This window comes from Bactrocera oleae, chromosome 6 (assembly GCF_042242935.1).
Source record: "Bactrocera oleae isolate idBacOlea1 chromosome 6, idBacOlea1, whole genome shotgun sequence".
Taxonomy (NCBI): domain Eukaryota; kingdom Metazoa; phylum Arthropoda; class Insecta; order Diptera; family Tephritidae; genus Bactrocera; species Bactrocera oleae.
Window position 1 is genome coordinate 21,300,804 of NC_091540.1, and position 128,442 is coordinate 21,429,245.

General features: G+C 33.3%; 1 protein-coding gene, 4 long non-coding RNA genes and 1 pseudogene across 6 annotated transcripts; 2 read left to right on the top strand and 4 right to left on the bottom strand.

Moving 5' to 3' along the window:
- Positions 1 to 5,865: 5,865 nt before the first annotated feature.
- On the bottom strand, positions 5,866 to 49,515 carry LOC118680501 (uncharacterized). The gene is made up of 3 exons (XR_004976036.2): positions 49,329 to 49,515; positions 46,542 to 46,683; positions 5,866 to 5,953 (listed from the first exon to the last, which is right to left on the bottom strand). It is a non-coding gene; the product is annotated as an uncharacterized lncRNA (long non-coding RNA).
- LOC118680500 (uncharacterized) lies at positions 16,326 to 18,288 on the bottom strand. Of its 2 annotated transcripts, XR_011396908.1 has the most exons (4): positions 18,105 to 18,288; positions 17,270 to 17,985; positions 17,097 to 17,213; positions 16,326 to 17,009 (listed from the first exon to the last, which is right to left on the bottom strand). It is a non-coding gene; the product is annotated as an uncharacterized lncRNA (long non-coding RNA). The 2 variants fall into 2 exon arrangements; XR_004976034.2 differs by having other exon boundaries at positions 17,270 to 18,288.
- Positions 28,819 to 29,473, bottom strand: LOC118680502 (uncharacterized). Its single transcript, XR_004976038.2, has 2 exons — positions 29,310 to 29,473; positions 28,819 to 29,253 (listed from the first exon to the last, which is right to left on the bottom strand). It is a non-coding gene; the product is annotated as an uncharacterized lncRNA (long non-coding RNA).
- Dscam4 (Down syndrome cell adhesion molecule 4) lies at positions 31,260 to 120,558 on the top strand. The gene is made up of 32 exons (XM_014237663.3): positions 31,260 to 31,568; positions 45,075 to 45,211; positions 47,118 to 47,239; positions 51,025 to 51,083; positions 51,187 to 51,263; positions 61,177 to 61,366; positions 62,950 to 63,115; positions 70,243 to 70,333; positions 73,215 to 73,302; positions 74,151 to 74,299; positions 77,847 to 77,970; positions 80,081 to 80,208; positions 84,541 to 84,677; positions 86,049 to 86,191; positions 86,960 to 87,121; positions 91,334 to 91,478; positions 91,545 to 91,981; positions 93,411 to 93,564; positions 94,523 to 94,640; positions 94,884 to 95,046; positions 104,181 to 104,678; positions 108,038 to 108,184; positions 108,864 to 109,016; positions 109,081 to 109,175; positions 109,238 to 110,124; positions 110,526 to 110,689; positions 110,758 to 110,904; positions 112,603 to 112,937; positions 112,995 to 113,067; positions 119,490 to 119,639; positions 120,031 to 120,199; positions 120,272 to 120,558. Exons 1-32 carry the CDS (start codon positions 31,517 to 31,519, stop codon positions 120,417 to 120,419), a joined length of 5,808 nt encoding a protein of 1,935 aa, XP_014093138.1. The 5' UTR covers positions 31,260 to 31,516; the 3' UTR covers positions 120,420 to 120,558.
- On the top strand, positions 40,417 to 41,582 carry LOC138857725 (uncharacterized; annotated as a pseudogene).
- On the bottom strand, positions 78,351 to 87,463 carry LOC118680503 (uncharacterized). Its single transcript, XR_004976039.2, has 3 exons — positions 87,360 to 87,463; positions 87,204 to 87,287; positions 78,351 to 78,461 (listed from the first exon to the last, which is right to left on the bottom strand). It is a non-coding gene; the product is annotated as an uncharacterized lncRNA (long non-coding RNA).
- Positions 120,559 to 128,442: the final 7,884 nt, after the last annotated feature.

Consider the following 128,442-nt stretch of genomic DNA (forward strand, 5'->3'; position numbering starts at 1 on the left):
TTTTTTAAGAATTTCGTCTAAACTATGTGCAAAACGTGAATAAACCAAAAATTAATTTCCGTGAGGAAAACGTACTCCCAAGTTCGAAATATTTTTCATTGTTCAAATAAATGTATACGAAATTTCTTTTCAATTTAAGGCCAAAACACTTGGACAATAACACCAACCCGAATGGTCAGTCGCATAGTACGGCAAACAAAAGACGCTCCGTTCATGTCAGCTGTAAAAGGGAAAAATGAATAAGAACGGCTGCTACGCACTGAGACAATATGCAGAAGACTTAGAGAGCATAATCTAAAAGCTCACTGTCAACGAAAAGTCCCTCTTTTGAGAAACTATTGCAGTTTGCTAAAAACCAACAAGAGTGGCCAATTGAAAAGTGGCGTAATTTTCTGTGGAGAGACGAGTCAAAAATTATTTTATACTCGAAAAAGTAATACTGCAATATGCTTCTGAAAATATGCCACTGATTTGGGTCATGCAACAAGACAAGGACCAAAAATATATCAGCAAAAAAGCAAAAAAGTTGTTTCAGGACAATAATTGTCTTTGATGAAATGGCCTGCACAGTCCCCTGATTAACACCATCGAAAATTTGTGGGTTGATATTAAGAAAAAAGTAACCGAGATTAAACCGACTAACAATAATGATGCTTGGTCCACAGTTGAACAGGCTTGGAACTCCATTTTTTTACAGAAGTATTAGACTTTGGTCAATTCCATGGAAAGACGCCGCAAAGCAGTTATTTCTAACAAGGGTAACGCAATAAAATATAATATTAACACCAGTACGTAAGGAAAGATACTCATATTACAACCACAGTAAACGATATTAATACAATTGTAATACTTTTGCTTCCAGGTCAAGTAGACCAGTGCTATAATTATGATATATATCTTTGGAAAAAATTGAATTTTTTGTACTAAGTTAAATTTAATTGAAATTCGTTTTTTTTATCGTTATTTATACATATTATTTTACATTTTGAAAAAACCTTTTTTTGAATAAATAAGATTTTGTTACCTGTGTAAAATCTGGTATGCTAGTGGTGCTATTTTTTTTGACAGCAGCTGTATGCACATTTTTTACTGTCTCGGGATTGTCGAGATATTCAAGGATACTTGAACATATTGCCGAGGGAAAGAAATTATTGTTTTAAAATTAGTTTAAGCAAATTCATATGTGTATACATATGCATATAAATTCGTATTCAATTATTTGGACAGATATCGTAATGGAACTTAGCAAAGAAGTGCTTTTAATGAGTATAAGCTGTTATTTGAAAATCTTTCAAATGAAACTGTACATTTTCAAAACTTCAGATTCCGAATATGAGCAATTTCGTGTTTTGGTTGGTTGATCTTACACCAAAGTAAGCAAGGAAAGGCTAAGAATATTTAATACTCTCGCGATTTGCAAGTCTTAAAAGCCTTTTTATTAAGATATTTCATAATTTTCAAGTCAGAACTGAAGTCCTCATATTCGGTATCGAGGGGTGCTTGAAAAGTTAATGCCCGTTTACACCTAAGCTAGTCTCGACACCAAGCTGCAGTATATTCTACAAAATATACTCATTTAATTTTTCAATTAAGTATTAAATAGCGACCGATATATACGGTATAAAACCAATCGCAAATTTTATTTACATATATTAGCTGAATCTAGTTTATCCACTTTCGGCAATAGGACACACTATTATCAGGAAAAAAATGCCATTTGAATATGATTAAGACATTTCCTAGATTGATCCATGTTTTTGGAACAAAATTAATCATAGTATGGTCTGATTTCGTCAATTTGTGTTACCGGCGAAGTAGGCATGGTAGTCTTCCGGTGTCACTCATTTCAAAACTGTAACATGAAGATATCAAGATATGAAATGTCCCGAATTAGATTGAAATTTTTCGAGTATAGCATTTCAGATAAAACTGGCCATCCTTAAATATTCGTACCGATTCGCATGCACTAAAATTTAATGCTTTGGACATATTTATTTAGTGAGTTAACATACTTATATTACTTTTGAACATATTTTAGGTTTTCAACATAACTTTTGTGGCCTTGTAGTTGCCTAAGGCGCAAGCATTTTAGGGCGGCATTTTGGCTAGCTTTCTTTACATATTTTATTTAAATAAAATATAAAATAATTTAAAAGATCAATTTATTTATTTCATTTTTATATAATGTACAAAAATTATAGTGTCATATTTTCGCATTCTAATACAAATTATAAACATCAACGGGAGTAAAATTATCAATTTTTTTTAAATAGTAGCATCCAGTGGCTCTTGTTGTATGATGTACGCTGATTTGCACACAAAATATCACATACATCACAGAAAACAAAAAAAGCAGTTTAATGATGAATACAAGTATATAGTATGTTCAAACGAATTTATAGAGACTGTTCTAAATTTATTAAAAAAATAAATACGGGTGTTGCTAGCACTTCCTGTGTCGGTAGCTAGTGGAGAGCGAGAGAGAGAGTGAAGTGGTACAAACTCTTAACTTAAATATTTAAATACTTTACTTTTTTTATTGGACTACTAACTTTAATAATTTTTTAATAATAATGTTAAACCTTTGAAATATGAGTGTTTTTTTTAAATCACCTGAATAATTTTCAAAAATTAAATAAAATAGGCTTAGAAGGGTCGCAGCATTCGCCATTTGCCTAGGGCGGTAAATTGTCTGGTCCGGCCCTGGATGTGTATAATATACCTTAACAAAATTAAGTGAGCTTGTTATCTTGTCCAACTTTAGTCTATTTGAGTTATCTTAATAAAAATACATATTTCTGTATGTCTACTTTAGTGAATTCTAAAAGTAAATGAAATGAATCAATAAAAAATATGGGATACTAGTAGATCTGGCGACGCGTTGCTATGGCTATGGTATACAATACATAGGAATGTATATAAAAACTATTCAATACAGTGAAAATATTAATTACGAAGAAAGGCGTAAACGTTATTGTCGGTATAAGAACCAAGGGGTTGTACTTGATGTTTCATTTTGAAAATGATTGAACTATATTTGTACGTTCAATCGAAATTGTGCCGAAAATTAAAATATTTATTAATATACTCTCGCAATATGTTGCAACAAAGAGTACAATAGCTTCGTTCACTTAACGGCTGTTTGTATTACCTAAAACTAATTGATATATTATAGTTATGGAATAATATATATACGGCAACCTGTTTTATTTCGGGCAACCCTGGTGTTGCAATCAGGCAACTCACAACTTTATCGTAAATTTTGACAATTTTGATGTTATACATACTCAGAACATTTTGACATACGAGCGCTATTTGTGTTGTTTACAGTTACTTAAAATATTCATCTGGGCTAAAATTGAATTAAATCGCGCTATTATTTTTTACAACTTTCGACGTAAATTGATGAGCTTAGTTAACGGTAAACCTCCACCAAGAACCAGTTTTTATCGATGGTGAATTCAATCGATGTCGTTGATCACTCCAAGACAAATTTGGTGAAGGTCGAGGCAAATGTTAAAAAAAATACGATACCGGCGCTTCCAAACACGTCTATGGCAGCGTGACAGGTGATGAATCGTGGGTGGTTATGAGTATGAGCCCGAAAGTAAAAAGCAGTGTCTGACTGTACGGCTATTTCAAGATGAGCCGAATCCAACAAAAGTTGTTCGAAAAACTGGACATGTCGCAACCATACCACTAGAATAACGCAGAACAGTAAATTTTGACTGGTACACAACCATTTGTTTGCCAGTTGTCTTTCAAGAAATCAGAAAAACCAACCGCCGAAGACAGATTACTCTTCACCACCCTATAGTCCTGACGTGGCACCAAATGACTTCTTTTTATAGCCGTACGTAAAAAATAAACTAAGAGATCAATGTTTTTCGACACCTAAAGAGTCGGTTGATGCGTTCAGAACGCATGTTTTGGAGATACCTCAATCAGAGTGGCAAAAGTACTTCGACAATTGGTTCAAAGGCATGCAAAAGTGTATATATTTTAATTGAAAATATTTTGAAAAACAATAAAGCGATTTTTGTTGAATAATATTTGTTTTTGTTCTTTAATCCCGAAATATAAAAGGCATACTCGTACATAAATGATCAGGATGACGAGACGAGTTGGATTCCGTGAGTGACTATCTGTCCGTCTTTTTGTATAAGCGATAACTTTAGTAAAAACTGATATATTTTGATGAAACTTGCTGCAAATGTTCGGACCACTGCAACGCTCACAAAACGCCATTAAACGAAAACCTATAAAGGGCCTTAACTAAGGGGATCAAACCGCTGAAGCTAACCAAGCAAACTTGCTGAGAGGAAATCTTTATGTACGTAAAATAATATAATAACCCTGCCCATTCCCCATCTAGCGGTTAAGTTAAAAACTAATAAATGTACAATAATTCAATGAGCGCGGCGCCGCCCACCTTTAGGTAAAATCTTATATCTCAGGAATTACTTTACCAATTTAATCCTAATTTGGTGTGTGAGTTTACCCAAACATTCCTATTATACACTGAGAAAATGGGCGAAATTCGATTACAATAACGCTTATTTACCATACTCAGACACTATATATGTGTAGCCCAGTGCATATGGATAATTTTTTACCGAACGTTAGTAGTATATTTCTAATAACAGCCCATCCTCTTGCCTAAAATGGATGAAATCAGGGCAATACTTCCTCTAGTCCCCATATACTAAATATACGGAACTTCTAACATCCGATTTCACTTCATACCTTATATATTGGTCAATCTGTGAGGTTTCTAAATAAAATTTAAAGGGCATCTATTTATGATAATGATACATCGTAACTCAAAAACTGAATAAAATCAGGTCAAAATATTCCCTAGCCTAGGTCTATTTCGTTTCAAAAGATTTATTTTTAATTTCAAAAAAATTTTCGCTTCAATTTAAAAAAAAAATTATACTATTAAGGACTTATTTATCAAATCTAATATTTGCATCACTCATCCGACATGGTTGCCCGTTCGGAAAATAAAAGACATGTTGAGACTTAATATTTGATAAAATTGCCATTTTTGTGTAGCAGGACCCGGAAATATTCTTCGTTGAGAGAAGGCGCAAATATTATATTTCATGTACACTTTCTGCCACAAGGGCTTCCTTCAAAAATGATGTGTTAAGCTGAATTTGGCTTGTTTGGGTTTGCAGCAACGCAATGGACTCAGTTTTTTGCTTTATTTATATATTGTAATACGTACTCAGAAAACAGCTTTTTAACTTTCTTTATTTCTCAGTCTCGTCGCCTAGTAATATATGGTATAAAGCTCACTGTTGGTTGAGTGGACAAGTTAATAAACAAAATTGTCGCATTTGGACAGATGACACACAGAGACATTGTTGAAATGTCCCGACCCTAGGCTGTACTTTTTTCCAACCTGAATACACCATTTCTTGTATGGTAAGTCGTTTCCGACCATCTGCATTCTTATTAATCTTACCAATATTTTGACACTGTCTTTCAACTCAATATGTGCTTGTTCGATGTATCGTTTATATCCAAAAAGAATCTCCCTTAGATATTCTGGAAATTAACCATCTGCGACTGCGGTTTTTCTGCCTTACAAATTTCGAGGAAAATTAGCAAACGTTTTATAGTATTGATAATTTCAGATATTGTAAGTTTGAGTACCCTGTGAAAATTTGTTTTTCAGCCAACAAAACATTAACATAAAATGTCGTTTATATGAGTTCACTTTTACAAACGGATAAAATGAATTTAATAAATTGGTATAAAATGAACACCTCCCTATTTTCATGAATAAAGTTTCACTCACATGAGACAGCATCCACCAGATGAACACGAGTACATCTAGCGCTAACACGAACTCCACCTACGTGTTTCGTCCTGATTAAAATTATTACTGCCCGCCACAATGCAGAATCAGTTGCTGTTCGAGGCTGACTGTGTTCGGTTGTGTCTGGAAAATAAACGAACGGAAGAAGACGTGGAACGAGATAATGGAAAGGAGAAGCCGCAGCGATTGACATAATATGTAATTATCCTACCATATCGCGTCAATGAAAGAGGGTTGAGAAAAAATTTAAAGAATTTGAGAGAGTCTGCGCATTTTCAACATTTACTCAATTCAATGTGTCAGCGTGTAAGGAATAGGAGTGGAAGGGGAAAGTGCAATGAGGAAGTGATGAGCAAATGCATGGTGTTTGCATATACATATTTTATATACTACTTGATTTGAATGCTACTACTACGTTATGCGAGTATATATGTACATGTGTGAGTACCATGTGGAGTGTAGTGATAACGACAGAGTTCATACGTCGTTAAATAGTGAAAATAAAAAACAAAAAGGTACATAAAGCGTACAGCGTACAGTGAATAAAATGGACTCGAGTCCCCACTGATATATCACTGCAAGTGTAGTGAAGAATTTAAAAAATGAAGAAATATTACAAGTAAAAAGGCATAAAGTGGAAAAAACGATGCATGAAAACCGACGCTCCAGCATCAGCGCGAAAGGCAACGAATGGAAGTCATAGACACAACTTAAGGTGCCAAATGCTTTTATCGAATGTAATGGTATATACAAGTAGCCGAAGGAAATAAGTGCATAAATTATTTTATAATAAATTATTTTAAAAGTTAGAAATCGAATGTGCGTGTGTTAATTAAAGCAAACTGGAAGTAAAAGATAGTACTTGTGTAAATAAGATATATAAAATAAAAAATATTTAAGTGCATGTATCAGTGTATACAGCAGAGATGGAATATTAGCTTCAAATATGGTTGGTATTTCCCATAGTTTTAAATTGCATATTTTAATAATGATTTGGAGATATTTTAAGATATACGATATTAAACTGATTGCAGCGTTAATATGTATATATACATACATATGTATGTATAAATCTTCTTTGCGTATCAATTTTATTTTAGTTTATTGTTACTTGCAACATGTTGCTACGAAGTATAATTGTTTTGTTCACCTAGCAATTGTTTGTATCACCTAAAACTAATTGAGATAGCTATGGAGCTATATATATATATATATATAAATGATCAGGATGACGAGACAAGTTTAAATCCGGTTGACTGTCTGTCCGTCAGTCCGTGCAAGCGATAACTTGAGTAAACATTGAGATATCTTGATGTTCCCATGGAGAGTTGATATTTCAGATGAATGGAATCGGACAATTGCCACGACCACAAAACTCCATTAATCGAAAACCTATAAAGTGCTATACCTAAGTTCCACAATGAGATAAAAGGCTGTTATTTAGGAGCGGCATGTATGGTTTAAAATTATTTGAAAAAGTGGACATAACCTCTAATAGGTTTAATGTACATATATCCTAAATCATTCAATCTATAATAACCAAATTTGCTCAGGGCAAATCCTTTTGGCAACTCTGCCGACAGTGTGAAAATGGATGAATTCGAATTATAACCCCATCCACTCCCAAGGGGGCGTCAAAGAAGTCGGTGGCAACCCCACTTTTATAGGAAAACCCATATCTCGGGACCTACTCGACCGATTTCAACCAAATTCGATAGAAAATATTATCCTAAAAGTGCATTACATTACATAAAAATGGGCGATATCAGACAAAAACCACGTATATTTCCCATATAACACTAATTTAAATTTCATCTCATTCTTTCACTTTTCAGTATACAAATAAAGAACCAATCAATGTTGCGGATAAAACTTTGCACGAATAGTGGCTTTGAGGTGTGTCACCTTATAACCCAAAATTGTCTAAATCGGACAAAAACTGTCCAAGCCCCATGATACCGAATATCAAATTGATCGGTCAATCTGTATGTCAAATATGGGTTGAATCAGACCAATATTTCCTTTAGACTCCATATATTTCCTTCTAACTTTATTCCTCATATATCGGTGATGGTATGTGAGGTACCTTAATAAAACTCAAAGAGCTTCGTTTTTCTGCTAATAATATGTAGTAATACCAAAAATGGATATAAGCGGGTCAATACTACCCCTATACCTAAAACAAGATTTTCAAACTTCCGTATATATCGGTCAATATGTAACTGAACGTATAATATTATTATAATTATAATATACCATAGTTACATGCCGAAAATATGTGAAATTGGTCTACGAATTACCCAAACTCCCATATACTAAATATAATGATTTTTGTTATTCTCACAAACCTTATGCCGAGTATGTATATAGGTCAGTGCATGCGTTATATATTTATAAAATTGTTTTCAAATATTTTTTTAAGTATACATGAGTAATGCCAAAAGTTTGTGTAAACAGCCCGCAACTTTTCTAGTCCCCTAAATCTCCATTATAGTGGTTTTTGACTTTCCACCTGACTTTAAAACGTTTAGGTCGCTCAAAATGTGTGACATTTTAGTGGAACAAAGTGGGCAAGCTTTTTTACAAATTATATTTCCCCAGCTTTGAACCTCGCAAGTTGCAAGACTATGAAATGTTCGGTTACACCCGAACTTAGCCCTTCCTTACTTGTTATTTAATCGTTTGGTTATCATTATTATTATTGAGTAACAAGTTCTAATTACTTAATAAAAATCTTTTCCAGCTTAATTATGATCGGCTTTTATATGCGGCCGTCAATTGGTAGCTCAGTTTATGCTAAGATGGAGACTGTATATACACGTATGTCTATATGAATGTGGCCCAATGTACATATATGTATATTAGGGTAGGGCAAAAAAATATTGTTTTTTTTCTTTCGCTTCGGGAGTTTTGCAATTTAAAATTATGTATTTTCATTGAGTTATGAAATTCAAAAGAAAAAAACAAATTTGCTTTAAAATACTCAAACTTCAACCGTTAATATAGGGTGTCCCAAAGTTAACGCAATATTTAAATTTGCCGCCATTTGTGTAGTAAAGTGTTGACAATTCTAAAAAAAACAATCGACAGCTAACAGTTTAAGCTTAGTAAAAATGAAGCGTTACACGATAGAACAACGTGTCTTTATTATTGACCAATATTTCAAAAATAATGAAAGCTTGGCGGCCGCAGTTCGAAACTTTCATATCATAAAAATCATCCTTTCTAAGGTCGAAAAGAGTTTGTATCCCAAATGTCTTTGTTAGATAATTAAAAACTTTTGCGGGTTAATCCAAAACTGATGAAAAACCATAATTTAGTCGCAAATTAAGATACAAAACTGTAATTTGGTGCAGCGAGTCGCAGTAAAGGAGGCCATTTGCGGTTAAAATTTTTATTTAAAACTGTGCGGGAACCTGTCCGCTAATTAGTTTAATGTACATATCTTACTATCCACTAAAACTATGTTAACTAAATTTGCTTAGGTCAAATATTTTCGCACGTTTTCACACAGTGAACCCGCCGCCAACTTTTAGGAGTAATTGTATATCTCAGGAACTACTTCATCAATTTCCACCAAATTTGATACATACATATGTATGTATGTATATATTATATTAATTATCTAACATAAAATGGTTTTTTTATGATAATAATATGTTGTGATGTCTAAAATGGATAAAATCGGGTCAATATTACCCAATATAAGAATTTCAAACCTCTGCTTGACTTTATACCGTATTTATCAATCAATATTTATGATATTTCATTAATTATAAACTATTCAATACAGCAAAATTGTATTTATGAATAAAAGCGAAAACGTTATTTCCGGTGTAAAAAGTAATCCCGCGGAGCACTTCCGAATTTGAAACTGATTGATACTAATTTTCTTCGATTTGTTATTAAACATAAAATACAATATGTTGATTTTTTTATTTTATATTCAAGTTTGAAACAAATGAGTAATTATGAAAGTGGTTAGTTGATAACATTTAATATATTGAAAGAGGCTATATCATTCTTAATTTTTAACAATAATATATACAGCTCTTAATTATAAAAATTTTCGAATTCAATTTAATTCAGCTCTATTTGTATCGTACATTGTGACATTATCATTGGAGAACGTGGCAAGAGTACCTTTCCTTCTTAAATTTTCCAGTCAAAATAGTTGCAATAACATTTCTTGTAATCTTTTTGATTACCAAACGTATACTATTGCATAATTGAGGTGAATTGAAATTACTTTGAATAATTTTCAACCGAAGATTATGTGATGTCAGTACAGCCGAGTATATCTAGATAATTTACGTTTTCTTTTTTATATTATAGCGCGTATATTGAATATTATTACGAATAAAGGCTAACACGTATGAAAATCCAAGGGATTGTACTTGATTTGTCAATGGGGAAAATAATGAATTTTTCATTTGGCATTTTACTGAAAATTTAATTTAATTTTTTTTTTTAAATTTTGAAAACATGGTTATGTTTAGAAATATATATTTTTCATGAATTGTTTTTGATTTTTAATATTTGAGATGTAAACTATCCTATCATTTATGTTGGGTCCACCTGGACACAATGTGCTAAATTTTACTAAAATCGGTTTAGTAGTTTAGGAGATAACACCGGACAAAACTTGCCACGTAATTTTTATATACATCTACATATATATTATAGAAATGTGTCGATTTCTTCCACGATATACCCCAACTTCGATACTCTAAATATCATAATTTTCGTTTTCTTGGAAGATGCAACAAAACTTTAAAGGGTTTATGTTGGTCAAAATGTGTGATATTTTATATATTGTTGTTTAGCAGTACATATGATTGAAATTGGTCTATGGTATACTGTGTTTAAATATCATATCCTTAATATAACGATTTCCGATACTTGTGACTTGACTTTTTTTCTCATATACCCAATATATTAAATTTAGCCGCTTTGGTTGAGTTTATATCACATATATCTCATTTAAGTTATTTGGCAAACTATAGTAATGCAACTACATAAGTGTGTTTACGACCTATAATAAGTATATCAAATTTGATTGTAATCCATGCACGGCTTCGTCAAATAATGAAAGTTCTTACTCAACATTTTTATACTCTTGCAACATGTTACAATGTTATACACTACCAATACAGCACAAATTTTAATTCCATATGATTCTTTCACTTTCCAAATCAAGTAACAATGAATATATTCGGACAAAACTTTGCACAAATAGTGCTTTGAGGTATCCTTACACGATGCAAGAGTGTAAAATGTTCGGTTACACCCGTACTTAACCTTTCCTTACTTGTTTCATATACAGTTTTGCCAACAACTTAAACTACAATATTTCCCCGCCTTTGATTCTTGCACATTGTGAGAGTATAAAATGTTCGATTAGAGGCAAACGTCATTGGATCATTGCCACACCAACAAAATGCTGTTTATGTAGAACAATAAGGTAGTCAAAAATGAAGATAAAAAATTTTAATTTGGTAGACGATACGTACTAAAAACCATCTGTGGTTTAAAAATTACTTCTATGACAATCAAACTTGCTGCGAAAAAGTCGTTCTGATAATAACCTCCGATGCAAAGATTATGTTGAAAGCTCCTACGTTACCTGCTACAAATAGGAGAAAGCATTAAATTTAATAGTAACAATGGCACGAAGAGGCTGCAACGGCATCTATATAAAAATTGGATAATGGGGCGACGCTGCCCATTTTAAGTTGAAATCTCATACCTCAGAACCTGCTCGACCAAATTTCGTGCATAGCATTATATTCTTATACTATACAACAGTTTTAAATTAAGCATAATCGTACTACAACCACGTCTACTTCCAATATAGCACAATTTTAAATTCCATCTTATTATTTCACTGTACAATTTCGGAATTAAGCACAAAAGAGGATATCGGAATCACCCAAATGTCGAAATCAGACCTTAACAAATTCTCTGGTATCGAGTATGTGAAACGCAGTGTCTATGGCTCACTTTTTTTATACTCTCGCAACCTGTTGCTACAGAGTATAATAGTTTTGTTCACCTAACGGTTGTTTGTATCACCTAAAACTAATCGATTTAGATATAGGGTTATATATATATAAATGATCAGGATGAAGAGACGAGTTGAAATCCGGGTGACTGTCTGTCCGTCCGTGCAAGCTCTAACTTGAGTAAAAATTGAGATATCTTTATGAAACTTTATGTTTCTTGGTACCGTGAGACGGTTGGTATTGCAGATGGGCGTAATCGGACCACTGCCACGCCCACAAAACGCTATTAATCAAAAACAAATAACTTGCCATAACTAAGCTCCGCAATAAGATACAAGACGGTTATTTGGTACATAGGATCACATTAGGGAGGGGCATCTGCAGTTAAAACTTTTTTTAAAAAGTGGGCGTGGTCCCGCCTTAAATAGGTTTAATGTGCATATCTCCTAAACCGCTAATGCTATAATAACAAAATTCACTAGAAGCAAATGTTTTTAGCACTTCTATTGACGGTGTGAAAATAGTTGAAATCAGGTGGCAACTCCGCCCACTCCCCATATAACGGTACTGTTAAAAACTACTAAAAGCGCGATAAATCAAGCACTAAACACGTCAGAGACATTAAATTTTATCTCTGAGATGGTATAAGATGACTTTATAGGAACCGCGTTCAAAATTAGACAGTGGGCGTGGCACAGCCCACATTTAGGTGAAAACCCATATCTTGAGATCTGCTCAACCGATTTCAACCAAATTCGGTGCATAACGTTCTTTTCATGTTTCTATGTCATAGTGCGAAATTGGGCGAAATCGGACTACAACCACGCTTACTTCCCATGTAACACCATTTTCAATTCCATCTGATTCTTTCACTTTCCACTATGCAAATCAGGTAACAATGATTATATCGGGGTAAAACTTTGCGTGAATAATGCAATTAAAGTATGCCACCTTGCGGCCAAAAATTGTCTAAATCGAACCAAAACTGTTCAAACCCCTAAGTACTAAATATGTGAACCCCAGTGCCTATAGTTGACCTTCTACCGAAAATATCAGTCAATCCACAAAGAAATCTCAAACGAGTATACCATTTGACTTTGCGAGAGTATAAAATGTTCGGTTACATCCGAACTTAGCCCTTCCTTACTTGTTTTTAAATCAGTCGATTTAAGAGATATCTTAATGCAATTCAAAGAAGATCTTTTCTTGGTAATAGTAACCTGGTCCACAAATTGCCTTAGCCCTCATGTACTTTTTATTATAATTTACGTTATTCTAGTGTACTTTATGTAGTTTAATAATGAAATGGAATCAGCTCAGACCTACCCCAATATGCCCGATATAGTGATTCCCGACTTTGCAGTTAACCTTGGTCTTAAAACCAATAACTTCCTCCTCATATACACAATTTATAAAATTTCGTCCTACTTGGTTTGGCTTGTATCGCGCCAGCATTGTATCATTCGGTAGTAAAAAATATGAATATCGGGACTCCGGGAGATAGTTGACATAAAGTCGGTTCCAGTATCAAATGCTGTTATTTTGCGTTGTACTTTTGTTACCTCTGCTGAAAATTATGAATTACTTTAGGAAATTTAGCTGCAACCCGTTTTAAAATAAGTTTTTTTTTTTAAATTTTTTTTCTTATATGTATATGCAATTGGATATAAATATCTATTTATTTTTACCGTTTTTAGCGTGTGTAACAATTATCTTAAACTCTACGGGGACTTAAAAATAAGCTGTCAGTTTATGTTTGGAATTTGATTGATCTGATAAGCGTACAACATAACAATGGCCGCTTTTTTATTCGAGTTTCGTGAAGTTGTAAACAAAATTGAGTGACTTAAAATACACCAAGTAAAAAATAAATATAATACTACACTCTAGTATTGCACTAGAACTTATTATGCACTCAAAGGAGTTTTAACCGATCTCTTAACGTTTTTTGGAGCAAAATGGAATATTTTCATTTCAAAATCCCAAACATATGTATGTAACCAAACTTACTTGCATATGCATATTGGTTTACAAGTTTATTAATTTTGATCTTCAGAATTTGTTTCCGTTTCTACAAAACTTAAACTTTCAATAACCTCACCTTATTTACTCGTACACCAATATTCATAAATACCATAATAATACAAATATAATATATTGGTTGATGACAAAATCAGCAAGAAATCGGAGCCAATACAAAAATTGGACAATTGGCGTGGTACCGCCCAACTCTAGGTAAATACCCATATCTCGTGATCTACTTAATTGATTTCAACCAAATTTGGCAAGTAACATTATCCTGGCAGGCCTATGGTACAGTGCGAAAAGAGGCGCAATCGCTTACTTCCCATATAACACAAATTTGTATTCCATCTGATGCTTTGAGATTCTTGTATACAAATAAAGCACTGATGAATATATCGAAATTAAACTTTGCAAAAAGAGGTCTCTCAAGATATTTCATTTGAAGTCTAAAAATTGCCAAAATGGGTCCATAACTGTACCGAAGGGGTGGATCCCAGTGTCGATGGTTGACTTTTTAACGAAATTATTGTTCAATGTATGAGATATATAATTGGAATTCGGAGAGAATTCTTTCCGGATAATATTATGTCTGTATGTAAAAAATTTGTTGAATCTGAATTGATAAAATCTGATAAAGACTTGCCCAAGCCCCATGTAACTAATATCAGGATTTTCAAATATCCGGTGTCCGGTATACGAGGTGTGTTCAAAGGAAAAGGTGAATTTTGGATTTTCGAGGGCTGCATATATTTGATTATCGATATTTGGTTTTTGTTATAATCGTATACATATGTTTATCATGTGTTTACATTAGGAGCCAATTTCGATTAGTAGTTTGTTTTTGACAACAGAAAAGGTTAGTCACGTTTTTGTGTGCTCTTCGATTTCTGAACTTTTATTGAAATCGATGAAGGAATATGAATTAAATTTTGCGTTGAAAATGGAATAAAGTGCTCCAAGGCACTTGAAATGTTGACTGTGGCATTCGGTGAGTGCACTTTGTCTCAAAAAAGTGTTTATAAGCTGTACAAGCGCTTTACAGAAGGCTGAGAAGATGTTGATGACGATGAGCATCCTGGAGGTGCGACCACGTCGCAAAGAAAACATCGAAACAGTTAAAAAATTGTTCTTGAAAATAGTCGCATCACTATTAGAGAAAATGCAGAGGATGTTGGCATATCAATCGGCTTATGCCATTAAATTTTCTCGAATGTTTTGAGCATGAAACGTGTAGCAGGGAAGTTTGTTCCGAACTTGTTGAATTTTGAGCAAAAGCAATTGCCCATTAGTATCGCTTAGGAGTTGTTGAATAACCATAATCACGCCTCAACCAATGTATTCACCAGATTTGGCGCCCTGTGATTTTCTCCTATTCCCAAAACTAAGGAAACTAATGAAAGGAAAACGTTTGCCACAATTGATGCGCACAAGTCAGAATCGGAAAAAGATCTGATGGCCATACCAAAAAGCCCATTACAGAAGCGCTTCAAGGATTGGAAGAAGCGTTGGCATAAGTGTAATATAACCGAGGGGGACTACTTTGAAGGGGACAAAATAGATATTGCTGAATAAATAAGTACTTTTCAAAAATAATTTAAAAATCACCTTTTCTTTTGAACACACCTTGTATGTTGTTGATGGTATGTGAGGTACCTGAATGAAACTCAGAGAGCATTTTTTCCGTTAGCAATATGTAGTAATGCCAAAAACAGATAAAACGGGTCAATACTACTCCTATCTCCCATATACTTAATATAAGATTTTCAAACTTCCGGTTAGCTTTATTCCGCATATATCGGTCAATATGTACGATATCGTTAGAAAACTTAAGTGAATGTATAATATTGGTTATACTATAGTCCAACGCCGAAAAAAAGTTAATTTAGTATACGAAATATTCAAATTCCCATATACTACATATGTATGTACATAAAATGATTTTTGTTATTTTGACAAACCTTATGCCGAATATGTCGGTCAGTGTGTGTTATTTATTTAAAAAATTGCTAGAAGATATGTTCTCGAGTATACCTTAAAATGTCAAAGGTTAATGCAAAAGCGTAGACCTTTCTCTGTACCCAATTAAGTGGATAAGTTTTCCTAAAAATCATAGAATTATATTAATGGTTTAGCGCTAAATATGTAAGGATTTGGTGTAATCCTTGGTATAAACCTCATATTCCTAATATAATAAATGAATACTTATACATTGAAAGAATTTGCGCGGAACTAACAGACAAACACTGTTGCCATAAAGCCTTTGCGTGAGAAAGTGATGAACGATCACACGTACAGTCGGTTGGAATAGTCATTTAGACATTAAGAAACTTATAAAAACTTTAAAAAATCTCTGGTAGCCCTATTGGGGCTGACTTTACCCTTTATGTGGCTAGAGGGTAGCTCTCTATACAAAATAAAATAGTACTACGCTTATGTCAGATGTAGTGGAAATATACAAAGGTACATTTTAAAAATTTTTACATAACCGTAATATTGTCTTTTTTGTATGAAAATACGTATGTACATTATAAAAAATTTTATCTACTAATGAATGACACCTTTTACAACAATTTTATATTTTAATTGATAGCATAATTGTAGTAATTCGTAAAATTTTGACTGGTAATCTGTTGTGGGCGTGGCATCGCTCAGATACTAACGACCCGCGAAGTTTATATGTTTAACTTAATTCCAATACAAAGCCCAAGTTTAATATATTAATTTATAACTGAATCAGTTTGTGCTTTCCCATCCATCCTGCATAACTATTAATATGTAAAGTGATATAAAGCACCATTTTACCATTCTTTCTAACTGCTTTTCGGAATATTGCTTATGCCACTTTTATTCTTTTATTGCAGACGTTGTAACTGTTGATGTTGCTACAGTCGTTTGAAACAAATGAGAATTATCGATTTTTATGCGGCTTTTCTGCTGTTGCTGACTGCATAGTTAGTGGGCGTGAGACCATATCATTTAACAACCACCTTCTGTTCTCTAACAGTATACATATCTTTTATTCAACAGTTTACTTGTAGCTTATAGAAGTCATTAGTTCGTCGACTCTATCCCCTATGTACATAAGTATATATTTTTGTACGCTTGTATTACATACTATGTATATATACCGCATAGTACAGCAATGATTGCTTTTGAAAATAAAAGTTGTAAAGGAAATTAAAAATTTCTTTTTGCGTTTCAATGCATGTTCAATTGTTAACTAAACCATATATTACCAAAAATATATAACGCACAAAATGGTTGTTCGGTATTGCCGCAGTTTTCTCCTTCGGGTTGACTACAAATTTTTCATGTGATCATGATTGTACATGACATTATGTTTGAGCGAACGTCTGTAAAGGATAATTAGTAAACGATATATAAACATGTATTAATTTCTGTACTCTACCATAAGCATAATTTTACATTGATATGTTGTTTTTAGCCCAATTGTAACTTGCTAATATGGTACATACAAAATGTAATTATTACTTCAGTATAAGAAATTTTACTGATCATACATTCAAGATATGTGAAATTTCCTCAAACATTGATGATATAACTGCCACAAGTAATTACAGAGCTCTACAAAACATTTTTTTTTGTTTTGAACAAGATATGTTAGCAAATTTTAATGTTTTCAAATGCCCAGTTTACGAATTTCTCTTGTTTTTATGATTAATGCACACATATCTTATATTTTCATCAATTATCGGCTTGTTGGCATTAAAATTTATTTTTTTAGTCATGATTAGGATTCTGTCCACCTTTTTTGCGCAGGTTCCTTTCCGAAAAAATGCGAAAAGTTATTCAGAAGGTTTTAAAGTTTTAATAAAAAATAAACATGAATATACGAGAGATACTAGTCTACAAAATGTCCTGTTTTACACAATGAACATCTCGTTTCAAAAGCATCATCGTTTCAAAAGCAATTCGCATGCTCTAAGGTGCCCTTCAGGCGATCAAGTAATTCCATTAAACGCTTTAAGTGTATTGGTGTCATCGGCTTTTGTCGGCTCTGTTTGATGAAAATCAAAAATTTTTTATACTTTTATTTGACGGCCGTTAATTTGATCGTCTCCAGTGCTGCCAGATCTGCGGATTTATTCGCCGGATTTTTCGAGCCTGCAAAAGTTTTCGCGGATTTTTCCGAATTTTGAACGTTTCATGTCAAAAGATATATTTGCTTTCTAACTTTCGCTTAAAAAGCGTTAGCTCGAATAATATTAAAAATCAATCAATACTTAAGAAGCAGTAAGTATCCTTATATTTTATGTAAATGTATATTATAGCCGAATGGAACGCCTTTGAACACGTCTTACGATGGACAATAATTTGCCTCAAACACGAAATATTGCAAAAGTTGCTGATTGTTTATGAAACGAAAAATTGTGATAATATTGAAGTTAAATTCGACTAAATGATGTTTTCAAACTTTTTATTTTTGAAAACTGCAATCTTACTATATACGCACATACTATACGCTCTAGAACCCTTTTTTAAATTTGGAGCAACACATCATACTTTCCAATATAATTGGTTATATAAGTACATGTAAATATGAATCTTGCTATGCTTTTATGTAATTTCATATCGTATATTATAAATACATATGTAAACAGTACCCTCAGGACATTTTATGTAGTAGAAAATATGTGTTGTCGGATTTTTCCGAATTTTTCAATTCTCTGCTCTACCACTTTGCTCTCGATGTGCGGATTTACAGCGCGACAGATGTAGCAGCACTGATCGTCTCCACTCCGTTTGGCAAGCAAAAGCTCATTTGCATCATGGATGAGTTCAGATTTTTTAGTGACTTTTACGTGTGTTTCTAATCTTTATTTAAAGAGATTAAATATAGTTTTGATTTTAAGAAAAAGCGGGTATTTTGCCGCAGAGTATTGTTTGGCTTAGTCTTTTTTTTTGTAAACTTTGACTTCCTAATAAATTTACAAAAGATATTTGTTTATTGAGTATATAAAAAATAAGTAATGTTAATGTTTAGGTCATTTAAAACTGGTAAGTGTTTTGAAATATTAAAATATTTTGTTAAATTGAGCTTTAACAGTTAATTGAAAATCATTTGCGATTAAAATAAACATGTACATATATTTGGACCCCATTTTAGGATATCTAGTTTGTTAAACTAATATTAATTATGTATATTTTTCTGTTATATGAAAACCGAAAAATTCCCAAGAAATACATTAAAAATCTCAAAACGTATTTCCTTCCTTAGCGGCTCCACTGTCAAATGGTATAAAAAATGTGGACTTTCACAGCGCTCTATCGATTCAAAGAGTTGCGTATCATGTCATCCTTGTTTTGCATAGTGACAGCTGAAAGATGAACAAGTCGCGGACGAAATAAAATTATTCTTATATTTTAGCCAGAAAAGCTAAAATGTAATTAAAATACGAGAAGAACCCACAAATCTTTATCTCTTATGTTATTTAAATTTTTAGATTTGTTTTATTTTGACAACATAAAATATTGTTGAGGTGATGTTAAAATTGAATGAACTTTTAATAATTTAAAATTATTGGGTTTCTGAATCCATTCGCAAAAAGTTTTAATAATCTCTTTCGCATGATAATATCAATTCGCCTAAAATATTTTCATGTGTAAATTCCCAGAAATACGTACAGTCTAACAGTGGAAGTACATGGGAGAGTTAAACATCCACTCTATGGTTATTTTCTCAAAATGAACCCAATGATTTAATATGTGTTCAAGTTTGGAATGATAAACCATTTGGTCAGAGCTTTGGACGTGTAAGGATATTATTTGAATTACATTTATAGAATATTTTCGATGCTTATTATAGAAAAGTTGAAAGGTGAAAAATTTGATTGTCTTCAAATTCGCCAATTTATGACTTTATTAAAGTTATAACTATTCTGGAAAGTAAATGTTAGAAAAGGTTTGTGTTGATAGTCGTTAATTTCGTAGGTAACCATAATTATGAAGAATTTGTGTAAAATACGGTGACAAATTTTCATGCCCTAAAAGCAAATTTTAATTCTCATATTTAGACTATATGCGCAATCATCTGGACATATTTTCGGATAATTTAGGAAATTATAGTGAAGAATAAGGATAGCCTTTCCACCAGGATCTAAAAGTGTTAGAAGAAAGGTATCAAGGTGGATTGGATCGACACATGATGGCAGATTACTGCTCGTCCTTAAAAAAAGATTGTCGATTATATAAGAAAATCTTACAAAATGCGTTTATTAAAATATGTTTTCGACATACATAGGTATGTACGTCTCTCCGTTTGCTTCGATAATTCCTTAAGCAAAGCCGCCCCTATTAATATATCTGTTATTTTGCTCCCTGTTTTCTGATTTTTGTAATGTAATACGAAAATGTAGATTAAAATATAAACCACTGTAGACCAGTGTTATCTATTTTATCAAAACAAAGATAAGTACGTATGCTTTAATAAGTTCTTTTCACTACAGCTAGAATAAATACAAAACTGATAAGGAGGCAATTTCGGATTTTATTTGAAAAATACTGAAAATCTAAACATTGAAAGTATTAGCAATTGAAGTAAGTCGTTGATATTTTTAAGGCACAAACAGTCACCGACGCAAAACCGTAACCCGAATCAGCTGATACGACCTATCTTATGAGAGCGCAATGTAAATGATCAGTTAGCACCGCTTCTACCGTCCGCTTCAACAGACCGTACGATAGGATATCCGCGAAAATTGGAGTTTTCCCATAGAAACAAGTGAGCTGAGAGTGAGAGAGCAATCTCTTGCAACGCAGGGTTGCCAATCTTGATATTTTGTAGTAATTAAAAAATGAACTTGAATATATTTGAAATATTCTTAAAATGACTCAAAATCACAGTGGAATACACTTATTTATAAATAGGTAAACTATTTTAATAGTTGGATTTTAGTTTTGAGCTTTTACATTATTAAAAATTATAACTAAAAAACTAAATATGTGAAAAATCGAGTATACAAATAGAATAATGGCAACATTGGTGTAATGAAAACAAAAGAGAACAACTGATTTCTGCGTTGCAACTACGGGAAAACAGTTTATTAAAAGTAAGAATATTGAGAAATTATAAAGAGAAACGTAACAGAAGAAAAACATGTGTGATATAAAAAGACAGATTAATTTTTGGCGAATTTCCTTTCTATATCCGCAATTGCGAGTAAATGAAAGTAAATTTTTCGAGTATACAAGAATGCAGATAAAAACATTTGACTACATATTAGCAAATGTATATGATATTTGCTACCACTGTACAACAAACTTTCAGAGATCTATATCCGTGGAGGAGAGGCTTTTTCTTACTCTGAGGTAATTAAAAAAAACAAATATTTGTTCATCTAACGGTTGTTTGTATCATTTAAAACTAATCGAGTTAGATATAGGGTTATATATATATAAATGATCAGGATGAAGAGTTAAAATCCGGGTGACTGTCTGTCCGTCCGTCCGTCTGTGCAAGCGGAAACTTGAGTAAAAATTGAGATATATTTATGATACTTGGTAGAGATGTTTCTTGGTACCGTAAGACGGTTGGTATTGCAGATGGACGTAATCGGACTACTGCCACGCCCACAAAACGCCATTCATCAAAACCAAATAAATTGCCATAACTAAGCTCCGCAAAAAGATACAAGGTACACAGGATTACATTAGGGAGGGGCATCTGCAGTTTAAAACCGTGGGCGTGGTACCGCCTCCTAATAGGTTTAATATGCATATCTCCTAAACCGCTAAGGCTATAATAACAAAATTTACTGGAAGCAAATGTTTTTATCCCCTCTGCCTACAGTGTAAAAATGGGTGAAATCGGGTGACAAGACCGCCCACTCCCCATATAACGGTACTGTTAAAAAATACTAAAAGCGCGATAAACCAAGCACTAAACACGCCAAAGACATTGAATTTTATCTCTGGGATGGTATAAGATGATTTTATAGGAACCGCGTTCAAAATTAGTGAGTGGGCGTGGCACAGCCCACTTTTAGGTGAAAACCCATATCTCTGCTTAATCGATTTCAACCAAATTCGGTACATACCATTATATTTCTAGGTTACAGTGTGAAAATGGGCGAAATCGGACTACAACCACGCCTATTTCCCATATAACACCATTTTCAATTCCATCTGATTCTTTCACTTTCCACTATGCATATCAAGCAACAATGATTATATCGGGGTAAAACCTTGCGTGAATAATACGTTTAAAGTATGCCACCTTGTGACCAAAAATTGTCTAAACTGAACCAAAGCTGTTCAAGCCCCTAGGTACTGAATATGTGGACCCCAGTGCCTATAGTTGACCTTCTACCGAAAATATCGGTCAATCCACAAAGAAATCTCAAGCGAGTATACCATTTGACTTTGCGAGAGTATAAAATGTTCGGTTACATCTGAACTTAGCCCTTCCTTACTTGTTTAATTCTGTATTTGTTCATTTTCATTTTGAATTGTCCATTCAGATGTCGGCTCCAGACTAATAACACATTTATTTGGAATCGGTTGTTGATAAACACTGAAGACTGGGGAATGAATGGGATGCCAATATATCAGAAAAAATAGATGTCGTCGTGGAAGATGCGTGAATTTGTTAACTTTGAGTTGCTTTCATTTCCTGTAACAATATGCCTTAAAATTTAGCCCATACTCGAAGCTGTCGGAAACGGGAATTTTTTCATAAATGGATGAAGTGAACTCAAAGAAATAAAATTTTCCTCTTCTGATGCTTCGAGCAAATTCTCCATGTTATTTACATCTTGATGAATCATTTTTCTCCTAGGACTAATAGGCAATACACGCATTATCACAAAATCGTGATTACATTGGACATCTACATTTGCAAACATATATGTAGGTATATGTTTAGATTTATGATCAGTTTATTAAAATTAAGAATATTTATAAATCGTAAAAAGAAACGTAGCAGAATGAAAACATGTGTGATATACAGTGAGTATCAGCTTATAAGGAAAAAATAATATTTTTGGAATTAGCTTATCAGCTTATTTGATGCAGTCAACTGCTAACAGCAAAGAATGTTCATAATGAAAAACACATAAATTCATTCAGGGGAACAGAGGTTCTATCCTGGAATTGGATTTATTATTAACTACTTCGACTATAAGAAATGAATTATGAAGGTACTACTTATAGCTATATGTTCTCTTAAAGTGTATGCTGCTGTACAAATCAACTTCCGAAGGACTGAGGTATTTGCATAAAGATGTTTTCATTACCAGAAATACCATTGGGCGAGGTCATCCTCATGATTTTGGAATTTGACTTATTTAACCAATTCGCTATATATAAATCTAAATTACAATTTATTAATCTTAGAGAAATTAAATAAAAAGTGGCTTATGTGCAAATGAATAATCAGCAAAAGCATTTCAACAATATGAACTACAGTTCAGAAAAAATAAGGATAAATTGGAAAAATATCGAATTCAATACCGAAGTAATAATGGAACTCGCTGTCGTATGACGTAAGTTCGCCGGAATTGAACAGAAACCAACTTCAGTTTAATTTCGAAATTAGTTTTAAATTAAGGGAATTCACCAAAAAGTTTATTGCGTTAGCTAATTTGTAATTTTATGATTAGCAAACCCTACGTTGAAAAAGGAGATATTATAATTTGGTTATCAAAAGCAAAATCTGTTTGCATTCCTAGCCAAAAGTATCTCCGCAAGAAAGCTCATCCAGAAACGCATAGGACCAAACCTACGATAAAGCATGGCCTTTGTGCAGTGTCATGGGGTGCGATGTTTGCCGCTGGATCATGAAATCTCAGATCATCGATGGGGATTAGGATAAAATTATTATTTGAATCTCCTGAAAACACATGTAGAATAAAGTGCTCGAAAGTTCAAAAAACGCATTTATTTTTATCAGCATAACGACCCTAACGTTTTGCCTCCATTACTACTGTATCCGTGTGCTTAAAATTCTTTCGCAGTCTGATGATTTGAACGTTATTCAACACGTGTGGAAATATTTAGGGGAAAAATTAAAACACCAACACATAACCAACAAAATGGAGTTAATAACAGCTGTAAAAGAAGAGTGGAACAATACACCAATATCCTTCCTCTGTAAGTTGGTAGAGACGACGCCGAATAATATCAGCTAAATATACATACATGTATGTATTTAATATAAAATTTTCTGTTGCATTAAAATGTTGATTTCATAGTAGAGCTGCAAAAATATCGATAGTCGGACAACTCGATAGCTTTGATAGTTCAAAAAATAGTGTCGAAAGTTTTTCCCCTCGAAATCTACTTACTTTTCACTGGTTTAAATTAAGAAGCTTTGTACACTTAATATTTATGAAATAACCTATGGATTTATTAATCAAATAAAACATGAACAATAGCGAAAATCACAAAAAAATGAATAAAGTTACATATAAAATTTCCTCAATAATCCACTTGGCTTGTTTAAAAATAGTCTAATAATTTGTTGACGTTTTTTGCCTTTAGTGCTGTTCTTCTATCAAACATTGGTAACCCAGCCCTTCTAAAGATTCTCTTCGACTCTGTAAAATTAAAACTAAATGATATTCGTTAATATGCACTGTAGGCAGACTAAATTCTGTATTTTAAGTATGTACATATATTTTGAAATTCGATCACAACAGAATGTTTACATAATATGTTTCAATTTTATAATTCTTTTCTCGAAAATCAGGAGTACTAGAAAAAAAGGATTTTGGTTTTCCAAGGTTCTTAATTCAAAATAAAATACTGGAAAACTGTGGCGTCAAAAATTCTGAATTGCGACTGCATGTATGAATAATGGAGGTTATGTGTTGCCGGCATTTCAGAACAATAGAAAATCTTACCAAATTGTAAATATTTCCGCAACATTCCTTCTATTCCCTAGCAACTTCTCGGAACTTTTTTGTCGTCAGTACATCAATTCCGAATAATGAAAAATAAAAAATCCGTATAATTTGAAATCATTGTTAAATAATGCTAATCAATAAATTCTCGTTGAATGTCATTTAGATATCTTCTGTTGGCTTACATATAAACTCAATCAAAGAGACTAAATTTAAAAAAAAATGAGTATATGAGGGAACAGAAACTGCCGGCGCGGGTACTGTTAAATTAGTAGCAGCTTAGACCGATTTCATTCATATTCAGCTAGTGGTTAAAAAACAATAAATTTTATCAAAATATCGCACATCCTGACCTAAATGAACTGTTTTAAGTCAACTGAAAAGTTTGAATACACTATATTAGGTATATGAGAATCAGGAGAAGTATTGAACTGATATAACCATTTTCGGCAAAAATATATACCTAATATAAAAACCAGTAAGGAAGGGATAAGTTCGGGTATAAACGAACATTTTATATCATTGGTGTTGGCAAAAATGTATATTCACGATCGTTATATTCACAATCGTGAATGAATAACAATAAAGTTTGGTATCTTATTAACATTAACTTATATATTAAAGGTGAGTACATTACATGATTCGTTTTATTTATAATTTTTAATCATGTATGTATGTATATGTGATATAAACTCAACGGCTAAATTTAATATAATGTGTTGATGTGGAAAACGTCAACCAGAGGATTGGAATTCTTTATATTAGGGATATGAGGTTTAAACCAAGGTCTAGACCAATTCTATTCATATTCAGTGGAAAGCCATATATTTTCCAAGGAAAGTTGTCCATTTAATTTCATTAATATATCATACATTTTGACCAACCTGTACAATTTAAAGTCAGGTGGAAAGTCAGAAATAATTATATATGCTATTATATGTATGTATTAATTTGGACACTGCTCAGAACATATTTTCAAGCCATTTTATAAATATATAAATCACACACTGAACGACATATTCGTCATAAGATATGTTAGAAAAACGAAAATCATTATATGTATTATATGGGGGTAATTCGAATAATAATATCGAATAATAGGGCCTACCGGAAGCTGGAAAATTTTATATCAGGTATATGGGGTCTAAGGGATCTATTGACCCACTTTAACTATTTTTGAGAATACCCCATACTATTAACATGTCAAATATTATTAATATGCTCTCTGAGGCTAATTAAGGTACAGCCACCACCAATATATATGGAGTAAAATCAACTGGACGTTCGAAAACCGTGATATTAGTTATATGGGCAGTAGGAAAAGTTTAAACCTGATTTTATCTATTTTATGCACAAATATGCGTTGTTATTAACAAGACACGTTCGTTTTCACTAAGATAACTCACACATTGGCCGATATATGTGGTATAAAGTAAACCGGAAGTTCAAAAATCTTTGTATTAGATACATGGCGAAGGGAGGTATTGACTCGATTCAATCCATTTTTTACACACAGACATACCAGTATCACAAAGGGGCGCTATCGAATAATGTAATAATATATCTTACAGATGGACCAATATTTCCGCTAAAAAGTTAGAAATAGGTACTGGGGTCCTCATATTAGGTATCTGGGGGCTTGAACGATTTTGAAAACTTTTAGACTCGAGGTGGCATATCTTAAAGGCACTATTCGAGCAAAGTTTTATCGCGAAATATTCCTTGATTCTTAATTATATACTGTAAAGTGAAAGAATCAGATGGAATTTAAAGTTGTGTTGTACGGGAAGTAAGCATGGTCGAGTAGGTCCTGATATATACGTTTTCATCTAAAGTGGACGGTGCCACGCCCATCCCACGCCAATTGCGCATGCGTCAAAAGTCATGTTAGTGCAGGGTATTTTCGTTTGTTTGAATTTATGGTATAGTTTGTTCGATTCGGTATCCTCCAACACTTGGCGAATCGAAGACAGTTTAAGTTATTTTAGCCACCGCTTATTATATATTAACGTAATTGAACTGCAATTGTCCTGATGATGGTCTGAATGAAAGATTGTGGATTTTACGTAACGATTCTGTTATTGACAATATTTTGGGTTATCTCCTGTTTTTTCAGTGAGTTTCGTGCCTGATACTTTCTATGATTTTCTTAACTTCTTCTATTGCCTTTTTCGCCAAGATTAGTTTTATTTCTATTGCTTAAATTTGTTTAAGATTAGTTTTATTTCTATGAGCGCTACAATAGTTAGCAGATTTTAGTTCGAAACCTCAGAAGAGACAGGCTGGTGATCAATAAAAGTGTTTATCTGACCTATATCATACAGATAGTTTCTCAATGAAAAGCCCAAACACTAGCCAAATATTTTTAGTTGATTAGAAAGTGTTTCTCTCTTGATAGTTATTAAAGTCTTAATAGATGGGTTTCTCGCCTATAAAAGTACCGCGTCTAATTCATTTGACGATGCATCCATATCAAAAGGCTTCGTGAAAACTGGGTATACTAATGTATCATCTTTGGGTACTGGCATCTCTTTCAGAGTGCTGAATGGCTTTATGCCTTTTGGGTAATGAGAATTTATATTTTTTTCGATTGAGAGGTATTTTTTTCATTTTCTTCTTTGAGAATATTGATATGCTAAGTGTTTGCTTTACATTAGAAAAATCTTTTATAAAATGTCTATAGCAGCTTGCCAAACCAAGAAACGACTGAACTGCTTGAAGAGTGGTTAGCTGAACATAGCCATTTTTCTAAAATCAATCACTTGTCGTTTATTGGGTAATTGTAAAAAGATCGAGAAGGGCGAATTATGCCATTGGCAAGAAAAACAGCTACTTTCTTGTTGACGAAATTTCCTTTTTTTGTTCGGTTTGTCGTAACAATATTGGTATTAAAAGGTACGTTTGTGTCCGCAAAATCTTAATTTTTTATTTGTGACTATTGTGTACTTATTACGTTTTCACAAATTTAAAAAAAAATTAAATTTTCAACTCGATAAAACCACAGTTTTTCCTTTCTACGTTCTATGTTATCATTCTTTAAATTTTTTGGGCTTAACTTGGATAAGTAAATGTGAACCAATAATTCGGTGATATGTTTCGATATTTGGAAGTATGAAAAGGAAATCGAACGAACTCCAAATAATTCAGTTTTCTTTTTTCATTCATCACAATATTTCCGTAACTACACTACAAAGGGTATGAACAATGGAACTATGTTAACTCTGGAAAAGGGGTATTGTATTACTTTGAAGCAGCAGAATTTACCAAAAATTTAAACATTTGATGATAATGGATAAAATTGTATCAATATGTCCCCTAGCCTCTATATATATTTAACATAAAAAAACGTGTACAAGGAGATGGTTTGACTGTACCTGCAAATCCGATTTTTCAGTTGACTTAAGTAAAAAAGCGCCCATTTTTATGATATACATATAAAACAGTAAAAATCTATCTTAAAAAGCAAATGGTACATTATAGTATGGCATTTGAACAATTTTCTCTTAAATGTTGATGGAGAAATATTACAAAATACGGCAATGGCAGCAATTACTCTGAATTGTCGTGCCCCTCTTAACTCCGTGCTGAAATCAAAATTAAATGGTTAGATCACATAGAAAAGGAACATTACGAATGATGAATTTAGAAATCAAATATACGCACTACAAATCAAAAATTATAATAAAATTGTTTTGCTAAATTTGACCAGGAATATATTTACTTAGGCTATTATATAAGAATTTAATTTATTACTATTCCAATAGTTTCCTTAAAATCAAATTTCTTTTTCTTTACAGGTTAAAAAGCAACTACTTGGCTTGGTAAAGAGGTGATCCAAGCATATGGATGAATAATTGCTCATGCACTTACACAATATCTCTAGATGTACTAGACGTATTAAGTTCGTTTCATTGCTTAACTTTCCAACGAAAGTTCTCCATAAAATAAGGATGCAAGCAATGGAAAAGTTAATAATACTATCAATAATGACAACCATTTTTAAATAATGTGTACAAAAAAGCAAAAATTAAATAGATCAGTGTTGCCACTTGAGAAAATCTTTGATTACCAACATGTCTGTTGCAAAACTATCAAATTTATTATTATCAAACCATTGGCTTTTATTTCAATTCGCATTTGGAAAAATTTGTACATACAAATAAACCTTAGAGGCCAATTAAATTTAGGCTCCTATTACGATTTTCAACTCAACTGCATTTGGAATTAACGATATCAACTCAATCAGTAAAAAAAAATCGTTTGAAGTGTTGTCAAACTTCAACTTTTTTGTGGTATTAAGAATATAGTACTCTTTAAGTAAAATCAAATTTTTGATACGTTTCGCTCCTCTTCAGTCATTTGTTTTTTATCCACAGCGCACCAATTCACTGTTTATAATATTTAAAAGCAGGTTTTTTAGCAACTATAGCTATCTTAGGTTGCTCCAGTTCAAAGCTAAAATCATTTAAAATGCATCTTTGATAACTACCGGCGGCAAGAAAACGGAGAGTTTGTGGTAATATTCCTTCATCTAATTTAGTAATAAACAAAATTATTCCTCATTTAAACGAAAAAACTTTGGCTTACTTGGTGTTGGGAAGTTTCAATGGACTTGAGTGATCATGGTGGTTTTTTCCTATGCGCAGCAAATCAGTTTCGGCCAATATTTTTGTCATTGTAATATAAATGAAAACTAATGTCAATTTTAATATCTATTCATCTTTTTATGAGTAAAAACTGAATTGAGTAGTTTTGATTTTTCGTTTAAAAATTTTCAGCTGTAAAATTATCTTTCAAATCTTCAACACTAATGAAACTTCAACGAATAAGAGTTGAAGTTCGTAATACCAAAAAGAGTTGGGTTGATCTAAAGTTAAATTGCTACAACTTAAATTCAAATGAGTGGCGTTGAAACCCGTAATAGGATATTAACTACACTTAATTTACACCCTTCCTTTTCTTCATGAAAATCGAATATCTTTAATCGCTTCATACGAAATTTTCGCTTTTATGGTCCAGGCGAGCTTTCATTACTACAAAAAATTGTCTATTTGTTAATTGACATATTGCAAACGTTTAATATTATGTTGTTTACTACCGGGGTTTTAATTAATTTATTACTATACCTTAAAAAAATTAACACTAGAAAAGTTTATTATTAACAACAAGTTTTTTTTATTAACAACCACTCGCCTTGTTCGTCACTCACAGTACCAATATTTGTCGGAAAGAAATCCAGATAGGAGCAGCATTTGTAACTTTAAGAACATATTACACCACAAAGTTGTATATGATATTACAAGTTCATTGATTAAGTCTTTTTCTTTTTTTTGATCTATGGCTTCCTAGAAAATTTTGGACAACGTTCACAAAAAATTTCTAACGAATTTTTTCGATCCTTCAGTTTTTCTTTAAAGCTCGTATCCTTTACCAGTAGCCGTATTTGTGGACCTACAAATATTCCCTCTTAAATTTTTGCTTCGCTGAGTATAGGGAATATCTCTTTCAGATATACAAATTCACTGCCATCTTTAGGAGGCTTTGGCACAGGCAGTTCGGCACTATGTGCCGAAGACGAGTTTATCGCATATGTCTGGGTTCTTCTTTAGGTCAACCTAATAGAAGTCTCACACACGTTCACATCATTAATAGGAAACTCAGGACTTATATTGATTCCTCACAGGAAATCCAAAATAGTCTAAATAGCACGACGCTGGGATTTAAAAGTTAATACCTGCTCTCACGCATAATACGGGGTCATTAGAACACTTTCGAGGCATGTTTACGATGTAACAAACGTATATATGATATAAGTTAGCCGAATGAAATAGTTATACAGTGGTATAAATTAAAATATTTAAAAAAGACAAATATATAAGGTCAGAAATTAAAATGTAGCTGTTACAAAAAACAAGGACGTATTTGAAACAAAATTATTATATATTGTTATTGAGGATACACCAACATAAACAAAAATCATCACAAAGCTCATGTGGCAAAAACGGTGCTTATCAGTGTAATTATTTAAAACAAAACTAAAGTAATTACTTGTCCATAAAGTTTTTTTTATTTCATTTGATTTATGAAGTTAAAGAAATACCAGCAAATATCAACTTTTTGACACTTTCAATCTTGATTTCACAGTTTTAATTATCGCTAGATCTTCCCACATTGAGCACATTTTTTTATTTTTTAATTTCATTAATTAGTATGAATATAAAGCAATAAAGTATGCTTTTTTAAGCGAACAAATCTTAATATTAACTTTTATTGTAAATAAATCTAATAAAAAATATTGCCTTCCAACCAAACTACCAATTTTGGTCCGATCGATCCAAAATGGCAACACTGATATAGATATATCTGTTGACTGAGTAGCAACATATATGTATATGTTCTTTCCCAGTTATGTTCAACGAACACTCCCAAAGTGAAGTTGTTTAAGCAACACATTTCTATATCGTTATATGGCTCAATTCATTAAAATATAAGGTGATACCAGTTCACTGTAAAGTCAAACACAGTTATTTAAAAACAAACTCATAAAAAAATGTATATAACAAAATAATATTATACAATTGAAGTGTACATCACATCATTAAAAAAATTGAAATAGAACATGTCAAAAAATAAGTAACTTCACACAAAAAATTGATTTTACATAAAAATTTTTGGTCACAGAACACCAATGGCAAGGAGATGGAACCATGTTAAGCGGCATTAAGCAGTATTGTCACAGAAATACTTACCAAGATGTGTTAAAAATGTAATGGAAAGGTCAATTCTTCATAAAAATGGGGTTACATTGCCTTTTTAAGGCTATATTGATCGTATATGCCATTAAAGGTTAGTGTCACATTCAAATTACAAATGCATACATAATATATTATTCATAAAATATATCGCTTATAAACATGGATAATTTTATAATATGAACGCCTGAACTATTGTACTGAATTACAGAAAATTAAGATTATGGCCTATCTGTATTATCGATATCAACTCCAGCCCTAAACAATTTTTCGGTTGAAAGGTTGTCAAACTTTTTTGTGGAATTACGGGTTTCGACTCTCAGCCAGTAGCGTTGACTAGAATATCAAACCAGTAAGGAAGGACTAAGTTCGGGTGTAACCGAACATTTTATACTCTCGCAACTTGCAGTGATCAAATCCAGGGAAATACTTTCATGTCTGGCAAAACCTTATATGAAAACATGTTGCGAAAGAATTCAACATTCATAATTCGACGAAATCATGAATTTATTACAATCAAATTTGGTATCTTATAAACTTATTTTGAAGGTCATAGTGTGAGTGTTATTACTATATATTACGTCTCGTCAGCGAACACCTTATTAAAATCATACTGAAATGAGATATGTATGATATATGTATGTGATATAACCTCAGTTGAAGAGGCTAATGAGAGTTGTTGCGAAAAAAGGCTACCAGAGGATCGGAATTCATTATATGAGGGTATTAGGTTTAGAACAAGGTCTGGACCAACTCTATTTGAATTCAACGGTTGATGTGACGAGTTGAAATCCAGATATCCGTCTGGGCAAGCTGTATCTTGAATAAAAATTGAGCTATCCTCTTGAAACTTGGTACACGTGTTCCTTGGAAAAAAACTGAGGACGAGTTTCGTATATGGGCGTCCACGCCCACAGCCGTTCTGTTAAAAACTACTAAAAGCGCTAAAATTCAACAAATAAATACGCCACAGACATTAAATTTTAAACCTAGGATGATAGAAGAAGACTTTATAGAAGTCGGGGTCAAAATTGGACGATGGGTGTGGCACCGCCCGGTTAAAATCCATATCTCAGGGACTACTAGACTGAGATCGACCAAATTTAGAAAATAGTATTATCCTGACATCCCTATTTTTCAGTGCGAAAATGGGCGAAATCGCACTACAACCACGCCTACTTCCCATATAACACCATTTTTAATTCCATCTGATTCTTTCACTTTCCAGTATGCAAATCAATCCCAACGTATCGGGATAAAACTCTGCACGAATATTGCTTTTGAGGTGTGCGACCTTATTACCTAAAATAGCCTAAATCGGACTATGGTAAAACTATTCTGATATGATCATACGTTGAATATATGGACCTCAGTTCCTACAGCAAACATTTAATTGAAAATATCGGTAATTCTGTGAGATATGTTATAGAAATTCGAAGATAATCCTTTTCTGATAATAACTTGCCTGCATGTTAAAAATGGGTTGTATCGGGTCCATAATTCCTTTGGTTGGCTTTATATCGCATATATTGGCAAACAAGTAGGATACATTGGCAAAATATGCTATAGTTTAATGCCGAAAATACATGTATGTGTAATTAGAATTTTCACAATTACTACCATATACTACATACATATATTGATTTTCGTTGTTCTAACAAAGCTTAAAAGAAACTTGATCCATTTAATTTCATTAAAATATCACCAAAACGGTTTAAGGTCAGGTGGAAATTTGGAAATTACTACATAGGGTATATTTGGGGCAGAGAAAAATGTGGGCATTTTGCGTTAACCTTTGACATGGCTCAGGTATACTCGAGTACCAATATAAAAATATGTATAACTCACACAGACCATTCATATTCCGTATGTGGTTTATTAGGATAAAGAAAATCATTAAAGGTAGTATAAAATAATTTTACATATTTTCGGTATTAAACTACAGTAACGGGTTATCCAAGTATAGGTATTTTTTCAGTAGCCTTTTTTTGACAGATCACGCGTGAGTCGTGTCGAGCTGTCATGTTATTTTTGTTCAGTATTGTTTGGCATTACATTATGAAAAGACTTATGCTTGAACAACGTTTAGTTTTACGTTTTCAACTTTATTACGAAATTTCACGTTCTCTAAAGAATGTATTTCGTGCGCCTCGCTCAACTTACGGTCAACATAATCGGCCTAATGAGCGTACTATTTGCAACACACAACAAACATACATTCCAAGAAGATCCGACGTTTTCGAGCCAAATTTTGTGCAGCAATGAGGCCCATTTCTGGCTAAATGGGTATATAAACAAGCAAAATTGCCGCATTTGGGACAAGGAGCAACCTGAAGAGATTCAAGAATTGCCATTTCATCCAGAAAAAACAACGATTTGGCGTGGACAATGGCGATCGTTATCGCGCCATGATAACTGACTATTTGATGTCTGAAATTTAAGCTAGTGATTTCGGCGACATTTGGTTTCAACAAGACCGCGCCACTTCTCACCACCACCAAGATCGTGTAATATCATATCGTAAGACTTTGTAAGACAATTATATCTGCCACGAATTGGTCCCTTCGGACAGGAAGCCTGTCCATAAGGTGAATTGAAATATTTAATTTACAAACAAGTTTGTACAGCTTTCTGAAAATGTTCGTGACTCAGAAGGGCCAGTGAAGAAGGGCCCTTATGCCGAATAGCAGCTGGAAATTTTCTGAACGCTTTTTTGAAAAACTGAATTTCTGTCGCGGTGTTATCTTATCCGTAGAATCTTTAGCAACACTCGTATGAAATATCAATGAAAAATCGGGACCGTAAAAAAATTACAGTCCTTGCTACTAAATCCTGTAGTTTGCTAGTAAATAAATAATGTAGGAAAATGTGAAAAGGCAATCAATACAAAATCGCGCGATTTTACCGACCGCAATTTTTCCAATTCCGCGGAAATTGTCGTCTACTCCTACCTGATTTTTGATAACTAAATGAAAGAGTGGATGAAATTTACAGTAAAGAAGAAATTGAATTCAAAAAAAGCACCTTCTAAGTCATACTTGACACCGTTATCTGTGGAATTAATACAAGATTTGCCGCAGTGAATGACATAAACGAATTTTCTCATCTGTGGCAGTTTCATGATATGAAAGAAGATAAACTCAACGTAGCTGCAAAAAAATTTTTGCAAAAAACTATTCCTTGATGTATTTGATAAGTTGTACACCTTTACGATGCAATTTTTGAAACCTATCTTACTCCATATAACGTATTGAATGTCATCAATGCTCGAAAATTAGGAAGACTCTTCCATCATCGCTTTGCAAAACGTTTGCCCTTTACCCGTTTTTGTTTCAAGTTGTGACCGTTCGTTTAGTCGGAAGATAGTTAATAAAATTTATAAAGCACTAAAAACTTTCCTATAGGTAGGGGCTCCCATCTTTTGACTCCTGGGCCCAGATTTTTTCTCGGCGGCCCTGTACATACCTTAGATATTTTGGTCGCATGCAAATATTTTCTGTAATATTCTATGCAATCAAATATTGCGGAGGACCTTGTTACTATAAATGGAGAAATTAAAAAAGTCGACATTCAAATGAATATGTTAGACAATCAAGAACAATTATTAAAAAAACGTAAATCGCTAAACGGTATAAAGAAGGATCATAAAAATGAAACTGAAAAATAAATAAATTCTAATGTAAAATATTCCAATACTTTTATTTTCAATTTATATTAGAGGCCTGCCTTGTTACCAACTCTATCTATAAGACTAGAAGCAAATAGTATTTTCGATCCAGTTCAAGCGCTACTAGACTCTGGGGCACAACCAAACTTTATTGCTGCCAGTCTCGTTGAGAAATATCAGTTTCCGATTTTACTACCATTGTGCAAGAAATACAAGGTATAGAAGGAAAAAATTTGGAGTTAGTCGACGTGCAGTCCTGAAGATATGACCGTGGTTACAATCAAATGGATTCATTGAAGAAAATTTTTGGGTTCGACCAAAAAATAATAATTGGCAGCCAATGTTACCGAATACTGATTATGCGTTGAAACCAACCTCAGTCAAATTTGCTTTACCACTTGCTGATTCACAATATTGGAAACCGGGTATAGTGCAAGTGGTGCTCAATGTAAAGACTTTTGCAAATATTTTGATCGCGGTGTATTCTTATTCTTAGTGGTGAAGAGAATCGGAGCGAGTGCGATTAGGCCAGTTAGTTAAATGTAAGAACTTTGTCCTAATGGTGATAATTTCGTGCGTTCTGTGACAATTCGTATTGCGACAAATATTTTGCACAGACCAGTGTAAAAGATCTGTATTCTGCCCATTTGAAAACGGGTTTTCGGTGGGACTGTTACGAATCGGTGCGATAGGGCATTATCGTAATGACAGTGTTCGAAGCATAAGCGTTATAAAAAAAGAGAATGTAAGTTAGTCTAAATTTGAAAGAATACACAACAATAGCATATTGATCGGTATTTTCTGTTAAAAGTCAGCTATTAGCACTGTAATCCACAGCTTCGATATGAGGGACCCGATTTTAACAAATTTTACGTTATTTGTGCAAGGTTTTATTACGATATATTTATTGGTGTTTCATTTGTATACTGGAAAGTGAAAGAGTCAGATAGAATTTATAGTTGTGTTAGTTAGTTATTGATTTATCGCACTTTTAGTAGTTTTTAACAAAACTGTTATGTGGGGAGTTGGCAGACTTATCATCCGGTTTCACCTATTGCGCACTGTCGTAAGAGATGTTTAAAATATTTGTTCTGTACAAATATGGTAATATTGCTTAAATAGTTTGGAATCACTATATATAGGTTTTCGATTATTGGAGTTTTGTGGGCGTGACAGTCGTCCGATTGCGCACAGCTACATTGCCGATTCCTATGGTGCCAAGGAACATGTGTACCGAGTTTTGTCAAGATATCTTAATTTTTACTCAAGTTACAGCTTGCACGGACGGGCGGACAGACAGACACCCGTCTCGTCATCCTGATCATTTATATACATATAGAATATAACCCTAACCAACAACCGTTAGGTGAACAAAACTATTATACTCTGTAGCACGATGTTGCGAAATAATAGTGACTGTCTGTACGTTCGAATGTCTGCGCATGCTATAACTTAGGGGCATCTGTGATTTTTAAAAAGTGGGCATGGCCCCGCATCTTATAGGTTTAAAGTATATATCTCCCAAACTATTCAGGACAAATCATTTCGACATCTCTTGGGCCAGCGTGAAAGTAGGTGAAATTGGATGCTAACCACGCCTACTCCCCATATAAAGGTTTTGTTAAAAACTACTAAAAGTGCGATAAATCTTTACTAATTGGGTCAGAGACAATAAATTTTACATCCAGGATGACACAAGATGGATTCATAGGAGCAGGATAAAATTGGGTGAAAACTTGCACTAGCTCTCATTAAACTAATATCAGTGATCGATATATACGGTATAAAGGCAACCGGAAGTTTAACATATTTATATGATTCTTATCAATTTTCTTATATGTATAAGTATATGGAGGCTAGGAAGTATTTTGATCCAATCTTATACAAATTTGGTATTATGATATATCATTACCAGAAAAAGATACTCTCTGAATTTGACCAAGAAATCTTACAGATTGATCAATCTATAAGGGATAAAGTCAAGCGGTTGTTTGAAAATCCATATATAATCCCTGATTTTTAGATAGAGATTGTTTGAGAATTTCAATAAGATTACTTACATATTGGCTGATAGAAAATAATTATATTAGGTATATGCGGGCTAAGGGAATTATTGACCCAATTTTATCCATTTCTGGCACAAGGGCATGCTGTCATCACAAAAATATTTTCCCCGAATTTCAATACTAGACCTCAGAGATTGACCGATATTTTCGGTATAACATTAGCCATATACACATATTTGGTCCTTGAAAAGTTATAGTCCGATTGCGACAATTCTTGGGCGTAAGATGAAATAACTGGGAACACTATTTGTGAAAAGTTGTATTCTGATAACTTCTTTGATGTCTGATTTAAATACTGTAATGTGAAAGAATCAGATGGAATTAAAAAGTTTGTTATATGTTAAGTAGACGTGATTGTCATCCGATTTTGTACAATGCACAGTGCACATATAGTTATGGTATTGTATATACTTATGTATACTAGCTGACTCGGCAAACGTTGTTTTGCCATATACCAGTGAATCAATTAAGTTTAGGTACAGTAACAATTCGTACTAAAACTCGTTCAAACTAATTTCAACAAAAGTTAAAATAAAACCGTTAAGTACATTCTTAGAACAGCATTATGCTTATCGTTACTGAATGATTGGTTTGCCTTTATCTATCTTGTGGCGCCACTTAGACGCTGTGAATTAAAAAAGCAGCCAAAAAGTACTCAAAAAAGTTTAGGTACACCTCACTTTTTTTAATAATTTGTGTAAGCCGGACAGAGAACTACACATAATCAAGTGTAAAAGCGTTAAAGTGTTAAAGCTTAGTTTAATTAGTAGCTGAAGTAAAAAAAATGGGCCGCGGTTTACAAATTTCGCTCGAAGTAAGAAAATTTAAATTAAAATTATATTTAGCAAATAAAACTTTACCACACACAAGAAAATTTAAATTAAAATTATATTTAGAAAATAAAACTTTACCATACATAATACAAACATAGTAGGAAAACGCCATTCAAGTGTTTATAATATAATAAAATCGTATACAAATAACGGAGATCTAAATATAAAACTCAGGTCGGGCAGTCCTAAAGCTTTGACGCCCTACGAAGAACGCGTTACCATAGCTGCAGTTAAACAAACGGTTAAAATTTGCTAAAGAGTACCATGATAAGCCAGATTCGTTTTGGGAGAAATATAATATATAATCGCTATATATCATTCGTTTCGTCCACAGGCCTGAGCGCCAAGTCAACATTTTTGATACGAAAGCTCCTGTGTGCAACTTTTCGATCGTCCGCCGTCATCGTTAACTTGTATTAATTATTTTAATAAATTTTAAATTTGTAAACTTTTTTCATCACATTTTCCTTGCTTTATTCGGAAATAAGTGTTAAAGGCTTTGTGCAAATTAGTATCAATTTATTCATGGTGATGATACCGACGAATCAAAATTCAACATTATTGGGTCGGACGGAGTAATACAAGTGTGGAGGCGTGCCAATGCAGAGATGCAAGAAAATGATACCTACCGTCAAACATGTTAGGGGAAACATCATGATTTGGGGGTGTATGGCTGCATCTGGCGTGGGTAATTTGAAGTTTATTACAGAAAAAATGGACAAATACAAGTATACATATCTGAACATTCTGAAGAAAAACTTGCGTACAAGCGTGCAAAAACTGGGTCTCGATAGCAGCCGATTTCTTTTTCAACAAGATAACGGCCCAAAACACACGTCGTATCTAGCCCGCGAATGGCTTTTATATAATTGCTAGCAACTCCAAACACCACCATAATCCTCCGACATTAATCCCATAGAGCACATATGGGATTTGTTACAAAAAAAAAATTCGAAAACACAATATTTCGTCCAAGGACTAAATGGACCAAAATTACAAAGTCTGACACTAATGTGCTAGTAAAAAGCATGCATCGTTCATATCATATGTTTTCTGTATCAATCATTCGCTTTCGTCAATCGCTTTCGTTTTTGTAGCAAAACTTTTTTGAACGTGAACGTGAAATTAATAGTATTAAAGTTTTTGTTATTATATTTTTTTTTTGTGTTTATAAAAAAAAGTTACTGATTTTGAATTAAATGCATTAAAATATGTTCACTACTTGAATTACCAATCAAAAAAATTTACTTCGTAATAATTGAAATAAAGAAACTAGAGGTTTGTCAGAGAAAATGCCTTTGTACCTAAACTTAATTGATTCACTGTACGTAATGTTTCAGAAATATTTTTAAAAAAAGCTGACACTATAAGTGTGTGGGAGATGCAATTCTAAAGAGAGCTGTAGACGATTAATAAAGCATGTTAAGCTAATAAATTATTATTTATTAAAGTAACAAATATATAATACATATTTTAAATTTTGTTATATTATATAAATATTTGATTTTCTTATGATTGTCTGATGATACATTTTGATGATTTTGTATGATTTACAATCTATTCGTATACAGATATCACTCAAAAAACACATTTTCATTGGTTGAAATAGTTAATAAATTTTTGAATCATAAACTAAAAGCTGATTTTGACATTACATGTGTAAATAAAATTAAAACACTTTTGACAAACTGTTGTTTTTGGACTATATAATTGAAAGTTAATATTTTCTCATATTGAATTCATTCAGTTAATAACGACACTTTTGTCATCAGCACGTGTTTTGAACTCCAATAACAACGGTTGATGTTAGTAGTAATGATAGTTTTAGTTTTTAAATAATACAAAAACGTTTACGTGTTTTATTATTGTAAAAAGCAAGTTAAATTAATAATAATAATAATCGATGGTAGGTTCTGCGCCTACCATAGTTGTAACGGGTAACGGTAAATCAGGGTTCGAATCCGGAGAGAGAGCCCGAGCAACGGCTACCACATTCATGAAAGGCAGCAGGCGCGCAAATTACCAACTCCCGGCAACTTATGATTTATTCATATTTTTTTATCTACAGTCGGCTATGCCAAGAAGACGCAAAGGAGCCAACTCTAGTCGTCGAACAAACAAATCAAGAAACATGCAAGATGGAAGATCACAAAGATCTGGCAAACAAATCCACCAAGAAAATGAAAATGTTCGTGTGAGCATGGCGCAGTTACGTTAATCACAATCACGAGAGGCATAAAGTGTAAGAAATTAACGAAGAGAACATAGTCAACAGACATAGATGCCTGATGTTAAATATTGTGCTCATTCCAAAGTGTTAATTAGTACTTTGAACAACGAATGCATTTTCGGTTTCTTAACTTTTAAAATGGGGTGTGTTGCTCATCAGGAAAAGTATAAATAATAGAAATGAAACACCACTTGAATTGAACGGCGTACTTATCGGTACAGATCCAGCTTCTAGTCTGTTCCTAAAGTCAATTCGTGCATTCAATTCATATTTCCAAATGACATCGTTCGGAGCAATAGAAATTGTTCAAAATATTGCTGCGAGCCGTCATCAATTTAATTCTACTTTCAAAATCAAAGGTCAAGTTTGTCACAAAGTGGGTTCATTGCTGCCAATGCCAAACGAATCTCATACATTTTTAGAAATCTATTTAATGGGTGGCGAGGATTTCGAATGCGCACTCGCCAATCGGCGAGCTGGACGCTCTGTTAAATGAGCACCATGGTTTGTTTAAATTATTGACATCGCAAATCCCCAAGCCACAAAGTGGCAATCACGCTATTGTAATTAATCCTGATAGAAGACCAGCTGGAGAGCATATATGTATGTAGGTTCAACGCACCTGTTGTTGGAGTCGTGGTTGGAGGCCGTAGTGTTACGCGGCAAATCGTGATTCGAGGGAGAGATAATAAGCCTAAGTTAATTGCTGATATCCACCATTCATATGACGCTCTTCAATATCCGCTAATTTTCTGGAAGGGACAAAACGGTTAATGCATAAACATTAAACAACGGGATCCCGTAACAGGTAATTCATTCATTATTTGGAAAATAATAAATTTATTATTAAAGAATAAATTGTCAATTAATTGAAATATATATCATTACAGGTCCGAAATAAACAAGAACATTAGCTCGAAAGATTATTATGCGTATCGTTTGATGATTAGACGCGGTCAAGACAACATCATTTTACGATGTCGTGAGCTTTGTCAACAATTCATGGTGGACACGCATGTGAAGATAGAGAGTGAACGACAACGATACTTTCGACGTAACCAACAGAAGCTGCGTGCGGAAAAATACATTCATCTGCGAGATACTATTGCGAACAACGCTAATACTGCCCAAATGGGTAACTCTGTCATTCTACCTACCGCGTCTCATGCAGGAATATATACAGGATGCTATGACTTTTGTATGTGAATATGGACGACCTGTTTTTTTATTACTTTTACATGTAATTCAAAATTATCTGAAATTACGTCATTGCTATTACCAGGACAAAATGCAACACATCGTAATGACATTATAGCACGTGTTTTTAACAAAAATTAATTTTTTTACTACATTACATTTATTACAAAATTACATGTGTTTGGTGGTACACGATGTTGGATGTATTCGGTTGAGCGGCAAAAGCGAAGATTAGCTCATGCTCACATTTTAATTTGGTTCATTGACAAAGTTCATGCTGAAGACATTGATAGTTTAATTTCTGCAGAAATTCCAGACCCGTTTACTCATCAATTATTGTTTAATATTGTTACTACAAACATGCGGAGCTCTGAATCGTTCATCGCCTTGAATGGTAGACGGAAAGTTTACAAAGCGTTTCCCTAGTGATTTCACTCACGATACAGTCACACATGTTGACGGATATTCAATATATCGTCAAAGAAATACCGATAATGGCGGTCAGTCTATCATTAAAAATATCAATAATGCGGACATTAACATTGACAATCAATGGGTGGTATCATATTCACCTCCACTGAGTAAAGCATTCAATGCGCATATTAATGTTGAGTTCGGTGAAGAGCATTAAATATATATCAAGTATGTGAATAAAGGAAATGATATGGCTGTATATAGAATTGAAAATTCTAATGCAAATGCTCCTCAAATAAATGAAAATTATGAAATAACAAATTACAAAATTAGCTGGTATATTAGCTAAAATGAAGTTGCCTGGCGTATCTTCTGCTTCCCAATTCATGAACTGTTATCAATTTAGCTGTGCATCTCGAATACAGCCAATATGTATTTTTTACGATCGAAACAGCTCCAACCAAAAACCTTATAAATAAGTAATGTAAAGGGACATCAATATCCAACCTACCAATATGCATGCCTTGCACTAGGCTTGAAGATGAAAATCATTGGGAGCTTGCTGAAGTAGCATTAAACTGCACGGGGTTCTTGTGTTCTCTTCTTTTTTATCATTTGCTATAGTACTAACGACAAGTTCCCCAACCCGATCGCAAATGTTGTAGAATAATCACAAAGATTCGATGAGTGATGATATATAGTAGCGACATCGTACAAGGTGCAACGATCTAGCGATGTCATTCAGTGACGCAATGTACAATGAAGCATTGAATACTACAAGTATTGATGATCATTGAATTGTCATTGCAAATATACCAATCAGTCATTTCGGTGTAAGTTAAGCAAATCGAAATGCATCTGATTTAAACAACATAGATATAAATCGTGAACTACAGTATATACATATATACTGCCGAATTGGCAGCGACTTTTTTTGGACGCACCAGGTGGAACTGGCAAATCATTTCTTATTTCGTTATTTTTGCTGAGATACGACCAAAAAATGGCATCGCATTGGCCGTTGCATCATCTGGCATTGCAGCAACTTTATTAGATGGTAGTAGATTTACAAACATTCGCTTGAGGCGTTGGATAGGATATTGCCTAATTTAAAAAACAACGGCAAACTGTTTGGCGACACTCTGTTACTCCTTTCAGGTGATTTCAGACGGACACTTCCCGTTATTCCACGTTCAACATACGATGATGAAATCGCTTGCTAAAATCATTGTGGCTGCGGCATAATGTTAAAAAAGTAAAACTGAGCGCGTTCATATGCTCCAAGATCCCTCTGCCGAAACTTTCTCAAAACAACTTTTAGATATTGGCAATGGAAAAGTGTCTATACGTGGAAAGACTAGAGCATAAAATTACCGATGGATTTCTGCACAATCATCAACTCACAAAATACTCTCATCGACCATATATTATATTTCCCGATGTACATATAAAGTATAAAAATTTTGAGTGGTAAAAAAATAAAAAAGTAATATTTGGGGTGGACCACCCTTAACATTTAGGGGTATGAAAAATAGATGTTGTCAGATTCTCAGGCCTACCCGATAAGCACACCAAATTTCACCAAAATCGGTCCAGCCGTTTCGGAGGAGTTTGGCAACAAACACCGTGACACCAGAATTTTATATATTAGATATACTTTATACGAACTCTGACGTTTCCTTCTGGGTGTTACAAACTTCGTGACAAACTTAATATACCCTGTTTATGGTATAAAAATAGAAAAAGTCATGCTGTTAAACTTAAAGAAAACTAACATATTCAAAATATTTAGCATTGCGTTGATATTCGGAACTAAAGAAAATAAGGTTGCAATAATTAAAAAAATAAGGTAAACAAGTAACGAATCTAATCCCAAATTTTATGGTTTCGTTAACTCTAAGCGGAATATTTCTAATTTCTCTATACGATTAAATGTAAATTCACCAACTATTTTGGAAGACGTCTTACTTCATTAACATAAGTTAAAATAATCTTGTCATTACGGTTCAAATATGATAAAGTTCGACTCTCGTGAGAAAACTTCTTGGGTATTTTCTTGTCTCAACAATAGAACACAATAATAACGTGTACTAAAAAATTGTATTATGTGCCAAAGATGCACATTTTTCGGGAGAAACACCTTTTTTTTGCAGCGATTTATTAATAACTTTAGCTAAATTTATGAGTATTCATTACAATTAAATTTAATTGTTTAATTAGGCTGACGAAAACGTACTACTGCAAAGTATCAATACAGTATGACTGCAGTATTTATATGTACATCATCGGTACGCAAGCTGTTTTGTTTTTCCAAGCGTGTAGAGATAAAAATAATAAAAATAAAACCAAATAGTTCAATTATAAATAATTTCTCCCCTTTTATTATATTCTTGCCATCATAAGAAGACTTTTCCCCCAATCTCAGAATTTAATGCAAATTTAGTATAAATTAATAAGAAGCTTATCAATTCGACTTCGCCATGGTTGCATATGAAAATGTCAAAAAGCATCAACTTTATTCGTGATGCGCGAATTTCTCTGTCACATTATACTTTGTTCACATAAACGTTTACGAAGTCAGCCTTAATTTTTCGAGCGTGGCTTAAACGAAATTTCTTTATTTCTGGCCTATAGAGCTATAGAGTCCCGCGAATTAGTCCCCAGTTTTTAAGCTATCGATCTTAATTTTGCACATGTCCCCTTCTCACTAAGAAGCTTCCCATTCGTCGGAAAGGCCAATATCGGCCCACTATAGCATAAAGCTGTCTTACAAACTTAACTATCGGAATCTAGTGCTTGTATGGGGAACTTTTTTATTTGACGTAATTTCTTCACAAATTTGAAGTATCTTCACGAAATTAGATCGGAATCAAGTTCTACTAAGGAATCTTTGTATTTGTGACGGATATTATAGTTCGGAGCAACCGAAGTTAACGTTTTTTCCTCAAATTTTTAGATTAATTTCATCTATTTGTTATTACAAGTTAGAATTGCACTTTCGAGGTTTTGCTATAAGGTAGTTGAAACCCTTATTCTTTAATAGTTTAACAGATGTTCTATAATTTTCCCAAATATACATACATATAATATATGTGTGTTCAGCATCTAATTATGATAAAAAATATGTACATATATACAAGAGCTTACGTTTAGAAATTTTAATTAAAATATATATCATTTTCATTTTCTACAGCTGATTTTAGCTTAATTGCAAATGGACTAGATTTGCAAGGACCGATATTTCTACACGAGCCACTGCATCGCATTGAATTTTCAAATAATACAGGCGGCTTAATAGAATGCTCTGGACATGGAAGCCCTCCACCAGAGGTAAGAATTGATTCAAGAATTCGTTTTTAGATGGCAATGAGTTCCTTGCAACAGGCCAAGTTGAATTATATGTATTTGAATGAATAAATAAATACATGTGATAAAAAAAAAACTCAGCCAAAGAGGCTAAATTAAATATCTTAGGTACATGAGAAAAAAAAATCAACTAACATAAATGGTTTAAAGCCAACTAGAAAGTCGGAAATCGTTAGATCGGGAATTGAGCTAGGGAAAGTATTTACCCAATTGAATCCATTATTGGCATTACGACATACCACTACTAGGAAAATATGCTCTATGTTTGAAAGTACATATGGAACCGATGTTTCCAATTTCTGACAACACGACATATTATTTACAGAAAACGGTGCTCTCTGACCTTCATTAAGAGAGCTCACTGATTGATCAGTATTTTCGAGAAAAAGTCAGCCATAGGCACTGAGCTTCACATCTGAGAACTTAAAAAGTTATACGGGGAGTGGGCGTGGTTATTATCTGAATTTATCATTTTCACAATGTATGAAGAGCTGTTAAAGGACTGGAAAACTGTTCTTCTCAGTTTGATTGATTTAGCTTACACGATTTGGAAGTTAGGTACATTAAACCATTTGGAGGGCGAGACCGTATTCTCGGCCTAAAAAATTTTTTCAGTGAATAGTCAATCCTTTTTTTTTCAGTATGAATATTACTCTTGTAGTCCTCCATGATTCGGTGAGCCAGTACGATAATCCCTCCCTGTTGTAAAAGTGTTGGAAAGATGCCGTCCGCCCCCGGAGATTTGCCTTTCCTGAAGAAAGCCAGTGCCCACTTAATCGACTCAGCAATTAGAAAGTTCCTTGCAATTGCCCAATTCTTTTTACTTAACTTTGTTAAAAAATTTACTAACCGATTTCCTAAGTTCGGAGAGTTTTCTGGACCACCAGTAACCACCTTTGGTGGTTGTGTTTATCGAACAGCTGCTGTGATACGCATCGATAATACACTACTTTGTCGCAGAAAAACCTGCTCTCCATCCCACGAATCGATCCCCAATTTCTACTTAGCGGATCCACCTTACACATATTTAGAATTTAATTATCCTTAAAAAAAACATCCCAGTTTGTTGTACTCGGGGATGCGTATCGGCGGATGGAACCCGTCATAAATGATTCCGAGATGGGACATTGAGGGCTCTGATAAGACCCTTCATTGAAATATCAGTTCAATTACAAGCTTATTACATATAGTGATGTCAAGGGCTTCCTGTTGAGTACTGGTCACGAACGTGGGTTCGCACTCTTCAACTACATTTCTATATTAATACTAATAATGAATTCAAAATGAGACTCACCGTTTATGTTGCAATCCGAGCTGCCTCATACTGTGTGCTGCGCGTTTTCAATACGGAGGGCACCAAGGATGTCTCTCCTGGGAAAAAGACCGCCACAAGGAAAGGAAGGTCCAATCTGCGATCAGGTCCTGCTTTAGAAACTCTGAAATGCAAAAGACATCAAAATTATTGCTTAACTTTAAAAGCTCTGTGTCTCTCGCTAGAAAGACTAAATTGTTGTTTTTCGTCTTAAGTTCTCTGACCTCTCCTCCGTACACACGCGGTTATTAAATAGGATGTTCAGGTTATTCTATAGGAACCGATTGCCGAAGTCGGAGCGCCCCAATATGTGAACACGCAACCTCTCCACGAGCTCTTGTTCTTCTCCCTTCAACAGCAACCTGTTTACCTGTAATATTGCAGGCGCGAATATTGCAGGTCCGCTTAGGTAAGTAGAGGCATTCAAAACAAGAACATAGTTTTTTCCAAAACTTTTTCTTTAAGTGCCTTAACCGAAATTGTTTAAATATATAATGTTTTATAGAACAAAAACCCCGTATTTATGAATAACATTATAAAACGTATTTATGTTTTTAGGTGGAATGGACTCCAATACCTCCCCAACAGGACATGGTCTTTACGCTCTCCAATGGTAGCCTCATGTTTTATCCTTTTTCAGCAGAAAAGTACAGGCATGAAGTACATGCTACAGTTTACAGGTAAGTACTAGTACTTTGCACAGTGTGGAATATGTTGGTTCACCTAGGACTAAGTTTGTTTATGAACTACTTACTATCTAGCTTATTGCTATTAGGAAGAGAAGGTGTGTGAAAATTGGGATGGTACCCGCACAAAAAAACCAAAAAGTAAAGATATAAATAGAAAAGAACAAAAAGTAAAGAAAAGGAATATTCGGTAAAATAATTTGTGTAACAAAATTAAAATTAATATAATATGTTACATGTACGTATACATTGACTTCTACTTAAAATTGTTTAAATTGAAGCAAACGGAATTTATGTTAGTATACATTAAACTGAAAATCACGGAAACGGGAAACTAATGCAAAAAAATTAACAGCAGTAGTTGTAGCAATCTGAAGAATTAAAAATAAGGTTTGAATATTAAGCCAAATTATTTTCCGTTATGAAATTCAATACGCTATTAGATTGGTATATTAGCGGAAAGCAAGGGCAAATAAGGCACCCCATTTCAAACGATGCAAAAACAGAATATTGAGTAATATGACCCATCACTCTATTAGTCGAATAATGCAACTGCTGTGGACATGTAGATGGATTTGGTAACTAAATACGCAGGACCATCATCTGAAGTTGAACACAGCTACCAATAAGGACACTCATATTGTGGTGAGGTAACATGTAAAGGGGAATGTGGTACTGCGCCGGAAATTAATATTAATGAGTTGTGATTTGACTCTGTGACATATTTACTTAAGTGTAATATTACAATAATTACAAAGGTTATGCATTTCTTCATATTCAAACTGTACCCAACATAATGTTATATACCGATATTGGTTCAAATTGGTTAAGTATGTAGTTGCTGAGGTACGCGATATCCCCAAAAATATACGGTGTTACACGCAAACTTGCTATACTACCTTTACAATTGAATTTAATGCTTTTGACGCTTTTCGTCAGAGAGTTATCAATATTTTACTCGTACTAGTTTTTGATATACATACATAAGAGCCATCTATACAACTCTATGATACAAAGTGTAACACATAGTCATAGGTTAACAACAAATGCTTTAAATAAGTGTCTCCATTAAGTTTGGTTAATATAGGTTTAGTAGTTAATGAGATAAGTATGTATCTTATATATTCTGAATACGGGGCCACGACCACTTTCTACGAATTTTGAAACCACAGTTGGCCCTCTCTACTGTGATCTCCTTACAAATTGAATTTGTATATACATATTAACCTGCGACTGTGTTGTAGCTATTTATATTTTTATACTCTTGTGACGTGTTACTACAGAACAAATCGTTTGACCCTTTATGACAGTGTGAAAATGGGTGAATTCGAATTATAACGCCACCCATTTACAATATAACGGTTGTGTTAAAAACTACTAAAAGTGCGATAAATCTATAAATAAATACGATACCGACATAATATTTTACAATCAAGGTTGTACAAGATGGCTTTATAGAATTCGGTGTCAAATTCGGACGATGAGCGTGGCCCCGCACACTTATAGGTAAAAATCCATATCTCGGGACTTCCCCGACCGATTTCAACCAAATTTGGTAGATAATATTTGGTGTAGTAATTTATATTTTATAATTTTTAAGTAAAATTGTCAACTTAATTGGAAGAATAAACAAAGAATTTACATTTCATAAACTAATTCTCCTTACTTTTTGATTAGAGTAGTATAAGCGGATTTAAGTCAGATAAAAAGGCAATCAGTCATTGTTTGTCAAGGAGAAACAAGCATTAGCATATATATGCATATGTATTTATGAATTTACATATGTATGTTGTGCATATCATACTTCTGTTCATATGAATAAAAGTTTATTAAAGTAAGGATAAAATTCTATCAAAGTAAGTATGCAATATGAGAGATGGTTTATAGTAATAAATCAAAATAAAAAATTATGATTGAAGCATTAAAGAATTCAAACGTAAATGTTTGTGATCTCATTCAGCTTGATCTCTTAGCGTTATTACTTATGCCACCTTGAAGATGGGAACGCTGGAGCTTTAGTTATTGTATTATTGTGAATCTTTAGTATTCAGATATTACATGTCTAGGATTAGAATAAACTCACAATTGTTCAAACCAACTGGGAGCGGTTGCGTTGTAATCGTTACAACGTTCTCTGTCCCAATTGCGTTGCTATAATTTCTTTAACGCGACAAAAAAGATTTAAGTTCTAAAAATCAATACATAAAATGTTTTTATTTTAATTTTTGACAGTAACTAATATGAGCCATTCACAATGGTAAACCTGGCCTAACAAGTGTTTAATAAAACTTGGTAGCATTAGTTAGCATACTCTCTTATACCAATTGAATTCGATAACTTTTTTGTCACTTTTGTATATAAATGTGCAGCACGCAAAGATAGACGGCTTTTACACACAGACTCTTTTGTAACCCAAACCGGTTTATTGTGGCGAGGGGACGACGAGGAAAGACGAAGGGACCGTGCCACTCGTGGCACGCTTTGTGTTCTTGTTCGTAACAGCTCGCTGCTACCCTTTTCATCATTCCTTTTCACTTTCAAATTCTTTGAACGGTTGCAAGAGCGCTCGGTTCGAATTTGAATTCTGTTATCTTTGTTTTGTATGTAATATGCAAATATGTATGCATAGAATAATAGAAATATTTTGAAAAATTGTAAATAAGGAGAAAATTAAGATATAGATTATGGAGTAAAGAATATGATGAATTTTTAATACGGAGTAAAGAAATTATGAATTTTTAATACTTAAAGATTAGGAAATTCCTGTTATAAATTTGGCCTTGAAAATATTAGTAGCGGATATTCAATACATTCTGGTGGATAAGGGAATTCCCGTCTTAATTATTTCTTTGAAACTATTAAGCGGGTAGGTATTATGCATATTGTTCTACCATATTCATGGTAATTCATTGCAAGCAAAATGTGTGACCATCATCTCAACATACAAATGAAATATGCAACACGCTCTAAGTGTTGCGCAGTCGAACCGCACAAATATTTACGAAAATTTTGTGAAAAGTAATGCAGAAAAACTAGAATCGAGTTGCTGGACTCTTTTTGCTCGTGTGAATGCACAGAGCGACACCAAAAGAGAATTTGCCGAAAACGAGGGTCAAAAGAGTCTGTGCGTAAAAGCCGTCATAGCGAGCAGAGAAATGGAGAATCGAAGAAAGCTATTGTTAACACGACATTTACAAATGTGTTGAAAATTGAATTATATTATTGTACTATACATTTTGGGACTTTGCTTAAAGGAATATTTGCGAAAATAAAATATGAAGTTTTTTTTTTTATATCAGGGATGTTTTTGAAGAAAATCTAAATAGACATGCGCATGGAAAATTCATGTAGTAACACTCTTTAATTCTAATTAATCTTTTGTTTCCAGTTCTTATTCGCCTAGTGGTGTATTTTGTCCTTAAGTTTCCTCTCCTTAAAACTACAGTTAGTACTGAAAAAATTGATTTGACGTCTATACCTTTTCGTTTCATTAACATTCCCTGGTTAGACTCCGTGCATTGTGTTGCGAGAGTATAAGTCACATCTTATGTGTAATTTAGCAATCATTCTTATGTACATGTTTATGAATATCTTTATTTATATCTTGGTTGCTTTTATAACATCATAATATTGACACGTCCGAGTTTATTCCTATTGATTTAGTTTAAAAAATTCTTTAAAACGTTACATTTTATTATATTCTATCACTTTCACCATTAGAGTTTAAGTGCTAGTCAAATAAGATTCTAACTAAGTTTCTTTTATTTTACTTATATTAGATGTAAATTACGAAATCTTGTCGGCACGATACTGAGCAGGGAGGTGCATGTGCGTGGAGGTAAATTTACTTTAACATAAATATAGAAATGTATATGGGCAATTATTTTCTTTCCTTTCAATTATGTAATAATTTACGCTTTTTGCTTTTTTATTTCTCAAAGTTGTCAACCAAAAATATACAGTGCAAGTTCATGATGAATATGTGATGACTGGCAACACGGCTGTATTAAAGTGCCAGGTGAGTAAAATAAAACTAACTGGACGTAACATAGTGCAGTAATACAACAATAAGTGCAGTTCTTAAATTTTGGCGAATTAATTTTAAGTCTCATCTTTTACTGTCTATATCTTTTCGTGAGCTTGTTGTTGAAGTTGTGACTTTGTGTCCTAAGTGCTTACTTCCTTTTTGAACAGGGAAAACTTCATCGGTCTCCGCTTTAGACCCGTGCTAATCTCTTTCTGCTAAAGTTACTTGTATCCCCCTTCTTTTGTGAGATGGAAATTGGAGATCATTTGCTTGCGGGACCCAGCCCGTGCGCTTTTTCTGATTTATGTGCATAAGCCAAGTGAGCTAATCTTCTTAGCAAATTCCTGTTTTGAGTTCGATTCGCCGGATTCTTGACCCATGAGCATTTTGCTCACGTGCTAAAAATATTCAGTTATTTTTATATAGATAAAGTGTTATATGTTTAAATTTGAACTAATTACCATTACTGAGTCTTATACTTTAAAAATGTTTATTATTTGGCAGAAATAAAAGTAAAATACAAAGGTAATTCAGTTGTATAAAACATATGAAAAAATTTCACATTTGTTATAGAGATCATACAAAAAATTATTATAATAATAATAATTAATAATAATTAATAATAAAAAGTATATAAATGTCTATATATCATTCTTCTGAGAAATCTTCATTAATTTTTTTGTTGCAACAAGTAGGACATGTATGCTTTGAATGTTCAGTACAGAGTAATTTCCCACATACATACATAAATCGCATTTTTTTGTGCGTCTATTTTTCCTGCTGGGGCTGAAATCACAAAAGCCGTTTTCTTTAGGCTGGTTTGGTGAATCAAAACCTGGTGCACTGCATTCCATTGAATCGCTTATACTTGTATGTTTTGGTAAAGTTTGAATGGATTGCATTTTTACAATATGTGGCTTTATCATGTCAATGGCCACTTCTTTCTAGAAAGCCCTCCTCTGTGTTAAGTTCTGCGTATTTCCCTTAAAAATAATCTGCGCATTTATACCAACTATGGTCGACTGTATCTATGTACACCTTCATTTGTTCTGTTGTAAAACATTATTACTTCGGGTTTGGTGGAAGATATGAAAGTATAAATTTGTTCCGGTATTAAAAATTGTTTCAGCGATCCTCGTTACGATATTGGCAGTTGTATTATCGAGCTGATAAGGGCCGGGTGGCTGTTTCCTAGAACGTCGACTAATGCATTAATTTTTATACTCTCGCAACCTGTTGCTACAGAGTATAATAGTTTTGTTCACCTAACGGTTGTTTGTATCACCTAAAACTAATCGAGGTTATATATATATAAATGACCAGGATGAAGAGACGAGTTGAAATCCGGGTGACTGTCTGTCCGTCCGTCCGTGCAAGCTCTAACTTGAGTAAAAATTGAGATATCTTTATGAAACTTGGTAGACATGTTTCTTGGTACCGTGAGACGGTTGGTATTGCAGATGGGCGTAATCGGACTACTGCCACGCCCACAAAACGCCATTAATCAAAAACAAATAACTTGCCATAACTAAGCTCCGCAATAAGATACAAGACTGTTATTTGGTACACAGGATCACATTAGGGAGGGGCATCTGCAGTTAGAACTTTTTTTTTTAAAGTGGGCGTGGTCCCGCCTCTAATAGGTTTAATGTGCATATCTCCTAAACCGCTAATGCTATAATAACAAAATTCACTAGGAGCAAATGTTTTTAGCACTTCTATTGACGGTGTGAAAATAGTTGAAATCGAGTGGCAACTCCGCCCACTCCCCATATAACGGTACTGTTAAAAACTACTAAAAGCGCGATAAATCAAACACTAAACACGCCAGAGACATTAAATTTTATCTCTGAGATGGTATAAATTGGCTTTATAGGAACAGCGTTCAAAATTAGTCAGTGGGCGTGGCACAGCCCACTTTTAGGTGAAAACCCATATCTTGAGATCTGCTCAACCGATTTCAACCAAATTCGGTGCATAACGTTCTTTTCCTGTTTCTATGTCATAGTGCGAAAATGGGCGAAATCGGACTACAACCACGCTTACTTCCCATGTAACACCATTTTCTATTCCATCTGATTCTTTCACTTTCCACTATGCAAATCAGGTAACAATGACTGTATCGGGATAAAACTTTGCGTGAATAAAGCGATTAAAGTATGCCACCTTGTGGCCAAAAATTGTCTGAATCGAACCAAAACTGTTCAAGCCCCCAAGTACTAAATATGTGGACCCCAGTGCCTATAGTTGACCTTATACCGAAAATATCGGTCAATCCACAAAGAAATCTCAAACGAGTATACCATTTGACTTTGCGAGAGTATAAAATGTTCGGTTACATCCGAACTTAGCCCTTCCTTACTTGTTATATACATATTCTAAATTTGCATTGCCCTATAAACGATTCAAGCATTAATAATACAATATTCTCCTGGAGTATAACATTCACCACTGAATTTGTTGAAGTGGCAATTTCACGAAAAACGGCGTAATTTGTGACAAAAAAAATGTTTGTTTCTTTAAAACGGTTTGGTTTACGAAAAACCCGAGAGATCATTTTGTAGAGCATTAAATTTAAAATCATAATCATTAAAATCCTCAAAACGAAATACAAGTATGTTTTCAAATAGTTGGAAGCGGGATAGGAATAAGAAAAAATAGATAACGGTAAAGAGGAGGACTTCCCTGTTACAATTAAGAGCTGATACTTGGAGAGCCTTCTGAGAGGTGTCTACCAACCAATTTTTCGCAGTACGAAGCGAAAGAAAACAATCGTTTTTTGACCCACGGTCATATACATATGTATGTACATACCTTTTTCCAAATATACCTTCTTAAATTTGCTGCATACAGCCTAGTATCATTGCTAGGTGCATAAAATAAAAAAAAATGCATCCATTATTTCCATTAAATGGAAAATATTTAAAAGAAGACGACTTTTATAACAAAGTACGACATTAAAATGTTTTTTTAAATAAATATAATATTAAACGAAGTTTATGTCACAAACAGCTGTTTTATAAATCTCCAACGGCAGACAGTCTAGATTAGTGAATAGAATCACCTCACATTTTTGGTCAGAACTGTGTGCTGCCACTCCCGGCAGCACTTATATACTTGTAGTAGATCGTTATCAACAAATTCCCACTGAAGCATTCTGGCTAGTTATCATCGATTCTGTTTAATTTTGGCAGTAGTGTTCGCCACAATATTTAGAGGATCCATATCTTTATATATATAATATAAATCTTCTATACGTGTGTTTGTAATTAAACTCCTTCTAAACGGCTAGACCGATTCTGATGCAATTCTTTGTGTGTATTCAAAGGGGTTTGAGAATGGTTTAGATTCACAATTCGATCATCTAGATAATGTTTTAACAATGAATTTTTTGCAAACAAGTAAGGAAAGGCTAAGTTCGGATGTAACCGAACATTTTATACTCTCGCAAAGTCGAATGGTATACTCGTTTGAGATTTCTTTGTGGATTGGCTGCTATTTTCGGTAGAAGGTCAACTATAGGCACTGGGGTCCACATATTTAGTACTTAGGGGCTTGAACAGTTTTGGTTCGATTTAGACAATTTTTGGTCACAAGGTGGCATACATTAAATGTATTATTCACGCAAAGTTTTACCCCGATTTAATCATTGTTGCTTGATATGCATAGTGGAAAGTGAAAGAATCAGATGGAATTGAAAATGGTGTTATATGGGAAATAGGCGTGGTTGTAGTCCGATTTAGCGCAATATAACATAGAAATATGAAGAGAACGTTATGCACCGAATTTGGTTGAAATCGGTTAAGCAGATCCCAAGATATGGGTTTTCACCTAAAAGTGGGCTGTGCCACGCCCACTGTATAATTTTGAACGCGGTTCCTATAAAGTCATCTCATACCATTCCAGAGATAAAATTTAATGTCTCTGGCGTGTTTAGTGCTTGATTTATCGCGATTTTAGTAGTTTTTAACAGTACCGTTATATGGGGAGTGGGCGGAGTTGCCACCCGATTTCAACGATTTTCACACTGTAGGTAGAGGTTCTAAAAACATTTGCTTCCAGTGAATTTTGTTATTATAGCATTAGCGGTTTAGGATTAAACCTATTAGAGGCGGGACCATGACCACTTTTAAAAATTTTTTTTTAACTGCAGATGCCCCTCCCTAATGTGATCCTGTGTACCAAATAACAGTCTTGTATCTTATTGCGGAGCTTAGTTATGGCAATTTATTTGTTTTTGATTAATGGCGTTTTGTGGGCGTGGCAGTAGTCCGATTACGCCCATCTGCAATACCAACCGTCTCACGGTACCAAGAAACATGTCTACCAAGTTTCATAAAGATATCTCAATTTTTACTTAAGTTACAGCTTGCACGGACAGACAGACGGACGGACAGACAGTCACCCGGATTTCAACTCGTCTCTTCATCCTGATCATTTATATATATAACCCTATATCTAACTCCATTAGTTTTAGGTGATACAAACATCATCCTGATCATTTATATATACATTACCCTATATCTAACTCGATTAGTTTTAGGTGATACAAACAACCGTTATACTCTGTAGCAACAAGTTGCGAGAGTATAAAAAAGGATTAAATATTATTTTCTTTTGTATTTATTAAAGCAAAGTATCTACATTATATTTAAAAAAATTTATAAACGTTTGTGCAAAACTCATAAAAAAGTTGAGGCATGCATACATGGTACTTAACATAGATATTTTATCTATAGTGGTTACCTTGGCTACACGTAAAGAAACGTCACAAATTGTACTGAACTTTTAGCATTGTTTACTTCCCGTAACACCTTGTTTGGTTATCTTAACATTGTTTTGGTAACCAAACAAATTATTAACATGGCTTACCTATGTTAAGGTATCCAAATAATATGTTAAATTATCAGATGATGACATGTTCTAACCAAACAAAAGATTTTAAGTTAATATGAAGAAATCTTCTATTTTCAATTTTGTGATAAAATGAACCAGAAGAAACAATTTATAATAAAAATTCCATTAAATAAAGTATATATACTTGTACATATTCAACAAAGAAATATACAATATTGGTCAGTTATGATTAAATTATGCATTATCGTAGTCAGCATCATATTATTTACAATATGATATAATATATAACATCTAGAATATGTAATTTACTAACTTGTATTCAGTAAGCTGTCATTCCCTCACACAAGGTCAAAGGACGATATTTTACGTACAAGTCGTACGGCCGTACTTCAGACTGATCCTCCGAGATGAACGTCCTTTACGTATAAATAGCAGTGTGGACCGTTATCGTCCCCAAGGTGGTGTGCTCCAAACGTGCAGCACATTCTTTGTCTTCTCGGCGTCCCGCGCTGTACCACCAGTAGGGAATACCGCTAGAGAGTTCTTGGTTTCTTGGAGATATTAATGATTTCTTCTAGACGCCGCAAACCCAGTGGTCCATAATTTGACAACACACCAGCAAAATGGAAAGTGTTTACTGTCATCTAAAAACACTTAAAAATACACAAAGTAAATGAATAAATGGTTAATTTAAGCATTGCACATTGGAATGTGGAATATCTTTCGCATAATAGCCCACCAAACACTGCAACAGTAGTGCGGCGTTCTCATTGGCCCTTTGAGGTTCTGGTGACCCACACAAGCTAAACCTGTGAAAGAGTTGTATTATTAAATCAAAACGGGTGGGGTAGTAATCGCCATTTCTTTGGTTATCACTATTTTTAAAACCAAAAAGATAAACAAGAAAACAATAAAAACGCTTTGTAATACACAGGTACATAAAGCCCCAATCAATTATGGCAGCGCTAAAAGTACTACTTTAACAAATAAATTAAACACCAACATATTAAAAATTAACATTTGTACCATTTCGATTATATGCTAAAATTCAATTTGCGTACATTTTTCACTTATCGAGTTGATACACAAAAACTCTTATCACCATATACATACTTGTTTTGCCCGCAACTTAACTACGATTTAAATTAGTTGAATTCAACTGCAATCCAATCAACTGGCAATCCAAAAAACCCAAAGAGATTAATAATATAATAGTATATAATATAAAATAATATTCTATTTTCCAAATTTTAACATAACCATAATCACCTAAGGGGGCGTCCATAAATTACGTGAGATGATTAAGGGGGGGCGGGGGTCGAGTCAAATCTCATCTAATCTCCCGTTGAGGAGAGGGGGCGTCTCGACAAATATCGCGCAATTTTTTTTCTGATTGAAACAAAAAAAAAATTATACTACAAGTATTTTAGTCCATTTAATCCAAATTGTATGTACATGCTTAAGATTTAACCTTAAGCGTCATCGTAATACAATTAAGATTATTTACTAATTCGTTCGAAAGAAAATAATTTCATTCATACTTCGCCGTTATACATCTACTGAATTTCATACCACCATATTTATTTTTCACCGAATAGCTCAATTTAGTTTGAATTTACGGTACAGTATAGCCCGTTCTTTGTTTTCGCGCCCCTGTCAGGCGAACTTGCGACTCGACGAACGAGAGCGTACGAGCTGAGTGGCAGCAACACACGGACAGGTTCTAACCTGCTTTGTTTATTCTTTTAATTGTTTTACTCGACTTAGTGCATGCTCTTATTATTTAAAAATGAGTTATCAAGATTTTTATAACGCATGTCAAAAGATACGTCTATAAGACGAAGAAGTCCTGCCAGGACGATGTGATAAAATTATGGAATACAGCGAAGGAAAAATTCCCGAAGAAAGAAGAGTTAACACATCACATTCAACATGAGATTGGACGGCTTCTCAGAGAAGCCATTGAGAGAAAAGTTCGGTCTACTTTAGCATTCCTTCAAAAGGTAAATATATTTTTTCAAGATAATATTTTTTTTATATAAACTTTATTGTTACAATTAATAGCATAAAAAACTAAAACGCTGAAATTCTTGATAAAATATTCTAAAATCATAACTATAAAACATTAGCGCTATTATTTTCTTTACTGTTTTCACATAATTCAATATTTTTTAATTTTGTGTTAATCTATCTTTTTAATTTATTAGATTCATTTCTTTACTCTGATGCTTTGATTTCAGACTAACACTAACATTTCCAACAGTTCTTTGATTCAGGCTGGGACAAGCACTACCTACCGATTCAACCGCTAAATGCCTTCATCAGCACGCCTTATGAACTCTATTGCCCAAGTATACATGATGATTTAGATGCTGGAGTACATGCGGTATTTATTTTGCACTATCACAAGAGCTGCAGAGCACAGGCGAGCCGCACATTGCACCAGCTAAACAAGCTCCGCAAACTGCGACCATCACGGATTGTCACAAGGCCAGCTAATGAGCATTGTATAAGCCTACTATAGGTAGATTTATACAATACTAATGAGTTACTGTGCGCACGCGCCAACGGCTTGGAGTGGTTAGATCAGAACGAATGATTTTACTGAAAATCATATGAACATGTTGGTTCCAATAGTCTCTCTTGAGACAGCGCATAATTCTCCATGGACTGAATTAGAGTATTCTTTTTTTTACTCACAGTAGTCATGATTTAAGTATTCTATTGTTAAATTTTAATTACATTTATAACTCTCAGCAATATTGATTATTAGTCGTAAATAAAAGGACGATGCAAGTTGTTTTTTTCTTTTTACAATAACAATCCAACGCGTTTACGTAAGAAACCCACATTCTGAAAAATCTCACGTGAGATTGGGGATGGGGGAGGGGGTTGAATAAAATCGTACGACATCGCACCAAGGGGGGAGGACATAAAATTAAAAAAAAAACACCTCACTTAATTTATGTACATATAAGCTCTTTGTAAAATTATTACGATTTATATCACAATGGTCTTCGTTTGTTGGATTCCTGTTTTGAAAAGAGTTTAATTCTATAAACATTTATGAATATTAACAATTTGATAATATGAAAAATTCACATTTTACCTGACGCTCTTCAACTTTTTCTTCAAATGGCAGATTCAATGGCGGCAATTTTTGACACATGCATTGTCAATGTATGTATCTCTTTCTTACACATTCAAAAAAAACGTATGATGAATGTTGCTATTCTTACAACATAATTTTTCATTTAACAACAAAGAGTTAGATGTGGTTATATAGAAAATGCTGATGGGTTCCCCAATACACTCACATTTACTATGTCAGTACTGACGGACAGTTTACTTGTCAACTGCCTGTTATTGTTAAACAGCGGAGCTATTGAGAGGAGGAGATGGCATCAAGTGAAAATTTCTTTTCATATTTTATTATTTAATTATATTTTTTGTTGCAATACTCTTTATATTTATGTATATTATTATAAATAATTTTGATTCAAAGTTTAAAATTTATTAAAGAAATAAGAATTATATTATCTACTGCGTAAAAGAATTTTTCACTTGTGATATTTGTAGTCATGACTGAGAAATTGCAGCTATGATAGTGTTTCAGTCATCACTGACTATTTTCAGCTATGATGGCTTAATAGTGAGCAATGACTCAGAAAAAAACATGAGAGTGAGCAATATAGATATATAGTGAATAAATTCCGAATACCCATGGGTTAAAGAGAGACGCAATCTTACACACATGCTTTTGTTTGCATCAGTTTGTGCACCAGGCTCTTAAGGAAATGATAGAAACTTTGTTCTGCGTGCTGACAAAATTTTTTCAGCTGTGACTGTCATATGACCAGTCAGATGACTCTCACTGTTCTTGTAGGGTTCCTTACAAGAAACTGCTGGTGGGTTCACCAATACACTCACAATTATTATGTCAGTATTGACGCTTAGCCTGCAACTGACCGTCACTGTTATCATTAAAAAGGGACACTTAGGATTTATATTGCTTACAAAAGCTTTACATATGTATGTAACAATGAAATAGCTGAATGCTTTAGTACTGTCACCACTGACAGTCAAATGAACAGTAAAATGACTGTCAGTGTTTACGATTTTTCCATAGAAGTTTTGAAATACCTATGTAGCTGTTACTCTGTGCGATAAACCAAAAGTGTTATGTGCTCCTGTGCAATAACTCTTTTTGTGTTAAAAAAATAAATATATAACGAAGGAGTTATAATATACGTAAGTTATTAGTAGGTTTCAAATAAAAATATATTTATATTTAATTTTCGTTTTTATTTAGGCATTTTTAAATTCCGAAATATCCATGAACTGGAGAAACATGTACAACAGAGCTAAAGAGAGGTGCAAGCATATTATTTAAATATATTTTTGTTGCACTCCTTTTTTATATTTATGCACTTGTATATTATTAAAACTAATTTTAATTATAAGTTTTGAATTTATTAAAGAATCAAAAATTGTATTATGTACTGCGCAAAAGAATTTTTCACTTGTGATATATTTACAGTCATAACTGACAATTTTCAGCAATGATGGATTTATGGTCAGCAATAATTCAGATAAAGACACCAGAGTGAGCAGTATAGATATATAGTGAATCAATTCGGAATACTCATGTGTTAACAAGAGATGTAAACTCACACACATACGTTTGTTTAGATCAGGTTTTGCACAAGGCTCTTAAGAAAATTATAGAAACTTTGTTCTGCGTGCTGACAAAATTTGTTCAGCTATAACTGTCACATTACTGGTCAGATGACTGTCACTGTTCTTGTAGGGTTCTGTCTTTCGTCATCTTTACCCCATTGAATTCAATAAAAATAATTTTTTATATAAATCCAATATACATGTTTTTAATTTACGTTCGCAACAAAATTAATTATTTGAAATTTTTTTTTAAAGTGCTCATTAGGTGGCTGGGGAAATGAGAAAACAGAGTTATTATATAATATTATATTATATATAAGCACAACATATAGTTCAAAAATTATTAATATTTCTTTAATCTTTCCAGGTGCCTAGCTACATGTCTGAGTTTGTTATGGTGACAGCTTGGGTTCAAGACACTGGCATGCATCTCTATCCTAATACAGATATAGGTGGAAAATATACAGTGCTATCAAATGGCGAACTTTATATAAATAACGCGGGGACAAATGACGCATTTAAGAGTTACACCTGTCGCACTGTGAATCGACTAACAGGTAAACATCATTATCTACGTACATAGGTGGTTTGATAAGTGAGGGAACTCATATTTTCAGCATATTATCAAGTAAAATTTTAAATGAATAATTCAAATACGAGTAGTTTTTGAGTTAAAGCTTGTAAAATGTAACCGCTAATTAGAAAGACCATTTTATATATTTTTTATTTCATAAGGTATCTCACATATTGGCCGATATACTCGATAAAAAGGCAACATAAAGGACATAAGTATTAGGGTGGAGTGGAATTTTTTTTTTGCTTAGCCTGGGGGTAAAATCTGTAGATTATAAAAACAGAAAATTTTTGACCTCAGTTTTAAAGTAAATTTCGAGTTAAAATTTTTTTTGGACAAAAAAACAAATAGTTTTGGGTTTAAACTTTTCCCGTTTATGTTAAATATACTAAATTTGACTCAAAATTTATTTAAACGCTTAAGGAAAGCATGTGGTCGTTTAAAAATTTTTTTAAAACTCAAATAATGACCACAAAAATTTTTTTAAGTTAATAACTTTTAACTTTTTTCTAGAACACTTATCAAAAGTTTTTTACGAAATAAATATTTTAACTCCAAAATTTACTTTAAAATCGAGTGCGACGCCTCTAGGTGTTAAAAAAATTATTATTGTTTTTTTGTCCAAAAATTTTCTTTTTTTATAATCTACATATTTTACCCCCAGGCTAAGCAAAAAAAATAATTTTTTTTTCGCTCCACCCTAATAAGTATGTACATATATTCTCATAGACATACCCATTTATTGAAAAAAGTCGTGAACCGAGTTTTAACATGATGCGCTAAACTATGTATATTACGTTTAAGGAAATATACGGATTTAGCTTCAATAAGACATCTCACATATTAAGCAATATGCTATAAAGACAACCTGATTCTCCTTTGTCCTCTTATATAGGGATATTTTGATTATTAATGAGGCAATACTATTTTGGGAGTTGGTCTTTCTGACAGTTATTACTTGAATTACATACATATACTCGGTTTGGTTTGCCATTTCATAACGACTAACTCTAGAACAACGTTTGCAAATCGTGCAAATTTATTACTAAAGTAATGAATCGGTTCGCACCGCGTGCTGCGCGGTCGACATAATCGCCCAGCAGAGCCGATAATTCGAGCAACCATCGATCGGTTCCAACTCGTGCAAGAATAAAAGCCGAACGACCATCAAGCGCAACGCACGTTTGCTGAATGAGCCTAAAACGAAAAGACCACCGATCCCAACTCCCACAAGAAAATTTTTACTGAGCAATTAAGTTCACTTTTGGTTGAATGGGTACTTTAATATTTGATTGGATGATAATCCACAAGTCATTGTTAAGATGCCTTTGCATCCTCGGCGCGTTATTGCCGACATACGGTTCCAATTTCTACAAAAGGGGCGAAAATTGGACCGCTTGGCTTGAATGTATTCGATCAATTTAGCTGATCTATATTACCGGAAGATCTGCCAAAGGCTATATGTTTAAGTCAAAAAAATAATAAAAAAATTTTTTAATTCGTAATCTTAAAACTTATCCTTATATACTCGCTTATTTCACTAATACCTATTATATGTCAATTCAGGTGAAATTCAAATATCTACATATCCTGGACGAATCATTGTCACAGAACCAAAAGGTATGGTGCAACCGCGCATAAACGTCGAAAAGCACTCACTTCGACATGTTATGCTTAATGGACAAACAACGTTGCCTTGTATCGCTCAAGGTCATCCTGTGCCAACTTATCGGTATGTCTGTATTATTACATATGCAAGTACAATAACATAGTTAAGTATTAGGTAATGCAAAAAACTCACCTCAAACTTAGTGCAGCTTCATCAACTAACAGTTTCTTATAGCAGTTATTGAGTCACTGTTTTTATACAGGGTTGCTCACGAATCGTGCTAACAAAACAAACCGTAATAACTTCTTCTTTTTGTATCAATGCATTACATTTTTTGTTTGTTTATTGTGTAGCATATTTTATGTTATTTTATATAATTAATTATTTTTAAAAATTATGGACCGTAAATGACATCCAGCTCAGCAGAAAATTATTCATTGCTGACTGAAGGATTGAAGTCGGGATTGCCTCAATTATCGATTTAATGGACTGCTTCAATTCAGTCAGATTTCTACGTTTTGTTTCGCACTCCTCTTGCTTGACATAACCCCATAAAAAAAATTCTGGTACAGTTAGGTCAGGTGACTTTGGGCGCCAGCGGAAATGGAGTTTCTTGACATTATTCTGATTATGTGTGCAGTTGCTCGATATGGCTGGAACCAAACGCTATTGAAAGCGATACGTCTTCGGCGCAATTCTGGGTAAAAAAACTGAATCAACATCTTTAAATAACTGTGGCCATTGACAGTTACTGTTACACCGTTTTCTTCAAAGAAGTATAGCCCGACAATACACTTTGATAAAACTGTGCATCACACAGTGACTCGTTCTGGGTGAAGTTCCGTCTCGTGGATTATTTCTGGATTTGATTCACCCCATATCCGCAATTTTTCTTGTTTATATTTCCACTTAGATCAAAATGAAATCAAATCTGATGAGACTCAGACATATACAGGCAATTTATCAAGTTATTGTCTTCTTCGGCCATTTCAATCATTTTTTGGCAAAATTCTAAGCGAATAGACAAATCTAGAGGGTTTAACCGGCTTGTTATTTGAACTTTGTACGGAAACAGGTTTAATTCATCACAAATTATCCGTTGTAATGATTGTCTGCTAACTCCAAGTTGGGTCAATAAGTTGCGAGTCGAAACTCTTGGATTTGCCTCAGTTGACGATGCAACAGCCGCTATTGTTTCTTGAACACGGACATACGGATTTCGATGGTACAGTCTTCCTCCAGATTCGGCAAACATGTTTACCATTCAAACTCGCACTCTCTTTTCAGTATACCAAGCATTAATTTTTTAAAAAACTTAAACAATAATCTGCCAAATAAAAAGAAAATACGTGTGGCACTCGAGTAATGCCGCGGTAAAGCTATTGCATAGCATTTTTTATCAAGGAATGCAATTTTAATTATTTATTAATTTTTTATGCAGTATTTTTTTATTTTTGATATTAATTTAAGTTACAATTTTTGAGCATGGTGACCAATAAGAAAAAAAATTGTTTTCTTTTGCTAAATAAATCAGAAGTTAATAATAATAGTCGGGTTGGTATTGAAGTTGGGCGTAATCGTACCACGCCCACGAAACGCCATTAAACGAAAACCTATAAAGTGTCGTAACTATGCACTAAATTAAGATACAAAACCGTAATTTGATGCAGGGAATCGCAGTGATGAGAGGCATTTGTAGGTTAACCAGTCTTAAAAAAGTCTTAAAGTCTTTTTAGCATTTCTTTATACACTGTGAAAATGAAAATCAGATAATAACCACGCTCCATCCCCATATAACGGCTATGTTCAAAATGACTAAAAGTACGACAACTCACTGAATAAAAGAGACACAAGCATTAAAGAGAGGCCAGCGTTCGACTGCGTTCAGTTTTCTTGATCAACCGAGCTAAGAATTTTTTTTGTATCTTCGCTTGTTGAAAAAGAAACCGATTTTATTCTTCCGAATTCATATTAAACCTTTTGCTCGAAAAATCCGGCAAAACCCGAAAAATCCGCAGATCTGGCAGCACTGTGGACGTTAGATCGTAAGTGTACGTGTGAAATCAGCGTGAAAAATTGTTGTTCTGTGTTACAAACTTCGTGGCAAACTTAATATACCCTGTTCAAGGTATGCAAATCTATCGTAAAAAAATTATTGCTTTTGGGGTTTCTAATAGATTTTGTAAATATAGTATCCCCCGTCTAATTGATTTTTTCGCTTATTTGAACCTCCTGATCGGTCAAAAATATATTGCATACAAAATACGTGTAAATTGTCCAGCTTAATTGGACCCGGTAAATTGGTTTCCTTGCATAATTGGTTAAAAATATGTGTTATTGAAAAATATATACCTTTAATATCCCCCTGTTAATTGCACAAAAAAACTGTCGTTAAAAATAATGTTTCGTTTCAAAACAGAAAACAAGTTTTTGTGTGAAGTCGCATTTTATTTCACGATCTTTAAATATGTGAATGCAAGTGCTGCATATGTACAACAATATCAATTGTTAGTTAGTTAATTTTTTTTTTATAACAAGGATTTCTAAATATATAAGCTCATTGTATTGTTTTTGTTCTTTATATTTATATCCTGAAGCGGGTATATTAAGTTAGCCACGATGTTTGTAACACCCAAAAGGAAATGTCGGAGACCCTATAAAATATATATTTAAATGATCAGCATGATGAGCTGAGCCGATTTAGCCATGTCCGTCTGTCTGTCCGTCTGTATATACGCGAACTAGTCCCTCCGTTCAGATAACGATCTGAAATTTTGCAGACGTCTTTTTCTCCAAAAGAAGCTGCTCATCGCCGATATCGGACCTCTATATCATAAAGCTGTCATACAAACTGCACGATTGGAATCAAGTGCTTGTATGGAAAGCTTTGTCTTTTGACGAGATATCTTTAAGAAATTTGGTATAGATTATTTTCAAAGACAACGCTACTGTTTTTTTTATATTAATACTTAATCAGAAAACAAAGATTTACAATCAAAAATGATGATATTTCTAAACATTAGACTTGTGATGTGTGAACTGAAAGAAATATATAATATTAACGGTTTTAGAGATTTAATAGAAAAGTTTACGTTCGGTCTGATTCGCCGCCCTTGTTGACAAACAACAATTCTATGCATTTTAATTACCACTTGTTGCTAAACTATAACTTTCATGTTATTAAAATATGGCATTGGTATCGCTTTCATATAAATTGTCAAAAAAAAAATTTAGACTCGGTAATACACACAGTGCAAAGCTTTTCGTGATTCAGGAACTCGTAACTCATCTATCTGAATTTTTCTGGTTTCATTGCGACCTGTAAACATACATTTGCGACAATAAACTTTAACTCCAAATAGTGCTATGGTTTTTTCTTCATATTTAGAGAATTGTTTATCTCCCATATCTTGAAGAAATATTGAAATAGAACGAAAGATTTGCACCAGATAATAGGCTTGACATTCCTGAGACTTCTTATTGCACTAAGTTCTCCCAACGGAGAGTCAACTGTTTTGGTTACAGATTCAGTTGCACAAGATCCTACTAAATTCAACGAATATTCAGCACACATGAACTTATTCTGCTAATGGATTCATCATTTTGATTCTTGAATACACTCCTGAATATAAACCTGACCATTAACAACGTTGAATTTTCCTTTTTTTAAAGTACGTTTGAATAAATTTTAAGAATATAACCTCGTTTAAACCTTATAAACTTTTTTACAATTTTAAAAATCCGTAAGTTCATTTTGTTGTACACCATTCGCGCGTTACCATAAAATTTATTAATCATTAATTTTCGTTATAACTTAACCATTGACAGCGTTATAAATTTTAATTTCATTTTGTTGTACGCCATTTGCTGTTATAAAATATCGAGTTCTTCAAATTTCCATACAAGAATTAGATTTTCAGCGGCCAATTTGTATTTCATCTATATGCTGTAGTCGTCAGATCTGAGCAATTTCTTCGGAGATTGTACCCTCGAAAATTTTGTTGAACAAAAAAGTTTTTCGATACAAAAACTTGATTTTGATCGTTCAGTGTGTCTGGCAGTTATTTGATATAGTGGTCCGATATCGGCGGTTCCGACATATAAGCACCTTCTTAGGGATAAAAGGAGTGGCTAGTTCGCGTATATACATACAGAGGGACGGGCCGACGGACATGGCTAAATGAATTCAGCCCTTCACGCTGTCACATCTCCGACGTTTCTTTCAAGGTGTTACAAACTTGGTGGGAAACCACATAGTATATCCTGCTCAGGGTACCATAAAAAGTACTTCGTTTCGTATTATGCAATAAAGAATAATTTGATTGCACTTCTTCGAAACTTGTGCTGAGAAATTATCTAATTCCGCCTAGAAAAAAAATTTTAACAACATTCAGACTTAATTTTTAATTAAGAGATTTCTATTTTTTAACGGCACTAGTAAAATTAAAATAATTACCGCTTCTTGTTGATAGACAGAACGCTTATGGCTTTGTATGGGCTCCTTCACCTTTAAAAGTTTTGCAAAAAAAGCAAAGCAAAATGTTCTAATCTTTTTATGCTTCAACAAGCAGCTGTCGCTATTTTTTATTTATTTCGTGTATTTCTATTATTTTTTAATTAGAACGCATTTACTTTTGGGTATATGATTGATATGTATGTAATTTCAGTTAAAATATTATGTTAAGATGAAAGTAACAAAACAAAAAATATTTAATATCAGAGAGAAGCACGAAAAGCAAAGCTTTAATTGTATCTGTTTGCTGCGCTTCGATGACAAAGAAGAATTGTCTAGCGCAGCGACTGGAGTTCTATGTAAATCAAACATTAGTTGTTTCAAGTAAAGCAAAGTCAAGCCTGACAAATAAATAAATAAAGAAATTAAGCAAAAAATAATAAGTAATTTCACATGTTTTTTATATTATATGAAAGAGTAATCTCATCAAAGATGAAAGAATAAAAAGATATTAATACTTACATTATTCGACAGACTGTAATTGATTTATCAAAATATTAATATTGCTTCCACGAATTGAAAAGTCAATGGAAAAAATAATTGTATAATGTTAAAATTTACACAAAAACCCTGAAGAGGGTATATTAAATTTGACACGAAGTTTGTAACACCCAGAATCACATCACAAAACATCGGATACCCTATAAAATATATACAACAATATATTATATTATATGATCAGTTATATATGAGTTTATTTAGCCATCTCCGTCTGTCTGTATACCTATATGCGAACTAGTCCGTCAGTTTTTAAGCTATCGATCTTAAACTTTGCACCTGTTCTTTTCTCACTAAGAACCAGCTCATTAGTCGAAACGGCCGATATCGGACCACTATAGCATATAGCTGCCATACAAACTGAACAATCGGTCTTAAGTGCTTGTACAGAAATCTGTTTTATTTGACGTTTCTGAAGAAGACGTCCTACTTAAATTAAATAAGTTAAAACCATCTTTTAGTTACGGTCCTGACATGATACCCTCATGCTTCCTAGAAAATGGTGCCATATATATTTACTTGCCTTTGACAAGGATATTTAATTCCTCTCTTAAACACGGTATATTTCCTTCGATATGGAAACAGTCATTTATAATTCCTTTGCATAAAAGTGGATTTAGATCCAACATTGAAAACTATAGAGGTATCGCAAAACTATCAAAGTAGTAGTACCTAAACTTTTTGAAGCTATCATCACTGACCATATAACCTTTTCGATTTCTCCGTTAATTTCCTCATCTCAGCATGGATTTCGTAAAGGGAAATCGACTCTAACAAACTTGCTTGAATTTGTAAATGTAAATCATTGTAAATGTATCATTGGGTTTTAAGGAACATAAGCATACGAATGTTATAAACACATACTTTAGCAAAGCTTTCGATAAAGTAAATCTCTCGATTCTCATACATAAACTTTTGTTATACGCTGACGACGTAAAGCTTTTTAAATCATACACTTCAACTGAGGAAAGGTGTCTGTTGCAAACAGACTTGAACAATATGGTTGCATGGTGTGATAGAAATGATTTGCCATTGAATCTGAATAAATATAAGACGATGTGTTTTTCCTGTAGATCTGTGCACCCCTCTTCTTATGTTATAAAACACCATATTCTGGAGAAAGTTTTTAACTGTGTTGATTTGGGAGTTAATATGGACCCTAAGCTTAATGGTCTTGAAAGCAAAAGCTGTTCTCAGTTTTGTTAAACGTTGGTCTAAAGAATTTAGAGATCCGTATATTACTAAAACACTTTTTACAACTTTGGTTAGACCTATATTGGAATATATTTCTGTTGTATAGAACCCTAACAACCAAATCCATTCTGACAAGTCAGAGTCTGTTCAAAAACAATTTTTACTTTTCGCCTTAGCGCATTTCCGATGGGATTCTAGGGTAAGTCTACCTCCATACACTAGTCGTTTAAAACTTATTAATCTACCTACACTTTCTAGTCGTAGGGAAATGCTTGGCATAATATTCTTAGTGAAAATCTTGAATGGAACAGTTTGCAGTTCTTTTCTTCTGTCTGAAATTAAATTTAATATCCCGATTCGCTTTTCGAGGCAGTGTAGACCTTTACTGTTAAAATCCTGTAGATCAAATTTCGATCTAAACGAGCCATTCCGCCGTATATGTCATGATTTTAATTCTCATTCCAGCACATTATCTGACTCACTTTTCAAAATTAAAAAAAATTTATTGTTTACTCTTAATGAATGAAAATGTGTAAATTTTTTATATTGTAACTATAAATCTTAGCTGTTGAAATTTTTGTTTCTGTAGCTGAGCAGTTTTAGCTCTCAACACTTAAAAAACTCTCTTGCCTTTTCTGACTCGGCTAATTTCGCACGTATGCGGATTGCGCCCCTCGCGTCGGTTGGGCGAGAGGATGGTAATCGTTGGGTTATTAAAATTTTAACGTGCATGCACACACTGTAATACTTTTACCTTGCCTAGCTGTTTCAAATTATTTTGGTAATTGGTTGGTATACTTTTATGACTTCGAAAAGTGTAAGATTGATTTGAGATTTTCTGAATTATGCAGCAGTTGGATTGATGGAAAACTCTGTCTCAATTGTTGAAGCGCTTAAAACTTTTTAATATCTCGATTTTTGTATTTAACAGCACTTAATAAACGTTTGTAACTTTTTTAGCATCACTGCATTGTAATAGATTTTAGTTATAACTAATTTCGATTATATTTGTGTTCAATTATCAATCAATCTGTTATTTTTTCAGCTGGTTCAAGGAGGAAAACGAGCAACTATTGCCACTGCAGCTAAGTGAGCGCATTACAATCGTTTCTGCAGGATTGTTAAAGATTGCGAAGGTAATATGAAAAGTTAAACGGTAACATATAAATTTCCCAACGTAAATAGAAATATTTAATCAAAATGTACACAATGAATTTATAGAACTAATTCAAATCCCTATACATAAATCTCATTGTATATGTATCTTAGTGGATTTTAAAATAAATACATTAATGTTTTATGTTTTTTTGTTCATTTAATGAGAAGAGGCTTGAAAATCTTAAAATTAATAACAGTATCCCGCGATTAATTGATCGATTGGTTATGGAAAATATACCTTCAATTTCCCCAGATTAATTGCTTTGGTTAAAAAAATAATCTAGCATGCCGCATATAAGGCCTCCGTTAGTTCCGGAAGTTTTAAAATACATACAAGAACTTCAAAGATATTTTTGTTCAGAAAACAAGTTTTTATGTGAATTCGGGAATATGGAATCGCATGTCTTTTTCCATATATTGAATAATATACAAAAACAGTTACATATTTCTTCTAATAACATTTTAAAAATATAAGCAAAGACCTCTTAATATTTGAACGCAAGTACTGTATATAAACAATAATATCAACTAGTTTGTTCCTTAATTATAATCTTGCAACATGTTGCTACAAAGTATGATAGTTTTGTTCACTTAACGGTTGTTTGTATCACCTAAAATTAATCGAGATAAATATGGAGTTATATATGTATAAATGATCAGAGCGATAAGACGAGTTGAAATCCAGGTGACTGCGTTTCCGTCCGTCTGTTCGTCTGACTGTGCAAGCTTGAGTAAAAATTGAGATCTCAAAAAAGTGATTACGAGTTTAATCGGACTACTGCCTCGCCCACGAAAAAGCATTAACCGACAACCTATAAATTGCCATAACTACGCACTTAATTAAGATATGAACCTGTAATTTGGTAGAGGTGATTACAGTAGCAAAGGGCGTAGTAGTATAAATTTTTTGAAAAAATGGGCGTGGCCCCTTTTAATGTTCATAGCTCCTAAATCACTAAAGCTACAATAATCAAATTCGCTAAGGACAAATCCTATAAGAACCTCTACCGACAGTAAGAAAATGGATGAAATCAGATTATAACCCCTCTTTTCCTCATATAACGGGTTTGTTAAAAACTACTAAAAGCGTAGTAAATCAATAACTAAATGCGCCAGAGACAAATTAAGACAATGGGTGTGGCACCGTTCATATTTAGGTCAAAACCCATTTCGCGAGACCTACTCGACCGATTTTAACCAAATTCGGCACAAATAATGCCTTTGAGGTGTCCCACCTTATGATCAAAATTGGGCTACAAATGTTTAAGCCCCTAGCTACCGAGTATGTGGACCCCAGTTCTCATTGCGAACTATTTATCCAAAATGTTTGTTAATCTGTATTTCACAGAAATTCGGAAACAATTTTTTCCTGAAAATAGTATGCTTGTATGTCAAAAATGGATTGAACCGGATCATTACTCTCAGGAAGTGTTAAACCGAGTTTTTAACACCAGAACACGTTATTTTCTCCATTTTCTGTATCTAGTTTGTAAAAGTAAATTCCCTTCGACCTTTTAGATAAGAGCTTCTGCTCCTAAGGGATATTATTTGTGCTAATTTTTATTTCGTTATCTTCCCTGATTTATCCATTGTAAAATGGAAAAAGGAACGAAAGAACCTGACGGTAGAAAGAATAAGTTTCATTAAGATATCTAATTTTTTTTCAAGTTATCGCTTGGCTGGGATGGACAGTCCGACAGACAGAAATCCGCCATCGCCATAAATTTTAGGTTATACAGTGTGTAGTAAAATATTAACGGATTCGTTTAATATTGACAACTGTTTTTTTTTTTGTTTGTTACACAATTAGTTTGAGTTTTGCTTTTTTTTCCTACATTATTGTAAAAGAATCTACTCCTTCATGTTCTCAAAGCAATCTTTCAATCGGCCCTATTCACGTTGCCGTCCAAGTTGTTGTCGTTGTTTTTGTCGCTTCGTTTCCTAATTCGAATTCTTCAAGTATATCGCAATTAAAAAAAAAGTTATCGAAATTTTAAATTAAAATTAAGAAAGTATCAGAACGCCCAATAGCGCCATTGTATCCGATGTTTTTTATTTGTTGTTTTGCAGTAAATATTTTAACCATTTTGTGAATTTAAGTACATAATAAATAAGACAAAATAATAATAATAATAATAACTTTTTCTCCTGTTGCTCTAGCTTCGGATTTGTTGTGTACTCTTTTTTCTTTATTTTTACACATTTTATTTACTTTATCTCAACCGTCTCCGTCGCGACATGGAGGTGCAAATGAATGAAGTTTTTTTTTAAATATTCGTTAAAAAAATATCGAAATTTAATGGTTTTATCCGCTTTCTTAAACCTTTGGCATACGCATGATTTTTTTCCCATTTCGGACACTAAAATTTCAAACTGCGTGTTTCATATTGACTTCAAATAATCGCGCTCTCAATTACTAACATACAACGACAAGGAACGACTGTTACCATGTCGTTTCAAAATGGGGAATACGAATTTACTTTTGATCAATGTCGATAACGCCAACAGGAATGCCAAATAGCCATTCTTATTTCGTTTTAAAACGACAACGACCAGTATAGGGCCGATTTTAAACAATGCGTGGTATAAGAAATGCTGTGTTCATACAAGTTAAAAATTTTTAAATTTCTCAAACTTTTTTATATTAACACTTTTGGCGAACCTAATTTTTTGCTATGTTGATCCTTATAAATGTGCATATTTTCGTCATTCAATTTTATAGTTTATATTGTAGTATGTATTATTTAAGCATTCGATTTACTTTACAATAAATATGTACTTATAGGTATAGCTATACATATGTATGTATATTTTCATGAATTAAAGTTAAATGATAATTTATGTACTAACCCTATCTAGGCCCGTCTAGAAGATAGTGGAAAATATCTTTGTTGGGTTAACAACACTGCCGGTGAGGAAACAATTCAAGTATCATTAACAGTAACTGGTAAGTATGTCAACTATAGAAATTGAATACTAATTTGTAGTGAAAGAAATGTTTGATGTTGTAGGGAAGTTGGGTAGCTAGACGGTGATCGTTCTGGACGCTTTAATTTCCATGATAACTTTAACGCCTATAATGAGATATGAACATCGAACTTTTAATATTATTTATGTACATATATTCAATTCCGCAAACGACCACTTCGTAGGGAGCCAACTTCTTAGTTAGCCGCGCTGCGGATGCATTATAATAATAATTTTTTAATTAAAACAACACGCATTGTGACTTAACTATATCAGACATAAGATGTACAAACATTTTTTGTAGATTATTATATGTTCCGCAAAGTCTTAGTACATTATTTTGTTCTATAATCAAGGAATTTTTTTGGGAATTTTTTACGCCGTAGGTTACATTATTGGCGTTTTAGTAAGGATTCCTAACTGTTTTGAAAATATAATATAGCCTGTGTCCACCGGATAGAGTGTAGCTTCCCAACGGGGAAAGAACTTTTTAATCCCTCAAGTATTTTCATAGCCTATTTAATTCAAACAAAATAGATAAGGCGGGATAGTACCATTTCAGCATTTTTCTATTTCCTATCAATCGTCTTGGTAGGATCGTGATAAGCTCAAGGTATTTTAATGATACATGAAATTAGTTTATGTCATCACAAAGAATTTGCCTATAATATAATGGTATAAGATAAACGGGAATACTCTCATCTTTAATAATAATTAGGTACATATCACCCCTACAAATTATATTGTAGTACTCAATACCAACAACCATTAAGATAATTTAATAACGCTATTTAAGGAACTTGAATTTTTCGTCATGTTTTTATATAGCACCCTTAACAGCTCATCTGCAGCCTCAGGTACAAACAGTAGATGTTGACAAGGATGCGCAATTTCAATGTATAGTGTCCGGACATCCGGTGCATGATATCAATTGGTTACATGACGGAAAACCAATACTGCGTGATAATCGAGTAGAGGTAAGTTTAATATAAATATAAAATAGAAATATAATATATGGCAATGATATTATTGTGCATTCAACCAACTATGTAAAGAGTTTTCCAATCTTTTTGTTATCGTTATCAAAAGATTTTTGTAGGTCTTTGTAAAAATACTAATATTTTCAACAAGAGAACATTTAATTAATAAATGTACGTTAGTTTCTACATTTTATCGAGAATGTATGAACTAGGAAATTTTAAACTTCAAACAAGCAAAGACTTGAGTGCACTAGTACGGGGTGAGTCTGATAATCACTTAGCCTAACCCCCCGATAATGTCAATATCCCAGATGTTCCGAAAAAGGTTATCACGGTAATTGAGTACTTCGACAAGGGTACAACAGATGCCGAAACATTGGGCTGATTTCGTGCGTGTGTCTTCATTTGTTTCCAAATTTAAAAAAGTGATTCGCCGTGTAGAAATTTCAGCCAAGATGAGAAGCTCCGAACCTACTTATGTGTAAATTTATAAGGAAAATATCATCCAATTTGCAAGATATCTTAATGAAATGCAGTTTTCATACACTACATATAATTATTGTATATGTTATGTAGGAGTGGAAATATTTTCTAAAGCATTTTTTAGTTAAATTAATTCAGTCTAACCCTTCCTTTAGTCCCTCTATCCCCTATGTGTTGACTTTTGACTAGAGACAGATGAAAGATATTTTAATGGCATTGCCGAATGTAGATACCGAATATGGCTATGGCCTACATTTTATCTTTGAGACATCTTAAATAAATTTACAGGTTTTTTTTTTCTGAAGGAAAAATCCTTCCCCTAGGATAAGGATATTGAAACTTCCTGTTGACGGCTGGATGACATAGGGAAAGAGTTCAACTTCATTGTTCGACGAAATCGTGAAAGGATTACAATTAAATTTGGTATCTTAACTATATTAACTTATATTAAGATCTTATACTCACTTAGTTTTATTACTATATTTTATTTCCGGTCAGCGAAAAATTTTACCGAAATCATCTTCAAATACATACATGTGATATGAACTCAACCGAAGAGGCTAAATTTAATATTAAATTTAATATCATATATTGAGTTGATGTGAAAAACGTCAACCAAAAGATCGGAACTCATCATTAATATAATTTTATAACGTTTAAGAAAACTTGTCCACTTAATTTCATTAAAATATCACACATTTTGACCTACCTAAACGATTTAAAGTCAGGTGAAAAGTCTGAAATCAGAATATAGGGTATATTCGGTAAAAGAGTTGGTTAAAAAAAGTTTTAATAAAATCACTATATGTGGTATGAGAGTTGGGGTAATTCGTAGACCAAATTCACATATTTTCGGCATTGAACTATGGCATATCCAATATTATACGCTCAGTTAACTTACTGATCGCCAACGGAATGTTTGAATGCTTTCTGAATTTCACCTCACATACCATCACTAATATACATGGGGTAAAGTCAGCCGGATGTTTTTAAATTTTGAATATAACTAGGGCTGGGGCAAGTTTTCAACCGATTTTATCCATTTTAGCCACAAAGATAGACAATTTCAACTCACATATAGGGCAATATATGTATGTGGTATAAAGGCTATTGGAAGTTCGAAAATCTTTATATTAGGGCTAAGGGAAGTATTGACCCGATTCAACCCATTTTTGACGCAAGGATTTGCTATTATAAAAAAAAAACATTCGCCCCAAATGAGGGCGTGGCGGGGTTATTATCCGAATTCACCATGAATGGTTTGAGAGACATATATCTTAAATGTATTAGGAGGTGGATTGATGTTTCCTGATATACCCAATATATTAAACTTAGCACCTTTGGTAGAGTTTATGTCATATATAAAACATATAAGTTAATCAAGCTGATTTTAATATAAATGTTTTCATAAAAGATAGTAATAAAACTAAGTGAGCCTATGGCCTGTTATGTAAGTTAATAGGATACAAAATATGTTTGTAATCATTTCAAGCTTCCGACGAATAATGAATGTTGAGTTCTTTCGAATAATTTTTATACTCTTGCAACATGTTGCTGCAGAATTTAATAGTTTTGTTTACCTAACGCTTGTTTGTATCGTCTAAAACTAATCGTGATAGATATGGGGTTATGTATACCTATATAAATCATCAGGACGACGAGACGAGTTGTACTCCGAGTGACTGTCTGTCCATCCGTTTGTCTGTGTAAGTTGTACCTTTAGTAAAAATTGCAATGTCATAATGAAACTTGGTACACGTATTCCTTGGCAAAAAAGTGTGACCACAGAACGTCATTAATCGAAAACCTATAAATTTCCATAACTAAGCCACACATTAAGATACAAAACTGTAATTTGGTACAACGAATTGTAATAACAAAAGGCACCTGTTATTTGATAAAAATAAATAAAAAAGTGGCTCGGAACTCTAATAAGTTAAATGTACATATCTCCTAAACTATTTAAGCTATAATAACCAAATTCGCTCAGAGCAAATCTTTTTAACATCCCTACTCTGTAAAAATAGGTACTTAAAATGGATACAATCGGGTGAAAACTTGCCTTAGGCCACATATAACATATATAAGGATTTTCAAACATCAAGTTGACTTTACTTCTTATATATTGATGATGTTGTGTAAGGTACCTTAATGAAACTGAATTATAATTTTTTCTGTTACCAACAAACCCACCGCATGCAAGGAACACTGGTAAAAATAAAAAATACGTGAAATTATTTTATACTATAATGATTTTCGTTATTCTAACAAACCTTATGCCGAATATGTGGGTCAGTGTGTGAGTTATTTATTAATAAAATTGTTTGAAAATATGTTCACAGTATACCAGAGCAATGTGAAAGGTTAATGCCACAATTTCAGACCTTTCTCGGTCCCCAATTTATCCTATGTAGTGATTCCCGACTTTCCAGCTGACTTTCAACCGTACAATATAGGTTGGTGAAAATGTGTAATATTTTAGTGAAATGAAGTCGACAAGTCTTCTTTAAAATTATATTTATGGGTTAGCGCTGAATATTAATAGGGTTTGTCTAGACCTTGACCTAACCCTTATATTCTTGATATAATTAATTCTGATCCGTTGGTTGGCTTTTAGTCTCTTCGGGTGAGTTTAAATCACATATATATATCTCATTTCAAGATGATTTTAATATAATTTCAGCTGTCACGAAGTAAAATATAGCAATAAAACTAAGTGAGTGAGTCTTTGACCTATAATATAACTTAATAAAATACCAAATTTGATTGCAATTACGCCATTTACGATTTCATCGAATAATGAATGTTGAATTTTTCCGCAACATTTTTTAATATACAGTTTTGCCAACACCTGAATGTGTTCAAGAGTATGAAATCTTCGGTTACATCAAAACTTAGCCCTACTTTATTTATTTGTAGAATTAGTACCATCAAGAAATGCTGATACTGATTTTACGTTTCAATCAAATATACGCACATAAAGTGCATAAATTATTGTACATTGCCTTTAACTGTTCAAGAAGTGTATAATCATTATTTAAGCAATAACTACATTTTACAGATACTAACAGACCCGCCAAGACTGATAATTAAGAAAGTGCAAAAGGATGATCCTGGGATGTATCAGTGCTTTGTTTCTAATGAGTGGGAGCAGATTCAGTCGACAGCTGAGCTACAATTGGGAGGTAAGTAGTTTGATTGACTAAAATACCATTAAATAAATGACACCACATTATTTCGATTTATACTCATCATTTGCATTTCTTTTATACATAAGAACAATTGTGTTATAAATTAATGCATTAAATATTATATAACATCTTTCATGTTCAGGTATAGCCATATATTGCTCATTCATCCGTCCTTTGTATACATATGTTATTTTATGGTATACAACTTAGTCCACCCAATATACTTTCTTTTTTTTTACTGGCACGATAAGATGAGAGCTTAAGGGATTAGGTGTACTCAAAGACATGAAAAAATTACATTTTTAATTTCTTTTTACCAGTAAATTATTTAAGTTTATTAAAGTAAAAACATTGTATCATTAAATATGGTTACCACTTGACTTGACAGAAATTTGTGAAAAAATGTAATAGCTGTTTGAGTTGATCCAGTTTCAATTGAAGTTCCTTGCGGTGACCATCATTAATTCTTCAAGATGCATTTAAAACTAATTGGATAAAAGAATTAATTTTATTATTACTTAATCTAGTACCTTTTTATAAATTAACGAAATGGCGGTCTCTATAAACTGCACGATCAGAGTAAAGTGCCTGCATGGAAAAAAATTTTATTTTTCCGATTCACTAAATTAAATCTGGATCAAGTTATTGTAAGGAACCTTTGTATCTGTGAAGGGTATTATAGCTTCGGTGCAACCGAAGTTAACGTTTTTTCTTGTTTTTATATAATTTGAGATGATTCACATTTTTTATACCCTGAACAGGGTATATTAAGTTTGCCACCCAGAAGGAAACGTCGGAGACCCTATAAAATATATACAAAAACGATCAGCATGATGAGCTGAGTTAATTTAGCCATGTCCATCTGTCTGTATACGCGAACTAGTCCCTCAGTTTTCAAGCTATCGATCTGAAATTTTGACACGACCTTTTCTCCCCAAGATGCTGCATATATGTCTAAACGGCTAATATCGGACCACAATAGCCAGGGCCCGATCTAGCTATTTAACCTCTCCGGGCAAAGATCATTTTGGCCGCCCTTTACATACACACAGCTATATAAGTCATGAGCTAGTTTTGTTGGGGGATATTAAGTATACAAGTACCTACATAAAATACGTGATATTTTTGGGGGTTATACCTACCTATAATATTCACGTTAGTCTATTGGGCCTTCTGAAGATGGACCTATACGAAATTTAATGAGTGTTTTTATGTTAGTAAGTATACAATGTATGTCTTTATAAGGAACTTCACAGAAATTTATATATTTTTTTATCGGCATAGTTATGTACTTTCAACTTTATCATCATCATCAACCTATTGTGACTCACTGCTGCGTATTACTAATGTTGCCCTTTAACGGGCATTTTTGTAATGAATGCTCATCTGACCTTCAAAGCAAAAATTTCGTAGGGACTGGTTGAAAATATTTGATTGGCTTGAAGAAAAGTAAGCGTGTTAGGTTAGCGAGGTCGATCCTAACAGGGATCTCATTTTACAGTTTTGTTGAGACGGCTAATGTCACTTTCGGCTATGTCTCTGGTTCTCCGGAGCTAAGACTGCCGAAATTTTTCAACCTCAGTCTTGCAAAGGTTGAACAAGAGTGGAGAAAGTTTGACAACTGTCGTCCGACCAGATTCCTAGCCATGAATGCCTACTAAAGTGTCCAGTAAGAACCTCTAGGATTGCGGCAAGATGAACTTTGCTTAAGGCAAGTAGTTCAGTAGACCTCATATGCCTCTTCTCCAGCGATTTCTTCCCATCTATGAGTACATATCCCCAGTAGGTCTTTGAGCAGCGAAAAACCTCCACAAGTAGCCTTTGCGACGCAGGGATCCAAGTTTTCACTGAATCAGTTGAAAGAGGAGAGAATTTGGCCGGGTCCTTGTTCAGACACCTTCATATACCCTTCCCTGGGCCTAAGTGCTCACATGCTAAATGTTCATTTTAGAACAATATGGGGTAAATTAATTAATAGTTTTCGATGTTAAAAACCACAAAATTTGCGTTATCTCTTACTTACTTACTTTATATATGTACTACATATATATTGCATTGTGTTCTTATTCTTCATATCTTTATATACGGATTAAACTTTGTTTAGATGCATCTCCAGAATTACTTTATTGGTTTTCGGAGCAAACATTGCAACCCGGACCCACTGTGTCGTTAAAGTGCGTAGCAACTGGAAATCCTTTACCGCAATTCACATGGTCACTCGATGGATTCCCGGTAAGTATTAAAATTGATAATATGACATTAAAATCTGTGAGTAATTGTTGCTCTTAAGACGAAAATATTAATTATTTGAGCGTATTACTGCCATAAAAATTTGGAGTCAGCTTAAAAACTTATACGCCCTTCCTGTTACACATTTGGCATATTTTTATTAGTTTAGTAACAGTAATACGAGAAGGGATTGTTCTCCGCTTTCACACATTTTAATTTTTCATTTCATCATGAAATAGACGAAAGAAATGTGTTCATTAAGTTCGGTGGGGTGGCTTCAGTAGTATTTGAAATTCGTGCCCTGAATGTATTTGAGAGGAATCATGCCAACATTAAAAATGTCAAACCACAGACGCTTTCTCTATAATGATCCTCTTTCCATTTCACTTTATATTAATTTTTATCGATTAACAACATTTTTGTGGAAGTGGCAGTTGTTCATCTGCACTGAATGCCAAATGTGCATCATGTTGCGAGAGTATAAAAGTTTTAAAATAAATACAGAACACAGGTGGGGATACTTCAGATTCAGAGCCAGAGACTAGTAAAACTATTTTTTAAACAGCTAAATTTTTCTTTATATCGTTGCAGAAAATGTTATAACAAATCACATTTGGGGATAAAAATTAATGAATGGTGGTGAATAATTTTTACTAAAGAATGATCATTAATAATAAAATTATTTTAAATTATGGGATCATAATACATTTTTGTTCAAATAGTCCAAAACGTTAGATTAAAATATACCCTTTGTCTGATAATATTGAAAACAAGTAAGGAAGAGCTTAATCTGGGTGTATTCGAACCCTTTATACTATTACAATTTGAAAATATTAAAGGCGGGGAAATACGTTCAGGTGTTGCAATAGTTTAATTAAACAAATAAGCAAGGACTAAGTTCGAGTGTAACCATGTACTCTTGAAATTTTAAAGAATCAAAGCCCGAAAATTCCTTAAGATGATGGCAAAACTTTATATTATTAAACAGGTAAAGAAGGCCTAAGTTCGGGTGAAACTGAACATTTTAAACTCTCCTAAGGTAAAGTGATATACGGGATTTTCGTATATATTTTAATTAAAAGTAGGAAGTATTGCATCCATTATTTACAATCACAGGCAGGAAGATACATTATTATTATAAAAAGATTCTTTTGGAATTTTATTAAGATTCCTAACATATTGACCGATATATGCGATATAAAGACAACCGGAAGATCGAAAATATTTGTATTAGGTATTTGGGCTAAGAGAAGTATTGATCCGATTTTACCCGTTTTGGGCACAAAGGCATGCTGTTGTCATAAAAATATTCCCCCGAATTTCAGTACTAGAACTAATCGACTGTCCACATATTTGGTTTTTGGGTCCTTGAAAAGTTGTAGTCCGATTTCGAAAATGTTTTGGCGTTAGATTAGATAGTTTGAGGACACTATTTGTACAAAGTTGTACCGTAACAACTGATGTTTGATTTGTTACTGTAAAGTGAAAGAATCATATAGGATTTAAAAGTTTCACCTAAAGTGAGCGGTGCCCATTGTCTAATTTTTACATCTGCCTAATTTTCAAAGTGTATGAAGAAATACAAAAAAGACTTCTTCTCAGCAAGTTTGGCTGCTTTCAAGCTTCAGAAAATATGTACATGTAACCATTTAAGTTAAAGGTACCTTTGCCAAAAATTATCTACCCTAATCTAAATATTGTGATTTTGGTTAATATTAAGTCGAATATTTTAAATTTCTATAATTAAATCATGTGTTATATGAGATTGATTGAAGAACTGACCGTAAAATTATGGCATAAATTCAAGCAAGTACTCGGGTTCCGACAATAGACTTCAAAAATTGCACAATTTTTGGTTCAAATAACCGGAGAATTTATGAACCATTACTCGTTTAATTGAACAATTCGTTTAATTACAGGAACCCCGCTTATTTGGACCACCTAATCAATTTAAAAAAATCATATGTGCACTTTAAGTATTTATTTAGTTTTTAGTAATGATTTTAAAATAATATTTTTAACTTTACCCGGAAACAAAAGAACAAAAATGAGACAATGTACTTACATATTTAGAGATCATTGTTATAAAAAAACAAACTTAAGCAACAAAAAATGCATATTATCGTCACTTAAAATGCAAAATAACGTAACATCACTTTTCACAAGCCTACCGGAGGAGGAAAAACGAATGAGCGAAACATATACAATTTATGATACGTTATTTTATTAATATTATATGATGTAAAGAATCGTAATCACCAAAAACCAAAAAAATTTCGAATTTTTTGATGATACGTTATTCTGCATTTTAGGTGACGATATGTATATGTATATAGTATGCAGCATTTACGTTCACATATTTAGAGATCGCGGCTTACATTTTTTAAATGTTAATTTGAAAAGTCTGTAATTTTTTTTGTACATATGTTGTGCTTTATATATATATATATATATATATATTCCGTAATTCACACAAGAACTGGTTTCTTAAATAAAAATATGTTTGAAGTTAGTTTTCTTGCATATATCATCTTCTTTCTTTTGCTCGTCAACATCAGCACCATGCAAAATATCTTCACCAATAATTAATTGCTTTGCAAAGATGCTAACTGCTGCTTATCACAAATGCTGCGAAATAAGTGCATATGTATGTCCGACAATGGCAGATTATTTTTATAACAACATTGTTTTGTTCAATTAACACATATTTTTAACCAATTATGCGGAAAACTCAATAACCGAGTTCAATTAAGCGGGAAAATTTACACGTATTTTGTAATATTTTTGAACGATCAAGTTATTCAAATAAGCGGGAAAATCAATTAATAGGAGGTAAGCGGGGAATACTATACAATTAATAAACAAAAGCGTATGGACTTTGCTACAAAATATGTTAAAGCAAATGAATGTTTTGATGTCTTATTTAGCGGTGAAAGCAAGTTCAACTTGTTTGGTTGTGATAGATGATATTATGTTATCAAAAAAGGTGTTTCCTACGGTCACGGAGGCGGTTCCGTAATGGTGTGGTTTTGGGAATTTAGTATTTATGGAAAAAACAATGGATCGTATTGTGTATTTGAATTTATTAAAAGCCAATTTGAGGCAATCCGAAGATAAAATGCAGAAGGTTGTACTTCCAACAGGACAGGGACCTAACTAACATGTAACTTGCCTCAACAGGTTCATTCTCTTCCCCAGTCGCCTTATTTGAACCCCATAAAGCATTTATGGGATGAACTAGACGTATCAGAAAAAAGACGTCAAAACATAAACCGGATTGGGATCTTATTTCAAATTATACATAAAAAATTATTTTTTTTAATGAGAAACATACCTGTTCTGCAGAGCCAAGGTGGTCCCACTTAATATTAATTTAAATATTATTATTATTGCTTTGTTAAAAAACCATTTTGGTTTGAAGTATGTAGGCTTTTCTGTGTTTGAAAAACAATTTTTATGAAATCTTTTAATAAATACAGAAAAATTAAAAAAAAAAATTTTGAAAATATCTTTTTACTCTTAACTGGAATTATTTTGGTATGTGTGTATGTGTTTTATTATTCCGTTGTGCGTAAATGGCTCAGAACTGCACTTTTCAGGGAGGAATGTAGATTTTATTGGGCGACTGTATGTACATACATACATACATACAAGAGTTTGTAACAACAATCTATCTCGACCAAGTTACATAGGCAACTCAAAACTCATACATTCCAGAAAGAGACCTGAAAAAGGTATAGGAGGCAGGGTATGATAAACAAAACCCGTTTAATTAAAATTTTGCTGCCTTTTATAATTCAAATTAGATGATAGATCGTATTACGCGCATAAATTATTGTATGGGATTTATAGGGGATTTGTCATGTCACATACACATAGTCAAAACCGCGATAGACGAATAACTGTAAGATGAATCTTCTCGTCCTAGAAAAACACATTAGACCTAATTTTGTTTTTACACGGTAGATTGGTTCCAGAAAAAACCGTGTAAAAACATTAATCACTTGCCTTAATATGTATATACATACATATGTATGTGCTAATTACAATTGCTCTGACCAGTATACTTGGTTGTATTCACAAAAAGGGAATTGCTCTAAATTTGCGATATGAATATACAAGTACATACATATGTATGTATTTCCCGAAAATTAAATCTGACAAATACAATTTACAAATTTAGTATCGTGCTAAATGGAATATGCCCTAGGGTTTAGGTGTCGATACTCTAATTTGACCGAATTTTTTCAAACAAAATAGTGATAAAACGATCGCGTAAAATCGGCTATATTCAATTCGTTATATTGTAATGTCAAACTTTTCTACATATTTCAGATTCCGGACAACTCTCGATTTTTGGTTGGTCAATATGTAACCATTCATGATGACGTTATAAGTCACGTGAACATATCGAACGTCAAAGAGGAAGATGGTGGCGAATACGCTTGTACAGCACAAAATTCAATTGGGAAGTATGTATTTTCAAATGACGGTAATCTTAACTTTATTCGTGTTTTGCTATATCTTATACATACATATGTATTAGTCCATGATGCTAAATTTCGGAACGGTTTTCATTTTATATTTTTCATGAGAAATGAAATATTATTCAGCCTTGTAATGAAACACTACTTACATCTCAAGGTAACATCATATGAAAAGGAGAGGTCGGTTGTTTATACCTATCGTAACATAGTGCGAGAGTATAAAAATGTATTTCGGGAGGAGTGGAAATAAAAATATATTAGAGATATGGTGGCGAGATCCCTATTTAAGATTGATTAGTATTCTCATCAGAGATAAAGAGATGCCCAACTCATCTGTCAATAGAAATTAGAGAGCAATTGCTGAACATCAAAACCTTCTGACCTCAGTCAACTGTCAAAGTTCTGCAGGGTTTGCCGTTTAGCAATTAGAAAAAAGGGACGCCCAGATTAAAATTTTAGCAAAATATGTCAACAGAGAGATAAATTGGAAAACAATGAAAGTTAAAGAAAACGCGAAATTGAAATGTATGTTAAGAAATCTTTTGTGAGTGATGTCATGCTTCGCAGTATTAATTTCCAATTGAAAATTATAAAAAAAAACATTTAATGATTGAGAGCCAATACATTTATTCACTTTATTAAGTATTGAAAATTTTAAATATAAAGAATTAAATAATGTCTCCATATTTTAAACATCCAATATATAATAATTTTTAATCGTAATAAATGTTGGGTGTTTTAATTTAAATGCCCAAAAATTATTATTTTCTCCGATCTGGCAATGGAAAATGTTATAAAAATCGCGGCCTTGAGGCGCACTTACACTGGAATAAGTTGGATATCCCTTTATCCCTGATTCTCATATTCAGTAACTGGGAGCTATGAATTTTATATTCAGATGGCGAAAAGTTTTAGAATAGAGTTGCCATATTGAAGGTTGCCACTTTGTTATATATATGTATATCAAATTCGGTTCAGATTGGTAGAGTAGTTGCTATAAGATTTCATATTAAAGTGGAAGTTGCCACGACCACTGTACACTTTTTATACCAATTCCAACGAAAATATTTGAGATGGTTAGATTGAATGCTTGAATTTTAGCACGTTGCTAATATAGTTATCTATAGTTCTTTCTATCCATATATTTTTTTAATCGCTAGAAATACCAACATAACAAAGCACCTTGAGCGGTAAAACCATTAAAAGCATCGCATTTTTATTGTCCGGAATATGGTCTTCTCTGCAAATTTTGTTCTTTCTTTTAGTTGTGTATCAACTCCAATATCCCATAGAATGTATAATTTATGTACATAATTATGTTGAAAAAATAATCACATATCCTTTATAATATTGCAGAGTATCTCATAGTGCTAAGGTGAATATCTACGGGCTTCCATTTATACGAGAAATGCCAAAAATTACTGGCATATCAGGGTCAGATTTAACAGTGACGTGCCCTGTAGCTGGTTATCCGATAGATAAAATTCATTGGGAGCGTGGTAATTACATTTATTTAATTTTGTTATTATCATTGCCCTTACTAATTATTAAGTTAAGATTAAAGATTTTAAAAACCTAAATCGCATAATTTGTCGAAAATTTGTAATTCAATGCCTAATATATTGTTTTATTTAAATTAAATGTTTTGCCCTAGGATTCCTTCATTGCAATTATATATTTTTCAAGTAAAGTCCGTAATAAGAAGTTTTTTGGTAGTTGCAGCATGTTTTCAAATTAACTCTGGTTTTGAAAAAAATATCTTTTGAGATGAAAAATAATATATGTATATTTTACTTAGATTAAAGGAATTGACTATGCTTAAAGTTAAAGAGGTCCCAATTTTTGAAGTGCTATATTCATTTGATATTTTCTTTAAGATATTTCTCACATTGACAGAAAAAAACTATCTCTTATGTGACAAGTTTATGAATAAATCTATTTCGCCCCTTTGCTTAGCTTTTGAGAGCTTTTCGGGACTATTAAACCTTTTTTAACATCTTTTTTTCTAATTTTTTAACTCATTGAAATTAACTGATTTAACTGTCGTAGTTGCAAGATTATAACTTTCATGCTATCGAAAGTTGAGCAAGCTCGCTAAAAGGTGGAGTTGCAGATTGCATGCATCGGAAAGCTAAAACTTTGTACTTATTTAAATGTCCACATAACTTTACCAATACCTTGTTGGAAATACTTGCAAATTTACTAAATTTTGTTTTGCATTTTTCCTATTTATTTTCAATATTGACGAAATTCAACGCGTTCATAAGATGGTCAAACACTACCTATAAATCGCAGGCAGCGCGCATACAACAACGGTACTCTAATAATAGAGCAACTGCAGCGACTAGAGGATGCAGGCACTTACACATGCATGGCTCAAAATAAGCAGAAGCAAACGTCACGCCGCAACGTGGAAATACAAGTTCTAGGTAAATATTCATTTATGGAATATATATTTTTAAAGAATATACGTTTAAGATTTTATAAAAAGCATTCGTTATTAGAATGTACCTGTACCAGCCATTTAAGCAATCCGCAATTGATATGAGTGAATTATATCATTCAACATTTTCCCATTTCTGCTTATATAAGGATCTAAAATCAATACCCACGGAATTTTTTTGTTATTTATTGACAAGCTAATAATGAAAGAGGTAGTATTGTTACCTGTTACGGTTTTCATCTCAACTGCATTCTGGTTGATGTTTTCACGTTCTGTATTATCGATATCAACTAAATTAAAAACATTTTCGATTGAAGTGTTGTCAAACTTCAACTTTGTTGCTTGGTGCCAGTAGTAATAGAACGTTATGCAGTTTTACAAAATGTTTAAAGAAAATTACGAAAACGAGTAAATAAACTATTTGTAATCAGTTATTTTGTAGAAATATATAGAGAAAAACAAGATTACAACAAATTGTTAAGCTCGTGGATAAAAATGCGGAAACTGGACGCTTCAAGCCACAATTTATAAATAGTAAATATAAAATTAGGTGATTATTTAAAATGTTAAGAAAAATTAGCCATAATTTCCATATAGGATTCACGGCCATTCCTCGTACACGTGAAAATGTTCCTTATTTTAACGGAAATAACTTAAGAATCTGCTATTTAAAAACCTTTTAACTGTCAATAAAACTCTATTTACTAGGTGCTAATAAGTTCCCTATGAATTTTAGTGACCACCAAGGTTTTTCGAATGAGTAGCAGATCAGTTTTGGCGCCAATATTTCTGTAATTGTAATATAAATCAAAGTGGTGTTCATATTTATATTTATTCACTATTTAGTAAGCAATAACTGATTTGAATTGTCTAATTTTTTCAGCCGCTTAATTACCACCTTAGCAACATTAATCTAGGTTTGCAACAAAACTTCTACTAAACTTAGTTCAAGGTTGATTGATCCAAACTTTTTTTTTTTCATTATGGTTGAAGTTTTGAAATTCGGTATTATGCTTATCAACTCATCCCGTCAGAACTAATGTCGGTTGAAGTGTTGTCAAACTTCAACTTCTTTTGGTATTGCGATTTTCAACTCTGTGCCAGTGGGGTTGACTAGAGTATTAGAAAATGTCAACTGTTATAGTCGACCAAAATTAGTTGAAGTTTGGTTGATCCAAATTTTTTTATATTCCTTTTACGGTTTTCAACTCAACTGCATTTTGGTAGAAGTTTTAAAATTCGGTATTATGGCTATCAACTCATCCGTCAAAACAAAAAAAAATGTATTCGAGTAAAATCAATACAGAGGCTTTCACTTAGTTTTGAAATCATATTTCTCCGGTATCTAGGGCGCATCGCTCGACAAATAACAATTGTTCAGGACTACTATAATAGAAATAAATATTTATGTTTTCGCAGATAACGTGTTCTCGGATGTTGATTGGAGAAAGTTTTCGTGGTTTTTCCTCCTCTTCAGCATCTGAATCCAATTACACATCTTCTGATTCCGCTTGCTGTTTTTCAATGAACGTCAAGAGAGCTCGCGTCACGATTGAATTCGATTTGGATGAGAGATATAGACTAATTTGTCTTAGTGATGAGAAAGTGGATCTTCCATGGATTAACTGAGGCAGTGTTGAGACAATTCGTGATCAGTGGCTACCATCACTTTCTTTCTCGTATGTCCATTCGGTAGTTTGAGACTGCATTGTTGTACAAATCTACTTCTCCCATATGGTCGTTGTATTCGCAAATAATTCGATGTGGAGGGATTTTGATTTTATTTTTTCTGCCGAATACCGGGAAGCTTTTTGTGTTGTCTCAGCTTCGATGAAGTTTGAAGCGAGTGTCACTATAGAATTGTCCATTCAGCGACAGACAAATATCTTGTTGGTGTTTTCGAAACACGTGTTGTACGAATGTTTCTTTAATTTTGTCCGTGTTGCTAGTACATTGTTCGCTGCTCTCAGCCGGCTTGATCTCACAGTGCCGATTTCCCAAATCTCGGAATAATATTATGTAAAAAAGTCGTTCATGTAAAACAAATGAATCTCCGGATCTTCGATGGAGTCGATCATAGAGAAAATTACCGACGCACCGAATCTCACATTTTTATTGTATGAACTCCCATTACTAGCGTACAGAATGCCATTGAAAAGAAATCCTGAATCGAAATAGAGACACCACAGTTTGAAGCCGAAGCGAATTTGATTCCCTCTTATGAACATTTTGCAGTTGTGACGCCCAAAATACGAAATCATCTGTTCATCAAATGCGTAGCAAAAATCCTCACTTCTTGTATTTAGTGTTTAATATCATAAATCCATCAGAGGTCGAACTTTGCCAAATCTGTCTAACTTGTCTACGCTATGTTGTCCATCAGATGCAATATCGATTTTAGTATACGAAAAGAGCGTCGAGTCACTGAAAAGAAAAATATTAGAAATGAAGTATCTCTTTACGATGGCAACGTTTTCATCGAATTTCAATTTGTATTCGGTAATGCCACCCACAATAAAATTCTATTTCGATATTCATGAGAAAAAATCATTAAACTTGACGAAGAGAAATGATAAAGAATAGAAAATATAAAAACAGTTCTGGTGTCTTTCCCTCGTCAATGGACCAGAAAAGTCTTGTTCAGTCGATTCATAATTTAAATCAATTTAACTAGCGACTTCGAGAGTAGTATTAACGTCGTCAGCGATATTTACATCATCAATTTTCTCTTCATCGCTCAATGCATCAGTTGACGGAGGGAAGTAAATAATTCTCGTTTTCTCATTAAACATTGTCCTTTCTTCTTCATTTTCACTTTCACTGCACTGATCTGTGATGTTGGTCAGTTCTCTCTGACAACGGAAAGATCTCGTCCCCATTTTGCACACGTAGGAATATTATAACATATAACATGTATAAAAAGTTACATAACCGACAAGTCGACCCTCGACATTGGTAACAACCATAAACGATATCGAAAGCGACCCGCCCAAGTGTTGCTCTACTTGTAGTGTAATACGAATAAAGGTAGCAAAAAATGTAGACTTCTCAAGAAAACAAAAAAATTAATCATTAAAAACTAAAAATATAACAAGTGACGTATAAAAAATGCACCAAAGAAACACAATGGAAAGTAGAATTTACTTGTCGAGCAACGCGCCAACGTTGCGTACACGCAACAAAGATTCGAGACTTATCTAGAAAACGCATAATGACACTCAGATAATTCATGAACAAATTATAATTTATCCTTGCCTTTTCGTGTACGAATTTTCATGTCGAACAGAAAAAGAATTTACGTTTGACAATTTTGTAGGGGGTTGAGATATGGAAGAGGTAAAAGCTTAAGGATATACCTTTTAAACAAAAACATTTACCGCGATACTTCACACGCACGGCCCATAGTATTTTTTGAAAAGTAGCGTTGCGTATATGCAACAGAGGAAGGAAATGGGTTAAACGAAAGTAACTTATGAATCCGCAACAAACATTATTTAAAAGCCATTTAATTGTCGATAAAACTTTGGTTTACTTGGTGTTAGGAAGTTCCAAAGGATTTAAGTGTTCATGGAGGTTTTTTCTTATGCGCAGCACAACGGTTTTGGCTCTCACATTTTTTTGATCGTAATATAAATATAAAATCGTGAGCAACACCAATAAAACTTCTATTGAAAATAGTTGAAGTTCGTAATACTAAAAAATAGTTGGGTTGCCTGGAGTTGAATTGCTTCGAATTCAATTCAACTGAGTGGAGTTGAAAACCACAAGTGGGGTATTAACTTCATTCAATTCAACTGAGTGGAGTTGCAAGCCGTAATAAGAGTATAAATCTAAGACTAAAGTTATAAAACATAAGATCCAGGTTTTTTCTCTGCAGCTGTTGAAAACTTAGTTATTAATAAAACAGTGAATATAAAATCACAAAATTATGTTTCCATCATATAACAGTTCGCACAATTTGAGACAGCACATCCGAATCGAAGTAAGGTTCCAGAATCCCATAGTCACTGGTATTTCATCATTGTGTAGTAATATTTGGTAGGAGCAAGGTGCTTAATTATTACAAAAATACGAATATTCATTTATATATTTATGCCTTTGTACTCAATAATAGAGTTATAGTTTCCAACTAAACGTCACCAGAGCATAAATATTGTATATATTTAGCCACATATGTATATATTTTGTTTTTATGTAGTTCCCCCAAAAATAATGCCAATTCAAGCAATGACGAATATGTTGCGTGAAGGAATGCGGGCCGCGATTTCATGTCAAATACTGGAGGGAGATTTGCCAGTGAGTTTTCGATGGGAGCGTAGTGGAAAACCATTAATAGGAACAGGGTAAGTTTAATAATATTTAAATTTTTTCAAAATTTTGCGATACCAAATGCTTTAACTTGTTTGAAGGAATGAGGTATTTCGTCGATTAGATGAATACTCTGCCAGTTTAGTGATAGAACATATTACCTCTGAGCACTCGGGCAACTATACATGTATTGCCAGTAATGTTGCCGGATTGGAACGCTTCACAGTGCCGCTTACAGTTAATGTCCCTCCAAAGTGGATATTGGAGCCAAAAGACTCCAGCGCGCAGGCTGGACAAGATGTTTTACTTCATTGTCAGTCCTCTGGTTATCCGAAACCAACAATTACATGGAAAAAGGCAATTGGTCCGACTCCGGGAGAATACAAAGACTTTTTATATGAACCTACTGTACAACTCTTTCCGAATGGTACGATATACTTTAAGAAGATAAACAAGGATTCACAGGGTCACTTTCTCTGTGAGTCAAAAAACAACATCGGTTCAGGTGTCAGCAAAGTAATTTTTCTAAAAGTGAACGGTAGGTTAAAATTTTATTTGTTCTTTAAACACTTCATGAAAATATATTTTTTTAAATAGTGTTTAATTTTTTTTCGTAATTTGTTTGCAAATAACTTTTAAAATATTAACTATGTGTATTGATTTGTTCTTATAATTCTACCAATATTTTATCAAATTATACCTAAACGTTATTTTTTATTAGAAGTTAATATTTTCACTTTATACGAATTTTTGTACCCAATTGAGTTTCTGTAAATTACTTTAAAAAATGTTTCTAAAAAATTTAAACCCAGATACGTTATTTGCCTTCTTCACTCTCAATAGAAATTACGAATGGGTAATAAAAATGCCGCATAGTACACAGGAAACATCCATTAAAATTGCGTTATATGTAAACTAAGCGATCGCTAAAATAGTATCAATATTGTTATACTCGTGCGTCAAATCAAAAATTAAATAAATATGTATTAAATTATACATGTGTATTATCCTTGTAATACAATATCATATTTAGCTTCAAAATGAGAATCTTCATTGCAACCGTCCATATAACATTATAAATCTTGGCTTTTCTTGCGGATTGTCTAAGTTGTATTGTTTTTCATGCTAAATTCTTTTTATTAGGAAGAACTTGCAAGCATTCAAATTTAGATTGAATAATGAAAGATATATGAAACAACAATTTTTTTAAAATGAAATAAGCAATACACTCGGTGCCAAAGTTATTTTGTAAAATATAGTTCGCGCAGTCAGTGCCTGCTATGCTCACGGGGTTAGTTGTAAAAATATAGCATTATTAAATAAGGTCACGGCTTAACTTGACAGAAATTAAAAATAAAAAAAAAACCGTAATCATTCTTACCTAAAAATCACGTAATAATGATTATACACTGTGTTTTACGATTTTCTCCGCCAATAATGATTAGTTTTGATTAATTTTATAATAAATCTTAATTAATCATTAACAGCAAAAAAATTAAAATCATAAATTATGATTATTTATTAAATTAAACTTGAACTAAATTCTTGCTTTATTTACAATTTAGATCTAAAAGTGAATTTTATTTTGAGCAAAAAAAAAAGAATAAAAAACACATATAATCATTATATACGACCTTTATTTTTTGTGCTCAAAAATAGTGACTATATATGATTTATCATAAAATTAATAATTTTCAGTGAAGAACATTGTAAAAATCTGAAATTAATCAATCATCATGGAAATACTTAGATCGTCGAAAAAATAACTATCATGAAATAATCTGTTTTTTTTTTGTATGTCTATTCTAAGTTATTGATTTTTTCATCCAATTTTGAAATCACAAAAATAATCATTAACATACACTTGCTCACATATACATACTAATATATAGTATATGTAAATCAAATAGTTTATTAAATTTTTAATTAGAATAGCGTTAAAGTATTAAATAATTTTATAATTTTAGTACCCGCTCACTTTCAAACCAAAACTAAGCAGATTTCAGTTGCGAAAGGAAAACAGGTGCACATTCAATGTAATGTTCAGGGTGATAATCCTATCGACATCAAATGGAAAATACATGCAACACAACAATATTTGGATGAATCACTCGATTCCAGGTAAATTAAGAAAATGAAAATTATATGGTTGCTACTTATTAATAATTTTTAAAAACGCTGCCTTACAAATATTTTACGATTTTCTCCTGAAATAAATATATTTCCTCGTAAAATTACTTACACTTGTGTAATTTATATCCGTCGTGTCTAAGTTCTTTGTGAGGTGCCACTAAAATTAATGTTCCTTACGACTTCGATAGTTTAATCTTGCTGTTATTCCTTCACACAATTAATTTTTGGTATTCTTTGGTCTAGTTTTTTCGTGAACAAAAGAATCTCTTTATGGCACAAGTGTTTCACTTGTCTACAAAATTATTGCTAAGGGTTTGATAATTCCTTTTTTCCCTGCGACTACATTGTTCCTATCAATAAAAGTAACGTTTTCTTCTGTAAAGATAATTCGGAATTTTGAGAGTTTGGTTAATTTCATCGCATTGATAAATCTCAGAATAAAAATAGAGAAATTATTTAGGTTTTGATATATATTATATGAGTAATGACATCGGATGGGGCGCATATTTGGTATGAATAAAGATGAAACAATAGATGTAGGATAAGCGTTTCTAATAAAACACACAATTTACAATACTTAATTTAAAGCAATTATGCATTTAAAATATTAAACCGCTTACTTTACATTCGTAGTGGCCCGTGACCGTGCTCTAACCCCAGTCATATCAACTTGTCCCTAGTGAAGTATCAAATATTTTTATTTACTGCCTATCCACACGATCCCTAATTAAAAAAATTAATATAATAAAAAGGGCCAAGATAACGAGGGGAATTGATTTCATGATGTACGTCTGTCCGTCCTTCTGTTCACTTAAAACATATCGAGATAGATATAGCGTTATATGTATGTATCAAAATGATCAAGCTTTCTCTGAATTTTTACAAACTGAATTACAAAATTGTTAACGCTAAATCTTCCATGGTTATTCATGGATTTTTCATTCAGGTACACAATTCGAGATCAGATATTAGATGATGGGATGGTCTCAGAATTAGGCATTTCACATACATATCGGCAAGATACTGGTATTTATATATGTCAAGCTAGCAATGCATTTGGTCAGGTAAGTGTTATGCAATTTAAATCTTCAAATGTGTTTCTAGAGCTAATTAGTGTATATCATTATTTATTTGTATATTCTGAGCTATATGGTATATTAAGTACAAAAACAACCACAAAGTATTTTTTCAGAACGTCTGTACTTAGTGTATAAAGATGATTGAATTTTCTTAGATTTATGTCAGTTTGTGTTATTTCACACTGACTGGAAAACAACATTTAAATTAAAATTATTATTTTCTTACAGGATGAAATGTCGATTCAGTTAATTGTACAGGAAGTTCCAGAGCAACCGAAAAATCTGCGTATTAACTCACAACAATCCCGCAGTCTGCAACTTACATGGAGTCAGCCCTTCGCTGGAAACAGTCCAATCGAAGGATATCATATATATTATAAACAAATTTCTGGTATGTGAAAGTATCTTTAACAATGTAAAACAATAATTTAAAATAAGTTTTGGTATTAGTAGTAGAAAAGATGAGAATAGCTGCAAGTTTAAGACCGTATTTTTAAATTGTTCAAATATGATTTGTTAGTTTATGGTATTGGTCCGGTATATAGTATAAAGTAAATCGGAAGTTCAAACTCTACTATCAGGAAAAGATTCTCTCAGAGATTTTCCAATAATTTCGGTAAAAAATCAGCTAACGGCACTTAGGTCCACATATTCAACATCTGGGAGTTTGAAAAGTTATTAATGACTATAAGAGGCGCTATTTATGCAACATTATATTCCAATAACTTCATTGGTATTTGATTTATATTCTGTAAAGTGAAAGATTCATATGAAATTTAAAATGCTTATATATGGAAACTAGTGTGGTTGTTGTCCAATTTCGCCCCCGTTTCACAATGTACTTTAGTTGGGCCAAATATCCAATTTGATCAGGAAAGATTTCTATAAACTGTGCACCTAAATCGAAAAGATAAAAATATTTTTCCTAAATTGGTGAGTTTGATCTCCATATGTCAATTAGTGTTGTGTTTGGCAGTTATTTGTTTACAATGCCAAAAGTCAACCTTGGCGCGTAGTCATAATATTTCAGTTTCGAAAACAGAAAAAAGTCACAGAGAGCCAAATCTGGCAAATCTGGCAAATACGGTGACTGAGCGATGTCTCTCATTTTGTGTTTGGCAAAAAAGTTAATCACTATCAGGTCAAGTCCAGCATTAACACGCTTAATATCCCAAACATTAACCAAAATGATTGAATCGAACCATAAGAGATGTTGAGATCCTCTGCTATATCTCTGATGCCAACACGACGATTTTCAAGCACTGTTTATTTAACGTTTTCGATGTTATCATCATTGACAGAGTTGGCTGGACAACTCGCATGAGGTAAATTTTCGATGAAATTCTCGACCTTCACTGAATGATTTGTTCCATGAGTTATCTCACAAACCACTAAAGCTAATTTTGCTTTGAAGAAGTATTCTAACATTTCTTCATACACTGTGAAAATGGGTGAAATAAGATGATAACCACGCCCACTCCCCATATAACTACGTTGAAAACTACGATAACTCAATAAATCAATGCGTCAGAGATATCGGACTACAACCACATCCATGTCCCATATAACACAATTTCAAATTTCATTTGATTCTTTTACTTTACAATATATAAATCCTACACCAATGAATACATCCGAAGAAATAAATAAGTAATATTCAAGGTATTCCATCTCTTACCCAAAACAAGTCGAAATCGGACAATAATTCAGGCCCCCCGTCCGTTTGACTTTTTACCGTATATATGGGTCAGTAAGTGTAAGTTTAAGCCATCTTAGTGAAATTCGGAGAGCGCCTTTCTATGAATCTAGCCCCCTATTCATAATGTAGTAGGTATGTAGGTAGTGTGGTTGTCTTTCGACGCACTTAGGCCGTTATAGCTTCAACACAATACGGGCGACGACGAATATTCGTTGTACTCGGCGACGCCGTCGGAAGAACACAATACGGACGATTTTCTTCGCAGCTAGTGTGTATTTCGCGCTCAAAAATATCACAATAAATAACGAAACCAAACATAAACAATCTTAATATTGCCGATGCAGACGTTTCCGTAAATTTTTTTTGCAAATTCTTAAGATTTTTACTGAAAATAATCTTTCTTTGATACGGTGATGCCGATTTTGCCGCCGCGGTCGGCGATAAAACTAGAAATAGCTCCATCTCAAAAATCGTCATGGTGGAGAAGTCCGTCGCGTATTGTGTTCATCTTCATATACAATCGTTTGTTCTTATCACCGACGGCGTCGCCGAGTACGACGAATATTCGTCGTCGCTCGTATATTGCGTTTAAGCTATTAAGAGGCCCATTGTAATCCTAATAAAGTAAATTCACAGATTAAACAAATGAGACAACTATGGTATAAATCGCTTAGACCAAATCAAAATTACATGTACACTTTCTGTAAGCTTCGCAGAAAATACCAAAATTTTAACCGATACTCCAATTTATTAACGAAACGCTGAATTAGTTTTATTATTCATTCATGTATAAAGACGTATATCCACAATATTCTGTGCAAATTTCGGCATATCAGCAAATAATTGCGGATTTCACTCATCAAACTCACAAAAAGTTATGTGCTGTTTATGGCGATGAAGCCATAAAAGAACGGCAGTGTGAAAATTGGTTTTCCAAATTTTGTTCTGGTGATTTTTCACTCAAAGATGAAAAACGCTCTGGACGTCCAGTTGAAGTTGATGACGACCTAATCAGAGTAATAATCGATTCGGATCGTCACAGTGCAACACGTGAGATTACAGAGAAGTTTGAGGTATCGCATACATGCATTGAAAATCACTTAAAACAACTTGAATACTTGTATGTTCAAAAACTCGATATATGGGTTCCTCACGAAGTGAAAGAAACGCATTTAACGCAACGCATTAATAGATGCGATTTGCTAAAGAAACGTAATGAAAATTATTAATTTTTAAAACGAATGATAACTGGCGATGATCGTGGAGCAGGCCAGGTGAACTAGCTCAAATAACATCAAAAGCTGGTATTCATCAAAAGAAGGTTTTGTTATCAGTTCGGTGGGATTATAAAAGAATTGTCTACTTTTAACTCTTACCACCCAACCGAACGATCCATTCTGTTGTCTATATTGAACAACTAACGAAATTAAACAATGCAGTTGAAGAAAAGAGGCCCGAATTGATAAATCGAAAAGGTGTTGTATTCCATCATGACAATGCATGACCACACGCATCTTTGGTCACTCCGCAAAAACTATTGGAGCTTGGTTGGGATGTTTTGCCACATCCACCATATAGTCTTGACCTTGCACCATCGGATTACTTTTTGTTTCGATCTTTACAAAACTCATTGAATGGTAAAAATTTCAATAATGATGATGATGTCAAATCGTACCTGATTCAGTTTTTTTGCTAATAAAAACCAGAAGTTTTATGAACGTGGGATTATGATGCTGCCTGAAAGATGGCAAAAGGTCATTGATCAAAATGGGTAATACATTACAGAATAAAGTTATTTAGTTCCATGAAAAAATTGTCTTTGATTCCGCAATTACTTAGTTGCCAACCCAATATAATGATAACCAGCGGTAACATAAGCATTATTAACTCTTTGAATCGCGTGAACACTTTCCTAAATATAAGGGAGCTAAAATTAATTTAAACAAGTAAGGAAGGGCTAAGTTTGGATGTAACCGAACATTTTATACTCTCGCAAAGTCAAATGGTGACTGATATTTTCGGTAGAAAGTCAACTATAGGCACTGGGGTCCACATATTCAGTACTTAGGGGCTTGAACATTTTTGGTTCGATTTAGACAATTTTTGGTCACAAGGTGGCATACTTTAAACGTATTATTCACGCAAAGTTTTACCCCGATATAATCATTGTTGCTTGATATGCATAGTGGAAAGTAAAAGAATCAGATGGAATTGAAAATGATGTTATATGGGAAATAGGCGTGGTTGTAGTCCGATTTCGCCCATTTTCGCACTAGGACATAGAAATATGAAATCGGTTAAACAGATCCCAAGATTTGGGGTTTCACCTAAAAGTGGGCTGTGCCACGCCCACTGTCTAATTTTGAACGTGGTTCCTATAAAGTCATCTCATACCCTCCCAGAGATAAAATTTAATGTCTCTGGCGTGTTTAGTGCTTGATTTATCGCGCTTTTAGTACCGTTATATGGGGAGTGGGCGGAGTTGCCACCCGATTTTAACTATTTTCACACTGTAGGTAGAGGTTCTAAAAACATTTGCTTCCAGTGAATTTTGTTATTATAGCATTAGCGGTTTAGGAGATGTGCACATTAAACCTATTAGGGGCGGGACCACGCCCACTTTAAAAAAAAATTTAACTGCAGATGCCCCTCCCTAATGTGATCCTGTGTACCAAATAACAGTCTTGTATCTTATTGCGGAGCTTAGTTATGGCAATTTATTCGGTTTTGATTAATGGCGTTTTGTGGGCGTGGCAGTAGTCCGATTTCGCCCATCTGCAATACCAACCGTATCACGGTACAAAGAAACATGTCTACCAAGTTTCATAAAGATATCTCAATTTTTACTCAAGTTACAGCTTGCACGGACGGACGGACAGACAGTCACCAGGATTTCAACACGTCTTTTCATCCTGATCATTTATATATATATAACCCTATATCTCACTCGATTAGTTTTAGGTGATACAAACAACCGTTAGGTGAACAAAACTATTATACTCTGTAGCAGCAGGTTGCGAGAGTATAAAAATATGACTCTATTTGAAAACGACCTACCCGTTTTTTGTTTAAAAGAAACTTAATGGCATTACCAAGAGAATATACATACATAATATACATACATATGTACATACATAAGTATTCAAAGTTTCACTGGGTAGTGAAAGTGAATGAGAGGACTCCATCCTCCTCCTTGGTAGAAGCACAATGCAATGGTACACAAAAGGCTTGAAAACGGCAAATGAAATCGGAGCTGGGGTCTGCCACTGCTATGCCATTAGCATATGTGTAGAGATTATTCTAGAGAAAAACTGTCACGAGGAACAAAATATCATTTTCAGTGATTATCAAGCGGCACTTCAGGTAATCTCGTCGGTTGAAATGAAATCAATAATGGTGCTGGAGTGCATAAAAATGCATAACAGTGTTGCCACGGAATAACATTTTACTACCATTGATGCCTGGACCTGATCTGTCGAAAGAAGTTGCGGCAATCAGTCTGATGTGCCGGAACCGTTCTTGGCTGTGGGCATCTCACATTATGAGAGGAGTTATTGAGCATATACTACTTGATTGTCCTGCAATCATATGAGGAAGGAGTCAGGCTATCGGGCAAATGAATTCGGTGAGAGAACACATCACAACCATTTACTCAGGAGATTTTCTAAACTTCTTTGATTGACTAGGTTAAACGAAGTATTGTGATAACAGGAGGGGACACGGTAGACCACAGATCGCAGTGTATTTCTCAACTCTAAATATAATATATATATAATTGTAGTATTTAAGCTTAACCCCTTATTTAAACGCATCTACGTCTACAGTCACTTTTTCCTCATATTCACAATATTTTAGGTTTCACATCATTGATTGTGTTTATATCTGATATACTTGTAAGTACTACATATGTCACCCGCAATACAAATTATGGACATCGATATGTACCTTCCCACAAAACTAACATGATGAATATATAGATTTATGTTTGTTAAGTGATTATATGACGTATGTATAGTTTGTGTTAAATTCCAAATATGATTGTGATCTTTTCATAATTTCGTCGAATTAAAAATATTAAACTCTTTTTATACTCTCGCAACCTGTTGCTACAGAGTATAATAGTTTTGTTCACCTAACGGTTGTTTGTATCACCTAAAATTAATCGAGTTAGATATAGGGTTATATATATATAAATGATCAGGATGAAGAGACGAGTTGAAATCCGGGTGACTGTCTGTCCGTCCGTCCGTCTGTCCGTCCGTCTGTCCGTCTGTCCGTCCGTCCGTGCAAGCTCTAACTTGAGTAAAAATTGAGATATTTTTATGAAACTTGGTAGACATGTTTCATGGTACCGTGAGACGGTTGGTATTGCAGATGGGCGTAATCGGACCACTGCCACGCCCACAAAACGCCATTAATCAAAAACAAATAACTTGCCATAACTAAGCTCCGCAATAAGATACAAGACTGTTATTTGGTACACAGGATCACATTAGGGAGTGGCATCTGCAGTTAAAATTTTTTTTTAAAAAGTGGGCGTGGTCCCGCCTCTAATAGGTTTAATGTGCATATCTCCTAAACCGCTAATGCTATAATAACAAAATTCACTGGAAGCAAATGTTTTTAGCACTTCTATTGACGGTGTGAAAATAGTTGAAATCGGGTGGCAACTCCGCCCACTCCCCATATAACGGTACTGTTAAAAACTACTAAAAGCGCGATAAATCAAGCACTAAACACGCCAGAGACATTAAATTTTATCTCTGAGATGGTATAAGATGACTTTATAGGAACAGCGTTCAAAATTAGACAGTGGGCGTGGCACAGCCCACTTTTAGGTGAAAACCCATATCTTGAGATCTGCTTAACCGATTTCAACCAAATTCGGTGCATAACGTTCTTTTCATGTTTCTATGTCATAGTGAATGGGCGAAATCGGATTACAACCACGCCTATTTTCCATATGACACCATTTTAAATACCACTTGATTCTTTCACTTTCCACTATGCAAATCAAGCAACAATGATTATATCGGCGTAAAACTTTGCGTGAATAATACGTTTAAAGTATGCCACCTTGTGACCAAAAATTTTCTAAATCGAACCAAAACTGTTCAAGCCCCTAAGTACTAAATATGTGGACCCCAGTGCCTATAGTTGACCTTCTACCGAAAATATCAGTCAATCCACAAAGAAATCTCAAACGAGTATACCATTTGACTTTGCGAGAGTATAAAATGTTCGTTTCATCCGAACTTAGCCCTTCCTTACTTGTTTTATATAAAGTTTTGCCAACACCTGCAAATATGACCCGGCTTTGATGTTTGGGAATTGCGAGAGTATAAAATGTTGGGGTACAACCGAACTCTTTTGAGGAGAAGTTTCGCGTCGCTTTATCCCATTAAATGTTCATTAAATTTCTAATTTGTTTAAGATATTTTTCTTATAATTAGAAATGTGCACTTTAAAGTCAACAAGTGAGATTGTAAATTCAAATATGGTTTTACAAAGGTTGAAACCTTTTTCATCTGATTCGCATGTAAAACTTAGATATCACCATCCAAAGCTAATTTTTTGGCCTGTTTATTACACTACTTTATTCATTTCCACACTATAGTATGAAATGCGTGATTCTATGGAGCTTTATGGAAATAACTTTAGTGGCTTCAAATTGGTTAAAGCTACTACGGTTGCTGCCTAACGAATAACTATAAAACCTATGGATAATTAGGAGACTAAGTACATATACAAATATGTTGATCCATTCAAAATTATAGCAATGATCATAAGAACCCTGCTTGATGCCTTATAATCTATTTGAAGTCAGGGTTGCAAATAATGCATTAAAAAATTATCGAATTAACGTTTGAGTTAAAGTTTTTTTTGTAATCCCAAACACGTGTTGAAAAAAAATTTAATCCCAAAAACCGTTTAAAAACTTGATTTTTCATTTTTAATCTCAACTACCGTATTAAAAAAAAAAAATTTAATTTCAAGCCTATAGTTAAGCATTTAAAAGAATAATTTGTTTTAGAATTAACATTTTTTCGCATTTATTGATATCAAAAAATAATATTTTAAATTTTAGTCCCAAACATCTTGGATAAAAAAATCAAAATCTAATTTTTAGTCCCAACATCGGGATTGAAAAATGAAAATCTAATTTTTAATCCCAAAGTGTTTGAATTAAAAAATTCACAACCCTGTTAGAAGTATTTAAACCAGATGGTCTTATTTCGAGGCCGCGTAAATTATTTTGGCCCATCGGTACCAAAGGTATTTCCCCTGCTTTGATTCTTTCAAGTTGCAAGAGTATAAAATGTTTGGTTACACCCAAACTTAGCGCTTCCATACTTATTTATTTTTATATTACGTCAACTATCTATAATGTCATATCCTGGAAGTCATTTTAATTAAGCGTTAAGTAACGTTGACAAATGGGCGGACTGACAGACATACATAACGGACAATTATTAATATAGATTAGGTCAAGTAAAAAGTTTGTTCGGTTTTTATCTAAGAGATGGCGTTATTGTATAGTACTAGTGTTACGTGTCATACTATACGGCGCTGAAAACGTGTTTATTCGCGCTAAAAGTTTGTCTTTGACAGTTTTTCGATTGCTTAACTCAGTACGTTGTGAGCGCTCGTCAAAGATGGACACCAGCGAAGAGAAAATTCACTATATTTTACAATTTTTCTGCGATCAAGGCGAAAAAGCAGCCAAAGCAAAGATACTGTAAACGAACGTGTAACACAAAAGTGGTTTGGTAGGTTCCGTTCCTCTAATTTCGATGTCAAAGATGCACCACGCGTCGGGAAGCCTGTCGTCGAAAATTACGATAAAATCATGGAAATAGTGGAAACAGACCGTCACGTGAGCACTTATTTAATTGCTGAGTAACGCAAAAAAAACATGATGGACCGAATTTCCATCTGCTAATCGCTGCTGAATCGCAACAAAATCGACCCGTTTCTGAAGCGGATTGTGACTGGCGATGAAAAATGGGTCACTTACAACAGCATCAAGCGCAAACGAACGTAGTCAAAGCTCCGGGAAGCGGCCCAGACGGTGGCCAAGACCGGATTGACGGCCAGGAAGGTTTTGTTGCGTGTTTGGTGGGATTGGCAAGGAATCATCTACTACGAGCTGCTCCCCTATGGCCAAACGCTCAATTCGGCCCTCTACTGGCAACAACTGGACCGCTTGAAGGCAGCACTCATTCAGAAGAGGCCATCTTTGATCAACACAGGCCGAATTGTGTTTCATCAGGACAACGCCAGGCCACACACGTCTTTGGTGACGCGCTAGAAGCTCCTGAAGCTCGGATGGGAGGTTCTACGAGAAGGGTATAATGAAGTAGGCATCTCGTTGGCAACAAGTTTACGAACAAAATGGCGCATATTTGACTTAAATCGGACAAATGTACACAAAGTTATCATCTTTTGAAAAATCAATAAAAAACCAACTTTTTACTTGACCTAATATTTCTTATCTGATGGTACAAATAACCGTTAGACGAACATAAAAATACTCTAATATATTCGGAAGAAATAATTTACTCTCTTTTACTGCGACTGTTTTTAAGTAAACAATCATTGTAAGTAATATTGTGAAAAGATCAATACATGTGCATATAGAACACCTTTAGTAATATTTTTATTCGATTGAGTTCTAATAATAGTTATTCAAACCAAAAATATATCGCACAGGCACGCATTGATTTCTTTACTTTTAACGTAATTTTAAATAAAAATATGTACATACATATGTATATAAAAGTACATTTTAATTAATTTTCCATTTTGATATTTTACATAATTAGATATTTGGCAAAATGCAGAGCATATCGCGATCACCGGTGGACAAACGGTTATTAATATACAAAACTTGCGTCCAGCTAAAGCATACCATTTTCGGATGACTTCTGAGAATAAATTGGGTGCGTCCGAGTATTCGGAGGTCGTACAAGTAACCACACTGGAGGAAGTTCCTTCGGGACCACCGTTGAATGTGAGAGCAGAGGCAAAATGTTCGACTGAGATATCGGTCACATGGGATGCGCCAGAACGCGATCATTGGAACGGAATATTGTTAGGTTACTATGTTGGATATCAGATGTCGTTGTCACCTGAAGACAAAGAAGTGAATCCTACTCAAGGGTTTAGCTTTAAAACTGTGGAAGTGCGCTCACATTTTGGAGGGGAAACTGTGTTGAGTAATTTAAATAAATATACTCAGTATCATGTTATTGTACAAGCGTACACTAGTCAGGGTAGTGGGCCACCGAGCAGAGAGATTGCAGTGCAAACAATGGAAGATGGTAAGTGAAAGAAAAAATCGTAACGGTTTGTTAAAAAATGTTGATACATTTATATATTAGTTATTTCCATATTACAATAACAGTTAAGGGTGTGCTAGGTTTAATTCAGTGGTCGTCATTTCATACAACAATTGCACAAGCTAACTTCACACCAGGGGTGATATTTGATACTTTTTAATTGTGCCGAATTTAGTCCAAAGAATATGTGAAAATGTAGTTGAGAGCGCCGAAAATAATCAAATTCGAATAATATTTTTATAAAAATGTTTTTTTTCAAACATTAACAATGTAGACGGGTTTTTAATATATATATATTATATATTAATTTGATTTTATAATACATATTTTGTATTACTACTTATGTGTATACAAAAATTAACAAATAAGTAATCAATTCATCCAGTTTTCTCCATAAGTTCATCCGTACCATCTATAGACAAAATAATGGTTAAAAATAATATGTGTATTTCAGAAATGTCCACAATTCTACAATTTATTATATAGGGTGGCTCACAAATCGTGCTACAAAAACAAACCGTAATAGCTTTTTTTCTGATTTTTGATACCGAAAAGACGGTTTGGATGGTGCAGCGATATTATGCATTGCAGCCCGTCATTTCCGTCCAAAGGGAATTCGGACGGGATTTTGGCGGCTCTTCCCCTAGTATATGGACCATTGGTAAACATGTTTGCCGAGTTTTGAAGTATCCCAAGAAAACCGTACCATCGAGATCCGTATGTTCGTGTTCAAGAAAAAATCGAGGCTGTTGCATCGTCAATTGAGGCAAATTCAAGAGTGTCGACTCACAACTTATCAGCGCAATTTGGAGTTAGCAGACGGTAATTACAACGGATAATTAATGATAACTTAAATCTGTTTCCGTACAAAGTTCAAATAACAAGCCGGTTAAACCCTCTAGATGTGCTCATTCGCCTGGAATTTTGCCAGAAAATGATTGAAACGGCCGAAGAAGATAATATATTAATATGTCTGATTAGGCTCATTTTGATCTAAATGGAAATGTAAACAAGCAAAATTGCCGTACATGCCGTGCGCAGTTTCATCAAGGTACATGTCGGGCCATACTTCCTTCAACAAAACGATGTAACAGTAACAGTCAATGGGCACCGTTATTTAAAGATGTTAACTGAGTTTTTTTACCCAGAATTGCGCCGAAGGTGTATCGCTTTCAATATCGTTTTGTTCTAGCTATATCGAGCAACTGCACACATAACCAGACCAGAATTTTTTTTATGGGATTATATCAAGCAAGAGAAGTGCGAAACAAAATCCAGAAATCTGACTGAATTGAAGCAGCCCATTAAATCGATCGTTGAGGACTTCAATCCTTCAGGCCGTTTTCTAATTAGGTCTAGCATATGCGTGGCTGAGCATGGATGTCATTTACGGTCCATAAGTTTTAAAAATAATTAATTATTTAAATAAAATAAAATTTGCACTCGATAGTTTTGTTAGTTTATTTATAGTTTTTCCCCTTGACATCTACTTACTTTACGTTGGTTTTAATTGAGCGACTTTGGCTTTGTACACTTAATACAACATACACTTTGTACACTACACACAAAAAAATTAATAAGGTTACATATACAAGTACAATTTTTCATGTTACTATATAAACTGCTCTGAGAGCTATAAAAAGAAATGTATACTTATATAAATTCGCTTAGGTTAGGTCGAAAATTCTGATTTTGTATAAATAAGTGGGGCTATGTGCGGCCGGCATTTCAAAAAATTAGAAATTCTTACTTAATTGTAAATATTTCCGTAACATTCCATCTAACACATAATGAAAGTGTAAAAAGTAGTTAAATTTAATAGCTTGTATTTTATTTCAAAAATTTTAAAGCATATTCGCGCAACCAAGCCAAGAATGAAAAATGATTTTAAGTGCATGTTATCGAAAATTAGACTTCACTTTTGATATTTCTAGAATATATCAGTATGTAGCTTTTTATGGTATATCAAGTGAAATTTTGCAATTTTATGAAAATTGTTGGCAACTCTAGTTAAGGCATAAACAACGCCGCGTATAGTCGTGTCTCTAGAGGAAATGTGCCCTGCCCGAAATTTTTGGTCAATATGAATGATATATGATATTATGAATTACATTTTGTGTTTTCCGTTACTCATAAACAATAAAACGAAGATGTTTAGGGTTGAGTATACTTATTTTAATCGTACAACGTATAAAATAAATCAGGAAGCACGAAATTACTTGTTTAAACAAAGAATAAAATATCCACAAAACAGAGTTCTCACTGGGTGTATTTAATTTCATGCTCCCCTACAAAGTCGCAGTTCCTTTCATGCCGACCACTGATTTATTAGTCTAAGGGCCAGTGGACGGCAGATTCATTTTGTCAAAGATTTTGCTTAACGATTCTCTTATACCTACATTTCATGAAATTGGAAGGCACTAAGCCCAGCGAGGGTAGCTATGACGTCGCTAAGGTAATACAGGTACGAATGAGTGTTTCAAAACACTCTGCCTCTTGGTCATATTAAAAAGTACAATGAATGCAAGGTCCATTGCATTAAATAAATAATTTTGGACGTTGCATTGATTGTACTTTTTAAAATGACCAAACAGCAGCTTTTTTTAAATACTTTCGAAACACTCATAATTTACGTACCTGTATTACTTACTACCCTCCCGATTTCATGTAGGGTAGGTATAGGAGAATATTTAAGCAAAATATCAACTTTGGTAAAATACATACAGTTTGCCGTCCACTGGCTCTTAAACTATGAGCAGCCGAACATCAGAATATTTGGGGGGGCCAAAAATGCAATTATTGAATTAAAAAACATTACTAAATCAATATCTGCCATAAATTGAACCTGATTAACAGAAAATATTATATTTCACATCTTCCTACAAATATGATATACTTAACGATACGTACGTAATAAAACCAATCTGACAGACAACAACTCAAGTCAACATAGCAATTTGGTATCAATAGAATACATATTGACATACAGCCCATCATAGGGAATATAATCTCATTATATTTGTAGGGCCTAGAGCAGTGATCGGCAGCCCATTCCCCGCGGGCACTCTCTGAGCGCGCTGCCGTAGAAGCGATGACAGTGCCAATTGCTTTCTGATTAGGTCCTAGAGAAACACTGTTTGCCCATTGCCCCATACGTCTAGTTTTATTGAAGTTTCAGGTCTACCAGAAGAGCGGAAATCATTAGATTAAGTGGCTAAAGCTTAGGTAAGGTCTGGGCCGATTACATATATTAATAATTAATCTAGTATTTAGTGCGTAACAGAACAAAGAATTGACAATATTTGAAATCAAAAGCTGTTATATATTTCCTTTTTTTCTAGTGCCTTCTTCATCTCCAGAGAGTCCTCAATGCGACGTGCTTGGATCAACTTCAATTTATATAACATGGTCACCACCAGATGTTGACGGACAAAATGGCAAGATCAAAGGATATAAAGTATTTTATATATCTGTAAATGAATTATACGGTAATTATTTTGAAACTGAAGTTATCCGATCGATATACATGCAATGAAAAGTTTTAACTGGTAAAAAATCTGCACATATGTATCTAAAAATAGCAGTAATTTTTTAAGTTCATGCATGTACATATTTATATTAAAGTTATTAACAGTTTAACAAAACAAAATTAGTATAATATTATCCATGTTATTATCTGCAGAAAAATCAATCAATATACCAATGTACGTACCTTATCATGGTAACTATTATACTCTTTTCAACAAGGTACTCAAATATAGTACCTATAAATGAAATATTGCTCTCTAATATCAGCAAAAAGGACCCTATTTTAGTTCTGGCCAAATTCTAAGCGTTTGCCATAACTCGAGTCTATAGAGTTCCATAGGGCCATATCTGACAAAGCATATAACGCTACCTGGAGAAAAGGTCGGCAAGAAAAGACAAATACCATTATTTTTTAACAAATAACTGCATTATTCAGAGTTAAACGAGTTTCCTTTAATTTAAGCTGAATTTCAACACGCGGTTCATACTTTTAACAAGTTAGTGGTCGCGAAGAGGCCTGATTTTAATTAGTTCGTGATCAAAATAACATTATAATTGCATATAAATAAACATGTGTTTACGGAATTAAGGTGGTCATATTTATGTGGATAATTGATATAATTTTATTTCCATATCAAGAAACGGATCCCGACGTTGTGAAGTCAACCAATCAATATGTTACGATAGAAAATTTACGCAAGTATACCAATTATACGGTTTGGGTACTCGCATATACCAAGATTGGAGACGGTACGAAAACGAAGCCATTTCACTGTCGTACATATGAGGATGGTAAAATATTACGATCGATATCTTTTATTTTGATTACATGATCATCTTTTTTTAATTTGTATAGTACCTTCGGCGCCACAGGCTATCAAAGCGATTCCTGCATCCAGCACAAAAATAATTATTTCTTGGCTGCCACCAGAATTTCCTAATGGAGATATTGTACAAATATTATTGTAGTTTTATCAAATGCAGATAATTTTATTTGGCTAATCCACTTTCAGACTGGCTACACTTTCTATATGTCCATGCTGGAGGGTGGTCGTGAAGAAGGCACTCACAAACGTATACTTGGCCCCTTTGTTGAAATGCACGAGACTCAACGCACACAAGAATCTGCCACTTATCAATTCTGGCTAACAGCGTCTACAAAGATTGGTGAGGGTGAAAAAACACAAGTTGTTACTGTGCCTCCGAACAACAAAGTCCCCGCTCGCATTGTATCTTTTAGTCAGCGTTTAATAAGTCCCTGGAAGGAGCATCTTGAATTACCTTGCCTCAAAGTAGGTTCCCCAGCGCCTGTCACAATTTGGAGGCAAGATGGTCATAACATGGATACGAGTTCACGCAAGGTTATTGCGAAGAATGGCACTCTTTATATACGTGAATGCCAGTCCAGCGACGCTGGTAATTATACGTGCAGTGTCGAGAATACATGGGGAAAAGATGAGATTATCTATAACATTGTTATAAAAGTACCACCAGAAGCACCCAACCTTACGGTGGTGAATAGTTATACAGATAGTTTACATCTTGAATGGATGGACAATAGTCACGGTGGAAGCCCTATTCTTGGTTATGTGATAAATTATAAACGAGAAAATGGTGACTGGGAAGAATTGCAAGTGGATGCTAAAACTAACTCACATTTATTAACAAATTTATGGTGCGGGACACGTTATCAACTCTATATAACTGCTTACAACAAGATAGGTACGGGGTTACCATGTGACATTGTGAATTCCTACACGAAAGGAAATCCACCAGTGCAACCGAAACATTCTCAAATGATTACGAACAATTCGACCAGTGTCACATGCTGGCTGGACTCATGGGGCGATGGAGGGTGTGGAATTTTATACTTCATGATTGAATCTAGGTTATTTGGGAGGTAAGTTATCAGCGGGAAGAATTACAAAAAGCGCGGAGCAAATTATGCAAATTTCTTGAACTCCAAAAAATTATTTCAGAATTTGCAGTAAATGTAGGCCGATTCCGGCTTATGCTATTGTACGTAATGTATTTTTTAACGTTATCAATATACACGATATGAAACAAAAGTTCCAAATACCGAAAATATTATTCCTAAATTATTACTTCCCAACTCTTTTACTTTAATAACATATGCAAAGAGGTAGTCACACTAAAATTCAAATTTATATTTATTAAAATTTACTTTTTTATATCAAAAGCAAAATTGTAATTAAACCTATTTTCATTTAGGACCATATATTTAAATAAAAACTTCTAAAGGTGTTGTATTCCAATATTGTATTTGCCATCAATTCACAGATCCCAATGGAATGTTATTTCAAATCATATTCCTCCGACTGAACGCATTTATACGGTTAGTGATTTAGTTCCTGGCACTAAATATCAACTAAAAGTTACGGCTCACAATAATGCTGGCTCTACAACCGCAGTTTACAATTTTACAACGCTTTCGCCACAAGGAGGTAATCACAAATTAAGGAGATTTGCTCGCTCATATATTCTTATGTAGCTTATAAATATTCGCTTTCAGTTATATATTCAACAGATCATGGGAATCCTGTATCTCATATGAGTGATGGTCCCTTTTATGCGAACTTTAAGGTGCTACTTCCTGTATGCCTTTCAATGTTTATGCTATTAGGTATAATAGCAGCTGTGCTACTTATTCGCAAACGAAGTAAGTATGGAAGCATTATTAATTTCCCGCGGCTAATCAGTTTCATATCAATAATGTTATGTTATTTAATTTTTTTTTTAATATTTAACATAATTAAATAATAATAAAACGGTTACTAATTTGCATTGAACATATTATTGAATATGTATATGGTAAATAGAGTTGATGTCTGACGACGCACCCAGGTCTTTGGGAGGCCCATTATGAAACCACCGGGACTAAAATCCTGTGCTCCTGGTGAAGATTGATGAACTTCACAACAAGTTTTATTTTTGCAACCTCCTAAACATCATTAAGAAACCCTCAACCGATAGTTCCGATTTTCCTATACAAATCTTTGCAGTCGCATAGAACATCTTCTTATATCTTCTTCTTCTACCTCTTGATAGCTTCTACAATAGTCATTGAATGGTGTTTCTAGTTTGCTGGGATGTCTGCCAATCAGACACTAAGCTCTTAGTAAAGATGGTTACTAAAAATACTTTTAATTTTTTGATATATAGTAAAAAATACTATTTTAAAAACTGTCTCAAACTGAGCACATAAAACTTTTTGAAACTTTCAAAATGCCGAGAGCCGCCTTCGGAGCGACTCAGTACCTCACCTAAAACCAAATAGATATGGTACCGTTATCTAAACGATTTTCGCCAATTCACTGACCTATCATTGACAATATGTTAATTTATCAATCTAATTTGTTCAATATTTGCTAGTTTTGCCGTACTATTCTCAATAAACTCCAGTGTTTATCACAAGTTGCCGGCATTGATATGCCTGCAATGTCTGCAAATCAATGTGGATTTAACTTTAATATGACATGGGAACAGAGTGTCCCCAGTTTGAATTATAATTCGTCTGTCAGTTCGGGTAATAAAATAGAATTGTATAAAATTAATTAGTGAAACCAAACTGTGTACTTCACAAGACCTAATAAATTAACTGCACAAAATTCACCGGCAATGACAGTAAAGTAAGTCAAGAAAAACTGATTTTTTTTTTAAATAAGCAAAAAAATGTTTTGTAAACATACCTGAAGAGAAATGTACAGCCGCAATTGCCATGGCTTGACTATAAAAATAAATTCATTGCTGTGAAACAACGCGGCTCGAAGTGTCCCTCTGCCAGTTTCCAATACTTCCAGCTGTTTTCACTCAGTTCAGCTTAATGTTCACTATCTGCTGTTCGTAAAAACAATGGCTATATAATATCTTTAATATGGCTGAATGTGATTTTATTTCCTAGTTTATTTGTTTATATTTCCGATATTTCAAATGCTTAAGTCCCAAATGAAGCTTTAAAAGTAACTAAATATTACAAAAAACAATTATGGGCTAAGGTCAAGGTCGGGTGTAATCGAATGATTTATACTCTCACAATTTGTGAGATTTAATTTAGGTGAAATATTTTCAAGTATATTATAAATGTTGAAAATTATTTCAAAATTTATCAACATAATTTGTTGATATATTCGGCATAATGTCTGCTATAATAATGAAAATCTTAATATAATGTCATTATATGGGAGCTAGAGTAATTTTGGATCGATTTCACACAATTTCGGCGTAAAACTATAGTATATCCAATATTATCCGTTCAATTAACTTTGCTAAGATATCGGTCAAACGGTTTTGTTATAAATATATATTTGATTACAGATATTTTTCATCTAACTTATCATGATGGTTTCTTTTTTTACAGAAATTGACAATCAAGCGCGTTTGGCTTCTTCCTCAATGTCCGAGTCCCCATCTATGGCCAACTTGCAAAATAAACAAAATCGAGATCAGCAGTACTTGGCCGTTCGTTGCAACCCTGGTAGTGGACCAACTCGTGGTTCGCATTCTAACGACTCAGGTAGTTTTGGCAAAGCTGAAGGCAATGAATACATAGAAGATATCTGTCCATATGCAACATTCCAACTAAATAAACAAACATACAGCGAAAGCTCGTATAGCGGAAATGTATACAGTGGACCATACCACTCTGTGCGAGGTTCATTTGTGTATCACGATGTAAAGCCAGATAATTATCATGTGAGTAATTTTTTTCACGCTTTTTTGAGACTATATTAATGATTTAAAATCTGATAGTCGAAAGAGCCGGAGTATACAAAGGTGCGTCGGAAAGTAGGTCGTTTACGTGATCCGCATTCCGAAAGTCAAGGTCAGTTTGCGACAACTAGTTTATCTTCATTTTCTATATCTAATATTTACTAAGGCTATAATTAGAATTAAATTTCATATAATTTTGATAATATTGTATTATAATAGGTAAACATTCATGATCGTCAAACGGGTTATCAATCAATTCAATAGTGTATAGTATCGGTTTTGTTAACCTTCATTTGCTCCACAGAAAAACTTACGTTTTTTACCCTCCTGTGTAGATTTCTACACATATGAAATTTTCAGTGTTATGGAGTAAAAACCCATTTTATTTATTTACAGAGAGCTTTTTTACAAAAACCAACATATGTTTTCATGAATGTTATTTTTGAACAATTTTCATAACAAATATAACATTTTGAACTTCTTTTTATTGACGCTCGAACGCGTTTTGATGTATAATATATTGAGATATATATAATAGTCAGTAAAGACGACGGCGCTGATGATCTTGGTATTCCCCTTCTGGCTAACATGTATGGTTTAGCTAGTGAAAAAGCAAGCTTTCATAGAAACTTTTTTCTAATGGTTGTGTTCTAATATTTTTGCCGATTTTAGACAATGTCGAGACAGTAAAAAAACGTACATACATACATACATAAACAAACACATAAAATTATTTGCATTTACATGCATACATAAATAAATGTACGCATTGATATAGTAGTGTTCTAAAAATACATTAGGCGTTATAATTCGGTGCATTTGAAATCAAAGAACGTATATCATAGAGAAGGTTCAATTGCGAACCAGCGTGTGAATTGTCAAAACCTAACAAGATTTTAATAGAGGATTTCACCACTTTTGGCTCGGAAGGAGAAATTTTAACAGTGGAGAGTGAACAGAGCTGAGCATTGTATGAAAATTATGCTCAGAGACTTGCTTCGATATTACAGCTGCATGTTAGCCTTTTGGCTTATATTTTTATACGTTTATATGCAATCATATTTATTGATATAAATAACATTTTACGAATTTTTATGAATGCATGCAAAACTGATAAGATCTTTTAAATTATGAAATTTCGAAATAATATTTATAGTCAATTTGGGCATTTAATAATTTTATTTAGTTTTTACCTAATATACATTCCTAATAAATATTTAATATTATAATAATAGAGATTAAATTTATTGCAATATATGTATGTATGTACATCTTTTATCATATTAATCTTATATAGTCATATGTATGTACGTATGTATTTGAATGTACGCATTCAGGAAGTCAAATCATGATTTTATCACTTATCAATACACTATATGTGCCCGCATTGATTTATATGTACACGCATATATCTACATAAAATTGCCGAACAAATAATGCATACACAAACCAACCTACATATGTGTGTGCGAACACATGTAAATATGTCACCCGCAAAAACTACAAACATTGTTCTACAAAAACAACAATCGTCACAAGTCAATATGTCAGCCAAATAGGCGAAGCCCAAATTTATAGTAAATTACACAACAACAACATTTTCATTCAGGAATGCAGGCGTACTTTCAACAAGCAACCTCGCTTCATTCATAAAAACAGACACCCTCTCATCTCCCCGAGCATGCGTTTGCCTACAAGCTTCTTTTCGCGACGATGGCAAAAGCTAAAAATCATAAATTGAACAAATTTCTGATATTCCCTCTGGAAGGGAAAAGCTGCAACCATGCAAGCCCACAAAACACAGAAAAAATTGACAAAACTGGCAACAAAGCTTTTGTCCATTTAAAATATTTTACAATTTTAAAATATTTTTCCGTGTCTCACAAAAATTTGCGTCAATATGTATGCATGCTCATATATAAACATACATATTTACGATGATTTGTGGGCAAAGCTGTTAGAGCGGCAAGGGAAGCGGTGACAATCGGCGGCCGTTCGTTAATATTTTTTCGGCACCAGCTCGGATTTTCTACCAACAACACAATGTTGTGACGCGTTGTCGTCGCGTCAGTCAGCGACACAGTGACTCTTTGACAAGAAGACAAAAAACGTGAGCTTCGGCCATTGGTTGTCCAGGGCAACGGAGATTTCGCATGAAACAATGAGTGTACATATTTACATACATACGTTGCATGTAGACAAATTAATAATTATAAAGGGTACTTCCATATTTGTTTACATGCACACATAATTATACAAATATAATGTATAAGAATATTTGCGACGGCTTGGTATTTTCTTATGGGGTTATGTCAAGCAAGAGGTGTACAAAATCAAACCCAGAAATCTGACTGAACTGAAGCGGTCCATTAAATAGATAATTGAGGCAATCCCGAATTAGGTGTCGCATATGCGTGGTTGAGTATGGAAAAATAATTAATTGTTTAAATAAAATAAAATTTTCTATACAATAACAAAATTGAATGTAATGCATTGACTAAAAAGAAATTTATTGCGGTTTAATTTTGTAGCACGATTCGTTAGCCACCCTGTATAGGCAGAATATCTTCAAATTATATGAAAAGTCGTTTGCGCATTGTAAATATACGAATCTGTAAGCGTACATTTCTTAACATTGAAATTAGCATTATTTTTCTCAATTAACATTGAAAATGCTCAATTCTGCTATTTTTCAGTCCCCTGATGTTAATTGTGGACATTTGGTGAAACACGCTCATCGTTTTCAGTACCCCTTCCAAATGTGGTGAAACACGCTCATCTTTTTCAGTTCCCCTGCGAAGCATGAAATATTTTGCTAATGGCCGCACTGTGAACCTTCTCTATGATATACGTTCTCTGGTTCTGGTATCCCATGAAACAATGAGTGTACATATTTACATACATACGTTGCATATAGACAAATTAACAATTATAATGGGTATTTTCATATTTGTTTCGCTTGGTCTTTTCTTATTGGGTTATGTCAAGCCAGAGGAGTACAAATTCAAACCCAGACATCTGACTGAACTGAAGCAGTCCATTGATAGATATTTGAGGCAATCCCGACGAACCCTCCAGCCCGCATTAATTTTCTAATTAGGTGTCGCATATACGTGGCTGAGCATGGAGGAATAATTAATTGTATAAAATAAAATAAGATTTTCTATACAATACAAAAAAACTTAATGTAATGCATTGATTAAAAAGAAACTTATTACGGTTTATTTTTGTAGCACGATTCGTGAGCCGCCCTGTATATGCAGAATATCTTAAAATTATATGCAAAGTCGTTTGCGCATTGTAAATATACGAATTTGTAAGCGTACATTTCTTAACATTGAATTTGCTTATTTTTCTCATTTAACATTCAAAATGCTCAATTCTGCTATTTTGCGCTCCGCAGGGGTAAAATTTTGGTGAAATCCGCTTATAATTTGTTTGAGGTGAGATCCTCTTAAGTTGGCGAGTAACCCTCCGTCAAGAGGAACATTTTGACAATCGGCACACCATGAACCTTCTCTATGATATACGTTCTCTGATTACAACGACAACAAATGCATTTACAACTCTGCGCTGCGCTCTTTTTTCTGCTCGTCTGGTCAACCACATTTGGTTTTCATATGAAATTCCTTTTCGCAAAAGCGCGAGGAGGATAATGGTTGGCTGACAAAAATGAATGAATTTCATTTAGTAAAATTGGACAAATCAGCCAAAATTTCAATTTTATAATCAATTGTAAGTCCTCTAACTATAGTACTCTATAATTGTTGGCAGCTTCTTAGGATATTACATTTGTTTTTTCTACCAATGTACTAAACTAAGACCGTGTCTTGCGTGAAGGCAAACATTTTTATATTCCAGAAGCTTGGAGGTCCAAATTACTCGTCTATTATCATTCATAAGGATTTAGTACTCTACAAATAAACGATACGAATGCTTTAGAATTATATTCTTAATACGTGGTGGGGAAAAAAGAAGAAAGACATCCTTAATGTACATAATTCACACCGTCTTGAAATCGTCCATATTGGCAGGTACAGCGCTCTGATTGTCAACAATATCTATTTTAGAAACATAAGGAGGATCTAAATTTGCACTGGCTGAATCATAAGCTCTTGGTTGGTAAAAAAGTGGATATAAAAGTTAAAAATATATGGGCATATTTCCTTATAAATCAAAGAAGCACACACTTTAAATATTTGAATTTTTGAATTTTAAATGCAAATATCTCAAAAACCATAAGTCAGCAGCAACCATATTTTAACCCCGAATTCGGGGGATGCTGTTCTAAAATTTACCCAAAAACGTTGGGTTCCACTGATTTTTTTATACGCTAATTTTATTTAGCTGCTTGAAATATAAATCAGAAAATTGTCGGCTACATGCAATAAAAACAACATAAATATAACTCTCTAATCCAAAACATGAGTTTTCGCACATGTGTAGAAATTTACACACAAGGGAACCAACATAGTTGTTTTAATAAATACCTAAAATTGCATGTTATACTCTTGCAAGATGCTGCTACAGAGTATAATAGTTTCGTTCACCTAACGGTTGTTTGTACCACCTAAAAATAATTAATAGGGTTATATACATGCATATATAAGGTAATAAAACGAGTTGAAATCCGAGTGACTGTCTGTCTGTTCGTCCGTGGAAGCGATAGCTTCAGTAAAAATTGAAATGTCTTATGAAACACGCGTTGCTAGCCAAAAAAAATGAGGACCAGTTCGTACTTGGGCGTAATCAGACCACTGCTACGCCCACAAAAACGCCATTAATCTAAAACCTATAAATTGCCAAAACTAAGCCGAAAATTAAGATACAAAACCTAAATCGTATAACGATTCGCAAAAATGAGGGGAACCTATGGTTTCAACATTTTTTAAAAGTGAGATGTGAGTCAAGAACTTTTTTTAATTGGATTAACGGTTTTCGAAATAAATGCAAATAAAGGTTGCGTATGTGTAGTTCTCTACACAAGGAGCAAATGAAGTTTAATTTTATTTTATAATTTAATTGTACCAAGCTTTTCACTTTAATTTATTGCAACTTCTCATAATCTTATATGTGCTTGAGCTTTAGTTAATTATATAATATTACTAGACATAATTACTGGTCACCATCCATTATTCTTTAACAAACCACTTGTTTTTGAAATATATTGCCCAGAGTATACCATAAAAGCTGTATCCACCTAATGTAATTTCTGGATGTCTGCCTGTATGTCCGACCGTCTGTCGGATGTATAGATAATTTAATTAAAACTTCTTCTACGTATTCTTTGGTATTACTTCTATTCTTAAAAGTGGGCAAGTCAGCCTCTGTTTAATGCACATATGTATGTACAAGTATATCGCAAACTATTAAAGCTAAGTCAATTTCATTTTCAGTTTTATTTTTGCGCAGCGAATGCTATTTTAATTTTGAATAAAAGCCACTTATGCTTTCATAAGATTTTGTCTTCAAAACATTAATCAAAATAATTAAAAATAAATTATAAATAAATATAATATAAAAGAAAACTTAATTTATAATTAATTTCCCTTTATAAGTTATAGAAAATTTTGCGTTGTTTGTGACGTTTTTATTTTTAACATGACTGCATTTATCTGCGCAGACAAGCGACTTCACATAACCTACAAAAATCGTGCGATCTTGGAGGCCACGCGTAACAGCTATCAAAAAGACCAACTTCGTAAAAAGTATTGCCTCATTGAAAACCACACGTATAAGAAAACGCCTATTAAACTGGGTATTATAGAGTTTTAATTTTTTTTTTTTTTTAAGATAACTATTTGTTGGCGAATCGAAGACACTAAAAAAACGATTTTATATATCCTTTAATATAAGTGGGAACTAATTTTTTTCTTTGTAGAAAATTTAGATGTGTATGCTATATGTTTGGTGTGACAGTTATAGACTGATTATTCTTAATTAAAAACGTAATGTTTTTTTTTCATTAATATTTTTTGACAATCCTAGTAAAATTATAAATAATCGTTTTAGTTGGAACCGAAGGTTTAGAAAATATTTTGCACATTATTTTCATATAAAAACTGAACTAAAAAGACGGGGACTAGTAATACCTACCACAGGAATAGTTGAGTGGCACACGTATACACTCTCAAAAACTAAATCCTTTGAACGTGTAAGTTTGTCGACCACTACTTTAGAGTATCAATATTAAACGAAGTGTAGGTAAATCAAAACCCCAAGCGGTCTTTGGCAAAGGATAAATAGATTAAAAATATTTGCTTAAAGGCATTATTATATATTATAATATAATATTAGCTATAACATCTCCTTAGACAAAATAACACAAAAATTTATATTAAAACTATAACAAACAACCTTTGTTTTTTCCCACAAAATGCAATATGTTAAAATAGTTGCTCTTGTATATTCTCAGTTTAATAAATTTTATATTCTTTTATTTCAACCGATATTAAAAAATAAAAAAACTTAACAATCATCCACATTCAACTTCATCTAAAAACAAAATCCATCAAACCGTACTAAACTTTTTAGAATCGGACAATCCAGGTTCAACAGATTCCGAAGTTAGGAAAATCCTAACTCTTCACATACCAATTACAGAATATGACACATTAGGATCCGAGTCCGACAACGATGTATCTACCCGAGCAATCAACTCTGCGAAGTATCGTACTCAACGTGGTAATAAGAACAACTTTTTGAACTATTTAATTATCAATAATGGTGTCCTCATCAAACATACTAAAAACAAAAACAGATTAATAAACTCGTATAACACATTTGTATACATAGCTTAAATAAGTATTAAAAATCAAGTTATTATTTTTTTGTTTGCAAAAAATATTAAGCAATATTTTCAAACTTACAAATCAGCAGTATTAATCTTTACATACTTATTAATATCTTCACAGAATAATTAAGGTTTAAACTCGTCCCGGTTAATTGTGACACATTTCATAAACATTAAATAATCATATTTTTCACACATGGAATCTCTTTGGGACACCATTATAGTTTTTGAAACTATATTCTAGATCTTATGATTTATATAAATATATACACATATATATAGATACTCAAGATGAAACATCTTCATCGTCCGAAACAACACCGACAAGTTTATCGAGGAAATCGAAACCCCCATTTGTAGCTCGCAAGAGCGGAAAATCAGGCACAAGTGGCAAACGCCATGTGCGAAGCTCCAGCGGTTATTCAAGTCACAACGAAGAAACTACGTTTAGGTAAAACCTAATATACATACTTGTATTCTTTACCTGAAAGCTTAATATTTTTCTTTTTGTAAACATTCTCAGCATATCCAACTATCCACAAAATTATCAGGACCATATAAATCCACCAGCGCGGTTTTCTGACTCTAATGACAAGTCCAAAGCTCAAACTTCACCTCGGGTACGCGGCAATCAAAAACTACAAAGAGAAGCCTTTCAAATTAATGTGTAACAACAACCGACTAAAACAGTGCTGTTATACGAAGAGAAATATACATAGTGAACATTGCCAAATATTTACCAAATCGGAATGTGAATCTTCTTTACATACTTCTTAAGGTCACCTAATAAAACGAAATTCTATTTTGTAATTTTTTCTCGGTTTTTAACCCGTATTTCTCAATTTCCGTTATTATATAATATAATATTATAGATTAGAAAATTTAAAAACAATTTAGAACTCATTTAATTACATATGTACAAAAAATAACAAAAGTTTGATAATTATTTTTAAAAATATCCTGAACTTATATTACAGACTATATCACTTATATACACATATACAATAAAAATAATGGTTACGTCAAATGTTTAAGTGAAAATGCGACAGTGTATATAATAGTATTACATATGTATGCAATAAGTCAATGTCATTCTTAATATTTATTTTAGTTTTAATTACAAGAAAATCTAATTACGCAAATGCATATACATATATATTCTGGATAACACAAACGAATTTTCTGTTAAGCAAATGTTTTCATTTAATCAGCTCATAGTGAACAACTTTTTGTATAAGCTCGATTCATTGAAAATGGATAAAAATAAATATAAATCACAAAAAGACTTATTTACACCAGCAACTTAACATAACTATAAAAATATATATAGTATAACATAGTTATTATAATATTTATTACAGTTTATATTATTCTTTAATGTTTTTTACTAAGTAGATATTATAATTTTTCCTATTAAAACATTAGCATAAGCAAATAAGATAATAATTATTGTTAAAGTTGTGACTATACAAACTTTCCGGAGAGTTGCAATATACATATACATTGTTATAAATTGGGCCCTTACTTACCTAATACATACATATATATGTATATATATATATATATATATATAGATATATATGAAATATATATATAGGTGTATATTTTAATTATTCCTTTGATCATTTTAAAAAACTATGAAAATTTTTGGCCCTCATTATGAGTTGCATTTGTACGGCGATTGTCGATGGTGAGAAAATAAATTTAAATATATCTTTATACTTTTGCAACACAGCAAAACAACAACAATATTATACAGAGTATAATAGTTTTGTTCACATAACGGTTGTTTATATCACCTAAAACTAATCGAGATAGATATGAAGGTATAAGTATATATTATATATAAATGATCAGGATGACAAGACTAGTTAAATTCCGAGTTACTGGCTGTCTGTCCGTCTGTGCAAGCGATAACTTGAGTAAAATTTAGATATCTTAATAAAACTTGGCACACGTTTTCCTTGGTGGAAAAGTGAGAACGAGTTCGTAGATTGGCGTAATCAAACCACTGCCATGCCCACAAAACAACATTAATCGAAAACCTATAAATTGCCATAACTAAGCCGCAAAATATTATATTAAACCGTAATTTGGTACAACGAATAGCAATAATGAGTGGCATCTGGTGATTTAAATTTTTTGTTAACTTCGCCCTTTAATAGTTTTAATAAGTATTACTCCCAAACTATTCAACCTATATCATCCAAATTTGCACATACCATTCGACACCTCTTGCGGCAGCATGAAAAAAGGTCTCCATACAACGGTTTTGTTAAAAACTACTAAATGTGCGATAAATCAATAACGAAATGCGGCAGAGACGTTAATTTTTACATCTGCCCCACAGCCCACACTGAATCCTGAAATCCCATATCTCCGAACGTACTGCACCAATTTCAACCAAATTTGATACATAAGATTATTTGATATTCCCATGTAACAGTGCGAAAATGGGCCTTTATCATATATAACATATTTTTATATAAATAACACAATTTTAAAATCCGTTCTGGTTTTTTTTACTTATTTTTCACAGCTTATTTGATACAGCAGTCGATATAAGTTTCGAATCCTAATATTTTTTAAACTGAAAGGAATATTGAAAAAATTTAAACGCTATATTATAGAGTAAAGAATTTTACATATATAATCTACTTCATTTATTTAAAAAATATTTTATTTTCAAATATATGTATATAAAATTAAAATTACTGCTTAATTTCAGGTCACAGCTTATTTGATACAGTTCAATTCATTCTAAAATAACATAAACAAATCACTTTCCATTTTAATTTTAAAATTTTGTGTGAAAGCCTTTCGCCTTAACAAGAGCCTGGATCCTGGTTGGCATTGATTGGACTAACTTTTGTGTGGTTTCTAGGGTAATTTTCTGCCATTCCTCTAGTAACAACAATTGAGCAGCGTGAACTGGTCATAAACCATTTTAAAAATTGTAAATCGGTTCGAAAAATTGGTGAAATTGTGAACCTTAGTGCCTCCACTGTACATCACATCATTGAGCGATATTTACATGAAAATCGAGTGGAAAATAAAGGCAGAAGCGCGCCAAACAAAATTTTTAGTGCTACCGACGAGCGCTATATTGTTCGAAAATAAAATATTTTTTAAATAAATGAAGTAGATTATATATATGAAAATCTTTACTCTATAATATAGCGTTTAAATTTTTTCAATATTCCTTTCAGTTTAGAAAATATTAGGATTCGAAATTTATATCGACTGCTGTATCAAATAAGCTGTGACCCACTGTATATGTTTGTATTTATATATTTAGAAACTTGCTTGAAAACAAGTGCTCAAGTATACATGAGCAATGTCAAAAATTAATGCAATTAGCCTTTCCATTTCTAATATAATTTAAGTATACTTTTCGCTTTATAGTAATAAAACTAAGTGAGTCTAAAGGCTTCAAAATAAGTTAATTGGATTGCAATCCATTCACCATTTCGTTGAACAATGAAGTTGATTCTTTTCGCTACATTTCTTAATTTAAAGTTTTGCCAACATCTGAGGGTATTTCCCCGGCTCTGATCTTTGCAAGCTGCAAGAGTATGAAATGTTCGGTTACACTCGAACTTAGTCCTTCCATACTTCGTGTTGAATACTTTTTGAACTCAAGACGCTGTTACTTTAGCAGGTCTAAGGTTGGCCGTAATTGCTTTAATGATTATAAAATTTTTTTTTATCAAAAAATCACTATTTAAGTAAAAATTACCGAGTAAACTTTTTTGTATGTGACTAAATTCATACCTAATTTATTATGGCAATAAGTGATACTTAAAGTGATACAAAACTTTAAACCCTTTTTACTTCACTGTGACTTGATGTTGTAAGAAGTTAAGAAATTCCAGATCAATAATCTTTATCCCTCGTTATTTATTATCCATTGCTGACCATAAATTCAACAAAGCTGGTCTATAATAACTGAAAATCTATCAGAGATCAAAGCGGGGGAAGTATTGATATTTCAGGTGTTGACAACACTTTATTTTAAAAATGTTGCGAAAAAAAACAACATTCATTGTTCGACGAAATATATTTTACTTCCCGTCAGCGAAAATTATATTAAGATCATCCTCAAGGACCAAGGTCCATTCATATTAAGGGCTAAGCCATATAATTGTGAAGCAAGCTTGTCCACTTAAACCCGCGGATCCGATCGCGATCAAAATACGGTCAGGAATTGATTGTAATGTGATTTGTGAGGAGTAATGTATATCAGCACCCTACCCTGTTTTTCTTATAACTTACATACTGTACATAGTACAATAGTTATATTTTATAACGGTGCAAATTTTCACGTCTTTCCGTGTTGTGGTTCGGACGTTCTGGGAGTACATATCGCAAAAGTGTTTAATTTTTATAAACTTGTATAAGGAGAATATGCGATATGCGAGTTTGGTATTGTATATCCATTATTATACGTTAGTTCATTTTGCTAAGATATCTTACATTTCGACAAATATATTATATTAGGTATATGGGAGATAAGGATAGTATCGAGTTAATTTTATCTTTTTTTGTCATTACTATATACGTATGTATTATTAACAGAAAAAGATTATATCTGAGTTTCATTAAAGTACATCACATACCATCACCAATATATGCGGTATAAAGTGAACTAAAGGTTATAAAATCCTGCTACTACTTTTATGAGATCAAAGATGCACCATTATTATAAAAACAATCGCTCTATTTTATTAAGATAACTGAGATGTTTACCGCAATAAGCATATACACATAGGCATACTATTATCACAGATTGACCGATATCTTTGATATCATGTAGGAACTGGGTACCACCTATTCGGTATCTGGGGGCTTGAATATTTTTTGTCCGATTTGGACAATTTTTGGTGATATGGTGGCACTATTCCATCAAGGTTTTTCCAGATACATTGATTAGTTCTTGATTTGAATAATGGAAAGTGAAAGAAGTAGACATGGTTTCTGTCTGATTTCGTCCATTTTCGCACTGTAATGTCACAAATACGTCGAGTAGGTCCCGAGATATGGGTTTTAACCTAAATGTAGGCGGTGCCACACCCGTCGTCTAAATTCGATACCGGCTCTGTAAAGCCCTTTTGTACTATCTCGGGTGTAAAATTTTATGTCTCTTGCGCCTTATTTATTTATAGATATATCGCACTTTCATTAGTTTTTAACAAAACCGTCATATAGGGCATGGGCGGAGTTATAATCCGAATTCATCATAGTTATCATAGTTTCAATGGGCTTTTTCGGGGAGGTTGAGAAAAATGCCTTCCGGATCGGCATTGTGTCGTCACAGCAATATGTGGCACTTGCAGGTCACTAAAAAACTCTCAAGGGAATCGTCGTCTGCCCTGAGCCCGTTTTCGCATTACTTCAGGGTGGCGTTCCATATTTCTCGTCTTCCGTTTTTTTATCCGTAGTACGTTTTCTATGTAATTTTTCACGTTCTTCCAGATTTCCTCTATTTCGCTGTATTTGCCAGCGAATGCATTTGAAACATGTGTGTTTAGCGTCATCCTCGATCTCATCGTTGTATATAGAAGACATCTCTTCGACTTTTCCCATTTTATGTAGATATTTACTAAAATATCCGTACGAGGATAACATCTGTGTAGTATAAAAGTCAACCTCGCCATATTTCCAGTTGCACCATTTTTTTATGTTTCTAATTACCTAGGTCGTCCATCTACCATGACGTCCTTGCTTCCAGCGAGCTTCCATTGTTTCAAGGTATCCTTATTTATTTCTTATTTTGTGATGGTGACATTTGTTCCTTAATTCTTCAACGGCCACATTTTCTTTCATTCAAATGCTAGTAAGTCGATAGGCGTGCTTCCGCTTTTACATATACAGCTTCGCCTGAGACTGTGCGATACACCTTTAGAGCAGCTATGCGATACACTTTTTCTAGAGCTTTGCGTCTGTTATTTTTCTTCCATGAGTCGGCCTATTACTCTGCTCCGTAGTGCAAAACATTCAGTGTTGTCGACAACAAGCTTCAGTTTTTTCTATCTCGGTCCTCCGATGTTGGCCATCAGCCAGCTAAGTTGGTAGTCTATTTTGGACGCCTTTTCCGCAGCGTGTTGGATTTGTGCCCAGTAGGTAAGCCTAGCATCTAATTTTACCCTAGGTAGTTGATAACCGGTTTTTGTCCTTATTACTATTATAGTAGGGATATGCTTCTTTGCTAGCAGTGTCAGCTCGGTTTTTTCAGTGGCAAGTTTAAGACCTTGCCAGGCCTAATTTGAGCTCTGATCATCATCTGGTTTAATTTCCTGCGCGCGTCTTCAGTGTATCTCGCAGTGATTATGGTGATGTCGTCTGCATAGCCAATATGTAAGTAACGTCGAGCATTTCGGAACTTAATATGCCTCTGTAACTGACGTTCCAGAGTCTGGGCGAAGATTGATCCCTGCGTAGCTCTTGTCGTGACCTTTAAGTCTCGTAGTCCCTCAGTGGTTTCGTACAGCAAAATTCTGTCTTCTTAGGATCTCACCATTAGGCTCAGATATGATGATATTTTAAAATTTTCATCTAATGCTTCAACCATGTTTTTCCATCGGATGATGTTGAAGACATTTCGTACGTCTAGGGTGGCGAGTCAAACAAGTCGTCTGATAGAAAAAAGGGGTGCGTCGTTGGGGGACTCCATCGGTCTTAATTTATGTGTAGGAAGTAAGACAATAACAATTTTATCCATTTTATGTGTGTTTTTTCATAACGACTCTGTGCCTTAGACCGCACGGGTTCATGTTCAAGTTTCGGAGCTCTTTTCATTTTTATTTTTTCCAGATTTCGATGGCCCGCTGTAGATTATTTATTCGCCGTGTGAAAATGATAAAGCACGTTATTCTTAGCTGCAGAATGTTTTCTGTCCATCAATATGCAGAGCGTTTTTGTCTCCTGATTTTGGTCCGCGGCATTTCTTTGTTGCATGCTGAGTGATTAGCCCCAGTGTCTTCTTTACGTTTGCTCTTTTTTGGGTGGTCATGCTTATTAACTGCTGATATTAGTGCATCGATATTAAGTTTAAATAGGTTCCATTTTCTAATAGTAGCCCTTCGTGGCCAAAGCTTAGCTGTAGCTTCAATGGTTTGGAGATATATAGATTAAACTTATTTGCGGGCCGAGAGCCGCCTACTTTTTAAAAGTTTTTCAAATTTAGATGCTCCTCCCTAAAGCAATGCGTTGTACTAAATAACAACCTTATATCTTATTGCTGAGCTCAGTTAAAGCACGTTATAGGTTTTCGATTAATGCCGTACTAACCCTCCTTGGGTCGGGGAACATGTGTACTCGTACTCTATCTCGATTAGTTTAAGGTGATAACATGTGTACTCGTACTCTATCTCTATTAGTTTTAGATGATATACACAACCGTTAGGTGAACATAATTATAATACTCTGTAGCAACATGTTGCAAGAGTATAAAAATTAATTAATAAATTCAAACAAAAGCATTTTTGTTCATAACTCAATAATTATCACTCTATTAATATTCACGTTTAAATTAAAAACAAACTTCATTTAAAATGTGCTATTATTTAGTCTTGCAACTTATGCATATATACATACTTCTTTTTCATGTTAATTTATCCTTTTTAATGTAAAGCGGAAAAGCGGTATTTTCGAACTTGAGCAAAGTGCAACGTGTGTGATTTTTCGCAAAGAAAGTCATTCTTGGTATTTCACAATTTCTCGAAACTCCTACGAAAATGTGTGCTGTCTCTTTTTTAAGAAACACAAAATTTGCTTTTGGAAAAACCGTATACATTGACTGTCATTTTATTCTTCATTAGACTGTCAGTGCTGACAGCACCAAATAATTCAGCAATTTCATTCATACAAATGTAAAGCTATAGTGTAGCACTTGTAGCCGTCTCTTTTAAACAATCCCAGTGACGCCAATTGACAAGTAGTTAATTTGATCGTCACGACTGACGTAGCAAATGTGTGTGTTTTATTGAACCTATCAGTAGTTTCTTGTAGGGTCATAAGCTCTATGTGTAAGAAATTAATGAACGATGACACGAACACAAGAGTTTTGGTTATGTTCGTCAATTCGGCCTTGGGAAACTCGTAGAAACTTTAACAGAAATATCTAGTAGCGCCCTTGAGTAAGTCCACTGATTAACCTGATAATTAGCTGCACGAGAATATCGATGTTAAAAATACATAGTTGACTTATAGTAAAATTGTTCGGTAATACGCAAGGCCATTCACTTACAATCTGTTCAGTGTTAAATTAGAACTCGATCAAGGGCAAGGATAACATGATACAAATCTCTTTGAATCGAGAGAACGCTGTCAAAGTTCACGTTTTTTTTATAACATTTGACAGTAGTGCCACTAAGGAAAGAAATAAGTTTTGGGATTTTTTAAATGTATTTCTTGGGTATTTTTCGGTTACCATTTAACAGAAAAATATACATAATTAAAATTAGTTTAACAAGCTAGACATCCTATATGCGGTCTAAATATATGTACATGTTTATTTTAATAACAAATGATTTTCAAACTTAACTTTTAAAGCTCAATTAAACAAAATATTTTAATATTTCAAAACACTTACAAGTTTTAAATACCCTAAACATGAACATATATTATTTTTTATATACTCAATAAACAAATATCTTTTGATAATTTATTCGGAAGTCAAAGTTTACATAACAT

Excerpts from the sequence above, each read along its gene's own strand:
- Dscam4 (XM_014237663.3), top strand. The coding sequence starts at position 31,517 with ATGGGGTTACATTGCCTTTTTAAGGCTATATTGATCGTATATGCCATT. Across the intron at positions 91,982-93,410 it reads AATTTTTCTAAAAGTGAACG|TACCCGCTCACTTTCAAACC; the intron begins GTAGGTTAAAAT and ends TTATAATTTTAG. Across the intron at positions 104,679-108,037 it reads AGTGCAAACAATGGAAGATG|TGCCTTCTTCATCTCCAGAG; the intron begins GTAAGTGAAAGA and ends CTTTTTTTCTAG.